The following is a 111,760-nucleotide window of genomic DNA, read 5'->3' on the forward strand; positions in this document are numbered from 1 at the left end:
GAATCTGAATCCGATTGTGCCATCAGGCATATATTGGCATAATCATCATCACTTTCTTCACATTATGTATCACTCTAGGTTTCAGCTTTAAGAGCTTTTCGGTACTTTTCAGTTTTTCCTTTCTTCTTCCTCAGAAGAGGACAGTTGGGTCTAATGTGTCCATTTTTCTTACATTCAAAGCAGACTACATCTTTGTTTGATTCATCATCCTCAATAGACTTAGTCTGTTGCTTTTGAAAACTTTGTTTCTTTGGATTGAATCTTCTTCATTTTCTGTTCAATTTTCTGAATCTTCTTATCATGAGTGCAAGTTCCTCATCATCCATATCGTCTTCAGAATCTGTAGCATCAGAATCATCATTAGATTTTAACGCAATGGATTTCTTACCTTTAGGGTATTCGTCTTCATTGATTCATTCCACTTCATAAGATTGAAGAGTCACAACCAACTCATCAACAGATAGTGGCGTGATTCTTTGGGTCTCTCTGATTGAGGTCTTTATGTGATTCCAATCATTGGAAAGTCCACGCAGTAGCTTGTTTACTTTCATGGGATCGGAAATTGGTTGACCTTGATTTTCAAGACCATTCACAATTTCAGTAAAGCGACTGAACATATCCGTTATAGATTCTCCTGGTTTCATTTTGAAGGCTTCATATTGACCGAGGAGAATGTTGATTTTGGTCTCTTTCACTCGATCGGTTCCTTCATAGGTAATATGTAATCTATCCCATACTTCTTTAGCTGTAACACAAGAAGATATTCTGTTATATTCAGTAGGGGATAAAGCACAATATAAAGAATAAATTGCTTTTGCATCAAGAGCTTGTCTCTTGATTTTCTCCTGAGTCATTTCGCTAGACTCAACAACATATTTTCCTCTTTCTGAGACAGATGCAGCTTTAGGAATGATTCCTTTTTCTACAACGTCCCATTCTAGAGGATCCTTTTATCTTAGGAATGCTTTCATCTTGTTCTTCCATATGTTGTAATCATTTCCATCAAAGTAAGATGGTCTGGTATTGCTTTGTCCTTCTACCAGTCCTGGAGCCAACATACTAGCCATGGATCTTTAACTCTGAAGTAAAACATTTCAACAAAAGTGAGTACACAGACTCTAATACCAATTGATATATCTAGTACAAGCACCTAGAGGGGGTGAATAGGTGCACAAACAAATTTTCGAGATACGGAAGCAACTTTAGGCAATCGATAGAAAAGAAAATACGATCAAAGTAAAGTAAAAGATAGAGAAGAGAGAAATGAACACAAGATTTATAGTGGTTCGGCTTATTCCAAGCCTACGTCCACTCTTCCGCACTGACAGCCCACCGACTGGATTTCACTATGATCAAAAGAGAAGTTACAGCACAACTTTTCCCTGATTCTACAGTGTAGATGTTCTACCACACTTCCTCAAGGTTTCTCACGAGTATAGACTCTCTTTTGTTTACACGATTTTGCTCAACAAATGAATTGACTAGGAACAAGGAGCTTCAGACTTTGGAATTCTTCTATCGTGCACCCACTCGAACAACTAGAATGTCTTCCTTATATACTCCTTCATGCCATCATACCCGTTGGCACTTACCAAAGGAATTCCTCCAATCTACTCGTTGGACAGAATCAATTAGGAAGATCATTCGAGCTATTAAAGAAACATGTCGATAGCCCATCAATCATGTTCGCCCATACAATCGGATCTCGGTTTCCATAAGTAGAACCTTCCAAGTATACTTTGCCAATCATCGGATCCTTAATCTTCAAATCAATTATGATCAAATAAGGATTCCGTTATGTCATATCCAGCCAAGAGATCTTCTCCGGTCGATAAGGCCACATTCTTGATGAAACAACCATATCCGGATAGCCTTTCTTCAACGGATTAGAAGCCGTCAATGAGGATAGACTTTGAGTCTTGAGTCCGGCTGTCCAGGAGGTCTTCGAGACTTTAAATAGCAGAGTCGCAAGCCTTCGACTAAAGCGATGGAAACGTTTTGTCAACTTCAAAACACTTCAAGAGGATTTCTCCAACATCCTCCACTATTTTTCTTTTTTTCTTTTTAGTTTTTTTATGAAAGAAATAAAGAAAGAAAAATTCAAAATTCAAAAGGGCAAAATTATCGTTCATAGCTAATGAGTTCATACTCTTTTTTGAAACCGATATGATTACTTTATGCTCTTATTTGAAATAATATCCACTCAAACCCTTATTTAGAAAAATAATGGCACTTCAGGCACTTATTTGAAATAATGTTCATTTCAAACTCTTATTTAAGAAAACGAGGGTATTTGAGACTCTTATTTGAATTTTTCCAAATGAAAAATCCAATATTTAATGACATTTTGAAAATATAAAAACTATATCTCTTGGATTTCTAGATCTGACACAACAATTATATAAAATTTAACAGATCTTTTCATGTTATTAAAATGATAAGCAAAAAATTGTGAATTTATTAATAAGAAATCTTCATCCCTACTACTATTAATATTAGAATCATATAAAGAATTCATTTTTTATATTATTATTATTATTATTATCATCATCATCATCATCATCATCATCATCATCATCATCATCATCATTATTATTATTATTATTATGTGCATGTAAAAATGGACATATGCAATATTAAGAGAAGCAGCCTTATTATGAGAAAGTTTTTAATCACTAAATGATGGATTGATAAAACTACACAATACAAAAATATCGTTTGCAAATAAATGTAGAAAAAAAAAATATTGCAAGTTTCGAATTTCTTTTATGAAGATTTATTGTAAAATAAAAATATTAATTTTAAAATTGAAATTTATGAGATATAAATTAAAATTATTAACTTATACAATTATCCCTGGATAATTATAATTATTACTACTACTACTATCATGCAATAAGAACTGGTCCAAATTGCATAATTAGAAATTGATGCAACCTAAGAAAGCTAAACTTTTATTGTCTTTTGAAAGTTTCGTTTTCATTTTAAACCTAAAGTTTTAAAGCAAAAGAACAAGAAGAGGAAGAAGAAGCAAACCCTGAAGTTGGATGTAAATTTAAAACAGACACTTTAATAGCCAATTCCAGTTAGCATTACGCAATAGAAGCTACAAAATATCTTAACATTTGTAAAGTAGGAAATTACCCAATCAAAACATATTATACGGAATGATAATTCACTTTTTAATTTTACCAATTTAACTCTAAATATTTGCGCAAGATTCCAATGCAATCTTGTTGTTCCATTTTTGTCGGAAATAGCTAACATAAAAGTTCAATCATGCCAATAGTTTCTTGTGGCACATCGCCATGTTAGCTTCTCAATAAAAATTAACCAGAATGATCAAATTAGAATTTTGCACAAAAGTTTAGAACTAAATCGATAAATCAAGAAATTTAAAAAGTTTAGTATTGAATTAATATTCATATAATAGATTTAGTACTAAATGGATAAATTCTCAACCATAATGAGCTAAAGAGAGAGCTTACTTTTCACATGTCCACTAGAATTGATAGACTGGAATTGCGATTTGAACGTCTAGGGTTTGGTTTGCGCGAGCTGTTCTTCGCTCGAATGGCTTCCTCGTCCGCTGCTCATGCGAGCATTCTTGGCAAGGGCCCTATTTCGGATCCGAAGGATGCTTCTATCCCCCCTCCCTCTTGTCCATCCCCTGCTCAATTTTCCTCGGTTGTTAGGGGTGCTCGGGGTCGCTCCCGAAGCAGAGGGCGAAGCAAAGCAAGGAAAGCTCGACCTCGCCTAGGCTTCACCCCTCTACCTTCTGTTATTGGCGAAGTATCCGCCCCACCATTGGACAAGGATCCGAAGAGTAACACCATTGCTGGGAATGAATCAAATGATGTTCGTCCTCGTCCCCCCCGTTATGCATGATAATGTGCGAACTGGCCTATCTACTGTTGATGCTAAATCATCTGTAACCCAGAAAGACTCTCCATCGACTGATGTTCTACCCCATGTTCGAACGTGGGCTGCAGTTACTCGTTCAGCTACTAAGGGGTATAAATTGTCTTACTACCCACTTGCTGTTGTGGATAATGAAGTAATGCCGCAAATTACACCTGAGATTATGCAGGCTGCTCATCCTAAATGGGAGGATTGTCTGGTTGGATACTATATCGAAAAGAGACTTCCCTATCAATTGACACAGGACACCCTTAAGCACGCCTGGGGTGATGAGTTAGTTGAGGTAATTGCGGCTGATATGGGTTTCTATTACCTGCGTATTCCGAATGAGGAGTTCAGGAGGAAATTCTCAAAGGTGGGCCGATTACGGTAGCATCCTAAGATGGAGCTCAAGAAGGATTGTCATAACTCTGTGCCTATATGTTTCCATTTGAGGAATGTTCCGGTTGTATGTTGGTCTGCACCTGGTTTGAGCACTCTTACTAGTGCTGTTGGTAAGCCGTTATTTGTTGACAGCAGAACAGAACAGATGGCTATGGTTGCCTTTGCTTGTATTTGTGTGGAGATTGATGCATCGAGCTCGTTTCCTGAATTCATTAAGTTTTCCCTTGATAGTGAAAATCGCTCTGTGGATGTTCATTATGAATGGGTGCCAACTATTTGCCCCTCCTGCTGCACTTTTGGTCACAGATGCGCTACTCCTAGTGAACTTAAGTCTAAATCTAGCCCTATAGCTGCTAATCGAAGCTCGGTCCGTTCAGCTAATGAATGGAGGGAAGTGCAGGGAAAGCGTAACAATAGACCCCGATTCAACCAGAGAACCCCCCCCCCTCCCTCACCTCGCATTATGGCTCCCCCTCAGTCAGAAGATGATAAAGATTATGCAACTCAGCAAATGGAGCCCGAAATGGTAAATCAGGTACCTACGAATGAGGTAGATCTTCCCCCTCCATCTTTCGAATTAATACCTGATATCCCTTTAGCACCTCCTCTGGCAATTCAAGTTCAAGATTCAGGGAAATCCTCTTCGGATTCATCATCCTCAGATGAAGAAGTGGTGGATGAAATTGCTTCGGGTAGGAGTGACTCGGATTCACCTCATATGGTAGCATCATCTATCTCGGAGGAGACTATCCCTCCCCCACCTCTCCCTGATCCTGTGGTAGATGCTCATGCTCGCCTGAAAGGACCTCTTCGATATGCATCTGCTGATGTGAGTATACCACCTAGCCCAAAGCCAATGCCCTCCTCAGTTAGAAAACGAGGAGGAAGGAAGAGGTAACCCTTCCTATCTTTTGTTTCCTATGTTTTTTGGAGTTTGGAATATAACGGGTCTCGGTCTCCCCCTTAAGCAAGCTGAAATTAGGCATTTTGTGAGGACCAACAACCTTAGTTGTGTGGGCATTTTGGAGACCAAAATCTCTCTTGCTGCATTTTCTATTGTTTCTGCAGCCCTTATTCCGGGTTGGCGGTGGTGTTCCAACTACATCCATTCGCATAGGGGGAGAGTATGGGTGAGTTGGAATCTCATTAATGCCTCTTTTGATATCTCTTATTGTTCAGCTCAGGCTGTTCATGGTCGATTGCTTTGTCTCAATAGCGGCAGTTCTTTCAATCTATCTGTGATATATGGAGAGCATTCCTTCGTTTTGAGAAGACCCCTCTATAATGAGCTTATGCGTCTTAGTCTATTGCTCTCGGATTCGCCATGGATTATCGCTGGAGATTTCAATGCGATTCGGGATGCTTCGGATAGAGCCGATTCTTCTAACTATTGGATCCCCTCGTTCAATGATTTTGGAGAGTGTCTTGCTGAAGCTGGGTTGGATGATCTGAGATATGTGGGAAATAGATTCACATGGGCAACATCTTCGGGATCGAACCGCAAGCTTAGGAAAATTGACAGAGTTTTGATCAACTCAGCCTGGAATTCAATGTTTTCGTTCTCGGAAGCATCCTTTTTGGCCCAAGGGGTGTCAGATCATTGCCCAATGGTTGTGAGAATCATGCATGTTCCCAATACCCGCAAGCCTTTCAAGTTCTTCAACTTTTGGATGAGTCATCCCTCCTTCTTTGACATGGTCTCGCAGGTTTGGAATTATGAGTTTCCTGGTACATCTATGTATTCCCTGTGCTGCAAGCTTCGTGCGCTCAAATGCAGGCTCAAGCATCTAAATAGAATGGACTATGCGGACATATCTATGAGAACTGATGAAGCTAGAGCTCAGCTCTCTTTGGCCCAGGAAGCCATTCAACTTGATCCGTTTAACCAAGTCCTAGCAGATACAGAGCAGTAGAGGTTACGGATATTTTCTTACCTTCGACTCCAGGAGGAATCGTTTTATAGGCAAAAGTCGAGAGTGAGGTGGCTTAAGGAAGGAGATCTAAATACAAAATTTTTCCACCAATCCGTCAAACGATCCCACCTGCGAAATAGAATCATTTCAATCCATGATGGAGACCGATTGGTCTCTCGCCCGCCTGAGGTACAGCAGCTCTTTCTCTCTCATTTCCAGGATCTCTTGGCGGCCTCCCCACCATCCTCGGTGCCCTTGGTTGCCGAGATCCAGGAAAATTTGATTCACACTCTCAATGATATATAGATCCAGGAGCTGTCTCACCCTGTTTTGGATGAGAAAATTCGGTCTACTCTGTTCTCCCTTGCTTCTGGTAAATCCCCTGGCCCAGATGGCTTTAATGTTGAATTCTTCAAGCGGGCGTGGGAGATTATTGGACCATCGGTCCTGCTGGCAATCTGGGACTTCTTTATTAATGGTCAACTTCTGAAGGAGATCAATGCAACTATCCTGACTCCAATCCTGAAGGTCCCTAATGCGTCGACGGTTAATGACTTTCAGCCCATTGCGTGTTGCAACACTCTATACAAGTGTATCACAAAGATTATTGCTAACAGGTTAGCTGCTATGCTCCCCTCCATAGTTAGTCTTCCTCAGAATGCTTTCGTGAAAGGGAGACGTATAAGCGATAACATTATGCTGACCCAAGAATTGTTTAGTGATTTTCACCACGATCCTTATCGGCCTAAATGTATTATCAAGGTTGATTTCTGCAAAGCCTACGATTCCATTGATTGGAACTTTATCCGGCTTACCTTGATGGCCTTCGGATTCCTTGCCGTTTTTATCGACCGCATAATTACCTTGATGGTGAATTGCATGGTTTTTTCTCGAGTGGGAGAGGAATCCGGCAAGGCGACCCTATGTCCCCGTATCTCTTCACTCTTGTTATGGAAGTTTTTATTGGAATCCTCAATACCCAAACGTCCAAGGTGGGCTTTGAATTCTTTTGGAGATGCAAAGCAACTAGGCTCTCCCACCTTTCTTTGCAGATGATGTATTATTGTTCTCCGAATGTAATATGTCTTCTATGTGCCTGCTATTGGATGGGATGCAATCTTTTGCTAGCTGGTCTGGGGTGAACCCCAACTTCAACAAAAGCGAAATCTTTCTCTCAGGTGGCTCTCAAGCTCTAAAAGATTCCATGGTCAATACCTCTGGCTTCCAATTGGGTTCGCTCCCTTTTAGGTACCTCGGTGTACCTATTGTTTCATCTAGACTGGGCAAATTGGATTGTATATTTTTGGTGAATGCTATAACCTCTAGAGTCCAATCCTAGACGAACCGGTTCCTCTCCCTGGCCAGTAGACTGCAGCTCATCAAATCGATCTTGCACTTGATTCAGGTCCATTGGTCTAGTGTTTTCATCCTCCCCTCCTCGGTCACAAGACAAATTGAGAAAATCTTTCGCCAATTCCTTAGGAAGGGACCGACCCTTGGTTCAGGAGGGGCGAAGGTCAAATGGGATGAAGTCTGCCTACCCAAGGAGGAAGATGGCTTGGGCATCTGATCCATTCAAGTTAGTAATATCGCTTCAATGATTAAATACTTGTGGCTCCTCTTTATTGATAAAGAATCGCTTTGGTGCAAATGGATCCATTCCAACTTCATCAAGCATAAGAATTTTTGGGTCGTTCTTAGGCCTACTATATGCTCTTGGTCTTGGAAAAAACTGCTAGGCCTTCGAGACTTAATTCAGCATCAATTTATGTGGTGCATAAGCAATGGATTATCTACATCCTTTTGGTTCGATCATTAGCATCACCGGGGGCCGCTCTATAAGCTTTTCATAGATCGGAACATATACTGTTCTGGCATCCCTCGACTTGCTTCTGTTGCTGCTAGTATTACTGCCCTCCCCCTTCCCTCTGCAGTCTCAGCAGCCATTATGGGTTGGGATGATCCTCTCCCAAACCTCAACGACAATGATGACCGACTCCTGTGGCTGGGCCATTCTTCAAGGGTGTTTACGATGGCTTCTGCTTGGATGCTTCTAAGGGTGAGGGGCCAGCTTGTGCCTTGGTCGAGATTCATTAGGAATTCTTCTCTCCCCCTCCCTCTCCCCCCGGTTATCAAACCCACTTATGGTTGATCACTCGCAACCGATTACTGACCCAAGTAATTCTATTTGCTCATGGGAGAATTCCAATTTCCTCTTGTGTGTTCTGTTCCTCTAGACCCGACTCTGTTGATCATTTGTTCTTCGGATGTTCGGTTACGGGTAGACTTGGTGCGTTTTGGGCGGATAAATGTAATCTGCCATGGCGGAATTCTACGTGGAAGGATAACTTAGATTGGGTTATCAAGCATCTCTCTTACACTAGCTTCTATCAATTGGTGACTCGATTTGGCTTTGCCGCCTTATGCTACTTTATTTGGAAGGAGAGGAATAACATCATCTTCCGCAACCAAACCTTATTCCTCATGGCTTTAAAGGAACATCTTCGCAAGGCTATCAATGATAGAGCCTTTACCTTTTCGAAGGTCCCGGATACAACCCGTAATAGAAGACTACAACTCAGTTGGGGTATCCATCCCTCGATCTTTGACTAAGGCGTTACCTTTTACTGGTCAATGCCTCCAAGATTTTGGTTTGTTTTTCTTTGCAGTTCATCTCGACAAGTTTTCTAAGGACACCCTCCCTCCTTCTCCGTTTTTCCCCCGGAGGGTTCCCATTCATTGGCTATTCGCTTTCTGTTCGACACTAGTTGCTGGCTATCTCCGATGCTTCTAAGATATTCCCCTTGCGTGATGCGGCGTCCGGTCTCTTTAGCTTTGGATGCTTCCATGGTGTCCCTAGCTCACTATTTTTCAGTTTTCTAGTTGTATTCCTTCTCCCCTACGCGGGTGCCTTCGTCTTCCCCTTCTCTTCTTTTTTTTGGCTGCTGTTTAGCCTGGTTCTAGCTGCTGTTCTTTCGTTCCTCTTTCTGCATCTCCTTCCCCCCCCCCGCTTCCCCGGAATTCTTCCACTCTCTTGACTGGTTGTCTTCTGAGTGTAAGCCTTGGTGCCAGGGTCTGTTGTTGTACATTTGTGTAGCTCCTTTGTTCAAAAGTTAATATATATTTACCCTTTACCAAAAAAAAACTCTACTCTCATTATCATTATTCAGCACTGCCAAAAGTGCTTTCAACTGTTGCCCATACTTCACCTCAAGGATAAGGACATATCAGGGTTGCTAAGGGTAGCCATAGCCCGTACCAGCCCCCTTTGCATTCCCCTTCCGTTGGATTTTTCACTGGAAGGAGACAATTACAAATCCTAGATATCGAAGAGGGCGGCCCACCCAGGGGGCCTCCCCCAAGAGAAATGCTAGATTTATTAAGACCTTGACTTCTTTCAAGATAACGTGAAGTATGAACCTTTTCATTTTGTGTCCTCTCTATGTTAGAACATTCTCAAACCATTTCACCCACCATAGGACTGAAGATTATGATGATGAGTAACATGTGTACCGATGTTCCTATTGTCTTGAATCCGGTTTTCAATGGAGATGGGGTTTATCCGACAGAAGGAATTCATTCATGATCCAACGATTGACGATGCATCTCTCTCTTCTGATGGTGAAGATAATCCTTAGTCACTTTATCATGACCATCGTCATCATTATTGTTATTGAACGTGTTTTCCTTTTTCAAAATTGCTCCTTTTAAAGAATTACAACTCCTTCCAATTCCAGTTACTCCTCCTTCTCGGCTCCTTCTACTACTACCATTGTTACTAGGGAAAATTACCCAATTCATCCTAAATTTTCCATTTTTGTCAATTTAGTTGTAAAATATTAGTGGAATTCTAATATATTCCTTCCAATCAATTTACTGAAAATTGTTGACGTGGGTCTAGTCATCGCAGGTCATTCTACATCAGTAATTTCCGATGAAAATTTGTATGAAGAATTACATTGAAATCTTGAATAAAAGTTTAGTCAAAATTGTAAAGTTAAGAATCGAATTGGTATTTCCACAACAATTTTAGAATTGATTGGACAAATTCTCCATTGGTGGTACAGTAGCAACAACTGACATTATCTATCTATAAATGAAATTATGAATGTGGGGTTTTCAAACCAAGAGAGAGCACACAAAACATGCATGAGCTTTCGAATTCCACCAACTCCACTCTTTTTGCACTTTTTACTTCATTTACCATTAGTTTTATATTTAAAGTTTTCCTTTATTTCAGCTTTTGATTTATCACAAACGCCACATAAGTAGACCGTTCTTTTTACTTAGTTTCTCAGCACGCGATACTGGAGAAAATGAGACCAAGGGACTCAGGCGAACGCAAACTCATACTGAAATCGATTTGCAAGCGATTCAATCTGGTTATGGGCGTCCTCTCTTTCATTGGCATTCTTAGTAGTATTTCGTGGATCTGGTTAGGAAAAGCTATATGTCCAGTCAGACCTATGCTTGTAGAATATATTCGATCCCTAATCGACGCTTTCTATTCTTAGTAGTATCTCTTGCTGTATAGCTATTTATAGCTTTCTGGTTAAAAGTCAATATATTCTTACATTTACCAAAAAAAAAAAAAAAAAAAACACCTATTGGCAGCACTCTATGACTACTTCGATGCGCTACAACATTGGAGTTGTCTTGGCTAGTACCTTTGATCCAACCGTGCTCGACAAGCACACTGACGAGTAGCTCTCTATGCTAGATTCGACGTACTGAGCATGTCCATCTTCCTCTTCCCATACTTGTAGGGTCTTGAACTCCTCGTCTATTGTTTCAAGATACAGATTTGAAACCCGACCCTCGGCTTTCACATAGCCTCATACCGAGCTAGTGGGGAAGGTAAACACCCGATAGTGCAGATATCAATACACAGTCATTAAAATAAGTGAAAAGGAAGGAAACTCTATGCATTTTGTTATTGAACAAATAAAGTGGGATCCAAGGCATTGCAATGCGCGTGCATCAGAGGTGAAGCAACCAATTTGGGTGATGAAATCACATTCCCTGCAGTAATAAACAGGATGCTTTGGCAACTATATGTTCATTGGTTCTGTCTTCCCGATTCCAACCATATCATGGGAAAGAACTAGCGAATGACCGTAATGCTTATGTTCAATGGTTTCCGGCGGAGATAGCGAAGCGCAGCTGATATCAGGCCATGATCGTAGTTGGGTACTACACAGACAAATGACCCTGCATGATGATCGGTATCATCACAGAAGTCGCAGTGGCCATGAAAATCTGTATCCCGAAGGAGGCATTGACCATCTCAGAACTTGGTCGAGGGGTCCCTCGATACGCATTGAAGCAATGATGGTTGCGCTTGCAACACGTGAAGCCCCAGAGGAGCATAGGTTCAGTAGGGGCAAAGTAAAGAGTGAGAGAGCGTAATGCGTGGAATTGCGATGGGTGATAAAGGCCAGTGGCCGGTGACCTACTGATGATCTGTGGGAAGACTTGAGCGGCAGAGTCAGCAAACACAGGTTTGGCCTCCTATGGATTCACCACATGCATAGTTCCTGCAGTTAGGATAATTGAACTTCGGAAGCTCGATCTCCATCTGTTTGCAGAATCCCAGCTTGTGATTCTCATTTTATCCAAATCATATTGCATGATCTGGTGCTTGTAAGTGTGATGTCGAATCTGCATTGATCTAGTTCTGCCTGGATGCTTCATTCGTTTTGACTCTTTCATCTTCAGAATATGCTGCTTGTCGTGACAGTGACCGTGTGTTTGGCCTTGTAAAGTCAGAGCCGAGAGTTAGATACCCTTGTGACGGTTGTGATAACTCCACTGTAGACGAAGTGTACTTCTCACGTGCGTGCTTACTTCCCTCATGTCTTCACCTTCTTCATGTGTACCGTATTCTAATAATTTTCCAGACACCATCAAGCATAAATAATACCTATCATACCCTTGCGTTTGGTGCCTCTTTTTACAAACATGACTGGTTCGTATTCTCCTAATTAAGCTCCTTTTTGTTGTTGCTTGAAGTGGTTTGCCAGGTAGATTGATGCATATGTTCTGTTTACAGCTTACTGTGTCAAGCTCATAATCTCCGTTTTTGCCTGGTCACCGGATGTATATGTAGTGTGAGAAAATCATTCATTTTGTATTAAAGAAGTAAATTTTGTAGTGTTCAGTCATGTTGATTACCATAAATGAGCACAATCCTCTGTTGATTATGATTTTTGCATCAAAATTAGTGAAGTAATACGATACTGATCGATCTGTAATTAGTGTTTGAATGGAACTTGTCTTCCTGAGAAATCTTATTTTTAACAGTCGATCTCACCTGGTAAAGAAATGGCTTTGCTATTGCTTATGATGGTGTTGTTGCCAATCTGGTACTTAATGGGTACGGTTACTGTGAACCAGGTACCGCCATCTATGGTCTTGGATTATGAGAAAGGAGCGAAAGAAAGAGAAGGCATTTCCTTTTCAATGACCTAATCGTTTGCTAGTTAAATCGAAGGATGATTTCTTTTGAGGAAGATATGCTATGATACAGCTCGAGCAAAGAAGCTCGGAAATAGGAGCATTGGAGAGATTGCGCACGAAGTACAGCTTGGTGAACAATCCAGGCTAACCTTGAAGTATTAACAAATGATGACCTCGGATGAACAAGGGAGGTTTCATCTATTTCAGGACCAGCGAATCAGGAAAAGTTTCTCTTTTGGTTCCGGAAAGGTATGGCATACTATGCGTTGGCTCTTCTTTTAATTTCCTTGTGCGGCAAGGTTTGGTCCTGTTTCAACAAATTGTCTCGCTTAATGATCTCAAATTGTTTGGTCCTCCACCAAAAGTTGTGTTCATGAAGGAATGTGAGGACAGATATCAGGAACCAGTTATTGTTGAAGGGCTCTAGTGAGGAGAGGGAAAACCGGATTTTGTGTGACCTCAGAACAGGAACTAATAGAAGGATGTCTAAATCCTTGCCATTAGCTGCTTACACCGGCGAGTTCTCTGTGATTCTGTCCTGCCTCTCCGAAGCTGGAAATTTGCAGGGTAACGATTTGTCTGGGCCTAATGCAAGATCACATGAGTTGGTGGCTATTCAAGCTGCCTTATGTGGTACCCTGGCACCGAATGCCGCCAACCGATGACAGAATTATTTGCACTGTCTTGAAACCTGGATTCTTGGAATCTTGTAAAGAACTGCAGCGACAAAGTTGACCGGCATAGGTTAATTTGGTTCTCTCCGAACGTGCCTAAGTTTGCTCTAATTTCCCGGATGACTATCTTGAATGGACTGCAACTTTGGACACAGTCGAATGCCGGTTTACATCACTGGTCTCTCCCACACGTGCTATATGCAAGTGGGCTATTGAATCTCAAGCTAGTCTGTTCTTTTAGTGTGCATTCGCTTCTGAGGTTCGGCATTGCTATTCTCAGTCAATAGAGTTCCTGGAGATTGGTATGTTGGATTTCAATGGATAACTCTACATGCTGAAGGCGTTGGTTCCAGAGCAGTGTTGTAGAAACTCGCCTGGAATGGATGCATCTGTTATCTGTGGCGAGCAGATAACAACTTGGAAGTCCACTTCATCGTGCAAAATGCAATCAATCCTTTTTCTGCAATGGATTAAGAAACAGAAACAAAGACAATACCTCCTTACTAACTTGAATGAGAGAACGGAGATTATTTATCTCATATAACAATCCTTTAATATGCCGTACAACATATACGTCGATGCCGAAACGATCATCATTACATGCTATGTATAATTATTCATACTTGACCTCAATTCCAAACAAGCGAATCCAACATATAACGCGATGAAATTGAATTAGCTTAGGCACATCAGCAGACGTGTCTTATAGACTATGATTTCCGATGATGGAAATCAGTAGTAAGTCCTCCCAATTTCGCTTGCGGTAGGCCTCCGAGACCCCAAATTGATGTTTCCATATCTCTTTGTCGGATCCATGGTGTGAGGCATTATCTCCGGGTAATAATGCACCGCGGAGACCGTCTCGGCGTACCTTGCTTCCCCCTGGTGCTGATGAGGATAACTGTCCGAGGCCGAGGAATATGCCGCCTGGTCCTTCAAGAGCTCGATTTCCGTGCCGATGGCTGTTGGCGTAGATAGCGATCCGGTCCCATGACTGGGCCTTGGCGCGACGTAAGCATCGACGACGGCGGGGACCACCATGGCGATCTCTTTCTTGTAATGGACCTCTTCCTTCCCGCCCCGGTAATTCTCGCCGCCCGACTTCCTCCAATCCGTATTGCCGCTGTAGTCGCCATACTCGCTAGGCTGGTACAATTGCCCCGAAGAGCCGTATCCGCCGGTGGCAGCCGGACTCGAGTATGGCTTTCTGACATACCCATCAATTTCATCGCGCCTGTAATTATTGGCGTCAATGACCGGGTTTTGCGGAACCCGCCAAGTGTCGCCGACGACCCCTCCTTTGGCAGAGTAAGAGCCGTAGCCCCTGTCATAGCTGTCGTACGTCGGCGGCCTATTACCAGAATCGACGTACCTCGCCATTATTGCTTCTTGAGTGATGTGCTTGAAGAGGGAAGGACTTTGGTTTAGACGTTTCTTCACAACCGTTCCTTGTTGAAAATGTTGAAGGAAGCTAGGACTTATTTAAGGGGAAAAAACACAAAAGATTCGCAGCTAATTAAGTTACTTTTTCGTTAGATTGTGAAAGTGATGGAATGAGATTCATCTAATACACAAAATTACATGAATAGGAAGCGCGAGAGGATCTTATGCCTATCTTTATTGAAAAGTTCTGGTGCAGCACTAGTTTGAGATTCTGACTTTAGTTTTCGTTTTGATCATGTCCGTGGAAATGGCATCTTGACAGCAGAGGAAATCAAGATCAGATGCTTCTGGGGACCTCCATTAGCAAAGATGATAGTAAGAGAATAAAGGGAACTCTCTCTTTTAACATATCACATAATCCACGAGCCAAAACCCGACTAGCGAGGTTGTTATAGGCTCATAGCATGAGCGATGCGATAGGGGTCTTGCGCTTGTTAACGCATCTTCTGATCCGATGTCCATTTCTTAACTATTAAATCAATCTTGAGGCGAATTAAACAGTTGTAACTCAATGCTTTGACGAGGGAAACGAGTTTGGGAGGACGTCTAATGGGAAAACCTATTCCTTGCGATGTGTCCAGGATTCATGTCCGTAGAAGAAGCACACCTATGTCCTCTGCTTAGAACGTGCGACACGAATCCGACAGATGAATAGGTGGGAGATGTCAAAACATTGGATAGGAATACGGGTGCGGGACGATATTCCTCACCCGACGATCCAAAATGATGACCGTTTATTCCGCTCTTTTCTTCGGCACTTCGCACAAGAAAAAGAACCTTTCTTGTTTTTTAGGTCGGTACGAGAAAGAGAACCTTGACTCTTCTCATATTGCGATTGATTGTCACCAAACGTGAACTATATGTCTAGAGTTTGTGAACCTTCAACACATATGCCTAAACTCAAATATCATCACCTAGGAAGTCGAGCTTAGGAAATCAAGTGGAGGAGGTGACACGAAGTTGAGGATCACACGAATTGGAAGACTGATAGAAATAGGAGAAGAATTTTGAATTCTCTACTACTTGATCTCGATACATTCTTTTACTTGTAATTATAGAAATAATGAAAGATACACAATCAATATAAATCATTGATTGATTTGATCAATCGAGCCAAATCCAGGATTGTATCTTTAATATCAAATCATATCACTAATACTCCCCTGCAAGCCGGTGGCTTCTTAGCTTATTTAAGAGATATTTGTGTTGTCTCTAACACAAGGACTTTATGAAAATATTCGCAAGCTATTCCGTGGTTGCGATTCCTTTTGTTTTGATAGTCCTTTATTAAATCTTGTCTCGAGTGAAGTGATAATTAATTTTCATATGCTTTGTCATTTCACGAACTATAGGATTCACTGCAAACTCGAGTGTTGCATCATTATCGCAAAACAGCACAGTGGGTCCCTTAACTTTTATGCCAAGTCCAAAAGTAGGCCTTGCATCTAGACTATTTCACAAATAGTTTTGGGCATGGCTCAATAATCAACTTCAGCCGTTGATAACGATACAGTTGTTTACTTTTTTGTCTTCCATGAAAGTAGTGATTCTCCAAATTTAATGCCAAACCCAATAATGCTTCTTCTAGTCATAAGATAGGTAGCATAGTCCGTGTCATAGTAGGCCGTTGTCTCCATATTGTATTCTTAGGAAAGAAGTATTCCAATATTGGACATTCTTTAAATACTTCACAACTTTCAGTACTGCATTCATATGGGACTATTTTGGCTTATGCATAAATTGACTAAGTTTCTATATTACATAACATATATCAGGCCTTGTTAGTGAGGTAGATGTACTTCCCCACATGTCTATGGTAACTAGATGGATCTTTGAGTAATGGATCATCACTTTGAGATGAAGTTCCTGCATCATAATTGACTTTGGTTAATCTAGTATTATGCTGCTACCGCTTTATATCTCAATAAACCTACTTCTGATATAATTTCCTAGACAAATTTTCGGTGGCTAAGAGATATTCATGGGTTTGATTGGGCAATCTCAATGCCAAGAAAATATTTAAGAGGTCTTGGATCTTTAATATGAAATGCAAATGCAAGTATTCTTTGAGATTCTCAATTGTAGATTCATCATTTCCCATAATAAGTATATTATCGACATAAATCATTAGATAGATAGATGATGCACCTTTTGTCCATGTGAAGTGTGCATATCCATGTCTGGACTATTTAAAACCAGCCGCTATGAATGCAATAGTAAACTTTGCATAACACTATCGAGAATGTGTTTGAGACTATAAATAGATTTGCGGAGATAACATACCTTAAACTCTCCCTATCTCCTTAAACCCTGTCAGAGATCCATGTAGATTTTATAGGTCGCTAAGCATTATGAACATCCATTTGAGGTAATTTCCAATCACAAAAAGCAATAACGGACAAGAAAGATCGGACAATGACTTCTTTTGCCATTGGAGAGAAAGTCTCATGGTAATCGAAGCCCTCTCATTATTTAAAGCCCTTGGCCACCAACTGAGCCTTATAGCTTTCAATGGATCCATCTGCCTCGTATTTGATTTTGTATACCGATTTACAACCAATCGGTTTATGATATGAAGGTAGGGGTACAATATCCGAAGTGTAATTCCCTATTAATGCATGCAATTATGCTTCCATGACCTTTTGCCATTGTGGATCACTAACTGCCTCATCGTAAGAGGATGGTTCTCGTTCCTTGGAGATATGACTAATGCAATACATTAAATGAAACATAGGAAGAGACTAGGTAGCAAGTACTTGATGATGTGGAAGTAGCACAAACATAATCCTCAGTCCAAGTGGGTGGTTGAGTGGTGCAGCCTGAACGATGAGGTTGAATATCTTGGACAGGTGCAAGGGATATAGACTTATCAATAGTTTTTGCTGGAGATGGCTTTTCACCAATAGATGATAGCTAGAAGGAGAGACAAAGTGCTCTTCACATGATACTTCAATGGGCTAAGGTGAATATTTTATGGATGATGAAGTATCCTCTATAGTCTCCATGACTAGAGGAGATATTGGGTGTCCAAGAGGTGCAATAGAGAAAATCAATTGATCGGGAGATAGATCCTCATCAAATGAAAAAACAACCATGATTAGTTGAGGATCTAGAATATTTAGCTGATGTTGCTTCATCCTGAAAGGGAAATACATCTTCATGGAACACAACATCCCCGCTAACAAAGAAATGTCATGTGGATGGTTCAAAGACATGATAACCTTTTTGAGCAATCAGATAACCCATAAAAATGCATTGACGGGCATGAGGACCCATTTTGTCTTGAGGACCTAGAGTAGTAACATAACATAAGTAGCCAAATACTCTTGAGTGATGAATCTCGGTTTTTTTTTTTTCCAAAAAGCAATTCAAAAGGAGTTCGCTTGCTAAGAATCAGAGTTGGCATGTGACTAATCAAGTCAGCTACTGTGACCATACAATCTCCCAAAAGTTTTCTGGAATGAAAGCCTTGAACTTAAGGGCGTGTGCAACTTCCAAGAGGTGACAATGTTTACATTCAACAACCCCATTTTGTTGTGGAGGTTATGTACGCAAATGTTCATGGACAATTCCATGGGAAGAGGAAAAAGATGCACATTCAGTATTAATGAATTCCCTTTCATTGTCAGTGCGAATGTGTTAAATAAAAGTTCTAAAACTGTTATTTAACGAGAAGAGGAAAACTTGTAGTTGGGTAGAAACTTGTTTCTTGGATTGCAAATGAAAGACTCATGTTGCACAAGAGAAATCATCAACAACGGTCAGGAAGAAACGAGAGCCATCTTGATGCGGGTGTGATAAGCTCTCCACACACTAATATGAATGAGGGGGAAAAATTTTAACACACAAATTGCTAATAGGAAAAGGAATACGTGATTGTTTTGCCATGGGACAAATTGGAGAATGAGGAATGAAAGCACTATGGCCCAATCTTTGATGAGAAAGGAATAATTTTGCATTGGAATAAGCATTACAAAAGAATTGTTATTCAATGATAAATCATGATTTTTCGGAAGGTTGATCCAGAAGTATAATCTTTGTCAAACCCTATCCAAGCCCATTAGTTTTCCAATCAAAATGACCTCAAATAAACAAGTGTCAGAATTGAAAAAACCATGGCAAGAATTGTCCTTGCAAACTTTGGAGATAGAAATGAGACTGAATTAAAATTGAGGAACGTAGAGGACATTTTTTTAGTGTAATGGAAGGGGTGAGATTTACTGTGCCTACATACGTAACATAGGTGACATTCCCATTTGGGAGACAAATAATGATAGGTGAATTTAGATTTTCATGGACCTCAAAAAAAAAATATCACAGATAATGTAGTCACTAGCACCTGAATCAATTATCTATGTATAATGAGCAATATAGTTCATCAAACAATAGGAAGTACCTAGAAAACTCCTTGATTTCTTGACAATGTTCATTTGTTTCAAAGCCTTCATGAGTTACTGATATTGGTCATTGGTAATTGTTTGATTTCCTTTGTTATATGTTGCCCTATGACCTGAAAAACCAAAAAATCCCTTTCTTTATTCCATTTATTCTCTAGACTTCCCATGCAATTTCCAGCAAGTATTTATGGTATGGTGCGAATGATTACAATAATCACAATATAATTTACCTTTGCCATTTTGTTCATTTCCTCTTTGAGATGATATGGTAGAAGATGGACCACTTTATCATGCAAAAATTGGTGTTGACGTGGCCTCATAAGGAGAGTTTGATCTAACCGTTGGCATTGATGATCATGAGCCATTCGATCATGCCCTTGAATCTCTGTCATCCATTCCTTTAGTTGTCCTTTGTTCTTCCCTACCAGAAAATCCTAGTGTTGTGGAAGACTTCCATGGCTCTATATTCACTTGCCCGATTGACCCTCTCTGTTGAAGCCTCAACTGAGCCACGAGAACAATTATTTCTCTTATCTTGACATACTCCTACGAAGCCAGCCGCTAAATCTCTTCCTATATAGCTCTGGAAGATCCGTTCAAGAAATGGTACCGATGCCATAGCTAAGATCTGTGAGCGAAATAGAAGGTAAGTTTCGTTTAGAATCAACAGAAAATGAGTCACCTTTTCCCTCACTCGTATGTTTTGGTATTGCTACAGTGCGACCTCCGGCCCTACAAGCTTTTTCTCGGTGGCTTCTACCTTGTTCCAAAGCCCTGAGAGCTTGTTGAAACAAGCAGTCACAAACATAGTCCCTTACTTCAATTCAGTTAATGCCCCAATGAGAGAAAAGTTTTTTTGCACGATCTATTTGCCGCCCATTTCTTTAATGTCTTCCCACAAGCTCTTTGTGTTGGAGGTAATAGGTTTGAGAGAGAAAAATTAGTTGCTTGAAGTATTACACCAAGAGACGTCAAGTTTGGAACGCTCAATAGTGTTACTCAGTGTAGGGAAACCCTAGAGTTTTTATATGCACGTTATTGGACTTCGGCCCATATTGACCCAATTAACCATGCTTTTACCTATTGGGCTTGTATGTGAACATATTATTTTGGACTATATTAATAATATATCCAACAATCTCCTCCTATGTTCACCATACAGCACAATCCAATAAGGTGGTCAGTGTAATGTTCAAACAAACATGAATCATCCACATTCAGTCCAAGACAATCAACTCGGATCGGTCAAAGAGTATTCCAGCAGGAAAGTATTAAACTAAATCATCATGTGCAAACTAAATAAGTGAATCATTCTTATCATGAATCTATTCTGAGATTAAAAATCCAAATCCCAAAATAAATCTCAGCTTCAGTTCACAACCAATATATGCATATTAATCAAGTATAAGTAGGCCAATCAAAATAGTCTAAGGCCTTACAAATATAAGAAACAAGCATAATAATGTCCACAAAATAGAAATAGCAAAATACAAGTCTCAAGTAAATGGACTTCATCAAAATAGGCAATAGCAGGTAAACTGTCAAGTCCCTACACGCTTTAAATGATATATATTCATTCATCAAGTAAGTCATCCTGGTCAGGATCCCACTCATTAAGCTCTCCTCCATCTCTCGCCATCCCCGTAGAATGTCAAATATGAATTTCATATTATCATGAATTCAATCATTTGAATAAAAACTTAGCACCATTCCATCAGGTGGAGAAGAACATATATTGATGTCATAAAGCATCATAATATCATGTCATAAGTATCAAGCCAGTTTCATAAATTATGAACAAGACCTAAACAATGTGATTTACAAAGAGCCATCGACTTAAGTTTATTTGTAGGAGAATAACTATTGTCTAGTTTCAAAGAATATGACCAATAGTCAAGTCACCTACAATAACCTAGTCATGTAATATCAAGTTTCAATTAAGAACAAGACCAGCAGGCTTCTTATGTAAACAATTGTTTCTATGTTTCAATTTGGAATGTCACAATTACTGATTCCTTAAAGTCAAATAATCTAGCATCAAGTTTGGAATGAGATCATTTAACCAAAAAGGATAGTCCAATCTAGTTGAATTGTATCATTAAGTTTGGAATGACACAATTTTCCCAGATAGAACATTTGAATTAGGTTAAAGTCATCTCCATCAAATTTGGAATGAGACAACTCACCCTCTTCAAATTATTCAGCAATTGTGAACATCGATGAAACATATAAACTGTGCTTATCATTGTAACCAATAAGGAAAGATTTGATAATTCAAAACACACAATTAGAAAGTAAGTAAATGGTAGTTAAGACTTGCCTATATAGTCTTTAACTTGATTCCCCACCATTTTGAATAATCGATCTTTATGCATACCTTTGGTGAGAGTATCGGCTATGTTATCCTTCGATCTCACATCGATCAAGGTGATAACCTCTTGTTCTCTCAGATAATTCAACAACGCATGTCTCAGTCTCACATGTCTTCTCTTTGAATTAAAGAGAGAATTCTTGACGACTTGGACAGCTGCTCGATTATCACATAATAGGCTTAAAGAATTAATCTTTAGCCGAGTCAAAGGAATATCCATAATCAGATTCTTTATCCACTCTGCCTCTTCACCGGCTAAGGCTAAAGCAAAAAGTTCTGATTCCATAGACGACAATGCAATACAAGTCTATCGTTTGGATTTCCAAGTAATAGCAACTCCACTCAAAGTGAATACATACCCACTAGTGGACTTACTATTTCCAATATCTGAGCACCATGAGGCATCAGAATATCCATCCACAGTTGAAGGATAACCAGAATAATAAAGAGCATAATCTTTAGTACCTTTAAGGTATCTCATTAGCCTATTGAAGGCATTCCAATGCTCTTTACTAGGATTACTAGTAAAACGACTCAGCATGCCAATTGTAAAGGCTATGTCGGGTCTAGTGCAACTCATAGCATACATGAGACTACCAATCAGTTTCGAGTACTTTAACTGATCCACGCTGGTCCCTTCATTAGGACTCAGTCTATTATTATAATCACATTGTGTCTCACTCGGTTTACACTTATCGTATCCCCAAGTAGAAAGTAGCTGCTCAATATAATGAGTCTGGCTAAGAGAGATGACTTGCCGTTCAAAGTTTACTTTCATGCCAAGAATGATATTAGCAATACCAAGATCTTCCATGTCAAATTCTTTAGCTAAAGTAGCTTTCACATCACTCACTACAAAATGATCGGAACCAAGAATTAACATGTCATCAACATACAAGCAAATGATGACTATCTTATTTGACATAGAACGATGGTAAATGCATTTATCTGAATAACTAGACTGAAAGCCATAACTCTTTACCACTTCATCAAATTTAAGATGCCACATCTTAGGTGCTTGTTTAAGACCATATATGGATTTATTTAATTTACAAACTTTGTCCTCAAGACCTTTCATAACATATCATTCCGGTTGTTCCATGTAAATTTCCTCATTTAAATCCCCATTTAAGAAATCTGTTTTTACATCCATTTGATGCACTACAAAGTGTTCAATAGATGCCAAAACAAGAAGAATTCTTATAGTTGATAGATGACACACAGGTGAATAGACATCAAAATAGTCTATTCCACTCTGTTGTTTATAGCCTTTAGCTACTAAACGTGCTTTGTATCTGGCTATTGATTCATCACTATTCAATTTCTTCTTCAACACCGATTTACAGCCTATAGCTTTAGCCCATTTTGGCAAATTTACTAGCTGCCAAGTGTGATTCTGCAGCAGAGAGCTCATTTCATCATCTATGGCTTCTGCCCACAGTAGAGATTCCCTAGATCTCATTGCTTCCTGATAGGAGAATGGATCATCCTCAAGATGATAAGCAACAAAGTCCTCACCAAAACTTTTGGGAATTCTCTCTCTTGTAGATACTCTAACTGGAGTTGGTTCAATAGCCAACTGTGTGGAATTAGTGTCAGAAGGGCCTGCTTCAGATTCTACAGGAGATTCTGAAATCATATCTGTAGATCCAGAAACATTCAAGTCTTGATCTCTGAGAAACTTGTTTTTAAAGAACACTGCATCTCTAGATTCTATCACCGTGTTAGTAGATAGATCTAAAAACCTATTTGCAACGCTATCTTCTGCACTACCTAGATATACACAAGTAATAGTTCTAGATCTCACCTTAGGTTTCTTAAGATCTAGTATACTTACATAAGCAATACAGCCCTAAGTCTTAAGAGTATCATATCTACAAGGGCGCTTATGCCATATCTCATAAGGTGTCATGGACAACTTAGAGTGCAGCAACATGTTCAAGATGTGATTAGCAGTTAGAACTACTTCTCCCTAGTAGGAGGAAGGCATGCCAGCTGTAAGTAACATAGAGTTTAACATTTCAGTTAACGTTCTATTCTTACGCTCTGCAACACTAGTTGATTGGGGTGAATAAGGAGCAGTAGTTTCAAGTATTATACCTTCAGAAGCACAAAATTCCTTGAACCTTGACATAGTATATTCTCCTCCTCTATCACTCCTAAACCTCTTAATTTTCAAGTTGAGTTGATTTTCTACTCTAGACTTGAAAATCTTAAATTTTTCAAAAGCCTCATCTTTCGATTTCAACAAATAGACATGACAATATCTAGAAAAATCGCCTATGAAAATACTCTAGACATGACATAGTATAATGTCACAGAACTGAAAGATACTGTGGAAAATTGCAATGGTGGTGAGGCAAAGGTGACTCATGCTGGAACTGCAAATTTGGTGCTTTCTTCAGGTAAATTACTAACTCTAAAACATGTTAGAGTAGTACCTTTACTTAAGAAGAATTTGATATCTATGAGTTTACTTGATAAAGCTAGAATGTCTTTTTCAACTATGAAATGGTAGTTAAGACTTGCCTATATAGTCTTTAACCCCAGTTCCCCCACTGTTTTGAATAATCGATCTTTATGCATACCTTTGATGAGAGTATCGGCTATGTTTTCCTTCGATCTCACATCGATCAAGGTGATAACCCCTTGTTCTCTCAGATAATTCAACAACGCATGTCTCAGTCTCACACGTCTTCTCTTTAAATTAAAGAGAGAATTCTTGATGACTTGGACAGCTGCTCGATTATCACATAATAGGCTTAAAGAATTAATCTTTAGCCGAGTCAAAGGAATATCCATAATCAAATTCAACTAACTGAGATATTTCCCTACGCTGGAAGTAACACTGTTGAGCGTTCCAAACTTGACGTCTCTTAGTGTAATACTTCAAGCAACTAATTTTTCTCTCTCAAACCTATTACCTCCAACAATCTTGAAGCTGGTATGTCTTTTTCAACTATGAAGAATTTGCTTAGAGTAGTACCTTTACTTAAGAAGAATTTGATATCTATGAGTTTACTTGATAAAGCCGGTATGTCTTTTTCAACTATGAAATGGTAGTTAAGACTTGCCTATATAGTCTTTAACCTCAATTCCCCCACTGTTTTGAATAATCGATCTTTATGCATACCTTTGATGAGAGTATCGGCTATGTTTTCCTTCGATCTCACATCGATCAAGATGATAACCCCTTGTTCTCTCAGATAATTCAACAACGCATGTCTCAGTCTCACACGTCTTCTCTTTGAATTAAAGAGAGAATTCTTGATGAATTGGACAGCTGCTCAATTATCACATAATAGGCTTAAAGAATTAATCTTTAGCCGAGTCAAAGGAATATCCATAATCAAATTCAACTAACTGAGATATTTCCCTACGCTGGAAGTAACACCGTTGAGCGTTCCAAACTTGACGTCTCTTAGTGTAATACTTCAAGCAACTAATTTTTCTCTCTCAAACCTATTACCTCCAACAATCTTGAAGTATTACACCAAGAGACGTCAAGTTTGGAACGCTCAACAAGTATACCTCCAGCGTAGGGAAACCCTAGAGTTTTTATATGCACGTTATTGGGCTCGGCCCATATGGACCCAAATAACCATGCTTTTACCTATTGGACTTGTATGTGAACATATTATTTTGGACTATATTAATAATATATCCAACACTTTGAGTCCTCTGTCAGGAGAAGTCTAGTCATGACTTCTAGAGAGATGCAATCCCCTACCCAAGTTCGAATGAGTTGATTGCATTTCTTCCAATGTCGCACCAAACTCCCGTTGGAGGGAATCAAGACGATTATGTCAAGAAAACCATCTTTGTCCTTCGTTACCAAGGCTTGCTAGAATTCTGGAGACCGCCATGAGTAATAACTTGCATGTTATAAATTTTTTCACACAGGTGCTCTCAAGATCAAGGCGGCCATATGATTAACATGGCAATCATCGTAGATCTGTATCTAAAACTCAGAAGTGGTAATGTAATATCGACAACTCTACGACGTCACTTTTCGTCCGACTCATTGTACAAAACACCAGTTATCATCCGGCCTTCGATGACTGGTACGTCAACCCTTCACTCCCACTTCAAAATATCAATTACAAAAAACCTTAGAACCAAACGGTTTCCGACATGTCATCGGCACAGCGGACCAACGAAGGTCCCGCATGACGTGGCAGAAGATGGAATGAAACCAACCGCCGCAAAGAAGGCAGGCACCATTCGACCGAAAAGAAAAAAGGCAGGCACCAACATGTTGCTTTTACTCCACGTTTTTCCGGAGAATGTTGTTGTGGTTAAAGTATTGAACGACCAATTTCCGAAAAATAAGGAGAGCATTTCATGCTCTCTTCCCCGTCACTCTCGCACTTCCCATTATATTATCCCACTTTTGTATGTATCTCATTAGCATCTTAAACTAGTCTCGAGAACCAAACTACCATTTATTCAAGATAAAATAGCAACAAAGAAAATGGAGTAAAACACTAAAAGTGCATTAATTTGTGTACGGCGCTCACTTTATAATCAAAAATTTTGTCTGAAAAATGGCATTTTTTAGCACTGAAGTGAATGTTTTTTCATGTGATCACTTTTTAACAATGATTGGCATTGAAATGATTTTTTTTTTTTTACAATGATTAGCATTGAAATAATCACTTTTAAACTTACTATACAATGTTATTTAGGGGTTTTTTTGGTTTTAAAGTGATCACTTTTTAACAACAATTGGTACTGGAGTGATCATATTTTTATAACGACAGGTATTGAAGTGATCACTTTTTAACTTGTGACACAATGTCGTGTAGAGATTATATACTGATTGGGTACACCAGTAAGCCACGTAGGATTGAGAATTTAATAAAATATTATCACATTAGATTTCCAGCAATTCAAATAAGAGTTGGCACTTAAGTGATTTTTTTTTTAAGTGGCATTTAAGTGAGCCAATAAAAAGTTATAGCACTAAAGTAGTGTCGTACACAAGTTAAGGCACTTTTAGTATTCTTTTCTTGATTTTCACTATATTTGCAAATTTAAGTTTGCGTCTTCAAACCTATTTACGAAAGTAAAATGATCGGAATACCTTTCCTCGAGAAACAACTGCGGTCTCGAACCACCCATTCACACTTACCCTCATTAACCAAGTCTATTGTATTGCCAAACATCCTTTGCCATTAAGCCGCCCCCTTGGCCGCCTCTGGTTGCCTTTGAGAATGCCCCCGAGAGAGAGAGAGAGAGAGAGAGAGAGAGAGAGAGAGAGAGAGCTTATGTGATGGTTTCTTCAAGGTCCTTTGGTACCGGCAGCGGTGCGGCGGGGTCTTGAGCTAGATACTAAGACTAGGATTATGTGAGTTAGGATTGTGTGTTGGTGGGTGTGATGAGGAAATGGTAGGGGTAATTCCTTAGAATGAAAATGACAAATTTTGAAATAGATGAACAATTCGGTTTAAGATAGGATACAAACTTGTTTGCTCAAACGTAGTTGATGCGTAGAGGTAATCTTATGAAAACCATGGATTGCCATTTTTCTTTTATCCAACAAAGAAAATACAATGGAGGGTTAGAGAAATAACATGGACATTTCTAGAAGAAATTATGACACGTGTTCGAATCACAGTGTCTCTCACTCAATAATTTTAGGCGGCCATGTCTACTTTTCTATTGGTGAAATCTTATTCAACTCATGTGAATAAAGTAACTTGCGCACATCTATGGAGATCAATAAAGTTGAAAGGTTCAAATACAATGTGTTATAAAAAATTGGCAACTTGATGCAGTTTAAAAGTTTATAGCTAAACTTAAAGTGCAAGTTGAAGTTTTTGAGTAGAAGATGCAAAGTGTCATTTCGACAAAAACAAAAAGTAGGATATTTTGTGTTTCACAGACTAATAATAATGTGTAAATTAGAGAGAAAAAGTGATGGCAAGGGGTTATGGAATGAATGGAGAGAAAAATTTGGAAGAAGCGTGGTGGTATATAGCTACCCATGCTTTATTTTAAAGGCATAACTATGATTTTATGGTTATACTTGACAAAGGATTATAGCCATCAGTTTCATTAATCAAAACAAGTAAAGAAGGCGCACCTGTTACCAAAAGCTTAAATGTTTTAGTCGAAGGAGATTACTCGCGTACGAGACCTCGATATTTGTAGACCGCATAAACAAGCAATGTAGTGCAAATAGGGTCAACAACATCACAAGAAATTGACGAGTGGGGAGCCACATGCATGGAATGATCAGGGGTGACACCTAGCTCTTTTTCCAAGTAGGAAATTCCGACGCAATTTGAACCATTAAGTAGTTAAGACTACATGTATAAACACCCAATCAAACTATTGTCGAACAATATGGGATCATATCTAACAAGATTCATTTTGGTGTTTATGCTCGTTTTATTAGTTTCCATTATTTTTTGGTGAAATCATCTTCCGCAACAATATGAATCTATTTCCTCGAGTATATTGTACGGCGATTTCAAGTGTAAGATAAATAGAAGAAGTGTCGTGTCTTACATGATCCATGAGATTAGAGAGATATTTCGTGTCCCCGAAATTTGCCTATTTAAAGTAAATGTTTTCATCATATATAACAAAAGCGTGAAGCGAAACACATAGCAAATCGCTATGCAATTGATATATGCAAGCGGGCTATTGAATCTCGAGCTCATTTGTTCTTTGAGAGTGGATTCGCTTCTGGGGTTTGGCAAACACGTGTAAAAATATGTTAAGTCGATAGAGTTCCAGGAGATTGGGCTGTTGAATTTCAATGGATAACTCTGCATGCTGAAGGACTCAGTTCCAGAGAAGTGTCGTCGAAACTCGCGGGGAACGGATGCGTCTATCCTCTGTGGCGAGCTGCTAATGACTTTCTCGGACGTCCACACTTCATCGCCCAAAATTTATTCAATCCTATTTCTGCAATGGATAAAGCAGCAGAAACAAAGACAAGGCCTCCTTACTAGCTCGAACGAAAGAAAGGGAATTATTTATGTTATCGGATATAACAATCCTTTGATAGGTCATACAACATATACGTCGACACCGAGATGATCATTACTACATGCTGTGTATAATTCTTCGTACATGACCTCAATTCCCAACAGGCGAATCCAACATATAACGTGATGAAATAGCATTATCTTAAGCAGACATGTCTTCAGACTACGATTTTCAACGATGAAATCAGTAATAGTTCCTCCCAATTTCGGCTGCTGCAGGCCTCCGAGACCCCAAATTGATGTTTCCATATCTCTTCGTTGGATCCATGGTGGGAGGCATTATCTCCGGGTAATAATACTCTGTCGAGACCGACTCCGCGTACTTTGCTTCCGCCTGGTGCTGACGAGGGTAACTGCCCGAGGCCGAGGAATGCGTTGCAGTCTCCTTCAAAAGCTCGATTGCCGCACCGATGTCATTCGTTGGCGTAGATAGTGATCCGGTCCCATGACCAAGCCTCGGCGCGACATAGCTTTCGATGACAGTGGGCACCACCATGGCAATCTCTTTCTTATAATGGAACTCGTCCTTCTCGCCCAGGTAATTGTCGCTGCCAGACTTCCGCCGATCCTTATTGGCTTGGTAGTCGCCATACTCGCTTGGCTGGTACAATTGCCCCGAAGAGCCATAGCCCGGGGTGGCAGCCGGGCTTGGGTACGGCCTTTCGACATACCCACCAATTTCATCACGCTTATAGTTATTGGTGCCGACGACTCCTCCTTTGGCAGGGTAAGAGCCGTAGCTCCTGTCATAGCTGTCGTTGGCGGCACCTCTATACGGCGGAGTCCGGTTGCCAGAATTGCTGTCGTACGTCGGCGGAGTGCCGGCACCTCCATACGGCGTCCCGTAGCCAGAATTGACATACCTCGCCATTATTGCTTCTCGAGTAATGTGCTTGATGAGGAAGGACTGTGATTTATGAAGAAACTATATTAAATGTTTCTCCACAACCCTTCCTGGTTGAAATGTTGAAGGAAGCTAGGACTTATATAAGGGGACAAAAACATAAAAGATACGTAGTTAATTTACTTTTTCGTTGGTGTGAAAGTGATGCAATAAGATGTATCCAATTAATAAAATTACATGAACGTTAAGCGTGAGAGAATCTTATGCTTACCTTTATTGAAAAGTTTTGGGGCAGCTCTAGTTTGAGATTCTGACGTTGGTTTTTATTTTGATCATGTCCGTGGAAATGGCATCTTGACAGAAGAGGAGATCAAGATCAGATTCTTCCACAGGATGGTGACGTCCATCATCAAAAAAGAGAATAAAGCGGAATTTCTCTTCTGGCATATCGCACGGTATCGTCTATGCTTCATTGAGCAAGAGCTAGGAGAAAGATCCAATGAGGTCGACCTCCCTTAGTAAAGACGACGTGAGGGAATAAAGGGAACTCTATCTTCTAGCATATCACGTAATACACGAGCCAAAACCTGACTAACGAGGCTGTTATGGCTTGTAGCATAAGGAATGCGATAGGGTTGTGTGCTTAATAACACGTTTCTTAATCCAATTTCCATTTTTTAACTACTAAACCGATCTCGGGATGAATTAAAACAATTGTAACTTAACAGGGAAACGAACTTGTTAGAGCATCTAATTGGAAAACCTACCCATTGCAAGAGGTCGAGAATTCATCTCCCATACACTATCTGCAGAAGCACACCTTGTAAGAATTTTCCTGATATAGGTTACATTAATTGAGACTATAATTTATTGTTTTACAGGGTTGATCTAATAAGGTAAGATATAAGATTTTCTTAATAGTCGAATATGGGCCTAACTTGTTTGGGTTGAGTTAGGGCCGATCAGATATGAGAGGGTCCAGCTGAAAACTCTATAGATAGCGTTAAGGTTCGTCCTCTAACTCTTATTCTTCCATGAACATTCTCTTACCTCACATAAGGAAGTCGCGAGGGGCGGTTTCATCACGCCAGGATCTGAGGGCCATAGAAGAAATGAACCTTAGCGTCAAATCATCGCCATTCTGCATAACGAATGTGGATTCCAAATTAGGTACGTAAATCTTCATTTTCTCCTCCAATATGTTTGAGTTTCTAGCTATGTTGATCCTGGGATGCTGTTTCTACGGCCAACATTTGGTATCAAAGCTTTGTAGCCTATAACTCAAATTGTTGCATTTGGCCCATTTTTGGAAATTTTATCTGTTAAAATTTGATTTTGAACGCATATTCGAACTCATCTCAGCGAGACGAGAGTTTCAATGGGTAGCACGCCTCTATTGGAGGCCAAATGCGTCGCCCATGAACATTTCGAATTTGAGCAAGCTTTGGACTGTTTTGCCTATTGTTGTGATTTTTGGTATGGTGAAAGTGAGTTTTGAACATATATTTGGATTCTACTTGTCGAGACGAGCGTTTTGGTGGCTCACACGCCTCTTGGGGAGGCCACATGTTGGCAAGGGCGCTCCCGCGCCTACATACTCGAGCGCGCGACTGCTTAAGGCGGTGGGTGACGTCATTAATGATGTCACTTGCCAACTCACCACACCACCATGACAATGATGACATCACACATGTCATGACGTCATCGATGATGTCATTCACGGCGGATCGACTCGACCTAGGTTGACCAAGTCAACCTAACCCAATAGACCATTAACCGGGTTGACTCAACCCGGGTACTGGTCAAACCGGTCGAACCAGTTTCCAAACTAGCTCAATAGGTGAGCATGTGCAACTCACGCGTCGCGCATTCTAGTTACGCGTGAAGGCTCGTGCGACATCAGATTGGCGCATGGTTGGCACTAGCATGCTCGTATGGAGATTCTCTACACTATGGTGTATTTATTTTACATGTTTGATACTTCTAAAGATATAAAAATGCATGTGGAACCCCAAATACGTGGATTTTAGGGGTATTTTTTGCTTATTATTCATTTATTTCCCTATGTTTTTGGAAATACATTGTGAGCTTACGTTTATATCATCACATAAGAAATGTGTAGACTATTGATTCATTAATAACATGTATAAGGTTCAATATGTATTAATGAATGGAGTAATGTGATTATCATAACATGTGATTTTAGTGACAAATTACCCTTGTCATTAGGTCTAAAATTACATGTATAAGATAAATGCGAGTCTTAAAATTTAATTTTCAATATGAGAGAGTTTCAATTATTCAATTGGATTGTGACTGGTAAAGTGGCACACTTATTTGAATTTGAGAAATATCAATTTCATATTGTGATGGGATGTCTCATGTTCTAATGCGTGATCATACTTTCAAATAAGGTGATTGTGTGTTAGTGCATGGAGGGATACATGTATAACATATGGAGATATACATGTATAGCATATGGTTGATGAGTAACTGACTCTAGTGGTTCATATACTCAAAGGTGGTGAATTTGCAAAAAGTTAGAATATATTATCATAACCATTGTCATGTGGAGAGTGTGCAATTGCAAGTGCCCAAATGTATTTATAAGATGATGCATGTAGCTATCGGGATGTGTACTTATAAGGTTTTCAAGTTATATACTACTCACATTTGTTATTAAGTCACATTCTTTGTAATAGGAATTTTATTATGACTGAGATTCTTACTAGGTCAAATTTTAAGTAGTAAAATGAGAATTTTCCTTTTGGGATGAAGCTAGTATATGTTTATATTACTCTTACTAAGAATAGTTGGCAATCTCACTATTAGTAATATAGAACTAGAAAGCACTTTTTGCTATTTGGGAAAAGGTTATCCATGAGGTGTTCTATTAGAAACACTTGAAAATGGTTTACCAGCTGACTGCACTACTAAAAGAATAATGAAAGCTTGATGTTTTGAGATTATGTCTTATCTAATATCAAGATTGGGATAAATGCAAGAATTCTTCAACATAAGGTTTGATGATTCTAATGATATTAAGGATTACGTCCTAAGAATGGTAAATCTGAAGTCGAAAATCATACTCATAAATGAACTCATGAAAGCACCAGTCATTTTGACAATCCGGTCTCAAGATAGTACCCTTTAAGAGAAATTGTGTCATTTACTACGTTTTTTTTTTTTTTTTTTTTTGGAGAAATGACACATAAGGAGCACCATAATGAATATAAAGCTTAATTGTCCAAATGTAAATTTAGAGTTAGTGATTCATTCGCATTCATTTATAAATCCAATTCCTATCAAAAGCCTCATCTGGTTTTTTGTGGTTAGATAGCGATGTAACAAATTATGTTATTTACCAAAGGGAATTCATAAATCTAAGGAAACAATATTTAATGTTGATATGGTTTGCATTTGATATTGAGAAACAATGTACCTTCCTTTAGACGGAACTTAATTTTCATTTCATGTCTGGAAGTATATGGCTAGTCATTTGTAGTAAAAAAAACAAGTGTTATTTTTATGTTTTCCAATTCAAATAAATTTGGGTGTTGTAATATGTCAAATGAATGGTACCAATTGTGCTAATCTCCTAAACATTAAGTACGTCATTTATACAGTTGAAAAAATTATTTGCAATAGACCTTTACCTAATGAATAATCTTATGTACTGAATAATAAATGTCTTAATCATATGTCTAGAAAAGAGTAGAAAGACTGATAATGTTAACACTTTGTTTACTCTTAAAATTATCTAAAGATTTGTATAGGTTGTTGTAGAAGTAAGATGATTAAGATAAATAATCGAGGTCATTCACATTGATATTAATGGATCATATATGATAACCTTGTATAGAATTTTTCATTTCAACATAGTCATTGACGATTATTTCTTTTATACTTGGGAAAAGTATGAATCTTATTATGGATTCAAGTTCTTTCGGACTAAAGTCAAGAAACAATTGTGATAAAACTTAAAGATTGTCAGATCTAACCGCAATAGTGAGTATTTTTGACAAATCCGGCAATGTTTGGTAACTTAAAGGGCTATTTGTCAAATACTTTGAAGATTTTAGGATGTAACTTAGTTTACTATGCCCGAAATTTTTGAACAAATCAATGTAGCCAAAAGGCGTAATTGCACCATAATGGATATGACAGTAAGTCTGATTATTATGACTGATTTATCAAGTTTTTTGTGAGGCAAAACAGCCCAATATACATTAAATCTTCGGTCGTCGGCTCCCCTGTCATCAGGTCACCAACTTCCTTGACCTTCCGGCACTGGGCAGGCGTCAGCCCCCATACATGGTCTTATGACTTTGTGGAGACCTGTGTTTTTGGTAAACAGTCGCCCGGGCCTGGTCACTGCGACCCCCTTTGTGAGGATTCCCAACAGGTATTGGATTTCTCTTATTTTTCTTTTTTCTTTTTTTCGTTTCGCATTTCTCATCAAAGAAATAGAAGAATTTCCATTCCATCAATCAGTATCGAATTTCTATCAAATATGTTACACTAACTCATTTTGAGTTGTAAACTGGACGCAAGCCTGAGTTTAATCATTTTAAGGTTTGGAGTGTCCTATAAAAGTGAGGTTATATAATCCAACATTAAGTAAGTTAGATTATAGAATCACTTGGTATTATTTCATATTTTACCCAGGTCATTTGAAGGAATATCATTTTTATGATCCTAATGGAGGTACAAGAATTATGGAATTATAAACAGCAAAGTTTTTGGAATTCGATGTAGCTGCAAAGAATATATGCTCTTAGACTATTAAAGATAATAGTATAATGGAGTTTGGGACACCTAGAGTGCCATAACTTGGCACGGGGGACCCTTAAGTGCCATAACTTCGAAAATGTATACTTAAGTGCCAGTTTCGAAGTTAAATGGAACACTTAAGTGATACTTCTGCAAAAATTCGGCCAAATGGCTGACGTAACAATTTTCCAGCGAGTTTGGTCTAAAACAGCGGCGTTTTGCACGCGAGGTGGCGAGAAAATGCAAAAACGACACCGTTTCATGTCCGATGTGTAAATAATAATATAAAAATTACTTAAATTAAATTTAAAATTAATTTTATATAAAATTTTCTAAAAATTAAAAAACTAAAAATTAAAAAAAAATGGGGGGGGGGAGATCGAAGGGGCGGCCGAGGGCTAAGCCTTCGCCGCCGCCGCCTCCCCGCCGTCGCCGGGAAGGGCCGGCAACGGAGGGGGAGGGTCGGCCGAGGTCACCGGTCCCCGGTCGATCGGCGGCAAGGGCCCACCCCGCCGCCTCCGAGAAGGGCCGGCGATGGAGGCGGGAGGGTCAACTAGGGTCGCCGGCCCCCGGCCGCCGGGCGACGAGGGCCACGACCCTCACCCCAGATCTAGGCGAGGGCTCGCGGACCCTCGCCATCGGTCGCCCGGGGGTCGGCAACCCCGGCCGACTCTCCCCCTCCGTCGCTGGCCGTTCTCGGCGACGGCGGGGAGGTGGCAACAAAGAAGGGCTCGGCCCTCGGCCCGCCCCCTTCGGCCTCCCTTTTTTTTTTTTAAAAAAAAAATATTGTTTTTTAATTTTTAGAATATTTTGAATAAAGTTAATTTTAAATTTAATTTAATTAATTTTTATATTATTATTTACACATCAAACACGAAACGGCGCCGTTTTTGCATTTTCTCGCCATGTCAGCGTGCAAAACGACGCCGTTTTGGACCAAACTCGCCGGAAAATTGCCACGTCAGCCATTTGGCCGGATTTTCGCCGGAGTGGCACCTAAGTGTTCCATTTAACTTCAAAACTAACACTTAAGTGTACCTTTTCGAAGTTATGGCACTTATGTGTACATTTTTCGAAGTTATAGCACTTAAGTGTCCTCCCGTGCCAAGTTCTGGCACTTGAGCTGTTCTTCTGCCTAGTATAATGGGAATACTATGTCTTTGTCTTCGTCTATACAGATAATTGCACAATTTTCTACACCACAAACTAAACCTATTGAGGTTCAGGATATTGTTATTAATACAATTCCTGATGAAGTTTGTCAAACCACTTAGGTGCAAAATGAAGTGATTGTAGTAGCTCCACTTAAGAGATCTACTAGGGAAAGACGTTCAATTATACCGCCAAACTATATAATCTATCTGTGAGAGCATGACTACGATATTTGTTGCTTGTTCGATTTAGTGACTTATATAAATGTTGTTTCTTGTCCTTAATCAGATATGTGGTTAGATGCGATGAAAAACGAGATGCGATCTATGAAACGAAATCTTAGTTAAAGACTGGATTTGTTATCTCATGTTTGCTGGCAATGCATCGTGGGCCCATACAAATATCGTCTACTAATACACGACATGATAGTGTTTGGGAGCCTGTTGAATTGGTTGAAGGTCACAAACCCATTTGCTACAAATGAGTGTACAAGACTAAAAGAAATCTTAATGGAAATATTAACAAAACAAAAAAAAATTAAACTCAAACTAGTAGAAAAAGGTTTCACTCAAAACAAAACTTAATTTTTTCTGAAGACTATTTCAAAGTGAATATGATATTAGTAGCTCATTTTTGGCATATAGTTACGTTAAATGAATATTAAAACTTTGTTTCTCAATTGATACCTTGATAGAGAAGTCTGTGTTATATAACCCAAAAGTTTTGCAACAGATGATTTACATAAGTATATGTGTAAACTGAAAAATCTTATTTATGGTCTTAAGCAAGTTTGTAAACAATGTTACTTGAAACTTCATAGTGTCATCACTTCATTCAGTTTTGTTGAAAATAAAATAGATCAATGTATATACTGCAAGGTTAGTGGGAGAAAATTTAGTTTTCTCACATTCTATGGAAATGATATCTTGCTTGAGAGTAGTGATATTGAATTACTATATAAGACAAAGCAGGTGTTGTCAAGGAATTTTGATTTGAAAGATCTTGATGAGATATATTTTGTCATTGGCATTAAGATTTATAGGAATCCTTCTCATATATTAGATTTATCTTAAATTGCATATATTAATTGTGTTTTAGAAAGACTCAATATGCAATATTGTAAACCAGAAAGTACTCTTATTATTAAGGGTAATAAAATGAGTCTATTGCAGTATCTTCATTCAAATTTTAGGAAAAAATCAAATGAGGGATGTACTTTATGCTAGTGCACGTAGAAGTTTCACGTATACTCAAGTTTGCACTTGGCTAGATATTGCTTTTGTGACAAAACTTTTAAGCAGATCAATCAAGTTTAAGACATGATCACTGATTGCTACCAATAAGGTTTTGAGATACTAAAAATGACAAGAAAACTATATGCTAGCAAACATGTTCAAGATTTGGAACTAATAGGGTATCCAAATGTGACCTTGCTAGCTATCAGGATGAAAAGAAGTTGACAACATAATATATTTTTATATTAACAGAAGATGCAATAATATGACAAAGTGATAAACAGAATTCTATGTTATTCTTTACCATATAAACGGAGTTTGTAACATTCTTTTCAGCTGTTACTCAAGATATTTGGCTCCGGAACCTCATTAAGGAGTTGACCATATTTGATTTTATGAATAGACTCATACGATTGTATCGAGATAATAACTCGTCGGTATTGTTTATCAACAACAATAAAGGTCTTGAGGGATCTAAACATATGACAGTCAAATTTTTTACTATAAAAAAACGATATAAAATGGTGACGCTACTGTAGAGGATATTTCCACAAATGATGTAGTTATAGACCCACTGATTAAAGACTTTTTTCCTTGTGTACTTGAATGACATGTCATGAATATGAGTTGCTGAATTCTACTGTTTATTGTGAGCTATTTTGATTTTGCTCTAATAAAACTTATATATGTATTACATATTCAATAAAGTGTTTATTAATGTGTTGTCACCATATTGAGTTATTTACATGTAATAGAAATCTCAATATATCGTGTAAGCCTTGAGTGAAGGTTGGGAGCATCTGATTATCAGCCTTGAGTATATGTCTTGATCACACATAAAGAAAGTTTAAGCATAAAGATAAGACATATGTGGATTTATTATAACCATAAAAATATTCTCTAGTGGCATATCCAGTTTCTTGTGACACTTAAGGTAAGGGAATAGTAACCAACAAAGGAGATGACACATAAGGTATTACTCTTTATAAGGTGTTATCTATTTGCCATACAATTTTATTAAATCCATATCAGTAATGTTGAAAGCACTCATGATCATGGAAGACTCTGTGTGTGTACATGTAGTTATCTCTATGATTCAATTTTTGAGACTTTATGGAATAAGATTGACTATTAAGAATTATCAATAGACCAACTTAAAGGTGCACACATACAATATAGTCTCAATTAACATAGCCCAAGTGGGAAAATGTAAGAATTTTCCTAATGTGTACTACATTAATTAATGTTGTAATTTCCAGTTTTACAGGATTTGTCTAATAAGGTAAGACATAAAATTTTCTTAATAGTCAAATATGGGTCTGGCTTATGTGAGCCGAGTTAGGTCCGGCCCATGATGAGAGGGCTCGACTGAAAACTTTATAAATAGTGCTACGGTCCCTCCTCTAATCATCATTATTCCATGAACATTCTCTCACCTCACATAAGAAAGTCGTGAGGGGCGGTCTCATCATACCAAGATTTGAGAACCATAGAGGAGAAGAACCTGAGCATCGAATTATTATCATTCCGCATAAAGAACGATGGATTCCAAATTATGTACACAAATCTTCATGTTCTCCCCCAATACGTTTAAGTTTCTAGCTATGTTGATCCTGAGATACCATTTCGATGGCTAACACACCTATGTCCCAACATAGGACACACGACACAAATATGATGGATGAATAGGTGGAGATAGTAAAACCTAAATAGAAATACGGATGTAAGATAGAATTGGAAAAGAATACGGATGTGGGACAATATTCCTCACCCAACAGCTGAAATGATGACTATATATTTTGCTCTTTTCTTTGGCCCTTTACACGAGAAAGAGAACCTTGACTTTTGTTATATCGCGATCGACTGTCATAAAATGTGAACTATATGGCTAAAGTATGTGAAACTTAAATACATATGCATAAACTTAAATATCATCACCTCGGAAGTTGAGTTTAGGAAATTAAGTCAAGGTGGAATCTAAAAAACCTTTAGATTACGTTTGATTGTCTGGATTTCTAATTAGAATAAGATTTGATATAAAATCCATGAATTTTGTTATATCTCATCTATCGTTGGTTATCGTAATAATCAAATTTGATATATTCACATTAAATCATATCATTATTTGATATAAACAACATATCAGTGTAAACGAACCTTAAAGTTCACAAAAGGAGATGAGAAACATCTATCGACACTTTTGCCTTTTTTTATATCCTTTTAATTTTATTTTTCATTTTATTAAATAGTAAACTATACTAATATACATAAAATACTAAATCGCCTAAGATATGTAATAATATAGATATATGTGTGTGTGTGTGTGTGTGTGTGTGTGTGTGTGTGTATATATATATATATATATATTTTTATGTATTTTATGTTATAAAATAGAATTAAATTCAAATATATATAAATAATATTAAATTAAAAAAATGGTTATTTTTTGTTATTTTGAATTAGAATTCAAATACTACTTATTGAAATATAATTTAAATTTTATAAATTTAAGAAATATATTATTTTAAAAATAATTTTTCAATTATGGATATTAGAAATCTTATCTACATTTATCTCACCTTTTCCATAAGATAATTTTTTCCCACATGTAATCCTATTACATCTTACTTTATTTTATCTTGAACATACATCAAATATAGGATGAAATAAATGTTATCATATCTTGAATTTTATCATAATTGTCAAATGCAACTTAGGGTTTTTACACCATGAACATCGGTACAATTAATAACCATTATGATCTTTTTACGGTGGGTGTATGCTTAAATTCTTTTATCCTGGTGCTCTTAAGATCAAGACATGTGAGCACATCTATGGCTATACAATTGACCCTATAATATATTTTATATATATATATATATATATATATATATATATATATCTTAGACTCTATAGGCGCATTTGATAATGATTCTGTTCCCGGAAGTAGATTCTGATCAGAATTGATTCTTTTTTATTCTGTTTCCGGGAACTAATTCTAAGCATTTTAAACCGTTTGGTAACTGTCCAAAATTTCTGATTTTAGAATAGAATTGTGTTTGGTATCGTGCTCATTAATTCTGTTCCAAATCAATTTCTTTTAATTTTTAAATAAAATTTGTACTTTTTCCTTTTTTTCTTTTCTTTTTTCATTTTTTCATTTTTTTCTTTACATTTTTCCCTTTCTTTTTCTTTGTTTTCTTTTATTTTCCTTTTTCTTTTCTTTTTTTCCTTTTTCTCATCTTCTTCTTCTTCTTGTGGCCGGTCGCCGAACCGGCAATCGGCCAGACGAGGGCCGGCGACCTCACCGGAGCGTCGCCGCCCCTCGTCGGCCGAGCCTCGCCGGCAGTTGGGTGAGGCTTGCCTAGCCCTGCCGAGGCTCAACCTCACCAAATCTGGCGAGGCCAAGCCTCGCCGGTGGCCGACCCGGCCTCGCCGATGGCCGGGCAAGCCTCGCCGAGGCTAGGTGAGCCTCGCCCGGCCACCGGTGGGGCTGGGCGTTGCGAGGCTTGCCCAACCCCTGCCCAGTCCCGGCGAGGCTCGGCCTCGCCAGATCTGGGGAGGCCGAGCCTCGCCGGTGGCTGGGCTTGCCTCCGGCGAGCTTGCTGGACCTCACCCTGGTCTGGCGAGCTCCTCGGACCCAGCCGACGGTGGCGGATGGCGGCCGGCAGCGGCGGCGGACGGCGACGCGACGCGGACGGTGGCGGGCGGTGGTGGACAGCAATCGCGAGATGGTCGAAGGGAAGAAGAAGAGTTCTTGATTTTGATTCTCAAATTTGTTCCCGAAACAAGAATCAACTTTTTTTTTGTTCATGATTCTATTCTCAATTTTTTCCCGAGAACAAAAATTTTACCAAACGCGATTTTAGGCCCAAACTGATTCTGATAACAAAGAATCAGAATTTAGCCTATTTGGATGGTTACCAAACAGAGCCTATTTGTTTCATTGAAAATGAATAATTTGGAAAACATATTTTAAAAATGACCGCTTGAAATAATTACTTAATGAAAAATATTTTTATTATTGAAAAGTATTTATATTCATTTTTTATGAACAATAAAAATATTTATTATTTATTTAATTTTAAATAATTTATTTATCATAAAATAAACGAATCGTTAAAGTGCAAATTGTAACACCCATAGCTCTTTGGACATCACTTGTCAACACACAATACCAGTTATTGTACGGCCTCCCCGTAAGTCGTCATCCTTGACCCACCAACGATGACAGCTTTTTACCGTTAATGTCCATCCTTCTGTCCCACTTCGAAAATCCGTTACAAAAACCTTAGATCCAATCGAATCCTGACACGTCATCAGCACGGGCTGACCCTTCAAGGTCCCACGTGACGTGGCAGAAAATGGAATGAAGCCAACCGCAACAAAGGCGAGAAAATATTGGGTGGTCCAGGACCTCCACGTCAGCGTGGTCCCCGGCCACTCACGAAGTGCCATGTGAAGCGGTGGGCCCACTTGGTGCCTTCTGCCTTCTTCCCCTCTCTCTCCTCCTCCTAGCCTACCGAGCCCTCTCTCCTCCTAGCCTGCACGCTCTCTCTCCTGTCAGAGCATTTATTGCGGCTTAAGCTTTTGTTTTCTTTCTCCAACGAAGGAAAGAGAAGCCCCGTTCGTTCCTCTGTCGTCTCCATTTCTTTCCTCTCGAAAATTTGAATCTGAAAATTTCTCTCTCCCCGCGCTCGTTGCTGCTCCACCGTGCATCAAGCGGCCGTTCCCCTGCCGTCGCCGACGAACCACATTACGGCCGCCCCTACTCCGGTGCTCGCTCGCTTCTCTCCGTCGTTCGTTCCTGTCTCCTTCCATCCCTGAAGAAGAAAATGGACGTCCTCCTCTCTGCAACAAAGACGTTCTCTCTCCCTCTCCTTCATTCAAATTTTGGATCTCCCCTTCGCTCCTAGATTTTGCTCCTCCAGGCCTCAGCTCTGGCGTTCGTTGCAGCTCGAGCGCTCTTCGCTGTTTCTGCGCTCTTTCCACGGCAGACATTTGTTTTGACGAATTTAAAGTTGTTTCAGCATTGAAGAGGCTATGGAGAAGTCGAGGACGGTGACTTAACAAATGTCAGGTGTGACTGCTAGTGTTGCCGGCAAACGAGGGTGAGGACCGCTAAGACAAAGGTGGTGGTGAAGGAGAGGACAAAGTCGGTGCTGCTGTTGAACATGCGGAATGGAGGTTGTAGCAGGCGTTGCTTCTGTTTTGTTTTTTTATATTTTGGAGCGGGTAAAGTCGCTGTGCGTGGAGAACCAGATATGGAGGGACCTCGCCCAGGCCAACGAGGCCACCGCCAACGCCCTCAGCACCAACCTCAAGCAAGTCCTGGCACAGGTCAGCAAGGACGACCGCCCTCGCCGTCGCCGACAAAGCACATTAAGGTCGCCCTTGCTCCGGCGCTCGTCAAGCGGCCGTTCCCCCGCGATCACCGACGAAGCACATTAAAGCCGCCCCTGCTCCGGCGCTCGCTCGCTTCTCTCTCCTTGTTCATTGCTGCTCCAGCGTTCGTCAAGCGGCTATTCCCCGCCGTCTCCGACGAAGCACATTTGTTATTTTGTAATGTGTTAATTTTTAATAGCATATTTTTTTCTTGCGTAAGCTTCGGTCCACTCTTCAGGGCCGTAATTGCTGGCCACTTGGTTGATGTGAAATGCCCAACATTTGTTATTTGTTGCTGTATGTTCAACATTTTTATTTCTTCACGGAGAAGTGGTTTGAGAGGTTTGTGGTAAACAAGTATGTTGGAAATTCAAAACTTAGTTCATTCTCCATATTATGTACTGCTCAGGCGTGAGCTAATTTGAGGAGAATGATGTGGAAATATGTCTAAATTGTGCCAGGAACCATTCAATACTCTTTTCGATCCGCTGCTTCATTGACTGCTTCATTGAGGACAATTTCATGGATATGAATTTTGGAAACATCCACCAGCAACCCACCCAGTTGGAGAATCGAAAGAGACAAGAAATATTTGGCAAAGAATTAATCAAATCACAAGACCAACCAGAACCAATAAAAAAAAAGGGTCATGATCGGAGGGATTTCTATCTAACTCTTGGAAATATTTCTTCCGTTTTAATTCCCCTGGTTTTTCGAAGAGAGAAAAGTTAGGAAAAAAAAAAAACTGGTCTAGGATAGATGGACACTGCCGGATTTGGGAGAGTTACAGAGCGGACAAGTATAGAGGGAAGACCCACACACCACGCACAAACACAGGTGCCTGCACAGCAACAACAGCACGCTTGTCTCCTCCTTCCCGTACTTCCGGCACGACGTCGTCATCGCCCTCCCTCTCCTCTTATCCTCCTGCGCCTCCACTCCCGCCCGCCTCCCGCTCTCCTCCTCCCCTCCTTCGTAATTGCTCCCGCCGACGCGGCGTAATGTGGTTCGTCGGCGACGGCAGGGGAACGGCCGCTTGATGCACGGCGGAGCAGCAACGAGCGCGGGGAGAGAGAAATTTTCAGATTCAAATTTTCGAGAGGAAAGAAATGGAGACGACAGAGGAACGAACGGGGCTTCTCTTTCCTTCGTTTGAGAAAGAAAACAAAAGCTTAAGCCGCAATAAATGCTCTGACAAGAGAGAGAGCGTGCAGGCTAGGAGGAGAGAGGGCTCGGTAGGCTAGGAGGAGGAGAGAGAGGGGAAGAAGGCAGAAGGCACCAAGTGGGCCCACCGCTCCACATGGCACTTCGTGAGTGGCCGGGGACCACGCTGACGTGGAGGTCCCGAACCACCCAATATTTTCTCCAACAAAGGCTGGCATCAACGCGTTGCGTTTTACTCCACGTTTTTTCCGGACGATGTTGCCGTGGTCACTGTCACAACGACCAATTTGCCGAAAATTAAGGAGAGCACTTCATGCCCTCGTCAGTGTCACACTAGCAACTCACTTTATATTATCACACTTTTATGCATCTCTTATTGACATCTTATCCTAATCTAGAAAACCAAACTACCATCTATTACAGATAAATAACTAGTCAAATCTATTCAGCGAAACTCATCTGACAGAAATACCTTCGTTCGAGAAATAATTCTAATCTCAAACCTTCCACTCATACTAACCCTCCTTAACCAAGTCTATGGCATTGTCACCATCCTTTGCCATTATGCTGCCACCCTCGATCGCCTCTAGCTGCCTTTGCAGATGCCCTTGAGGAGGGAGGGAGGGAGAGAGAGAGAGAGCTTATGTGATGGGTTCTTCAAGGTGGTGTCAATAACTGTAGGTCCCTTGGCTGTTGGCCGTGGTGATGGGGTCTTAAGGTAGGTACTAAGATTAGGATCATGTGAGTTAGAATCGTGTGTTGATGGGTGTGATGAGGAAATGGTAGGGGTAATTCTTTAGAAAGAAAATGACAAAATTGGAAATAGATTAACAGTCTTGTTTAAGCAGGATACAAACTTATTTGTTCAAACGTAGTGGATGCATAGTGGTTATCTTCTGAGAATCATGTGTCATGAGTTCGCCATTTTTCCTTTGTCCAATAATGAAAATACAATGCAGGGTTAAAGAAATAGTATGGACATTTCTAAAAGAAGTTGTGATGCGTGACGGTATCTCTGTAATATTTGTCCGATCAAAAGCCAAAAGCAAAAAAATTACAAAATAAAAGAGTAAAAAGCTGGCTAACCAAAGGAAGAGTAAAAAGTAGCCGTTTACCCTAAAAAAAGGGAAAAGAAAGGGGAAGAGAAAGGAAAAGAAAAAAAAAAAAAAGAAAAAAAAAATAGAAGAAAGAGAACTAGGAGACTTGTGCATACATGCCACAGACCCCTCGTGAAGTCGGATTTACTTCAATTCGCAACACTCAATAAGAATTTAAGCCTTTCATTATATTCAGAGTAGTTTTTGGAGTTAAGCAATATATTTGAAATTATGTGAAATTTGAGTTGTAAAATCCGATTTTAGAATTGTTAAGCAGTGCAATTTCCATAGAAATCATGGATTAGGACGTTTATGGAGCCATGGAATTTGACAAGGGTTGATTTGAAGCAGCAGTTTAGTCAGAGAAATTATAAAGTTTCGCACTCGAGCTTTTCATTGCGAATAGTACCTACTTTGGACAAGAGTTTTGTTAGCGCGTAGTAGTCATTTTATTAGCTACTATAAGCCAATTCATAGTTGAGGTAGCATTGTACTCAGTTTTAACATAACTTCTTTCTTATTTGAAAGGATTGCGAGTTTGATGATTCGAGTAATCTCTGTTATTTGGTCATATGCATTTTTTTGGTGAGTATCGCTATCTCTTCTATGAATTTCTAAACTCATATCTTGAAAGCGATAGAGATTCGATATATGAGTTATGAAAGAAATTTTTTGTTGCATAAAATCTGAATCGGGCATATACTTGTTAGTTATTTGTGAATGGTTTGGAAAAATGTTTTTATGAAAAATGTTTTGAGAAACTTTTATGAAAGACATTGAAAGCTTATACATATTATTTACGAATTTGGTTTATAAAATGAGTTTTGAAATGATTTCATAAATGTCTTGATGAAATATATTCTATTTGATGAACGGAGTTGTGAAAGAACATATATTTTGGTTATAAAATGTTATTCTAACTATGAGATTGGTTATAGATTAGATTTCCAGTATTTGAGGGCAATGGTTTGATGTTCAATAATACCATGAACTCGATTAGGGGTTTTTGGATATGCATACTAATTTGAATATATCCTTTTGAGCCAAACCATCAATTAATGATAGGTGGAGACTTTGCCAAGAGGAAAATCTTGGTTGTTTTGTCACTATCATAGTTTGATATTGAATAATAGATTGATCGATGGAGTGGACCATTGATACGTGATTTGATATAAGATATATCAATAAAATAGACTATTGATGCGTGGTGTGAGACGTATCAATGGAATAAACCATTGATATGTGAATTGATGAGATCGACCAATTGATTGAACTATTGATATTTGCTTTGATATTACCAATGAAATGAGCATTTTTTTTTTGTTTAAAATTATGTTGAAAAGATAATTTTTTTTTTTTTTTATCTCGTACATATGCTATACTGTGGATTCAAATTAAATGAGTTTCAATATGATTTTGTAAATATATGTTGTGAGTGTTCGATCTACTTAGAAGAGATAATAATATGTGATTTCTCACCCCTTTCATCCCAATCTTTCTTGAGTCCTTTTGCTACCGATTAGTAAGGTGAGAGTGATATTGACAGAAAAATTTGGTAATTGAATTTTGGGTATGAGTTGAGATAGTTTGATGCGTTTGCTTTGATATTATTGATGATATGAGTATTTGTTATATGTATGAAGTCTCGTTGAAAAGATAAAACTTATATGTTGTAGATTCGAATTAAATGAGTTTTGATATGGTTTGTAAATATGAAAAGTGAGTGCTCGATATGCTTGTAAGAGATATGGACTACTTACTGAGTTATGGTTACTCACTCCTTTCAACCCAATCTTTTTCAAATCTTTCAGCTAGTGGCTGGTAAAAATATACATGTCTGGTGACAGTTGTTGGATTTATTTGAGTTAGAAGATGTACTCATTCTCTATGATGGATTTTAGAAATTTTGACCTCGAAACCAACTTCATGTTTTGTTAGATATATGGATGTATTTATATTCTGATAGTAGGTTTACGTTGATTTTTGTTTTAGACTGCATCCCTTGGACAAAAAAAGGGCCATGTCATTCCCTTTTTTGGTAGAAATCGGGGTGCGATAGTCTTACTCAAAAATTTTAGGTGGCCATGCCCACTTTCCTATGGGTGAAATCTTATTTGACTCATATATATAAAGTGGCTTACACACACATGTAGAGACTAATTGAGTTGAAAGGTTCAAATACCAAGTGTTCTAAAAATAAAAATAAAAAGTGGCAACTTGACGCCATTTTAAATTTCATAGCTAAAATTAAAGTGCAAATTGCAAGTTTTGAGCAGGAGATGCCAAGTGTCATTTGGACAAAAACAAAAAGTAGGTTATTTTGTGTTTTCACAAAAACTAACAATAATGTGCAAATTAGAGAGAACAAGCGATGGCAAGTGGTTATGGGATGAACGGAGAGAGGTGATGAAATTTGGGAGAAGCGTGGTGATGTATAATTACCCATGCTTTGTTAAAGGCATAGCTGTGATTTTACGGTCTGTCACGATTTTATGGTTATAATTGACAAAGGGTAATAGCCATTGATTTCATTTTTCAACACCAAGTAAAGAAGGCACACATATCGTTACCAAAAGCGTAAATTTTCTTGATTGAAAGAGATTACTTGCTTATAAAACCTTAATATTTGTAGACTTCATAAATAAGTGATGTACTTTTAACATCTCCTCACATGTGCAAATTGAGTCGACAATAGCAAGCGAAATTGATGAAGGAGGAGCCACAATCATGGAATAATCAAGGGTGACACCTGGCTCTTTTTCTAAGTTCAAAATGTCTAACTCAATTTAAATTAATAGATTGAGGGAGATTATATGTATAAAGACCTCGTTAAACCCTAGTAAAAAAATATGGGATCATGTCTAACAGATAAAATTCATTTTGGTGTTTATGCTCATCTTATTAGTTTCCATTATGTTTATGTGGAATTATCTATGCAACAATTTGAATCTATTTGCTTAAGTACATTGTCTTGCAATTTCAAGTGTAAGATAAATAGAAAGATCGTATCTTACTAGACTAATGAAATTAGAGAGATATTTCATGTGTTTAGAATTTACATGCCTGAAGTAAATTTTCTCATCATATATAAAAAGAAATAGAGGAAATATTGACAAAAGCGAGAAGTTGAAGCCAATGATCAGTACTTCCATAAGGATAGTTGGTCATATCTATCCGAAACATACAATAAATGGCAAATACAAGCTTAGTTGTATCATCAATCTTTCGCTTCTCACCCTCATCATAATTGGGCATGGGTGACGGGTTCATCAAGTGAACAACGGTGAGTAATATAACTCCATGATCTTAATTGTACTTAATTGTACGTTCTCTTCCAAGTGATTTCTTGTTTGCCAACGTAGAATCATGCTATTTGTTAAATGGCACCTGAATACATATAACTCGGCAAAAGGCATACTGGACAAACGACAAATTGAGTCAAATTCATTAGTCATGCTTGTCACGTTTGTCTAAAGAAGCATGGTAAATTCAGACATGATACTACAATGGTTTTGATTATTTAATGCAAGTCAGTCGATTTTGTCCTATGAAAATGAAACAAGGGAGGCACGTCAAACATGACAAGCACTTAGTGGGGCCAGTGTTGCCCACTTGAAAAGACGTGAGCTGGTGTCCTGACACGAGCAAGACAAATGATAGCTGTAGGGACACAAGAAGAAAGAAAGAAATCATAGCGAAATGTATGAAAAAAAAGCTATAAATGACAAAAGTATTTTTTCATAATTATATATATTATCTTGATCAAAAGGTGCAGACTGACCAAATTTTTAAAGAACGGAAATTTCAAGAGATATGCGAAATTATCATGTGCTATTTATAAGTACAGGCCAAGTATAATAATATAATGTTTAGGGATTCTCGCTCGATGTAGCTCGTCATAGAAATTTAATAAGGGATCAATGTTATTAAAGTCACAAATACGCATATCAAAAAGAAAAATTTATAAGCATTTATAAATGCCAGTCATATGCACTTACCCAAGTGCAATCGTTTTTCCTCCGACAAATAAATTACACCATCTCAATCATCATTGGCCTTGTTGATCAAACGATATTTGTTACAAATACGATCAATCAATAAGTGCTTTTATTAGAAGATTGGCTATAATTTTTTTTTTAAACTTCAAGTTCTTAACTTTTGCTTCTTATTAATGCGCCAGTTTTTACAAATTTTAATATTTGCTAATTCAGATGTGTCATGCAATGTACACAATATCCTAAAACTTCGACATTCCTTTTGCTAAGTACGTGTAATCTTAATACTCATATATTCATCAATTAAATTAATTCACCGTTCGATAATGGGATGGATATATTAATATAAAATGAACTTACTTATGAGCGCTCTAGAAACACTTGTTCAAGCAATAAATCAGAAAATTTAACAACTTCTATTAACCGATTTTCTAATAATGAGTTATCTGCATACGCATCGCCAGGATCTAAGATTAAAATATGTTGCCACCATATCTGGTGAAGACGAAGGAAGTACACACCTTTTCCGCATTGAATTCCACTCTTGCCCCTCGGATCCTCACGCTCCTTCTGTCTGCAAAAAAAGAAAAAGAAAAAGAAAAAGAAAGCTGACTTTTCTTACAGTTGGGAGCCCTTTAGATCTGAACCAACCAAAAGATTCTTAAATTCATTTCCTCTTTTTCCTAAGCATTCATTGTTATCTTTTGCCTGCCCTCCTGCGATCTCAGTGACCCTGAGCTGTTGTGCATCGCAGGTTCAGCCCTCTTAATCAGAGCATTAAACAGTCTGCTCAATCATTGAAAGTGACTCGCAACCCACTTTCGTTACCGCCCCCATCCATGCGCGCTCCTGGCTTCTCCTCTGTTTTCTAGGGCTTTCTTGAAAGACAGGGCTCGGTTCCTTTTGACTTCTTGGGTCTCCTGGTTCTTCTTTGATTGTTCCAGCCATTTTGCGACCAAAATCTGAGCCTGATCTTAGCTTCTCCTCCACTTTTCTTAAACTGGGTTCTGTCAAAAACCTTCCCTTTCTGAGAAATAGCTGTACTTTGGGAGTGTGGACTGACTTGAATCCTACTTCATCAGTGACTTTTGGCTTTTTAACTTCTCTTTTCTTTCAGTTTTCTGCTTTTGGGTGCGAATGTTGTAGTTTCTCGAAATGGATCGGCTCTGATTGCTTCTGTTATGCCTGAGGGACCTTCGATTCTTGGTAAGGATGAGCAGATCTCATAGCCCTTGTATCATCTTTTAGTGTGTCTGTTCTGTTTTCAGAAATCAGTTAGACTTTAAGATCTCGCCGTCCTTTCTTGTATTAAATGCACTTGCTTTTATCTCCAACCACATTGATTTAGACTTGTAACTCAATTAGCTCCATTGTAGGACTCCCTTTTTAATGTTTCCAAGTCCGAATTTTGCTTTTTTTTATCCATCTGTAAAGAAGTATTCCTTACGTATACATATTGTACCTCTTCCAAAAGGGTGGCTTGCTCAGTCCGTCTTCTACTTTAATTGACTGAAGAACGCTCATTTCTAGTCAGAAAGGAGCATATGTCTTCGCCTTTGGATGATTTGAGAGAGCCCTTGAAATCAACCCCGATGGAATCACACTTGGATTCTTTAGATGGGTATGCCCCTGCTTCTGAATCATCCGGTTCGCCACATCTGATCCATGGATACACTGACGTCACCGTCGTCCCGGAGCATGAAAAGCAAGAGCTTGAGCAAACAATCTCGAATCTTGAAGGTATTGTGATGGTCTTATTACCTTTTCGTTTTGATTTTGCACAAGAAAGGTTTATTACTGAAGTCGGTCTTATTGAACTGACGGCTTTGTGTGCTGAACTTGATTGTGTAGGAGAGATTCTGCAATTGCGGCAGAAGCAGAAGTTGTTGAATGAGCAGCGGAGGGAGGCATTGAATAGTATAATAGATATTAAAGGTGAAAAACTCTTGATGCTTTATTGTAATCTTCGGTTACGACTTCTCTAGATTAAAAGCTATGGCAATATGTCTGACGGAATAATCTCTTGGAGATGAAGACTAAATAAAGAAAAATGTGAATTTTGCAGGAAATATTCGAGTGTTTTGTCGTGTCGGGCCATTTCTATCGAGAAACAGAAGAAAGAACATAAACCCCATCTCGACCAGTTTGGATAAAATGGTGGTGAAATTGTCTGGCGGGGCCAAGGAATTCGAGTTTGATAAGCTGTTCCAGCAAGAATCCAGCCAAGGTCAGTGTGGTCAGCCAGAGGCTTGTTTCATGCATGGAGTCTTCTTTTATTACGGGTCTTCTGAAAGAGATCTATCCTGCTTTAAAACTCTGTAGAAGACATTTTCACGGAGGTAGAACCGATTCTCACTTCTGCACTCGACGGGCACAACGTGTGTGTGTTAGCTTATGGACAAACCGGCACCGGCAAGACGTACACAATGGTCAGTGACCTAAATTTCTTGTTTCGGCAGTGTCAACTATTCTTTAACTCCAGTGTTAACAGAAAAGAAAGTAAACGAGAAACATTGATATTTTCTTCAGGATGGAGTAAATGATAACCCAGGAGTTGTCCCTCGAGCTCTCGAGAAGCTTTTCAGCCACGCCTCTAGGGACAAGTCATCTTCTCTAACATTTTCCATGAGCATGTTGGAGGTATATATGGGGAATCTAAGAGATCTGCTGGCTCCAAAACCGAACTGCAGGATGCGTGAAACTTCGGCTCGGTGGTAATTATATCACGAACTTCTTGAGCAATTTCAGACAATTAAATTACCATGAGAGCACAACAACTGGAAATTGATCACTGTAATTATGTCCACAACAGCAACCTCAACATTCAGACAGATCCAAAGGGTCTGGTTGAAATTGAAGGCCTCATGGAAGTTCAAATCCCCGATTTGGGGAAGGCAAAGTGGTGGTACAACAAGGGCAGACGGTCTCGATCTACCTCGTGGACGAATGTGAACGAGACTTCTAGTAGATCACATTGGTGGGTTCGACTTCTAACACAAGCTTCCCAAAATTGTGTACAATTACTTCTTCTTTTTTTATTGGAAGCTCACATTACCTGTTTAGCTTTATGTATCTAGCTTAACAAGAATTTCCATCGTCCGCAAATGGGATTTGGATGCCAAAACAGAATCGAGCAAGCTGTGGATGGTCGACCTTGGAGGGAGTGAGAGGTTGTTAAAAACAGGAGCCATTGGACAAACACTTGACGAGGGACGGGCCATAAATCTATCTCTTTCGGCTTTAGGTGATGTTATTGCAGCTCTCAGGAGGAAGAGAGGTCATGTCCCTTACAGGTAAGTTCTAACATGCTGCATATTTTTAACTTCTTGTCGCAATAAATTGATCTAAGCATCAGAGTCTCTGGTACTGAAGTGAAATAATTCGGTTCCTTCCTCCTTATGAATGTGTTTCCAACTTCTTTATTTGGTTCTCTTCGCTTGCAGAAATAGCAAGTTGACGCAAATCCTCAAAGATTCTCTATGTAAGCGACTCGCCAACTTTTTTAACTAGATTCTCCAAACTTATAAGTCTTTCAAATCACCAATGCTAATTGGCGGAGTTACTGTAGGTGATGGTTCGAAGGTCTTGATGCTCGTGCATGTTAGTCCTTGTGAAGAAGATGTTGCAGAGACCGTTTGTTCCTTGAGTTTCGCCAAGAGAGCAAGAGCAGTCGAGTCCATTAGAGAAATACCTGAGGTACGATCATTCGAATATATCTTGCCCCACATTGGTGAGGATTCTGAAATTTTTACAAGCAGCCTCGCCAGCGAGTGCAAGGTAACCATTAGGCATACTGAAAGGATGCGCTTTTGTGTAGGACTTGAAGAAGCTGAGGGAGAAAAAGTTGGCAGAACTTGAGAAGCAAATGAAAGAAGCCGAGGAAGAGTCTCAGATCGTCACAGATCAGTTGCTGAAAGCCGAATTTCTTCTAAGCGAGAACAAAAAGCTCTTCTCATCCACATATGATCCTGTTGAAGATGTTGAGAAACCCACGAGCCCCAAGGATTTAAAGGAAGTGCTCGGGACTCCACCGGCATCTGCCAAAGTCGTCAAGCAAATGAGATGCAATTCTCTGCCTCGGTTCATGACCTCCACAGCAGCGAGCCGCCAGAGGCAGAGTGCTTCAGAAAGAGACATCGTCGGGAGAACAAAAAGCTGGAGATCGGTGACGAGAGGCTCAATCCAGTTTTCAGGTTCTCAGTCCTTCAGCTATTCGGATCCACACTTGAAAGCGACGCTAGAGAAGTCGAACAGAAAATCGCGGTACGCGGAACCAAAGGCTCTCCCGACCGAGAGTCCCAAATGTGCCGGCCTGGATTCAAAACCCGCTTCCTTGCCACGAAGCAAGATGGTGACGTCTTCTGATCCGAACGTGAGAGCGACACTTTGCCGTCACAGAAGGAGGATGTCGAATCTGATCTGACGTGACTATGGTTTTGGACTCCTGGTCATTTTGGTGTGCTTTGTGTAGGCTTCTGGCTGATCTTAGCTTGTGCACCTGTCTGCGTGTGCGTGTGTTTTACTAGTTCATACATACTTGTGTGGAGTGTGAGAGGTGTTTTAGGATTTGCGCATTTACGCCGTCGGCATGGGCGGTCGTTTGCTTAGATAAGGTGGGGATCGCTCCATTATTTGTTCATGCGATCCTGGCGACCGTCGTGCTGTTTTGGATGTGAGTCCAGCCGATCCATCATCGGCTCTGATATTCCTAACCCGTTTAGTTGCCTGACGTGGTGCGGCTTGTACTGTCATAACACTTGTCAAAAGATGTTAGAAACTTTCCATTTGCCGAGTTCAATGTCAGATGTGATTTTCGACTAGCCCATGATGTGATGAGCTGAACTTGGCCACTGGCTTTTCTATGATCTGTTTCGGAAATCTCCCTCGAGTTCATGTTTGTCAAACAAGAAAAGGGAGATATATGTTCTGATCCTTAAATTTTAAACTTATCCAACATAATTTTTAAATTTTTAATTCGTTTAATGTGATTCCTAAATTTTTTATATATATTCAAACTAATCCTTGAATTATATGAAAATATATAATCTTATTTCCAATCTTTAATAGAAAGAGAACATGAAATATTTTTATAGAGTTTATGACTTAGATTGAATATGTAAAAAAAATTCATGGATTGTATTGAATAAATTTTTTTTTGGTCGGAAGTGTAAGAATTGCATTACATATTATGCTAAAGTTTAATTGTGCGATCAAATAAATTGAAAGTTTATAGATTACGTTACTTTATATCAAAATACGTGAATAATCTCTGTCGTGGATTCATCCATTAATTAGTTGCCAGGTGTACATATTGGGCCCCCACCCTTCAAGAAAAGGAAAATATTAGCTAAAGCCTGCTAATCGTCTTCAACCTTGGGCGATTCGGGGAATTCGCCGTCGTCCGTCTTCTTCTCGCAGAGAAACCCCGGAGCTTAAACCTAGAGAGAGAAAAAGAGAGAGAGAGAGAGAGGGGACCATGCGTTCTCTGCGAAGTGCAAGAGCGCTCTACGAGAGCTCTGTCTTCGGTCTAAGCCGCTACAATGAGCATCGCTCGGTTCCACCGCTGTCGCGCCGCTCCATCTCCTCCACGGCAATGCTCCAGAACTCGTGGATGGACAAGATCAAAGGAGTCTTCGCCGGGAAGAAGACGTCTCCGGAAGAAGCCCCGGTCGCCGCCGAATCGTTCACGCTCCTCCGTAAGCCCGCCGCCGCCGCCGCCGCGGGCCTTCTTCGTGCATTTGAATTCGGTTGAGCTTGAGAAAGCTTTTTTTTTTTTTTGGTTTTTTCGTCTGCCAGTGTTTCGATAGTGGCAGTGGCGATGGTGGTGATGGGTGGGAGTCTTTTTTTATTTTATTTTATTTTATTTTTTGCTGGGAAGGTTTTGCCGACCAGATGAAGAACGCGAGGAGGTTGGGAACATTCAAGAAATACATGGTCGGGCGGAGCAGCGAAGCGACGTTTGCGGATGCTTTCGAGAAGCAGGAGGCGATTCTCCGATATCTAGGAGGTTTGGACCCTTCCGGGGAGGTTGGTCCTGGTCGCATTTTGTTTTTGAGTGCTTGAATAATTATATGTGACGTGGAAAGGTTACACTTTTATTTGGTGAGAAGATGATATGAGGGTGAATCATGTTCATGGCAGTAGTTCAAGAGGGAAAGAAAGATTGCAAAAGCATAAGGGGTTGTGGAGAAATGGAGTTCGGGAATGGTTGATCTGTCTTTTTTGGGGTTTCAGGCTCGTGTACTTGTCTGTCTAGGTAGATTCTCGTACGGTTTTAGGAAGAAAAGATGAGAGTGGTTCCTACAAAATGTAGATGACCATCTGTATAGTATGGTTTGTTGTGCAGAAAAATGCTTCGTCTTGTGAAAGTGATTGTTTATAGCATGTGACCGTATGAGAATTTATTTTAATAGGCTAGTGCAATCCTTGAAGGACTAACATGGATCCAAAATTTGGAGTTCAAATGCCGAGTTCAAGACTTGCCATTTTTTTCCATGCTCCATAGTCATACATTACCCTATAGACAGATGCTTTGATTGTGTGTCATGACCTTTTCTGTATTTTTCATTAAAGCAATAATCAACACATGGACAAAATTTACATACGATGACATGCAAACACTTACTATGTGGATAACTACCTCACCCTAATATGACCTTAGATGATGATTTTCAGCATCTCCAAACTAATCAAAAACAAGAAGCAGCAAAGAATTGCAACTGTTCGATAGCAGATGTAGAGAATGCACTTGCAAAATTCACTTGGGCAAAGGAAGCAGAAAATAAGTTAATGAAGTTGAAGGAAGAAGGAAAACCGATGCCGAAGAGCCTTGCTGAGGTAAATGATTTTTGTTCCTCAACATCTGTTATTGGTCGAAGAGGCTTTGAGAGATGGACTTGTAATTGAGTGGTAATGGTTTGGATGAATGCTTTAAGACCTCATATGCCTGCTCCCTACCTACCCCTGCTTACTTGAGAAGTACAGCTATGCTCACAATTATGGACTGTGTTTTTCGCACCTGTAACTTTACAAAACTTAACTTTGAGGTCAGTTATCATGCATATGATGGCAAATGAATAACCAGAATTCTCTGTGTGTTTTGGATTGGGTACGGCCTCATTAAGTCTGTAGCTTAACAATTGTGTGTGTTTGAGGTTGGCTCTTTTGGACTGAGTGCAATGGGCTCATTAAATCTATATTCCCACAATTTTGAGCGTTTTGAGAGGGCTTCACCTAATATTCGAGAGTTTTCTTTAGGTTTTGTTTTGGTAAATTGCCCAAAAAAAAAAAAAAAACTCAGTTGGTAGGCCTTGAGCTGATTCATCATGGAGAGAGAGGATTAATGAGTCCCACGTCAAGAATATTTGTTTTTGTAGATGAGACAAGTATTCATGATTGCGTGATCTTAATACTTATACCTTTCAAACTTTTTTGCTGGACAACCTAAACAATGAGACATCTTTCAAGTGAACCTCACCTTCTATTTGAGTGTATTTAATTGATTTTTAAGTAGGGAAAAAAAAAGAGGGGATACTCCACTGCAGATCTTTGTTTTTTGTTGGATCTTTGCCTTGCAGTTTAGTGATTTGATTTTGTCATCTCTTCTAACTATTTTGCATTAAACGCTACCTTTCTTTTATCAGTTGAATTATAGCGACTTTTTCCTTTTATTTTTCTTTGGCTGTTTACCTTACGCAGGATTTCTGAGAAATAGCATGACCCGTGGGTTCCATATTACAGGTTCAAAAACTAATGGGGTCAACACCATTAGATGTTGCTAGGTCTAATCTGGCTAAGAGTGGACAGATCAGCCGAAATGCAATGTGCCCATGTGGTTCTAAGAAGAGATACAAAAGGTAATTTCGAATTTAAAGTAGGATAGCACTCAGTTCATTTGTCTTGATTGGCTATATTTTCACATAACTCACTGAAATTTCGATTTTCATGAATGCACTCTGACTTGCACAGTTAAGTTTGCTCAGAGTTACCACATGTTAGCTTTATTTACTAAAATCTGTTTTCCTCCTTAAATTGGTGCTAATACATGGAAAACTGTCTAAGTTCACTCTAAGTTGTATCATATTACTGAACTTTAAGCAACTTGTACATATTTGTCAAATTACCAAGATATTGCTGCTCACCTCACCGAAAATTAGTTTTTCCTTTTGGTGTGTTAATATTTAAATTAGAAGGATTGGAAGTTTGGTATAACAATCTTTATCCATCACCATGATGTATTTGAATGTAGGTGTTGTGGAAAGGATTGAAGAGATTCAAGAACTTAAGAGTTTATTTACCCTGTCCTTGGCTTGAGGATTCTCGGAGGTTCTTGCTGCCTGTCTCATTGGGATCAACTTATGCTGATGCTCTAATCCAGGAAAAGGCTTGGTAATTTAGGCGCCTGGGTTCTAACAATCTGAAAGGCGTATCAGCGTGCTAACATGCTGCTTGTATTAAAAAATGAGTCCACATCAGTCGGATCATGGTGGAGTCAATTGGCATTGTGTAGAACCAATACACACCCATTTGTTTGTTTCCCCTTCATAGCTCTTTTTTGAAGCTAGAGTCTGGATGTGCTTACCTGAGTAACCATTTCGAGGTGAAGGCGATTTGCTTTGCTAGTTTTATTCATGACCTCAATGGAATGTTCTTTCAAGTCCGGAATAATTGAAATAGCTGTATTTCAGCTTTTGGACCCTAACTAGTTTCACACGATGTTCTATTTCAGCATATCTCTGTATTTGTCGACGGCAACTGTGCATAGCGATAAAATCTCTCAAAGCAGACTTTGATCTACTGTGTGTAGTCCCGACATGCTTCCAGAAAGATGCCTCTTTACTTTTTCCTCATAAGAACTTAGATGTGCTTATCTACAGAGTAATTTATACTAGTCTTTCTTGCAATCGATTAGGATAAATGTGTGTAAGATCGTCTGTAATTGAAATAGTGGTTACTCTTATGGGGAGATCTAATTCTCTACTAATAGTCAGTCATTAAGTTCTAACAAAGGGACCGACCAAAAAAACAAGAAAAAAAGAAATTCTAACAAAGGGGTTATACTGAGACTTCACATAAAAGGTTTTCTTAGAGGCACAATAGAGTTGGATATCACACTGATTTTCCGACCATTAGATTTGTCCTAATTTCATTTTCTGAAAACAATCATATAACATTGGTGTTCTGTTGTAGTTCATATCATTCTATCTGGTTGATAGAGTGAGATAAATTACCCTACATTACATTATCTTGTGAAAATATGCAATGGCAAGTATCATACTGTTAAAACTTCCACATCGCCTTTGTATGGCAAGTATCATACTGTTAAAACTTCCACATCGCCTTTGTTGCGTACATTAAAACAAATTGGAATCCATGGACCTTGTCCTTTGTGATTGTCGATATGGTGATCGGTATGGTCATGCCTCACTGGAAATAAGTGAAGTTTCCGTTGTCACAGGATTGACAAGAGTAGCTAAAAAGAGTAGGTAGCTTGAGCCTCACCTTTTACAGGTTAAAGAGAAAAATTCGATTGACCTGGGTGTTATGTTCTCATTATTCACTCTATAAGACTAATAAGATACTCCATCCATCACCAACAATCATGTGCAGCGCGTACTTGTCAATGACCAGTCCTGATTGCCCTAAAGCTTATATCAACTCATGTGCTGTTTGACTAGTTTAGACCAGAGGTGATCGCTTCCTGCCCTGAACTGGAAGCCGAGCTGGCAGTCCCCAGTTCTAGAAAAATGGAACTGGGACCGGAACCAATCGGTTTTGATTCTTCCTAGGGACTGGCCATATTTTCTTTTTCGGTAGAAATTGAAATATTTATTGCTTAATATAGAAGTTACTGTCAACCGGTATCTGCTTTCCATAAAGAAAGAGCAGGGGTATTGATGCTGTATTCACTTCTTTTCGCTTGATTTAATGCCATCCACCTCTACTCAGTCTCTCCACTGCAATTGCTTGATGCATTTAGGCACACCGAAATCAAATTCATGGCTGGTCCTCTATATATCAGAAAGTCGCTTGATGAATCAAGAACTTCTCCAGGACATATTTATGTATTAGTAAAAGGCAATCCTAGTTACCCTAAGCACCTACCAAGTCCTAAGCAGGTTGACTCAAACCCTATGCTGAAACAGTGATTAGAGCCAATTCTCAGTTAAGACCCGTCCATGCAACCAAAAAAAGCCATGTTATAGAAAGACTTAACCTCTGATCAAAACTAGATGAAATCTCTTTGTGCAATCTGATTTTCTGTGAAAGGCGACATATTCAATTAAGGAAATAACTGGAGTATCCAGTACTTCAAGAGAAAATTGTTGGTAATTAACACGATGAACGACAACACAGAAAGAGCGGTAGATATGCGGTTAAGGAAGTTTGCATCTTTCAAAGCATAAGTGAAGAGCCTCCCTCAACAAGCTCCTAAAACACAAACAGTTCTTCCATCATCAAGCCAACATCTACTATGAAATCCGAGATTCCAGATCAACCATTCATCTGCTTCTTCACGACTCCCTTGAAAATCGCATCTCTGCCAAAGTTCAAGTTCAACTGCACGGGATCAATGGGGCCAGGCAGCTGAAAGGAGAGAGAGAAGGGGCTGGGCTGATATAGGTTTTCCGTCTTCCTAACAAATACTTCCCCTAGCCTGTGGATCATCTTCTCACCCGTCACGATCATTCCTGAGATCACAACCTCGCCATTCATGTCAAGTTCACAACTGAATGCTGCAGCAATCAAGACCAAGTTTTCGAGGATTAATTAGTACATCAACACAGATACCGTGTTGGATCAATTTTCGTAAGAAAAAGGAAATAGTACCATAAAGAAACAGATATCTTGCTGAAATCCTGTCTCTTGGGCACATAATTGCCATCACTAAAGCAGAAAACTAACAAGGTTGCTAAATCTGCAAATCCTTTCTCTTAAGAAATAGTCATTGACATCCAAGCATAACTTGCAGGTCAAACGGTCAAATGGCTCATATCAGAGCAAGAACCAGCAGATCAAAATGAGCTCACTTCCTTAAAACAAGAGATATATCACAAAATGGAAGTTTTGCACTACAGTTTTGTCACATCGCAGAACACAGAAATTAAACCCTCCGAGCCCATTAAAAACCAAGTTAAACCTGGAAAAATACGCAGCTGTTAGCATAAATTAACTTTGCTCGTATGAACTTACATCGATCTCTTCTCACCCAGGAAGAGACACCTGGAACAGGTACGAGTCCTCAGACTTGGCAATGTCCATGGTTCCAATAATCAGTCCTATTCTTTGCATGGTGGCACTCAAGGATGCAATGGGATGAACTTATAACATGTTACCAGTGTTTAGAAGCATGTTGAGACTTTGCTATTTCTCTCAAAACAGCACCGACGATTGCTGCCTGCTCAAGACATTCAGCCTTATGTAATGCATCTAAAAGAACCACACATGTTTTTGTATGAATCTTATGACCTTTTAACCTAGTTTCCTCAAATAGTGAGTATGCATCCATTGCCCTATTTGCACTGCTTAACCCTTCTATTATGGCATTACAAGTGGCAGAATCAGGTATGCCGCCGCTAGCCTTAAATCTCTCAAATAGCCCATTAGCATCCACAACGTTCCCAGCTTTTGCAAGTCCTGATATCATCGTCGTGTAGGTCAACGTATTTGGCTTCAGACCTTTCTTCTGCATCTCCTGCCAAAACACAAAGGCTTTGTTGAATTTTCTAACTTTGCAGAGACCATTTATGATAATGCTGTAAGTGAAATGGTTGAGATCGCAGTTTTGGTCTTTCATGGATTGAAAGCAAACTAGGGCTTCATCTATTTCCTCAGCTTTCACCAACGCATCAAGTAAACAATTCCAAGTGTAAACATTGGGAGTCAAACCATTTTGCAACAGCTCTTCCATGATTAAGTATGCTTCATCGATTCTACCCACTTTACCAAAGCCATCAATAAGACTGCTATAAATTACAACATTTAACTCCACTCCTTGCGCTTTAGCCTCTTCAAAAAGCATGTATGCCTCATCAAGCCTATCAATCTTGGCAAGCCCATCAATGACAGACCCATAGGTAACAACCGTGGGCTGGTGACCCTTGGACTTCATTTCCTCCAGTAGCTGATAAGCTTTGTTAACCTTACCTGACTTGCAGAATCCATCAATCACAGAGTTGTAAGCACGGGTATCAAGAACACAACCTTGCTCCTTCATTGCATAGAACAATTGATAGGTTTCATTGGCAAAACCCGCTTTCACAAGGCCATGTATCAAAACAGAATAACTCGTTGCATCTGGAGTAAATCCCTGAGCTTTTATTTCCTCAAATAAAGACCTTCCTTTCTCTGTCTCACCAGCTTTAAACACACAATCCATGTAGGTATTAAAAAGTGTCAGATCAGGAGAACAGCCCCTCCGGACCATTTCCTTGTATATCTTGTGTCCATCCTCCTTCCTGCCAGACTTGAAGAAGTTCTTAATGAGGGAGGTAAAAACGACTGCATCTGGAACATGACCTGAATCGAGCATCTTCTCGTAAAGCCTATAGGCATCATCGACTCTGCCATGTCTTCCTAAGCCATCGATTAGCGAACAAAATGTAAACGCATTAGGGGTACAGACCATACGATCCATTTCATCAAATATAGAACAAGCCTCATCAAGCTTTTCAGCCTTACAGAGGCGATCGACCATTATGTTAACTGTTATTACATTAGGAAACAACCCAGCTTCCTTCATGGCATCCCTAACTTCAGATGCAGCTTCAAGTTTCCCTGCCTTGCAAAGCATGTCTATCAGGACATTATATGTTATAAGATTAGGAGCCGCATCTTTTTTCATCTCATGAAAAATCCTCAACGCCTCTTCCACTCTACCCTTCCTCCCTAGGCAAGTAAGAATGCCATTATATGCTATCACGCCTGGAATGCACCCTTTTGCCTTCTGTCTCTCGAGTAAACTGTATGCTTCCTCAAACTTCCCAGCTGATCCATAACCCATGATCAATGTATTATAGGCATACACACAGGGGACATCCCGGATGCGATCCATCATTTCAAATAACTCCACAGCTTCATCCAATCTATTCACTTTGCAGAGGACCGCTATCATACTGGTATATGTCACGTCATCAGGCATTATACCATGAACTTTCATTTCATGAAAGAATTTCCATGCCATATCCACCTTACCAACCTTACCAAAGCAGTCAATGCAGACATTGTACAGAACTATGTCAGCTTGAAAAGAGTTGCTCTTCATTTCATCCAACAGAGAAAGGGCAGCATCGACTCGGCCCTCCCGTGCAAATGCACGGATAACGGTTGTAAACAAATGTAAGCTCACTTCATAACCCAGCTCTTGCATTTCATGAAGGAGAGTAAGCATGAGATCAGACTCCTGAACAGAAGAAAGAGCACCAATCAAGGTGGTATACGCTGAAAACGCAGGCCGGAAGTTGAACTTCCTCATCATCTGAATCAGCTGAAAAGCTTCTCTGGGCTTCCGCGACTTCACACAAACCGAGATCAACTCGACACACGCGCTGTTAGATGGACTGAATCCAGCAAGACTCATTTCTTCTAATATCTCTTCCATCCTATCAAACTTTCTCGTCCTCGCAATTACCATGAGGAGCGCGTTGTACGCCTCCGGGCAATGAGCTCGGTCGGTTTTCATCTCGACCCAGCGAAAGAAACGTAGAGCTAGATCGAAGTCCTCCATTCTCCTCAAGACCCCGATGACCAATTCTGGTTTCGGCATTTCGTCGAGCATCGAAAGGGTGCTCTCCACGGAAGGTCCCCAAGGACCCTTTCTCAAGATACTGCAGATGCCCTCGACTGATTTTCCCACATCGTTAAGTTTTCTTGAATCTTCATGCGTGGCTTCAACGAAAGAGGAAATACCGGCATTCGCACTGTGCCACGGAGGAGGCAGATTCAACGACGAGAACTTCTTGGAAGCAGTATAAACTCTACTGCATTGGGAGCTCAAGCACGTAACTGTTCCTGCAGCATCAGAAGATTCGTAAAGGAGAAGGAATCGGAAGGAAAAATAATAAGTAGAATCGAATGATATGTCAAATAATAGAGTACTGATTCGACGTGACAAGATCATGATGATGGGTGGGTAATGGAGGTTCACCTCGTTTCCTCAGTAGCATGTCGCCTGCAATGGTGCTCTTAGAGTACACTAAAACCAAAGAAGAGAAGTCGAAATCGCGAATTTGGGTTACTCGGTTGTGATTTATGTTCCCAGAGTGAGAAACCCGGGGGGGTTGTGGAACAAAAGCAATGGAGTTTGTTTCAAAAAGAAGTCTAAAATGTCATTATTTTTTTAAATAAAGACCTAAGTAGTCGTTCAATCTAGAAAAAGGCCATGATCTTGCTCGTCTAAGGGCATATTCGTCTTTCAATTTTTAAAAAACTTTGCCTTTTTTTTTCCCCTTTTTCCCCTTTTTTTTCTTTTTCTCTCTTCCCTTTGCTAGCCATGGTGAATGTCGCTTGAGAGGGCCGCCTTCGCTGGCTTGGGGGAGGGTCACCCTCGCCTGCACAACCTAGGTGAGGGGTCACTTAATGCCTAGGTGATGCCGGCAATGGTCAAGAAAGGAAGAGAAAAATAAAATAAAAATAAAAAATTAGCAAAATATATTTATAATTTTTTTACTAAAATAACCATCTTTGATAGTTGAAATAATCACCGATTGATCAAAAGTCTTTATTTGATATAATTTAGTCATTTTAGGCTCTTATTTAAAATAGTTTGACCACTTCAAACAATTATTTGAAATAATGTTCACTTTAGGTTTTTATTTGAAATTTTTATAATTTTTCAAATAAAAATCCAAAATGGATATTACTTTAAGGTTTTAGGTGTCACGGCCTCAGCCCTATCTCTAGGGTCATGGGCGACAAAGGTTATTTTCACGACGTATTAGACTCGTTGTCGTCCCGGTTCTTTTTATCTTGTTATCATGCACATGTGGAAATGTAAACATATAACTCCTCAAACAAATAACAGCCGGAAGACTCACACATAACACGTTAATTTATATTACAATAGTTCATTTACAAGCCCTATTTCTACAGGCCGTTTTTCCTTTTTACACCATACTATAAGTTTCCACATAGATCAGGGGAAACTCCTATTTTCTCTAACGTGATTTCCTCTTCCAAAACTGATACGATGTTTTCATGCCTACAAGTCGAAAAATAAGGAGTGAGTTTATGACTTTGTAAGTAAAACCCTCTAATCCTTTACCATTATGATTACTCGTCATCAAATCTAGCATGGAGAGTACTAGTATTATAATGTCGATGGCAAATTAGTAGTAATATTATCGCTTCACCTCAACCACTCATATGTATCCCTTCGGTGTAACTTCCATGCATGCTTAACTTCAGGTCATCCATAAACACATCAAGTCAAGTAATTTTTGGGCTAATTCTCCCTAGAGTCTTACCCTTAATGATTGGACAGTAATTTGGCCTCCTAACTATACATCAACATATAAGGACTAACCCCACTTGCAAATCTCTTAAATATTTGATAAGCTCATAAAACCGTCGATAAAATGATTTTATCGCTTTATATTCTTATTTGAAATAATATTTATTTTAGACTTTTATTTGAGAGAACTAAGGCCCTTCATGCCTTTTTTGAAGTTTTCTTTTTTTTTTTTTGGCAAAAATGGCCGAAATCTAAATCCGAAAAAAATTGGAAAAATTGAGAAGAATATCTATCCAAATGCAACTAGTGGAACACAGCCACTGAACAAATGAGAAGCCATCTTCTTCATCCATTTCCGACCACCACCACCACCGCTAGTCTCTTCCACACTTCTTCTTCTTCGCCGTCGCACTCCGGCTCCACCAACCTCCTCCGCTTCTCGCGGCGCCCTTCCGCCGGCGCTCTTCCCCGACGGGACTCCAATGCCGAGCCCGTCCCCGGCGGACGCTCCGCGTTCGGCCTCGGCAGTGAGTTCGACGACGATTACGACGCCGACGACGGCGGCGGCGGCGGCGGGTTCGGGTTCGACGGCGCGAGGAAGCAGAGGGTCTGGTGGTCTGGGTACGACGACGATGAAGGCGACGGCGGCTTGGAGTTCGATGGGGACGAGGAGTTTTGGGGTTTCAAGGTAATCGCGTTGCGGCCAATTCTCGCTTGGTGATCGCACGAGTGACTCGTTGATCGACTGCGTTTGGAAGCGTTTGATGGCTTTTTCCCTTTTGGCTTGTGGTCTGTCCTGATCTGATGTGCTTTGCGAAAGAACTGATTTTGAGATTGCGGGAGCTGGTTTTTGTTGGGGTATTCGATCGCGCTCTTCGGTGAAACTTCATCCTTGCCGGGTGGAGTTTTGGCTGGAAACTTCATGCTGAGGCTGAGGAGAAGTTGGGTTGTCATGTATTCAAAAAAGATAATCTGGAGGCATTTTCGGCAGAGTAGGGTTGAATGGCCTGTGGATCATCGCGTTCTGGCTTCTTTGTTGCGCTTTCTGTGCCTTTCAGTCGAACCGAATGAAAACTTTTAGAGTTGTTTTTCTTATTATCTTTCATGAATTTAGCAGTCCTTTGAGCGTATAACTAGTCCTGCTTGTTCAATGGCGACCTGGGAATGTCAGCTTAGAATCATAGTAATGGTTAGTGATAGTATCAATTGGTCTATGAATCATTGATGAAGGATCCAAGCAAACTTTGGGTGATTCTCACGATGCGCTGCTTTTAGCTGGAATAGTGTACTTGTTCTGTTTTTCCAAATCTTCATGTGTGAGTTTCATTGGTTCTCATGTGTATTTTGTCAAATTCTATGAGTAGTTTGCTACCGGAGCTGAATTTTCTCTGCCTGTAGGTTTTACGAGCGTTTGGGTGGATGTTTCCGGCCATTGCCATATCATTGCTCCTAGGCACTGGTCCAAATGCGTTCATAATGGCCTTAGCAGTTCCATTGGGACAGACATTGCTGTCCCTGGCATTTGAGAAAGTGTGGGGAGAGACGAGCGAAAGAGATAGCTGGAAACCTCGTACCCGGGCTAAAACCAAGAAAAAACCATTTGTGAATCCCAGAGGCGAAGGCCGAAAAAGCGGAGGGAAACAAGAAAATGGTTCTGCCCATGGGAGGAATGCTTATCAGTCGTGGGCAACAACAGATGGTTCATATAGCAAGGCAGGCAGCGGAGGTAGGCCGAGATTTGGTGGATGGGACGAACTCGATGAGAAAGCAGGGACACGAGAGGTTCCTAAGAGTGAAAGGAGTCAAAAGCCATACGTGCCGTCGAAGCGATCAAAGCAGTCAAAGAAAGGAAAGTTTAGTAGGATAGGAAGGGTAAGGGAAACGCCATTGCTGGTGCGGCTTCTTATTGCTGCATTTCCATTTTTGGGCTTCTGGACGAAGTTACTCTTTTAATTGGGTGAAAACTCAAAGCTGGAGATACTCCAACGTCCTTGCTTGCTTATTATGGCTGGAGAGAATGGCCTATCTGTGCAAGTCAAATAATTGGCATTTTCATCTGAGCAACGCTTGGGTCATTGGTCGACACAAAAGCTTCCATTCATATACATGTACTAGATAAATGTCAGTGATAAAGATTTCGATGGAACAACAGATCCCAAGGGAATTGTGACCGACTACTTTTGATTCTGGAGCAAAGAGACAGAATGCGTCGTTGGATTTGTCTTTTGAGTAATAGCCACCAAGTCAGTATACAAAAGGAGACATTGATTTGTAAGTAGCTCAAGACAGAGGCATGTGGAAGAGTTTCGGAGGAGGATTTCATGGAAGGGCTTTGGCTTTTCCTTGTTAATGAGTGCAGAGAGTAGAGATTAGAGATTAGAAATACTGCACTATTATGTATGCACACGACACTGTAGAGGTTGGAAAAGAGTTACAATAATGTTCTTCTCCAGAACTCCTAGACTGCTTAAAAACAAAATTGTGCGGAGAAGATGATTAAGGAAATGAATAACTCCAGTAGCCGCGGTCAATGCATTGGAAACACCTATTGTCAACCTTATCATTGCTGGAGTGTTAAGCTTCAGGAACGAAGCAAAGCTACAGTACTTGATAGATTAAGAATATGCAAACTGGCATTCTCATCTATGTAAGAAGGTCGTTCCATTTGCCTACATCCATTATCATTGCTGCCTTGTGTTGTATTGAACTAACAAGAAACCGGTTAAACAACCTAACATGCAAGGAATTCCATTATAATCTCGGTAGAGTTGAACTTGAGAAAAAAAGAGTCGTTATATAAAATTAGGCAGAGACAAGCCATTGTCTAATGACCGAGATATGCATTAATTCACTCTGCCGGCAATCCGGTCACATTCATCATTTCTCTCCTGCATAGGGTTAAAATAGTGAATCATTATGATCATAAATCTCAATGGACTAAACCGATAGTTCTTAATGTCCTCAATACCCCGTGATTAATAAGCAGATATGCAAGCAGCACTCATCAGATGGCATAAGGAGAGAAAATTGGGCAAACCACTTTATACAAACTCACGCCGAACAAATTATTCCTCAGTTACATCCAATCATTGATCAGAAATCTATATTGCAAGAGACATGTACTTCATAGTAACAGCTTCCCCTTGTCTTTAAAGAGGTATATACACTTGTACATCACATCCTCAATCCCTCACTCCAAAAAGAAACTGCGGATGCAGAACTGTACAAAATGCCACCTGCAGTCTTTCTCTGCAGGAGCAGAAAGATTACTGTACAGCATGAAACCTTTCTCCTACAAGGCTTTCCTTCTTTCTTCCTCTAGTATACATTTATCATGAATTGATTAATGCCACCATACCAGTGAAGTGATGCCATGAACTTCTTATTCACTCGGTGAAGATGTTTCAAGGTGTTGAATTTACTTGAATCTCCAGGGGAAGAGAAGAGTTTTGCTGGTCCCGCACCAGATGTCCATTTGGTTGGTCCAAGTGAGAAGGAATCATAAGCCGCTGCAAGGACTTGAGAGCTACACAGAGCTCTGCAAAAGAGGGCCGCAAGTTTGGCTCCCTGTAAGATGACATCAACAAATGATGAGAAAATAGTTCAACAGGATAACCTTTGAGTGCTCATGTTATCTGTGCTCAAAATTTTCTTACGTCTGCCAACATTCCCAAATGATCTTCCCAACCAAGGGATCAACTTCTTTGGGGATCTCAAGGCGGCGATTTTGAAAACCTACGGCACCTACAACTTGCATTGGGTTCATCCCAGTCCAAGGCAATCTCAATGTGGCAAGCTCCCAAAGAATGACTCCAAAACTATAGACGTCACATCTGCACAACCCACGAGACATTGAATAATTACTTGCTTCTTCTAAAGCTTAAGTTTATGACTAGGATGCACCGTGGTTAACTATACCATTTTTAGCACCACTTGCAATATCAGCACATATAGAGGACGAATAAAATTTATAATATAGTTCTCTTACGGAACTGTTTTTCCCTGACAGTCACACCCAAGAAGAGAGTCTGATCAAATAAAATCCCATCTTCCCAAATTTCTGTATCCTAGTCTTTGAGCATCAACACACAATCAACATACATATTCACTCAACCAGAAGTCATTTAGAAAAACAAGGCCAAATATTATTGTTACAACATACGATCAGAGCATGCTCATGTCAAAATTGAAGTCATTTAGGCTTACTGTTGCAAAATCCAAGCGACAGGAGCTCAAGAAAGCTAGTCCAGAGAAAACTATTGAAGCTAGCTTAGAAATGCACAACTCACTTTTCATTCGATGGTTCATTGCGGAGAACTTCTGGCGCCATCCACTCAGGCTGACACAATCAAGAACTTCACATTAGGAACAGCTCAAAATCTTGAGAAACATCAGAAATGGTTTCTTTGCAATCCTTGTATAAAAATAAATCTGGAAAAAAAAGTCTCAAGACTCCTAGTGCATTGTTTGGTAATGCTCTGGCAAAATGTTTTTTAGTTTCTCAAGCTGAAACGTTATATACTTGCTTATCTGGCTGTTCAAGATTTGTACTGGAGAAGAAGTTTACTTCCCAAATCACCAAAAATGAAGTTTCCCATTGTTTTCTCTTCATTTCCTCTATAGTTGCTAATTGTCCATTTAACTACAATGAAAGCTATTAGTAGAAACCATTCAAATGTCTTTCTCTATTTCAAAAATAGTTAAATAACTCTCTCTCCATCCTTGCAAACTCTTCAAGAACAATTTCCCAGAAAGCTTGCATATTTACCGTTCCAGCAGTAGACTTGGATGACAAGAAAGTATTGTGCTTCAAACGTGACAACCCAAAATCGCAGACCTGGACAATGGTAGAATTTAGTGTGGATGCAAACAATATTATACCTCAGCACTTTGATCATCAATTACATCAAGCTCAGAGCACATTTCCGATGGAAATTGCATCACATCAGCAAGTTCGGTTAATCAAGAATCATCCACATCACTGTTCAGATGTAAGTACATGTATGGCAGTGAAGAGTGAGAATGAAAAGTCAAGAGTCCACGAGAAATAAAACTTGTTCCAGAATCGGCAAATATTAGTCAATTAACAATCATATCCGAGGTGCTCCCACAGTGAGGGAATGGAATATTCAAGAGGAAGAGAAAAAGATGAAGCAAGACATTTGTAGCACCTAGGAGATAGATAAATGATATGCAGGCAAGAGAATAGCTTGATTCGTTATTTAAAGGAGTCAAAAAAGTGTCATGCAACATTGGTAAATTTCACATACTTTGACATTCCAGTTTTTGTCAACAAGAAGATTTGGTGATTTCAGATCTCGATGAACAATTGTTGGGACGCTTGCGTGCAAGCAATTCATTCCCCTTGCCTGTAAAATTTGCACAAGCACTTATATCAATTTCAGAAAAAGAAATCTCTATATCTCCAACACCAAAGAGAAGGGAGACCAATTATTTCATACCACATCAAGAGCCATTTTTATCCTACGTCTCTCATCAATATGACACTGAGGACGATGTATAATTCTGTACAAGCTTCCCCTGGAGAAGTAAACAACAGTAAAAATCAGACAGCAAAGTGAGATTGTCACATGCCATCAAAATAATAACACCCCTTTAACAGCAGATAAATGAGCGGCATCCCCCAGAAACAATTGATGTCGCCATCCTAGCAAGATATTTTAAAGTACAAAACATTGTACCTTGGGAGAAACTCAGTAATGATAGACAGATGTGGAGGACGGGTCACAGCACCCATGAAAAGAACGACATTTGGATGACGCAGTCTACGCATTATCCGCACCTTGGAACAGATGAACAAGATGCATGGTCAGTTATCTTCCTGAATATATTGGAAAAGCATTTCTTGACTCATTGCTCTGATTAGTCCTCCTTTCTTTTCTTGCTAAATAAGCAAATTAAACAAACAAATTAATTGATGAACACAACCATTTAGTTAGATGTGGACAGATTGGAATCCATGAAAAGAATGGCATTCTGATGACATTGTCTATGCATTATCTGCAACCTTGACACAGAAGCACCCAAAAAAAAAGGTGGATAGGAATTTATCTTACAGTAGCTGACTATACTGGAAAAGCTTATCTCGTTCATCTTCAGTTTTATTCTCACGAAAGAAAACAAACAATTACTGAACACACTAATTCATTATCTTTCCAAAAATACATATAGATACACATAATTAAACTCGAAGTGTGACATAATCTCTCTCTTCTTTGCTTTCACCTATCAGACTTTGTGTGCCATTCAGATCTTATGCAAAGAACATTAATTGAATGTCTCAATGTTATTCACAGCACCAAGCAGATCAAATCGGCAACTCTGTGCCAAAACTAACAAATCAACAGAAAAGCAAATTGCGAATTCATCATGTATAGCAAACGACTGTGCTATTCTTTTCTTTACAATGTTCTTCCAAATTTTATTCTTTACAATTTTCGAGTTCCTAATAAAGCTGGAGGATTTTGGTCCAAAAAGAAAAGGAACCAGAAGATGAAAAGCACAAATCAAAGACCTATCTATTGCTTACTTCTCGTCTGAACTCATCCAAAGCAGCACCTGAGAAATCCTGATCCAAAAATTTCTTCACAGCCACCTCCTGCAGAACGAGGAAGTCGAGCAAGATGTTAAGAGTTGAAAATGCATTTTAACTTATTTTTCATGGCATATCATAAAATTTTAAACACTAAAAACACATGACCACTGAGTTTTTTGCAAAAGGTAACGTCTAAATTGCAAAATACTGATAGTAAACGCATACAGATCTTTTGAAGATGTTAACAAGAGAAAACGAGTCATCTGCTGCTTCTCTTCCCATTTCTTAATATGTAAGTATATGAACATAAGACAACAAACACTTACCAATAATAAAAAAAAAAACATAAGACAACAAACCCTAAACAACCCAGTGTTTAAAGTGCTTCTACCACATGGATGGGTTTCAATTGAGTTGCAAATTAGCAGTGCACAAAAATAGACTTTGTAACAGTATATTCATTGTGACTATTTTTATTAACTTCTTCAGTCTTCACAGTAAGGATTTGATTGCATCCGAAGAGCTAACATAAAAAAAGAATCTTGACAGCACCTAATAAAAGAGTAGCAAGGGAGCCAAGATAAAGGCCATTTGGCTTATCCAAAATACAAAAGAGAGAGTAGCAAGACAAGGCCATGAACGAGCAATGGGCAATTAGTTATTATGGTTGACACCAGTCAAACAAGTCATGTATATATGTCAAGGTACAAATTCTGGTGCTTTTTTTTACACGACTTAGGTTGAAATGCCAGATTTTGATACTATATCTGATGTCACTATTCAATGCTAGCTGCTTAGTTTATAAATCTAAAACATTAGCGCAAAAGAAGAACACTGAAGCAGGACTAAATGTCATTTCTTTTGACCCAAAGACCAATTGTCATACTCAAGGATGATCATTTGCTTCAAAGCAGTCATATATAAGGAGCCAATGGATATGCACATTCCATAAATTCAAACAAATAGAAGTCATACTTCTAAAAATAAAGAACCTCTTCAAGTAAGTAATCGAATGCCTATTCTTAATTTGTGAGAATTCAGAAATATTTGAAACTGACCGTGCCATTCCAGTCAGCATGATAGACCTCTCCATAAGAACCTGTTCAGAAGAACACAAAATTGTAACATGATAAACAGAAAATGCAATTCAGTAAGAAAACACTGCTGTCAATTCTATAATAACTACTGCAATTATGCTTACATTTGGATTGCCATATAAAAAATTTTCTCAGATGACATGCACTTCATCTCTGGTTACATGGCTAGCTAGCATGAGCATAATAGGCACTACAATAGTACTAAAGCATATCTCATGATACTAAACAAATGTCATAAAAATGCAGCAACAGGATCAACATATTTGTATCCATGAGTCTTGTTCTCTTTTAGTTAATATATGGACCTGCATAAGGATATGAAACTAATGTATCCAATCAGGGACTCGATCAAAAGCAATACCTAGTCCAATTCTTTCACCAATGACCAAATGTTCCCACTGAATCTCATCACCAACATCAACATCATCAAGCACTTGATCAACTTTATTTGTATTACTCTCAATTGATGAGCTTGGGCTTTCTGAATCCCTTAACACGAAGTTTTTGTCCATGAATCTGTCATTAGTGCACTTTTTTGGATCAAGAAAACCAATTTCATGTCGATCGCGTCCTCTTTGAGAGTCTGCTACGCCATCTTGCAAATTCTCCCGAGTCCTAAGAGGGTCTTCCCTGACTTGCGCATTCAAGCGCTCTTCACGAGGCATCATATCAAACTGACCTGTGCCAAATCCCAACATTGGACTATTATCACTGAAAGGATTCCAGTGACTGCTCTGTTTGATCAACTGATTTGACTTGTTTGACAACTTGGCCCCGCTACTCTCTTGAGTGGACTGCTTCAAATTATTAGGTAACTTAAAACCGTCCGGATTGACTTTATCAGTTGTACAGCTGCCAATGGATGATGACACATCATAAGGATTAGGTTCACGATTATTTTTTGGGAACAGACCTTCCTTAAAACCATATTCTTTCTTTCTTGGTACTTCATTGAGAGGATGCCGTTTTGTTGGCATCAATGGAACAGGAGGCCGACCAGGAGCAGGGTTATTTTTCTGTCTTGGCATCTCATTGATTTTGGTTTCTGTGCCGTTGCCTCCCACTGGGGCTTTGCCAAAGTCTTTAATTGCAAAAGGATTGAGATCTGCAAAAAGATTTGTGGGGTCCTCTGAACTATTATTTTTGCTCTGTGGGACCACATTTATATTCAACCGTTGAGCTGTACCACCAGATACTCTGGAAGAACCAACACCAGGATCATGACTATCAAATGGGAAAGGAGGGAAGGATTCTGCTGTTTTAGAGCTTGATTTTCTATCTACATAAGCATAAGTTTCCATCACTGAACTTTGGCTGCTTCCTTCACCACCAAAAGGCTTTGGCCTTGAACGAACAACTCCCAAGTCATTAGGCGATTGAAAAGATGGAAGTTTACTAATATTCGCATTGTAAGGCTTATTATCTTTGACACTGAAATAATCAGCTGGTATAAGCGTCCCAGGGGCAGCCATGAGATCAACTAGAAACTCCCTGAATCAAAAACACACATATGAAATCCCCATGGTAGAGAAAATGAAAACCATTACCATTAGTATTATGCTATATCACATATTACAAGGTCTGTGCATTTCAAGCTCTTGAGTGAATAAAAATTTAAAGATTAAAAGACTATATATAAAGAGAAGGGAAGGCCCTGAGAGATAAATGCTTTATACATCAAGGTATAAGTGCTACAACTTGATGATCACATTAACTGGCCGTGATCAAGAAATCATAACCTCAACTAATTAACATCCACGTAAAAAATGCAGATATATGTCAGTTTTTTTTTTCTTCCTTAACAGGAGATGTTCATGAATTTTAATTTGGAAAATGTTTACGACAGAATGAAATACATATAGTTTTTTAAATGAACAGGAAGCTCCATTGCCTTTGCATCTCAATTCTCCCAAGGATGGAAAACCATAAAGTAAGCACAGTATTGCAACCAGGACACATTAAATTGCAGCCTAAGGGACACAAAAATTTTAATTAAGTTTTTTGTTTGGTAAAAATAAAAAATAAAATAATTAAGTTGTACTATATATTGGTCTACAAACTTAAAAATGGTAAAATACGATGACGAGAAGCTACAAAAGAGAAATTAAGCAATGATAAACATCGTAGAGCTCCTATTGGAAGAAATACAAAATATATGCACACACTGTAGTTATTTCTGCTAAATTTAAAAGTAACAGTAATAAGCAAAAGGAGGACCCACTAGATATCTCGCCTGCATAGTAGAAGGTAGCACAGACAAATTCATCTCAGAAATCCATGACGGTTGCTTATTCATAATAGGCAGGTATCCTCTTAATGCCAGGAAATATGACCTATTCTCTCTTAGCAACAAAGGCATTTATGACTAAGATAAATAAAAGTATAAGCATGTGCATAAACTATGGTTTAACGTAATTCCAGAATCTTGAGAAACTCAAGTTGATTATTACATGTGCAAATTAAATTGCCACATCCTCGGGGAAGCTCGATATCTTAAGGAAAAAATTCATTTGCACAGAAGTATGCCCCTTTCAAACCCATCATAAGGAAAAAGATACTGACAATCAGTGACCAAAAAAAAATCTAGAAAGCACCACAGTAAGTAATTATATGATTACAATAACATAAGAGAAGAAGAGCCAACCAGCACCTTTCATCGTCCAACTTTATCAAGTTTACAGCATCATCCTCCTCGCCAGTGTAATGGCTACCTTTCACCAGTCGGCAAGCCAAATTTATACTGTCTGCTAAGACCTTCACATAATAAAATTTATCACTTCAGGAAACTGAATCTTTTTCTCATTATTCATGATAGTAGATCATCAATTATCCAGAACACTTTGAAGTATTGTATTTTGTGCCATGACTACAGAAGATCACAAAACTTAAACTTCAAATATGACATCAACCAATTGCCCAAGCTCCACTATCAGAAGATGACAAGCACAAACTGCTAAAGCCCAATTTAGATGTGGTAAAAGCTAACCTTGAAAAGCAAAGCACGATGTCTTGAAAGGCCAACATTTATGGACCCAATTGGCAACACACTCGTCTGAAGAGATGTCCTCAACTCTGTGCTCCTCTCCATCCACCTAGCCAACATAATGTTAGCATCCTTCACTGAGCCACCCATATGTCCTGTTACCAGTTCAGCAAGCCTTTGAACCAAAACGGTAACCTCAGTAGCAGGACAGTCCAATCCTATACAGTGAGCGACTTGCATCAACTCTTCAAGAGCATGATCAATTCTGCGATTAACTATTATAGCTTCAAAGCCAGAACTCCCAGGGTTAGTCTCGAGATCAGTTAGAGAAGGCATTTTCCCTTGAAGTCTTGACTCAGTGGAGATGCCATATGCATCATAAAATCCATCCACCACTTTCTCCTCATAATCAATCACATTATATTCCTGCATCAAAGCGCATTTGGTTTATTTTAAAATGGCAGAAACCAAGAAGCCCGACATACAAGTAATGACTGCAGAACAAAACCAAGCATGAAGCATATCAAGATGTTTAATGATGCCGTACCCGTAGTAACCTAGGTTATGTGACATTACAGTTTGTCATATAAGAAATAGAACAGGATACACCACTTGTCAAAGAAGAGGTACTTAACTAGTAGACTCACTTAGTTCACTATTTACAGTTGACTTGCATTTTGAAGCATATGTCTGGGATTACCAGTGATGATGTAACTATCCTTCCTCTGTTTCTGGAAATTACAAAGAAACTGCAGCACAACATACGTTACGACACCAATGAAGAGATACGCATATTTGACCAAATTTTCTATGACTCCACAAGCCCAATTAGGTTATAGAAAGTGCAGTGTTCTATTCTATAATAGATAAGGACCATACATTTCTTCAAAACTTAGCTAGTATTATAAGATTTATGGAGACATCAATCAATTTTATTATGTGGTGGGATCAATCGATCACAAATTTTAGCAAGAGCTAAGCATGATAAGTCATTTTCCAGAATTTCAATCGTGCACCCAGCCCTAAGGAGCACACCCATCAGCGTCAGACATGTCAAGTAAATAATAGTAACCAAAGTAAGAAGAATGTAACAGATCACCTCTCACAAGAGGGCGTACTGACCAGTAAAGCATCACAAAAACCGTGAACAGAAACCAATTAGGCACTTCTTAAATGCAATATAGAACATACACTGCAGTCCCCAGATACGGGAAGAGTAGTTTAAAAATTAGTCTAATCACCGGCAAACCATAGAGAAGCATTGTGTAGACAAATGCAGAATAGCGGCATGAGAAAGTTGGAGTACTTTCTTAGAGCCAGTTGTGTGCCTGAAGGATTGACAGAAGTTTTATGGCTTCCAAGATTGGCAAATGGAAAATCATACAATTCAAAAGAATAACAGGAACCTATCCAATTCTACATTAAGGGGATCTTACAAACAGCTGAGATGGGTTTGTCAAGCCAAAAAAATAAGATAACAGTACCATTGTAGATATAGAAAAATTTATTAACCTCAAAGATGTTGAAAGGAACATATCCAAGGAAGAAACACTAGTCATTGCAGCTACATGCCATGTGAAGGTGATACAAACTCATCCCGACCGGGAAAAAAAAAGTCATACAAAATCGTTATATTAAATCCATTCTGAGTCTTCCAGTTGAATCGTATGGGTAATACCATTCAAAATCCCCACCAGAAGGAAACCAATTGAAAGTCATAACCCCACAGCCTGTACACATACATGCTACCAGCAATTCAGCACATGTAACACACTGAGTAGATACACCATTCAAATAAATTTAGAAACCTAAGGAAAACAGAGTCAGATGAAGAGGAAACAATGAGCTCTTTCTGATTCCCCTCGTCATGCGAGTTAGATTTCATGCATATGCATGCCTCTCTAACAAGACTGAGCACAATTGCCAGATGAATGCCAGCACCGGAAGCAGAATGAAGGGTTCAACAAGACCTAAGTTTTACCCAATTCAGAAATGGAAAGAAGACTCCCAAGTATTGATCCATATAAGCATCAGTATCATCTTATCCATAACAGTGAGCAATCAATTAAATCCCAAACATAAAAATTACAACATCCGAGCATATCAAACAAAAGGATTATAGAAGCCCTAGTCAAAACCTCCTAATTCAAGCTCATCCACCAAATTCATCCACCAAGCCGCGACAATTACACCGCCAAACTCACCCAGTACTGCCTGGACTGCGTCTCCGCCGAGACCTCATCCTTCTTCCTCCCCGCATCGCCCCTCGGATGCCCGCCCAAGCTCAACCAGGTTGCGGCGCGGATCTGATCGTTCTCCGGATCCTCCCCGCGGAACTCCGAGTTGGACACGCTCATCGCGAGCGCCAGCTGCATCTGGAAGTCCTCCTCCGACGTTATGTAGTCCCCGGACCGATCGCCCGCCGCCGGAGCCGCCGGAGCCGCCGAAACCGCCGGAGCGGCCGCCGGGGCACCGGGGAGCCCGAGGGGGCTCGGCGGGGCGTTCCCGGCGCCCTGGCCGGCGGGCGGCCGCTGATCGGGGGGCGGGGCGGGCGTCGGCGACGGCGCGGGCGGCGGGGGCTCGTTGGATCGGCCCGGGTCGTGGTTGTGGCCCAAGTGGAGCTTCTTGAAAATGTGCTTCATCTGCTCCCACCCCCTCCAAACACGACTCCCTCAATCCCTCTCCCTCTCTCCTTCTTTCTCTCTCTCTCTTTCTCTCTCTAGAATCGCTCGCTTCCCGCGATCACTCGATCACCCTCCCCCGCACCGTCACGCGCAGTTCTCTCTCTACTTTCTCTCTCTACTGCGTGTGGAAATTGGGCGGAGTCAAGGAGCCGCGGGGGAGGAGAGCTAGAGAAGGAGGGAAAACTTAGCGGGGTTGCCTTCGCCTGCGCGTGTGCACGACGGGCGGTACATGAAGGGGCCTCGACTTCGAGGGTATTTACGAAACAGGGACTGGGAGCCGACGACGGCCCCCACCCGTTCCCCCTGCGCGTCGTTTAAGATTTTTCCTTCTCCTCCCCATCGCGGCCGTCGGCCAATGGCGGGGCTCCGCGTGGCTTTCTGATTTTCCATTTTCCCCTCCTCGAATTTTTTTTTTTTTTTAACGGTAGCGTGCCAAATGGAGAGGAGCGGAGGGGAAATTGGAGTCGTGCACGTGTCCGCGGAGCATCGATTTCACGTCCCCACCCTCACAAAACAATGATGACAATGCGCCAAATTAACCGGTGTGGACTTTCTTATTTTATTGAAGGAAAAAAAATGACGAAATTTTGCACTTTGATTTGAGTTGATGAAATGTTAATTTTTTTTAAGAAGCCTGAAAGTGAGAGTGAGATATTAACAAAAGAAATAAAAAAAAATTAAAATAAAACGATTGACATGTTACCCAATATGTTCTATTTATTGAATAGGATTTTATGATTGGTCAGTGAACTTGGATGCTGAAGGTGTGTTTGGGGTGATTTCGTAGTATTTTTGGGATGAAGACGATGGGGTCAATCCATGGATTTTATTTCCTTTTGTCGCATTTTGCTCAAGGGGTTGGCCCACACACATTGAGTACATCATATACATATATTATAAATATTTATTGAATGTGACATCAAATCTATAAGTTTTTACTGGCATAACCAATGTGTGTATTGCGACGGTGCGACAACGTAAGCATGTAGAGGCAGAACTATAATGTTATCTAGTAAATTAATGAACACGTTTCTCTTTCTTTTTTCACTTGTGTTAATTAGGGGTGAGCAGCGGTCTAGGGTCGACCTTGGACCGAATCCCGAACCGGCCCAACCCTGTTGGACCTGGTCCGGTTCCCAAGGGGACCTGGTCGGTCCTTGGTCTTGAAATTTCGGGACCAACATGCGTGCGTTGGTTGGTCCTCGATCCTAAGAGTTTTGGGTCGGTCCAACCTTGAACCAAGTGTATATTATATTATATTATATTATATTATTTCTAATTATTTTATATATTCAAATCTAAGTAAAATGTATATTATATTATATTATATTATATTATATTGAGATATTCTATCAATAGCACTAATAATAATTTCAATTTAAAACTTCTATTGAGTATTAATTATGTGTTGTTTGTTTTGTTTTTAGGTGTTTAGAAGTTCAAGTGAATTAACAAGATGTGAAGTTATATATTCATGGTTTATTTGTATTTTACTAATGAATTTCAGCTGCACTTTGCTTTTCAATTTGTGTTAAATGGTAGAAGTTTTTGAAGAGTAGAGTAGTATTGCAGTTGCTATAGTGATTTGCTAGTCAAGTGGTGTGAAGCTCATTTTTGGTTGAGTGAACTCTACATGATCAAATGTAGGAAAACGCTTTTGCATATGGTGTTATGAATATTAAAATAGATAATTACAAAAACTTTCCATCTTATCCCATATTTCAATGAGCCGTTAGCAAGTACGAAATTTCTATTATTATGTCATCTTAAATTTGCTAAATATGTATTGGTATTTATAGTTTAGTTGCATAATGCCGCATTATCGATTGATGTGTAATTTGAATTTGTAGGTTTGTTTTTTTAGGGAGTATAAAAAATAAGACGAAAAAATTATCGATCGATCCGGGTTGACAGGAACAGGACCGAACCCATTGGGTCGGTCCGGTCCTTGGTCCCAGGCTCAATAGGGTCGGTCCTCGGTCCTAAAAATTGCGGACCGACACTGTACGGGTTGGTCCTAGGGTTAGGGGGTGGCCCGGACCAACCCGGACCATGCTGACCCCTAGTGTTAATGTTGATCTTTGCATATTCGACGCGTTTGATGCCATGACTAAAATGGGGAAACGTCCAAATCCGTCTTTTTTGTTCTTTTTTATTAATGTAACAAAGTCAATGGTCTCGCATGTAATGAACTATTGTTAGAGTTTGTTTGGTGCTGACTGTTCTAATCATGCTATAATTGGAGCACATTTATTCGGCGGGACATGTTTTTAAAACTAAAACACCTTGAAGTTCGGTCGAGTAATTTTCGTATGAACTGTTGTAAAGTGCTGCAAGAGCCTGGTGCCACAACTGTTGAAGCGTAGTCACCACCGTCTCTCTATCGGAAGACAACCCACTTTTACTTGTGACGAGGTGAAAGTATACTAGTCCTCGTCCAAACCTGACCCAAGCCGCCGTTAAGGGCCTGTTTGTTTGTGTTCTTTTTTTGTTCCCTAGAACACAATTTCTGTTATTTTGTCTCGGGAACAAAAAAATAACAGAAACACGTTTGTTTATATTTTTGTTCAAAATCTATTTTTTTATTCCGGGAATAGAAATAAGAAACAAGAAAAACTTAAATGTTCTCGGGAACACTTTTTGAAGAAACAAAAGAACAAAAACACAAAACTTATTTCCTTTTTTTTTTTTTTAAATCTTTTTTCTTCTTGTTTTTTCTTTTTCTTTTTTTTTGGCTGGTTGTTGGCCTCGGCCATAATCAATGACTAGCCGTCAAGAGTCGGCAACCTTATTGGAGCGTTCTTGAGCCGGCGAGGCTTGGCCTCGCCTTGGCTAGGTGAGCTTGAGCTCGCCCAGATTCGGCGAGGCCGAGCTCACCCAGCCACTGGCGAGGCCGAGCCTCGCATAGCCACATGAGGCTTGCTCTCCCCAGCCGGTGTGAGGCCGGGCCTCGTCAGGCCAGAGTGAGGCCAACCTCGCGCCGCTTGGGCGAGGCTCACCAAGGCCAGGCTAGCCTCTAGCGAGCTCACCGAACGTCACCTAGTTGGTCGTCGGCCACGGCGGTAGCCAGCGACCAACCAAAGAGAAAAAGAAAAAGAAAGTAAAAATTTTAAAAAAATTATACAAATTTACCAAACATGTTTCTGTTTTTTTTTTCTATTTCATGAATAAAAATTTTGTATAGTTACCAAACATGTTCTTCTGTTAAAAAATTGTTCTTCAGAACATAAATAGTTTTTCCTATTTCCGTTCTCTAGAATAATTTTTGAATAGAAATGTTACTAATCACACCTTTAAGAGGGTCAATTTTGACCACCATTTGGACCAAGGCATAGCGGTGACAATGGTTCGTTGATCCTTAATTCAAAAGTTCCATCATTTAATGGTCATCGGACCTTTAATAAAAGTCTTTAGCATTCGCTTGTGGCGGAGGGCTAGCATCCACCCCTCCTCCGCCTTACTTACACCCCGCGCCCCTTTGACTTTTCTATATATTGCTAAGAAAGTCAAATTCTGTCACTTTAGTTTTGCGATGCAAAGCTCGCATTTGCTTTATAATTGCACCAAATCAAATAAATCGAGGGGCTTATCACAAAAAAAAAAAAAAAAAAAACCCTAATTGTGCCTAAAGGAAAAGTTGGCAAACGATGATGCAGCTAAAAATTGAGTGCTCGAGGCTGGAGACCCGAAAATCTTCTTGTTGAATTTAGCTTGCTGTTTGTGTATTTGCTACAAGGAATTGGTGAAAAAGGAAACAAAAAATTGAAATATGCTTTATAGTCAATTGCCGAAACTAAATTCTTACTTTTGGCATCAATTCATAGAAAGTTCATTGGAGATTGACCCTGATATCACGACGACCCTGAGTCTTTCCGTTCTCACACTGTTCCCCAAACTTCTAGAAAGGTAAAAAGTTTCCCCACTCGAAATTGTCTAATTTCAGCTTTATCCCCTTTACTTTTGCTTTCCTTTCTTGTCAATGCATGTGAATTCCGAGGGGAAATGCTATTCTCTACTAACAGTTTTCCTTGGAATAAAACATAAATGTAATGCAGAAAAGAGGGTAAGCTATGAGTAAGGAATCGAATAGAAGGAGCTTCCTGAATAGAAGGAGCTTGGTTTGGATTAGGATCTCATGACGGTCATTGCACTTGAAGCCACTTTTTTTTCGTAGAATTTTAATTCATTTGGAATCGAGTAGGCAATGTCTCCGATGATTTTTCCAACGAAGCGCGCAGATGGACAACTGCCACCATATAGCTGTTGTATTCGCAGAAGAAATTGGGGAAGCATATTGATTGCAATTGGATGACGGTCCATTGCCTTGAGCAATGCCAATTACTATCCAATCCCTTACACAAGTCATCTCTAAAGCTAGCTACATCAGCCTCCAATGATATCACCATCAAAGTCCTCACATCTTTCTTAGTTCATTTATGGTTATTTTTCTCTCTATATATTAGATTTTCCCGTGTGGGCCCCTTTTTCTCAATTGTCAAGAAATTTTCGTTGAATGCAATTTCGTGGAAAGCCTTGCTGCATTCATCTTTACAACTCCCACAAAATCAATGGTTATTATTGCATTCGATCTATAGATTCAAATTCTGTCAAGAGAATTCCACGACATCAAAAGATGGTCCACCTAACGTGGGAGGAGGAGGAGGAGGGTGGGGGCAAAGATTGAATTGTCCATCATCATCTAGAAACTTTTGGGGGAGTTGTCATGCAATTCGTGCTTGCTTGGAAAGCTCCCTTTGATTTAATTAACTGCTTAGCCACTAAAGCATATAGGTCACCGCAACTTTAAGTAAATATCTATCTCTGATCCCATAAAATAATTGCCTCTCTTGCCAAATTTTCTATATGCTAAGTATGAACACGGTACTACCTTTTGACTTTTAACCTTAGAACAAGTCTATGTGCACACTGGCCATGCACATTGCATATGATTACGGTGACTCAAGTGCATGTCGGTGTTCTGTACCAGAAAATGAAACAATATTAATGTTTTCGAAGGTCTCAAGGTCATAATATATATAGTGTATTTTTTTTTTTTTACCTGAAAATGAGCAATTGATGCATCCTAACTGGAAGAACCGAGACTTGTGATTATCGGATTACAATTATGGCATTGCCCATGTAAATTTCTGGTCAAGTTTACACTGGGTGATTCCCCGATTAAGGATAGAGGAAAATTTAATTCTTTGATGAAACCTGGATAATTTTCTCTCCCACACCTTACGGACACGTTAGCCCATACCAGTCTGTTTCCTTCCTTTCTCGATTTTCATGGTTGAGGTTTCTGTTCTACAAAGAAGAAAAGAAAACACGCTAGACATAGACATACTTACAGATTTGATTTACTAAATGATACGGCAGGCTTTTCAAGTAAATTGCTTGAACATAATTACAGAATGTTGTATTACTCGGTATATTAATTTTGTGAACTAGTCTTGATATTACCAAAAAAAATTACTTGCAAAATGGCCAATATAAAAAATGACTTGTTAAAATAGCATGTGATGAGGCGATTCAATTTAGACCATAATTTAGTACTATAAAAAAAATGCCTAACTATCTTTCATGACGAGAAAGCCCTCTTTAGACAAGCAAGTTCTGGATTAATAATTACAAATCGCTAATCTCATAAATTAGGCAAAATCCAAACCGTAACGAAAATTAGAGAATAATGTGAGGGGAAGGGTGTTTTTACCACATCGCTTAGTAAATGAATTTTGTAAAGGAAAATGCCTTTTTTTTGGCAATTTCCCGTTGAACACAATCTTCTTTGATAAAATTGCACCATTCTAAGGACACATCACTCTCTCAGACCTGAAATTGTTATTTGATGCAAAACCAAAACATCATCCCAACCCACTTTCACTGTATCTTCACCCAACTCCCCCAACTTGGTATACCAGCATGCACCACAAACAACATATAATAGCCCGGCGGCCCGATTTCAGTCGTCGATGGCCCGACCGCAGTCAATTGATACGAATCGGGCGTCAAGCGCGACACCCCGACCAGCTTGAGCACCACCATTCTCTGGTTCATCGCCAGTGAATGCGTGGTGAACGAAGGAGCGACAATCCTTACGGATAGCAAGTTCTCGGACAAGTACAGGGGCACGAAGAAGGTGAGCGAAAAGGGTTGCCCGAGCATCAGAATCTCGTTCACGGATGAAATTTGAGGCCGAAATGGTTTGTGCTCGATCGATAGATAAGGCGGCGAGAAGGCCTCTAAGCTTAAGTCAGTGGGATATTCCACATTGGTGAAGTTGTAGTATCTATGCGGGTTGCTTCCTCCGACTAACACTCTCCCATCCGCTAGCAAAATCGCTGACGAGTGGTAGAGTCTCGGTATCGGAGAAGCTGACATGACCGAAAATCTCCAATCCGGGTTCCCATTCGGCCGGTAAACGACTGGTCTAGTCACCGGCGATTGGCCGAGCTCCCAGCCGGCAGTGCCGCGTTCCACGCCGTTGATGATGATGACGTCTCCAGTGGCTAGAAGAAGCATATCGCCCATGACCCTAGCAATCGGCATGTTTTCCATTACCCATCTAGGGTCTTCATCCGAAACCCTAAGCCTCCCGCATGAAGAACTTGCTCTCACGAAATTGCCTCGGCCCGCTTCTGCGAACGCACCTCTCGGTGCACCGCCGCAAATCATGATTTCCGCTTCAATGGCCTTGTTCTCGTCGATAGGAAGCAAGACCGACGAGCCCGAGCTGGGATAGTTTCGAGGATCGCTAATGGGGATCGGAGGAAACTCTTTCACCACTCTGTTGCGGTTGTAATCTAGAGATATCGACCTTGTATTGGCGAAGATGAAGAGATTTCCATCAGGAAGAAGATGAACAAAAGGGTACAGATTGTTCTCACTCTCATCTCTAGTTTCCAGTAGAAATTGAAGCCAAAAAGACCCCGAAGAAGCAGAATAAGGGTCTTCATTCTTCGGGTAGAACTCATAGTTAAATTCCCTCCTCCCGCCAATGATAATAATTCGACCATCCGGGAGAATTTGATTAGTCGCGTACCATCTACGTCGAGATAAGTAACCAGGATACTCGACCCAATCACATGAATCGGCATTGCACGGGGTAAATATGCGTACGGCATGATCGCCGTCGTTGAATCCTCCTGTCTGAACGAGAGAGCCACCCGGACTCACGGCACCCGATGAGCACCATGTATCGGTTTGCACCATAAGAGGACGGAAGCTGTTCGTCTCCACGTCGTACAAAACCGAGTGCGCGGTGCAGTCGACTTTCAAGGCCGTGTCGTTGGAGTCGTACCGGCAGCGGCCACCTGGGAGAGAGATGTTGGATGGGCCGAAGTCCGTCCTGTCGAACACGATGACCTTGTTGTTGCGGAGGAGCTGCATGTGCATGGCCGAGATGCCGATGCTCGGCTGGAGGAGGCGCCACTCGCCTTCTCGGCCATTGTGGAACGGCAAAATTTCAGATGCGGTGATGAAAGAATGAAAGATGAGAAGAGAGAGTAGTGAAATAAGTAGGAACAGGTTTGACATGCTATTCTTTTGCCAGCACCAAGAAGGAGTGCTCTTGCAGAATTATGTTCGGAAAGTTATTGTTGGAAGTGTGTAGACAGAGAAAGAGAGAGGTAGGATAAAAGTAAGGAGAGTTTAGCTAAAATTATGGATTAAATCAGCTAAGTGTTGAAAGGATTTAATAGTAAGAAAATTGGTGATCTTTTTTAATGGCGTAGAACTTTGAAAATGCTCTTGGAGTCTGAAGCGGAAATGGGGAACAATGAAGAGATACCGAGTTCAAGAAATGTGATCCGCAATAGTAGACAATCTTGGAATCATTCATTTCATGCCTCAAGAGAATTTCAGGCAAGAGTATGATGTCCTAAGTAATGTCTATGGAGAAACAATTCAACAAGATTCAATCAAGCATTAACTATCGTGTTGAGTTTGTTTTGCAGAAATTAAATTATTTGGAAAATATTTTTTTCAAAAATGATCGCTTGTATCTTTTACAAAAATGAATGAATGAAAATTATCATTGTTGCCAACGAAAATATTTAGACATAAACTATTGTCGATAATGAAAATATCTTTCATTGACTAATCATTTCAATTGATACAAGCTATCGTTTAAAATTATATTCCTAATCATTCATTTCTTGTGAAACAGACAGAGCCTTAAAGTGCTTCAAGTTATGAAAGGTTAGTTGTATAAATAATGAAAACTTATCCAGCCCTATCCTGTTGTGCAATTCAATCCATTTTAAATGCTTTATTTTGGCCCAATATCCTAAAAACCTCAAACTTTAGCTTGTGTCCCAATTTTACATTTTGTCTTATAAAAACCCTCAGCTTTAGGTCATGTCTCAACTCTACCATAAACATTTTTTTGTCCCAAAAAAAGCTCCCAACTTTAGATGCAGTACCAATTCTACCAATTTTTTTTTTGTCTTGTAAAAAATATTAGCTTTGGGTCAAGTTTCAATTTCACTTTAATTTTTTTGTCTCGTAAAAGATCACCAACTTTTATTTGAGTTCCAAATCTACTTTCCATTAACACTTTGTCAAAACTTCCCCTAGTGATTTTGCACTCAATCTTTGATCTATCATGTTTGGGAATGTTTCATCTCTCGCAGTCGGAAAGCTCATGCTGGGGACACTCGAACAGCTTGTGCTTGAGAGTTTTCAATCTCTTAGTTGTTAACATGAAATTTTGGACGGAGGATTAATGTGGGCATATCTGTGACTCAAAGAAAATTTTGTGGTTTTTCATGAGAATGTAAAAATTTTAAGGCAAAATTTACATTAGATGGTACAATTGAAACAAGACCTATAGTTTAAGGTTTTTCATAAGACAAAAAAGTTTAGGGCAGAATTATAGGGACATAACCTAAAGTTGAAAGTTTTTTATAAGACAAAAAAAATTTAGCATCAAATTGAGATATAACCTAAAATTGGAGTTTCTTTACTAGACAAAAGATAAAATTGGGATAAGAGCTAAAGTTAGAGATTTTTTTGGGGTATTAGACGGTTTTATTTTCCTAATAGCCATGTCTTTCTCTCCATATCTTTAGAAAGAACAAGGTATCACCACTTGTCCTGAACTCCTGATCATCGTATGACAATCCTCTCTTGCGAGCCACCAATTTGACTGACAATTCCCCAATTCCAGGAGCACCAATAATCATGCCCATCTCTGGAGCCGCCACGTGTCTCGACCCGCATGTCCCATGCAACGACGTACGTACGTATATATAACCACCCCCACCGTATCTCCAAATCTCTCTTCTTTCCACTATAGAGGAATATAAACAAAATACAGCATTGGAAACAAAGAAGTATTTCATATCGTAAGGTTCTTCCAAGAAAGTTCACTCACAGGATGAGCCAAGAGCAGCCGAGGCGGACCCCAGAGGACGCCATCCGGTATGGCGACATCTTTGCCGTCGATGGCGAGCTTGCGGAGAAGCCGGTCACGCCCAGGGATGCGGCGATGATGCAAACAGCGGAGAACGAGATGTTCGGCCAGACCCAGAGGGGCCATGCGGCCGCTGCCATGCAGTCGGCGGCGGCGCGGAACGAGAGGGCCGGGCTCGTGGGCCACAGCGACGTGACGGAAGTCGCCAGCAAAGATGGAGTGACCATCACCGAGACGGATCTTCCCGGCTGGCGCGTAATAACGGAGTCCGTTGGGGGACAGGTTCTGACATTATGCTCATTGTCTTTTTTTTTTTTTTTCTTATTTTGATAAGATGATATCAGCATTTGATTTTGCACGTCGGATCATCTTTCCGCAGGTCGTCAGTCAATTCAGCCGGCGTTCTCCGATCCCAACAATGACGCCATCCTCGATCTATCAGATTGACGCCGGCAAAGACGGCATTGGTTCTATCACCATCGGCGAGGCGCTAGAGGCCGCCGCTCTGACAGCTGGGCAGAAGCCCGTGGAATGGAGCGACGCCGCCGCAATCCAGGCGGCGGAAGTGAGAGCCACAGGCCGAACCACCATAGTTCCCGGCGGAGTCGCTGCTGCCGCTCAGGCGGCTGCAACTCTCAATGCTAGAACTCCGAGAGCTGAGGACAAGACCACATTGGCCGACATTCTGGGGGTATAATCACTATAAAATCTTCACATTTATCTTGCAATTTAATCAGCACGATTGGCACCGCAATTAAATCAAATGAACCTTCCTCTTAATGTTAAATCCCTACCTTTCTTTTGATCCACACATGGAGCTATAAGCTCCAAATTAAACTTCCTTGTATCAATCAAAGTACGCACAATGCGTGACCACAATTCCCTTGCAGGATGCAACTTCTAAGTTGCCATCTGATAAACCGGCGTCGCGTCGAGATGCGGAGGGTGTGGCCGGTGCCGAGATGAGGAACGACCCACGTTTGAATACTCATCCTGCAGGGATTGCGGCCTCGGTGGCGGCAGCGGCGAGGCTCAATCAGAACATGTGATTGATGTTGCGAGATGATAGAACAAATAGCACGATCGGATCGCACTTCCGCATCTTATGTTAGTGTTAAGTCAAGGTTTTGTTGTTGTTGTTGCCCTATGGATTGTTCTTTCTTGTCCATGTTTTGCTGTTAGAACTCTGTAGATGGATGTGCAAATTGCCCATTAGATGGGTAAGTGTTGTATCTTTGTTATGCTAGATTAGTTTGTGCTTATCCAATGTACAAATGCTTCCCCAAGTTTTAAAATGTGTTTCAGACCATTGTGAAATTCATCATAAAACATGTGTACGTTATAGACATCTCATGAGGTACAGTCAAATTCATATTACTAAGAGATGACTTGAAAAAATTATCCACTTCAATTCTAAAGCTCCATTAACACAGCGAGGTCATTGAGGAGTTGGTCCGGCCAAGGCTTGAAACTTTCCGAGAGCAAGTTCTTCGGCAATAAGCCTTAGGCGCACCTGCACTAGCTCCCTTACTCTAGGCTCCCTGCATGCGGAATAGTGCATAAGTCAGTGTTTCGGAATTCAGGTTAATTTATTCGTTATTGGCATGTTGACCAGCACGTTATGTAGTTTGCATTGTGTGAGAGCAAGTGCATCTGAATGTATGTGGCTGCAGCGAGATGTTTGTCGTTATCACTAAGCAAGAGAAAGTGAAATACACACTGGAGGAGAAGTATACCAAAAGTAACTTAACTTGTATATGGCACTCATTTTAGTATCACAACTTTTCGTTAACTCATTTAAGTGTTACTTTCCGAAAAAAAAAAAAAAATTAATCACTTAAGTACCAACTTGATTTGAGCAATATATTATTAATTTCTCAATCTTACATGGCTTGCCGATATATCCAGTTAGCATATAATCTCTAAACGACATTGTGTAGCAAGCTAAAAAGTGATCACTTCAATATTAATTGTTGTATAAAAACAATCACTTCAACGCCAATTGTTGTTAGAAGTCATCGCTTCAATGCCATAATCACTTTAGTGCAAAAAAAAAACCCCATGACATCTTATAGTAAGTTAAAAAATGATCACCTCAATGCCAGTCATTGTAAAAAAAAAAAAAAAAAAATCACTTTAGTGCTAATCATTGTTAGAAAATCATTACTTTAGTGCTAATCTTAATGAAAAAGTGATCATTTTAGTGTTAAAAAGTGTCACATCAAATAAAATTTTAATTATAAAAACTCTGTAATTTCTCTAGCCAGAATTTTTCATTGAAAGCACTTAAGTGATCATTTTCTCCAATTTTGACACTTAGGTGAGCCGACGAAAGATTATGGTATTAAAGTGAGTGTCGTACATAAATTAAGGCACTTCTAGTGTACTTCTTTCCACTAGGGGAGTATTTAGGTGAAAAAACTCAAACTAAAGAACTCCATGCAATGTTAATCTTTCGAGATCTTCTGTACATTGATTTGTCAGAGCTTAGAAGTAAGCCTATAAAATCCCCTAAGATTATCAAGAATATTACTATTACAAGCTTGTGATTTAATTTGTGTTTCCTCTCTAGATCAATGTAAAGAATCTCCATTCTGTCATAAAAGATTTACATGATGCGTGTCCCTCCCAGGGTGGCTAGCCTCGTAGGCAGTGATATTTTGCATGCAAAATGATGAAGTTTACATCACTAATAAATTTCAATGCCATTAGACTAAGATATGCCACACGCACATATTCAAAACTATATCCATGCACTTCGCATGACATTTAATTGATGAGGAAAGAAGGCTCTATGATGCATATGAGAGCAGTCACAACCATAATTCAAGGCTACTCCTGCACACACAAGATGCTTCGTGGGAGTCTCTCACCTTGATGTGACAAGTTCACAAAAAGATGGGAAAAGAACAAGAAGATGGGCGCATCGTTTATAGTCGTCCTCTGCCCCTAAACCTCTCCTCAAGTGAGGATGTAAAGGAAGCTCGCATACTGTCTCTTTGTGGATTACAAGTCGTGCCAATTGTTGAAGGACATAAATCATCTCTTCCAACTTAGCTGTGAACGGATACGTTCACCTGCATGAACAAAGCCCAAGCTGTCAGATAGCCAAATAAAAGTGAAATTCCACATATTTACAAGTAGGCATTCGTGAATATTACGAGGCACGCACCCGAGTCATTTTCATCAAGAAACCTATTCGACATATACTCACATGTAGCCATCAAGACCATGACTGATTTTTACTGACGTCGGATGTTACTGAGTCCAATTGCAAGCATCATCGTCGCAACTGACAAGAAACAGAAGCGTCAGTTCATGAGCAGCTTGCCATATACATTGAACTGGCCACTTCAGATCATATATTCTTGCCAATTCTTGCCAAAGCTACACGGCGTTGAAGTCCTCTGAAAGGGGGAGCCACAGACATATCAGATAGCACTCATGAATGGAAACCTTGAAGGAAAGGGTCTCGATTATTGTGCACAATTTTATCAGCATATGGTGATTTCATGAGTTGTAGCTTTGAGTTTAAAGTGGAGACTTTGCATGAATATATCAGTAAAGAAGCTCATCAGGAGAAACTTATGAGATCATTCAGTAACACCGATGTGAGGACACCAAAGGCGCCTTTTCATAAGGACTGATCACATGCTGCAAGGGAAAAAGCAACAGAAAACACTACCTTACCTGGTCAAGGAAAGTAACTTTTCCAAACAAGTCAAGGAAAATCTTCTAGAGTGAAGAGGCATCGGTTCCACTGTATCAATAGGTAAAGTGCATTTGCGTGATGCACATCGATCCAAGGTGGATACTAGCTGCCCCAATATCTGTATAAATTATAAAAGAAAATATTAACAACAGAACGGAGCTCCATGAAGCACGACTGACGGCCCTCACGGATTTGGCGATTAATGATTAAAAACACTAAAACAAAAGACGAGAATATTCAAGAGATTGTCAATCTGAAACTACTAGTTAGAGAGTCATCCAACCTGGAATAAAAAGTAGAGCCAACTTCATTTACTTACCCATCATTTATCAGGACCAACCCCCGCCCCCCCGCCGCCGCCGCTGCCGCACCCCCCACCCAAAAAAAAAAAAAAAACAAACACACAAAAAAATCTGCAAATTAAGTAAAACCCAAAATAAAAATGAAAATGAAACATTCCAGTACCTAAATAGTTGCTCAAATATAAGAATTTATGGAAGAGAAACATGAATTTCAAAATAATTATATGATCCATGCTAGTTTCCCTCAATAGAAATAATTAGCAAGAATAGTTCTCGAAGTTCATACTTAGTAGAAGTGGCACTATCCCCAATAATGAAGCTTCAACTCTTGTTATCATGATTATAAGTTAGGACTATGACTACTAATTTCCAAGTATCCCTTCAATCTTTCAAAAAAGGAACACGCACGCACGTATATATTATTTTAGGCCCGGGTTCTCATATTCACTTGACTAGTCCTCTAGTTGCAGATATTTTTATCACATGTCTGGGTGAGAAAATTGTTAGGGCTAGTAAGAACACTTAGAATGGGATGAATAGGTGTTAAAAGAAATTTTCGCAAGACTTAACAAATTAACTCGTCTTAAGAGGATAATAGACAGAAGATGTAACGACTATAAGCAGTTATATCAAGGTACGAATTAAAGTAAGGAGTTCAGGAAAAGAGAAACACAAGATTTATAGTGGTTCGGCTTAGATCAAGTCTATGTCCACTCTCCTACACTAATAGCCCACTGACTGGATTTCACTATGAACCAAAAGAGATTTTATAATCTCACGTCCTTGACTCCACAGTGTAGAAACACTATTATACTTTATCAAGGTCTCACAAGTGTTTGATCTCTCTTTTGAGTACAAAGTTAAGCTCAACAATTGAAATAGCAAAGAACCGAGAGCTTCAGACTTTAGAATTTTTCTTTCACGTACATGCTCAAATAGCTTGAGCGTCTTCCTTATATACTCCTTCATGCCTTTACGATCGTTGGCACTTTCCAAAGGAGTTCTTCCAATCTACCCGTTGGACAGAATCAATTAAGGAGATCTCGAGTTATTTAAGGAATGTAATGATAGCCCACCAATCATGCTCGTCCATACAATCCGGATCTAGGTTTCCATAAGTAAAACATTTCGAGTATACTTCGCCATTCAACAGATCTAATTATTTGAATTGATTTCAATAAGAATAATCGATCACGAGATGCTATCTCCAGCCGTAAGATCTTCATCAAATCGTCTGAACCAAATCCTTGAAAATAAACTTGTATCTGGATAAGTTTTCTCTTGTCGATCTGGAATCTGTCAGTGAGGTCAGACTTTGAGTATAAAGTCTAATCGGTCTTCAGACTTTGACAGATGAGTCTTGAGTTCTTCGAGACTCTAATACTTAAGTACGCAAGTCTTAAGACTAGACTTTTGGAAAGGTTTTGTCAACTTCAAAACAGTTAAGGAGTTTTCTCTAACAATCTCCCCCTTTTTGATGATGACAAAACTTTCCTGTAGATTTGCAAAATTTTAACCTGCAGCACTTAAACAAATTGTGATGTCTTATGACAAGTTAATTAAGGCCTAGATAGTATTAATTCCGCAACCACAAAAAACATGTTAATCTTGAAAGATAAATAACTATCCATCCATAATCAAAATCACAATCTTAGTAGCTGCAAGAAAAATCCAAATCCAAATAATAGTCAAATATCTAAAGTTCATCAGTTCGAAAGCAAACAAAAACAAAAAACAAACCAAGGTCAAATTAGTTCGAAAGTCATTAAAAATCAAAACAAATTTGCACTTTCTCTCCCTTTTTGTCAACAGCAAAAAGTAGATAACACAAAAAGTTTGGCTAAAATCAGGGTTGTTTGGGGATGCGAACAAGCGGAAATCCCCCATAAACTTGACAGTCTCTTCTAGCCTTCTTTGGTCCTCCTTCATTTTCTCAATATCCCCACCCTTTGCATTTGCTTGAACTTGAAGACTAAGGGCGTGTACTTGGTCGTGCAAAGAAACTGAAGTGCCTTGATTTGCGGTTTGCATGTTTTTAAATTTACACTCCAATCCATAAACCTGAACTTTGATCTCCACAAGAAGCTCGAGCAGTTCAGCACGATTAGAATGAGGAGCATTGATTGATGATGGAACTTCAGCGAGGGCATCCAGACTTGGAGATGAAGCCTCATTAACATCTTTAGGAAATTGAGAGGCATACACATCCTTTGGATCGGCAAGTTAACGACTAACATCATCACTAGTAAAAGAAAGTGAAGAAGTACCTCTTTTATCGGCAACTCCCCTTGTTTCTGTTCCTTCGGGGGAGAAAAATACTCTTCTTCTTGCTCTTGCTCTTCTTTAGCATCTTGGGGATGTTGTCCTTCCTCCTCTACATGAGAATCACTAGGACCCTCTTCTTATTCTTGTTCTCTTCCTCTCCCTTCTTCTTTTGCTCTTCCTTCCTCTTCCTTTGTCCTCATTGCTTCTCTTCCTTCATCTCTTTTTTCGTTTCTTCTCTGTCTCGATTCTCTTGATCCTCTGTCTTTGGAAAGCTAGCATAACTATGTAAATTCTTTAAGACAAAAGCGAAGAAAGTGATGTCATCCTCATTTTCTTCATTCTACAAAATGAGTGCTCTCCTTTTTTTTGGATGGTGTTGACATGAGCTTTTTGCCTTTCATTTTTCCTGCTGCAAAGTCTTGTCTTGCCTTGATAGGGGTCTTCACCTTAATGTTCTCTAAAACCTTGTTTAACTTCTTAGACGCATCTTGGAAACCATCTTTAGTCCCACTACCATTGGATCAATGGTTCGAACACACAAAATTTTGGGAAGCTAAATGTTAAAGTGTATGAACAAACTAGTGATAAGAGCAGAATAAGGAAGTTGCTCCTTGTCCTTCACCACTGTCCTATACATGTGCATAAGGATAGTGTGAGGCAGAGAAAACTTATAACCGATGTTAATGGCGTACATCAGCTTTGCTTCAAAGTTGGAGACATCAGTTTTTTATGTTGATTTGGGTCTGAAACAATTAATTACAATCTTGTGAAGCAAGATATTGGAGGCATTCATTTTGGAGTAAGAGATCCTACCTTCAGCAATTCTATTTCGAACAAGCTCTAAGGTAGCATGAGTGAGACACACTAATTGGTTGGAAACTCCCTCTTTCCACCCCAATCACATCAGCCGGAGTATCCACATCGACCACAAAATCCTTGTCTTTCACACTAAAGGAAAATCTATTCGCATCTAAAAAGGATAGATTGGAATATAAATAACCTATAAATTCTGGATGAGCAACTGTCGTCTCAGAGCAAAAACGTTCGAGTTGAAATAGTGCAAACTTCTCCCTCAGTTGTACTTTCAACGAATCAAGAAAATTAAAATCTACACCCCTAGGGTTCATCACCCCTCGTTTAGCAGTTTAGAATAAGTTATTTTGTACTCCTTAGAGCGAAAAAAGTCCGTCCTTTCACCACAAATGTTCGCAGTGACACCCATTCTTGGCTTAAAATGAGTGAACATCTTCTCATCATCATCTTTCCCTTCAGGTTAATTAGATGTTCCAAATCGTGGATCACTTGGGAAATTCGCAAAAGCTCTTTCTGCTGAACCAGCAGATGCAATACCCATACTTTCCATCGTTCTCAAAAAATGAGTTTCATTTCTATACCCTTTCTCGCTCAAAAACTCATCAATGAAGGTCATTATGGTACCACATTCCTTCAAAGCGGTGTAAAGTTTGAAAAGAAATTCGGGCTTAAGAGTCCTTACAGGTTCCACATTTTCGATGATTTCTTCCTCTACTTATTATAGCGGAGGCACTGGAGTTCTAGGTTGAGAAGAGTGGCACGGTTGAGAATGTTGTTATTGACTTTACTGCTGCTATTGTGTAGATTCATCTTCCTCGGTCAGATCAAAGAGTGTAGGACCCTTACGCATATGCTGTGATCCCTTGCTTGCAATTCTAGAAGACTTTCTTTGGGAAAACATTATCATAGTTTTTGAGAGATTTTTTGAACTCGATCATGGAAAAATGTGAGAACTTTATGGATTGAACTATAGAGAAAAAGTAAGAAAGTGAAGTTCTATATTCTATGGTTTGTGAGTGAAAACGAAGAAGAAGGAAATTTACAGTATATAAGGCAAACGAGACGAGGTATATGGATCGTCATAAAGGAAAAATAAAAACTGTCTTCTTGAAAATGAACAACTGCCTTTTTGAAAATGAAAAACTGCCTTTAAAAACAAAAACTGTCATAAATTCAAAGTTAAAAAGATAATTGCTAAAAATAAAATAAGTAATGATTTGTTTACCTTTTCAAATTTTCACTCGGAAATTTAAATTACTAATACAAGAATAACTTACAGTCGCCACTTTTGGCCAAACTAAGTCTGATTATCTTCAGACTTTAATTTTGAGTCTGAACACTTTCAAACTTTTACTTTTGAGTTCGAACACCTTCAGACTTTACTGATAAAGATATAATGTTCAGTCCGGTACAAATAGACTCAAATAGACTTTCTCTAGTGGTTTTGTAAATATGTCTGCTAGCTGATTCTTCGAGTCTATGAACTGAATCATAATTTCTCAATTTTGAACATGATCTTTAATAAAATGATGTCGAATCTCTATATGATTTGCCCATGAATGAAGAATTGGATTCTTTGTGAGATTAATTGCGTTGGTGTTGTCACATTTGATCTCGATGCATATGTCTTCGATTACAAAGTCTCTTAGTTGTTGCCGTATCCACAATATTTGAGAGCAGCAGTTTCCAAGAGTCAAATACTTCGCTACTACTATTGAAAGAGCTACAGTTCTTTGCTTCCTTAAGAACCATAATACTGTCATGTTTCCCAGCAATTGACAAGTACTAGATGTACTATTTCTATCGACTCTGCAACCCGTTAAATCTTTGTATGAATATCCAAGGAGAGCAAAGTCTCATTATTTGGGATACCACAAACCTAGCTTTGAAGTGGTTGCAACGTATTTGATGATGCGTTTTGCAGCACTTAGATGAGATTCTTTGGGATCTGATTGAAATCTAGTATAAATGCAAATACTAAATAAAATGTCAGATCTAGAAGTAGTAAGATAAAAAGTGAACAAATAATACTTAGAAAAGCTTTGGTCAACTTTCTTTTCTCATTCGTTTTTGTTCGGTTTGAAGAAATTGACATTAGTATCTCGATCTTTTGTAATTCTCCAATCCGAACTTTTTGACAAGATATTTTGCATATTTTTCTTGGTAAATGAAAATTCATTCCTTCAATTGTTTTCTTTCCGTCACATGTAATCCAAGAAAGAAAGATAATTCACCCATCATGCTCTAGGTCCCCCCCTCGTCCCTCTTCACTTTCTGGGTTTCCTTAGCAATAAGTAAGACATCTACTTGAGGAAATTCATGCAAAAAGTGGGTGGTCGCCCACTTGCCATTGCTGGAAGATGGAGACGTGGAGACGTCTGTGTCCATGGACAATCCGTAGAAGGTGTCGTATCAAGATATTCGCATCCGTATCCTAGATCTTTTTCGATCTCGTGGATTCTCGGTTCCGTTTTTTAACTTCACATTGCTCATGTGCTATTTTCCATGTTTATTTGAGGTTGGTTGGTGCTCGATGCCAATGGCGAAGGCATCTTTGCGCAATGTCTGGAGTTCAAGTTCCTAAGAATGATTAGACTTATGTGTATGTCTAAGGAAATGCAAGTCATCTTTTTAGCTCCTGAAAACCCTGCCCATTGGTACATTGCGTGTGGCTTGCTCAGCTTAGTGAAAGTTATCCAACACATAAGCTTCATAAAACATGTTGGCACTCCAAATTTACACTAAGTGGAGAGAGTTTCGCTCATTTGGAGTAGGTATGGTAAAAGAACTCCAAAAAGGAACAGAACTGACCGGCGAGGCATTAATAGCATGTGCCACCAATTGACAACAAAAATAGTACGGAAAGAACGCTCTCCACATGCTCCCTCCATTGTAAGATACCAGTGTCCACTATATATTCTAAGGGAAATGCCCGCAACTTCTTCATCTCATTCGGCGTTCTGGTGTTCATTAAGTTTCACTGGATTCCGAGGCCTCCGAGTTTATGCTCTCAGAGTTTGTCTTCAACTTGTTCATACACCCAACTTTGCGTTACTGGGGACTGTCTTTTAGATGGCCAAGATGTGAAGATGATGCATTCATACAGAAGGTTCAACAATGCTGAAGCTTCTGTTACAGAAGAATTGAAGAACACAGAAATAGAAAAGTATAGATGTATGAATCGAGATTGATCAATGAAAAACTCTGTATATACTCTTCTGTATTTGATCTCAATGTACTTCACGATCTTTACATCAATTAGCTTTCTGCAGTAAAACAGAAGAATGAATATCTCAAGAATGATTGCTATTTCCTTACTTCTCTCTTTCTCATTACGAAGCTATATAAGGAAGGAGAAGACTTTTAACAGAACCAACTAACTTCTGTTTTTACTTTATAACTAACCAACGACTTTATGTATCTTCATAGAGGTAATCCGGAATCCGAATCCGCAATCCTTGTTTATCCTCTTTGACTGCTTTTCCATCGTTGATCATCAACTTCATTACTCTTTATCTTAGCCATTCATTTCTACTGATTTTCTTCTTGCTTTATCAACCTTCGCAGCATCCTCTGTTCTAATATCAGCAACAGTTTAGTAGCACCATCTGCTGAAAAGCTCTCTATACTCTCATCACTCTTTCTCTCTAGCTTTCTGCCAGAATATCTCACCATCTGCTCTCTGGACTTTATGTATCTTCATATAATGTTCTCCTTGTTTAACTGCTTTTCCATCGTTGATCAGAAATTCATTTCTACTGATTTTCTTCTTGCTTTATCAACCAGGTTCATCACAGTTTTAGGTTGCTGTACCAGCACCATCTGCTCTCTGGTGATATATGTTTCACCAGGTTTCACTTGATATTCCTTCACTTGCCCCCCGAGATTCCTTCACTTGGCAAAGCGCCCATTGACGAGTGCTTTGGCGACGATCCTCGAAGAAGAAAGAGATTCTTCAAGTGTCAATGCAGATCCCTCGTCATCTTCATCATCATCATCGTCCAGACCTCCTCCAGTGTTCGCTTCGCTTTAGATTTCCACATAGAGCACGCCCATGTGATAGAGTCCAATTGACATTCGTCTCTCTTCTGTTATCGATGTATGTTTTTTAATGATGCTGTGGGCGTCTGTGCACGCACTCTTGAGAGAGAAACAAGGGGCCATGGCGTATTTTTAGCCAAGCCATGGGAAGGCAGCTTAATAAGTTGAGTGAATCTAATTTGTCGAGTGAACGCTTTAACGTTTGCTAAATAAATTTGTTAACTTTTGCCAGATTTGTTATTGGAAACAGAGGATATATTCCCTAGCGTGACTGAAAGAGATCAACGGAATTGATGAAATGCTGTGCATAGTTTATTAGCTGATCCAGAAACACTCGAATACAGAAAGGAAAACATAGAAGTACAAAGGAGCTTAGCCTCGTCCAAAGGAGAGGGGTTATTATTGTACAATAGTCATAAGATGACCATAATCAGACTCAAGAGAGTTGTCTATTGCGCCTGAAGCTTTTTCCTGCGCTCCATGATGTAGTCATAGAGCTTGTGCTGGTCGGGCAACGACTTGGCCACGCTCTCCCTCTGCATGCACCGCTTGGCCCACGACGCCATCTTGGGGAACTCCTCCACGATGTTGGAGTCGGCCAATGTCTCCAAAGCATATAACCAACTATAGAAGGGTATCAGCGACACATCCGCATACCCGAACCTCTCCCCGCCAAAGTAAGCCTTGTCCCCGAGCTCTCCCTCCAACACCTTCCAGCACTCGATGTTCTCCTTCTTCGCCGCCTCCTGGTCCTCCCCCATCGACAGGAACACTGCTCGCACCGCCGGATAAATCTGCACCATCATTTCGTGTCTCGATGTTAAGCACAGATGATAACAGAACGTTCGAAAGACTAAAGGGTTGTTGTCTTACCTTCTTGTCCGCATAGTCGGCCCAGAACCTGTCCCGGGCACGCTCGTAAGGATTCGAAGGCAGGAGAGGAGACTCGTGACCCCAGGTCTCGTCGATGTACTGGACGATGAGGAGGGACTCGCAAACGGGCTTTCCATTGTGGATGAGGACGGGGATCTTCTTGTGGACTGGGTTCATCTTCAAGAGCAGGGGGCTCTTGTTGCTCAGGTCCTCCTCCCTCAAGTCGAACTCCACGCCCATCTCACGCAGGGCAATCCTGGCCCTCATCCCGAACGAGCTCGCCCAGACGTCCAACAAAATCACTTCCTCCGCCATTGAATTTGTAGCTACAAGCTGAAGCTTCTGCTAATTTGAACTGAAATGAAGAATGCTGTCCGCGGTGAAATCAGGCTAACTCGGGTGCCACTTATGTAGAGGGAAAGAGGATTTTTGACGGGATTTTTTTGAGGATGTGACTTTTATCTCGTCGCAGTCGCGAGGTGGGTGGAGAGGCGGCTCGATATGGTCATTGCTTGCGTCACTCTCAGATCTCAAGTCTCCATGCCCGAGCCGATAAGTCATGGCATCGGTGTCGCACGAACAAGAGATATTTTCTTCCGGGGTGGGACTGGCAGTCGCCTATGAAGCACGGACATGTTGTCCATGCCTCCGTGTCGTGTCCGACACGTGTCGGAGCCTGTCGGACACGTCGACACGCGGTCAACTTTTATCGACACGCATGTCGACGTGTGTCCGAAAGACTGATGGAGGGTGGAGACGAGGGAGGGCGAGGAGTAGAGATCGCGAGCACCGGCGAGACAGAGCAGAGACCGCGAGCACCGGCGAGACGAAGCGACGAACGGACCACCGCGACGGCGAGAGACGGCTAGAGAAAAAGCCGAACAGAAAGAAAGAAGAGAGAAGGCAAACTCCCGCCGGCGAGACGAAGCCACGAACGGACCACCGCGACGGCGAGAGACGGCCAGAGAGAGGTGAGGGCCGCCACTGTTGCGATGGATCGGCGACGATAGGAAGAGAAGAGGAAGAGGAGAGAAGGGAAGGGGATCGTGCGGCGCGGCAAGGAGGATAGGAAAAGGAGGGCTCGGCCGCTGCTAGGGTTTCTCATAAAGAAATCCAAATAAAATAAGAAAGGAGAACTGATGGCGTGAGAGAGAGGGGAGGGGGCGGGGGGGGAGTGACAGCTCACCTGTCACTGTCAAGTGGGGAGGAAAAAAAATTAAAATAAACGTGGGGTGAAGGGAAAAGGACGAACGAAAAAGAATTGGATTTTGGGGATTGTTTTTTTAACCGGAAAATTAAATAAATAAAATTAAAAAATGATTTCGAAAAATAAAAATATTAAAATTTGAATAATGATAAATTTTGGTTATGGTAGAAAATTATGGATTTATTTAAATAAATTGATTTTAATTTCTTATTAATTTTTGGTTTCATTGATAACTTTTGTTAAAATTAAAAGAATATTTCTCATTAATTATGAATATATCTTTCGAATTTCAAATGAATTGATTTGTTAATATTATTAGTATAAATTTATTATAGGCTCGTTTTTAATTAATTAATTATTTACGAATTTGTATCAAATTAATTAAAAATAAAAATATTCATTTAATATACGACGTGTCGCATGACGTGTTGGAATTATCTATTTTTAGAAATGACGCGTCGATGTGTCGTGTCGTGTCGGACGCTCGTGTCGTGTTGCGTGTCGGTGCTACATAGGCGGTCGCTTCCCTCTTTCAAGTGCCTTTCGGTTCCTCACCGACTCCTTCATTTTCCATTTCTCGATTATTTATGTACTTGGGCTCCATCAAATCCGCTTTTATTATTTATAAAATTAAATAAACGAAAAATATTTCATTATATATAAAATATTTAGATATAAATGATTGTCAATAAAAAAATATTTTTCTGATTTCATTTTAAGAAAATATTTTCAAAATATTTATTTTTCACGATACAAATAGAGTTATAAGTACAATCCGCTCGTCATTGATATAGAGTCAAGCTTTTATCCGTAAACAAATTGCAATTTTATGCTGCAAAAAGTACATTGAAGAAACTAAGCAAGGCAAGAAGAGGACAAGAAGGGACCAGATCTTACTCAAGATCAAGATTAAGAAGCAGGTTACATCTTGGAGACAGCTATTTTGACTTTGCTGCGTTCTTAAAGTTTATTTAATATTATTTCTTCATGTTGAAAAGGATGAACTTCACAACTTACTATATGTAAATCGACTTTGCTCTGAATTTCATCGGAGGGTTAAAAGATTACTTCAACCGATGAATTAAGACGTAGAAGCTGTCGAGAATGAATGGAACTTATCTAGTTAAGTTTTCGATTGATGGAACAAGTCTTGAGTTAAAAATGGTGCAATTTGCAATCTACAAATGGAACCATAAATGATTTGTTTTTCAACCTCGCGATATTTTCAATTTATGTCAAACTCTTACTTCCTTTGTCCAAATGAGACGAAAAGCGGCTCCATGGCAGTGCTTCCCTTTGTATACAAAGATGGAAAGCCAAATGCGTGCCCACACATCCAAGATAATAAACCCCTTATTGAAGATTACCCACTCCAATCGATCTCTTCAAGGATAGATCTTGTATGACATGTTGAGAAGAGAAGAATATTACTGAGCATTGCAAATCTAAACTCAATTTTCTAATAGAAATAAGATTGTACTAAAAGTTTGGAACATATAGCATATCATGCAAAATAATTAGGGCTTAAATGAACATCGCCTCTCTTAATAACATGAACCACTTTTCCATTAGGAGTTCATATTAGGGGTGAGCACAGTATGGGTGGGCGGTTCCAACCGTAGAATCGAAAACTGTCCACTAAAGACCTGTTCCAAAAAATTGAAATCGGCCCAGCCGTTGATTATGGATCCACCCGGGAACAGGACTGTTAGTTCGGTCCAATTCCCTAGTGGGTCCATGAAACCAATCCCTAAAACTTACAAAATTGCATTGATCAATTAATATTATGTTGAACCTAGTTTTTATTTTAGAGCACCAAAACTTGTTTGGCATTGTATTTGGGCTGAATTGTAAACCATTGATTTTAATTAAGGATTGAAAATTATAGGGCAAAACGAATAGACGATACTCATTAGATAGAAGCTTAATTTCTTTAAAGGTTATGTTATGGTCCTCTTGGGATTTCCCGACATTGGGAACATGCCGAGAATTAAACTCTACATTAAAAATCTTAACTTCCACATAAGTTAAAACATTAATTGTTTGATTCATTTTTTTTTAATGTCAACCTAATTTAATCATGGGAATGGCTATTGAGAGATTTAATTATGCTCTTGAAACGAGCCGTTGGCTCTTAATTTCATATCATGACGATAAAACAACATTTTTGGGCATCTCCAATTGGTATTCTCCTTCATCTTCGTTTCTTTTTTTTTTTTTTTTTTTTTTTTTTGGTGGAGAAAGTAAGTAAATACATTTGTGTGTGTGTGTGACGATAAAACAACATTTTTGGGCATCTCCAATTGGTATTCTCCTTCATCTTCATTTGTTTGTTTTTTTTTTTTGGTTGAGAAAGTAAGTAAATACATTTGTGTGTGTGTGTGTGTTAAGTCGAAAGCTACAAAATTATTAAGTAATTGTGATAGAATTTCTTTATCTATATATGTTCGAATTGGTACTCATCGGTTCCATTAAATTGCAATCGAGAATCGAATTATCTCCCCTAGGAACTGCTGTTTTCAATTCTGGTCCGTTTTGGTTCTGGGTGGTTGAGGCAGTAAAATTCTTTTGTTCCTCCTCAATTCACCCGTGTTGTTTCTCGGTTAATTTAGAAGAAAAAACCGCCCTATCATATGTTTAGAGGTGCCACTATCGATAATCTAATTTGTGGAGACATCATTAGGCCAATTGACCTTACTTGTGAGTTGATCATTCAAAGTAGTGAGTAGATTGACCAAATGCTAATATTAATCATTGCTAATTGTTGCTGTTGTCTCACTCCCCTTTAGACCTCCTTGATTGGTATCTGCAATAGTTTCAGAACCGTCATTGCTATCCTATGCGGAATGTATAGCTGCTGTGGAAAGATTCCCTTTGCATGCGTTTCCACCTCGCCTTGGCTCCCAATTTGGAGGATATCCAACTATCTCCCAGCAATAACTCTTCTCATGCCCAATCTTCCGACAGTGATCACATTTAGATTTCCCAAATGGCGTTTTCCTTGGGGCTATTCTTCCAATAGAGAAAGCAGCATCCTCGATTTTCTCCTCCCTCCCCCGAACAATTGATCGTTGGCACTCCTCTTATGTGATCATAGAATAAACCTTACTGAGTCACGGCTGCTGCTCAGTCGGCCGCAATTCTCAATGCTAGAACTCCGAGAGCTGAGGACAAGACCACATTGGCCGACGTTCTGGGGGTATAATCACTATAAATCTTCCCATTTATCTTGCAATTTAATCTCCAAGATTGGCACTGCAATTAAATCAAATGAACATTCCTCTCTATCTTAACTTACCTTTCTTTTGATCCACAAATGGAGCTATTTGCTCCAAATCAAACTTCTTTGTCTTGTTGATCATTGTTTTGCCTTGTATCAATCAAAGTACACACAATGTGGGACCACAATTCCCTTGCAGGATGCAACTTCTAAGTTGCCATCGGATAAACTGGCATCACGTCAAGATGCGGAGGGTGTGGCCGGTGCTGAGATGAGGAACGACCCAAATTTGAATACTCATCCTGCAGGGATCGCGGCCTATGTGGCAGCAGCGGCGAGGCTCAATCAAAACAGGTGATCAGAGCGAGACGATAGAACAAATAGCGCGATCGGGTTGCACTTTCACATCTTACGGTAGTGTTAAGTCAAGGTTTTGTTGTTGTTGTTGCCCTATGGATTGTTCTTTCTTATCCATGTTTTGCTGTTAGAACTCTCTAGATGGATATGCAAATTGCCCTTAAGATGGGTAAGTGTTGTATCTTTGTTCAGCTAGATTAGCTTATGCTCGTGGACATGCTGCCCCCAAGTTTTAGAGTGTGGTCCAGACCATAGTGAAATTCATCGAAAGATTATAGACATTTCAAAAGGTTCGATCAAATGTATGCTGTCAAGAGATAACTTGGAAATATTGTCCAAATGCCAATTCAATCCTAAATTTTTCAATTGTGCTCATTCAATCACAAATGGCATCCGAGTGATTGGCATTTCTGTTAACTTGGACTCCTCAAAAACCATGCAATATTTGTATTATTACAGTCGACTAACTAATCTAGGCTTTTTGAATGTTATAGAACACGTGAGTTTGACCAACCATTCAAAAGTTAAATTTTAGGTACAACATAGTTTACTAAACAAAAATCCCAGATCAGGTTTTTCCATCTCTCGAACTGAGGCGTGAAATTCGATCGAAGGTTTGACCAACCATTCAAAAGTACCAAAAGTCGCAGAAGAAAAAGATCCAGGAGTTTGGTCATAGCAACGCATTGCAATTCAACGAATTTGAAACGACAGATTCGAGTCGACAGAAAAGAAATGAGAGGATGCTGGGGATGGAAAGTATGCACCGTGGTTGCTGCCACAACGCCGTGATATATCACCGTGTTCGGTTATTTTGATCGCTCTGAACTGACTGTAAAGAGATGAATCATTTCGTATACAGAAGTGCTGCGCCCGCCATTGAAGTTAACCCATAGTCCAGAACTGAGTACCTAGCTTAATGAGTAGTTTGACAACTGACACGAAATGACATAAATTCACGACTTACCATCATGCCTTCACATTATGTTAAACTTGCCGTAAATGACATAAATTCAGGAAAGAGTTGGGTGGTCAAGGGTGTCCTACTCGACTGCGTTCAGATTATAAGAACGAAGATTCCAATTTCTTTGAGCAGCGGAATATATAAAATGGAGCATGATAGCTACAAAACAATAGATTATAACCAATCAAAAACCAATGCTCATTAAATTTGGGCCATAGATAACCAATTTGACATTGCAGACAATAGAGCAACCAGTACAAAACCATGCTCTCCTTGAATTGAAAGCATGAAAATATACATATTCGTACATGAAACCACAGTACAGCATACAGATTTGGGCACAAATAGCTAGAAATGGAGAGGAATCCGACCTAAAGCTCCATTACAAAATCCAGATGCGCTCAGCGAGGTCATTCTGCAGTCGGTCCGGCCAAGGCCTGTAAATTTCTGAGAGCATGTTCTTCGGCAATGAGCCTTAGGAGCACCTGCACTAGCTCCCTTGCTCTTGCCTCCGAGCATGTGGAATGGTGCATTAGTCAGTGTTTCAGAATTCAGGTTAATTTATTCGTTATCGGCATGTTGACCAGCACGTTATGTAGTTTGCATTGTTTGCAAGCAAGTGTATCTGGACGTATGCGGTTGCAGCGAGATGTTGTTATCACTAAGCAAAGAAAGCCAAATACACGCTAGGGGAGTATTCAGGTGAAAATATGGAAACTACAGAACTCTACACAATGTTAATCTTTCGAGATCTTCTGTACATTCATTTTTCAGAGCTTAGAAGTAAGCACAAAAAATCCCCTAAGATTATCAAGAATATTACGTGTTGGACAAGCTGGTGATTTAATTTGTGTTTCCTCTCTAGATCAATGTAAAGAATCTCCATTCTTTAATAAAAGATTTACAAGATGCGAGTCCCTCCCAGGGTGGCTAGACTTGCAAGCAGTGATAATTTGCATCCAAAATGATGAAGTTTACATCACTAATAAATTTCAATGCTATTTAGACTAAGTGATGCATGCACGTATTCAAAACTATATATATACACTTCGCATGACGTTCAATTGATGAGGCAAGAAGGCTACATGATGCCTATAAGAGCAGTCATAACCCTAATTCCCAGCTACTTCTACACATACAAGATGCTTCGTAGGAGTCTCTCACCTTGGTTTGACAAGTTCACGAAAAGATGGGAAAAGAACAAGAAGATGGGCAGGCCGGTTGTAGTCGTCATCTGTCCCTAGGCCAGGATGTAAAGGAAGCTCGCATACTGTCTCTTTGTTAATTACAAGTCATGCCAATTTTTGAAGGACATAAATCATCTCTTCCAACTTAGCTGTGAACGCATACTGTCATCATGCCAATTGTTGAAGGACGTAAAACATCTCTTCCAACTTAGCTGTGGGCAGTGGACGTTCACCTGCATGAACAAAGCCAAGTTATCGGATAGCCAAATAAAAGTGAAATTCCACACAAGTAGGCATTCATGAGTATTATGAGGCACGCACCCAAGTCATTTTCTTCAGGAAACCTATTCAAAACATACTCGCATCTAGCCATCAAGACTATGACTGATTTTTACTGATGTCAGATGTTATTGAGTTCCAATTGCAAGCTTAACTGTCGCAACTGACAAGAAAACAAAAGCGTCTGTTTATGAGCAGCTTGCCATATACATTGAACTGGCCGCTTTAGATCATATATTCTTGCCAAAGCTACACAACATTGAAGTCCTCTGAAAGGAAAAGCCCGACCTGTTATTTTTAATGGAAACGAAAAATTGTGATGATGTTTTGATTCGCCTGAAACGTACCTTGCATTTTTTGCACCTTCAGGTGTTCAGTCCTGTTGGTTTAGCAGGTGGTTTGGCCCTTTTTTGGAATGATGGCCTGCGATTGACAGATATCACCTCCACTCCTCATCTTTTCGACTTTATCTGTCAGGATATCTCGGAGGACAGAACCATGAGGATCACCTGTCTTCATGCCTCGCTGTTTTTCAAGCGCGTCAGCATATTTGGCAGACTTTGCGGCAATTTAGCAATCATAATGTCTTACCTTGGGTATGCATAGGTGATTTTAACGAAATTCTTAATCGTTGGGAGAAAATGGGGTCTAGGCCTGCTGATTCTTACCGTATGTCTTCATTTCGAGTTGTCCTCAATGATTGCTGCTTGTTGGATCTTTCCACTCACGGCTATGCTTTCACATGGACGAACAACCGAGACGGGGATGCTTTAGTGAAGGAGCATCTTGACAGGGCATTATGCAATATTGAATGGAGTGTGACCTTCCTTAATGCACAAGTGTTTGCTCTTCCTACTGTAGGCTCTGATCACAGTCCAATAGTGTTAGATTCTATAGCCTGTGTTGTTCGAAGACAGAGGCGTTTTACCTTTGAAGCTTTCTGGAATCAGGATCCTGAGTGTAGATTAGTTATTGACAACTCCTGGCACTTTGTTTCGGTGCAGGATTCCACTCTCTCGGTTAAGCTTCGAGTAGTTGCTACTACTTTGTCCCATTGGAGTCGTAAGAAATTCTCACACAACAGGCAACGGGCGACAGAATTAGAGGATCGATTGGAAATACTAACAAATCAGCACAATACTTCCTTGGATCAATCACGGGTAATAACTTTAAAAGAGGAGCTTCAAAAAGTTTGGCAGAGGGAAGAACAATTTTGGGCGATGCGTTCTCGGATAAATTGGTTAAAATGGGGAGATCGCAATACTAGATTCTTTCATGCTACCACAATCCAAAGACAACAACGAAACCGTATTAATTTGTTGTGTGATGAAAGTCAGGTATGGGTTCGAGATCCTGGCAAGCTAAAGGAGATGACTACCAATTACTTTTCACGGCTCTATACCACTTCAGGCCTTATTTGTTATGAACAGATTTTAGAGCGGTGTCCGCAGGTGGTCACTTCAGATATGAACGAAACTCTTATAGCATAGGTGACACTTGAAGAAGTTAAAGAAGCTACATTTCAATTAGGTGTCTCAAAAGCCCTAGGTCCGGATGGTTTGAACGGATTATTTTATCACTCTCATTGGGATGTTCTTAAAGTGGATATATTTCAAGCAGTCACAGTTCTTTCATTATGGCTTATTACCTTCTGAGTTAAATCGAACTGCTATTACTTTGATTCCAAAAACCCCAAACCCAGAAAACTTAGATCAATATCGCCCCATTAGCTTGTGCAACTATGCTTATAAGATTATATCTAAAGTGCTTGCTAACAAGTTAAAACCTATGCTGCCAACCTTAATTTCTGAGGAACAATGTGCATTTGTGGGCGGCAGGCAAATTCAAGACAATGTTTTATTAGTCCAGGAAGTTATTCATCTGTTTAAGTCAAGAAGAAGGAAGTGTCATTTTCAAGCTGTTCTTAAATTGGATATGCAGAAAGCATATGACCGTATTGAATGGGATTTTCTCAAGGATTATTTGCTCAGATTATGATTCCATTCCCACTGGGTCCGATTAGTTATGCAGTGCATCTCAACAACAACATTATGCGTTAAAATGAATGGTGATTATTTGCAAAATTTTCATCCCACTAGAGGGCTTCGACAAGGAGATCCTTTATCCCCTTATTTGTTTATTCTCATAGCCAATCTATTATCCTTTCTAATCCAGAATGCTATCGACATGGGTTTTCTCAAGGGAATTAAGTTGAATCAATGGTGTCATACTTTATCACATCTATTTTTTGCCGACGATGTTGTGTTTTTTCTTGATGGTACCTTGATGGAATGCCAGAATCTTTCTAATCTGTTAAACCAGTATTGTCTGGCCACTGGACAAACTATTAACCGCAATAAATTTGGTGTTTTTTTTAGCCCATCTTGTCCTATCTCTCTACAGGAAAACTTGGCTCGCGAATTAAGGGTACCTATTTTACAAAGATGTGGTAAGTATTTAGGAATACCTACTGATTGAGGACGCTCTAAAAAGGATATGTTTTCTTGGCTTATGAGCAGAATTCAGTCAAAATTGGAGGGATGGAAGGAGAAACTGATATCTAAGGGTGGGAAGGAAATTTTGCTTAAGACTGTGATTCAAGCTATTCCCCAATATGCCATGTCTATTTTCAAAATTCCTATTTCATTATGCAAAGCTATAGAACAACGTATGGCTAAATTCTGGTGGAACAATGATACAAGCAAGTCTGGGATTCATTGGTTAAGTTGGAAGGTGCTGCAAAACGAAAGGAAGTTGGAGGTTTAGGATTTAGAGATTTGATCAGCTTTAATAAAGCCATGCTTGGTAAGCAAGCATGACGCCTCCTTCAGCAGCCTTTATCTTTATGGGTGAAGTTTTTAAAGGTTTATATTTCCATTCCTCATCTTTTTTAAAGCTGTCAAGGCTCTCGCCCATCTTGGGGGCGCGAGTCTCTTGAGCGGGAGGAAGCCATTATAACCAACGTACGTTGGTCAATTGAGATGGAAAATCAATTAATATTCGAGAAGACAAATGGCTTCCCATGGGCATTCTAGGTGGACCTAAGGTCAAGAAGAACCCCTACTAGTAGCTGATCTTATTGATCGGTCTACCGAAGCACTGGGAAGACAGACTTCTTTGCACAAATATTTCGACTTGCATATCATACAACAAATCACAGACATTCAGATTAGACCTACCTTCACCAAAGATGAGCTCATATGGACAACCACTAATCAAGGTGCTTACACAGTTAAATCCGCATATCATTTAATCAAACAAACAGCAGCATATATTTCAACTATTGGTGCTTCTTCATCATATCAACTCCTACCTGGTTTTGGTGCAAACTGTGGAAGATGCCCACTGCTCCAAAGATCCGTACCCTCCTGTGGTCCATTTGCAGCAACTCCTTAGCAACTAGAGACAACCTGCATCGTCGACACATTATTGATAGTCCTTGTTGCTCACTATGTAAACAAAATATTCCAGAAACTTTAGAACATCTCTTCCTACTCTGTTCTTGGACTCACGAGTGTGGTCTCACCCCAGTTGGTGTTCTCATCACACCCAGCCCAACATCCAGCGTCGGACTCATGGATCTTGTCCACTGTGGGAACCATAACAGATTACCTCGGCGGCGTTGATCTCTAATGTGCTATGGCAGATCTGGCAAGCTCGGAATGGCTTCCTCTTCAAAGGGTCTTCTCTTGATCTGACCTAGGTTGCAGAGGCTACACTGGCTCATACACAGGTGGATCAGTTGTTTGCTTCTTCCTGCACTTACAAGAATAACTCGATTAAAAACAGAGGACATCTCTAGCGTCCCCCAAATCTAGGGGTTCTGAAGGTCAACATTGATGGCTCTTATCAACCAGGCAGCAATGAAGGCAAAATAGCTTGCATTTGTAGGGATCACCAAGGAAAACTCACTGATGGTTTCTCCAAAGGCGTAGCTGTGTCCTCGGCTCTGCAGGTTGAGATCCAAGCTTTCTCCTTGGCTCTTCGGAATCTTCTTGATCAGGGCTTCCAACACGCGAAGATAATGGTGGAATCAGACAATCTCATCCTCGTCGAGGCGCTGAACCGTCGGACACCGCCGCCATGGACAAATCAAGCTCTCTTCTCTAAAGCGGCCTTCTTGTTTACCCAATTTTCTCATCTCTCTCTAAGGTTCTGTCGACGGGAGGCTAATGCGGTAGCCGACTGGGCCTATAAGGCCCATCATAGGACTTCCTCGATCCGTAGTTGGGCTATTTTTCCTCCTTTTCATCTTATGGATCTAGTTTGTGCGGATGCAATTACCACTGGTTGCATGGGTTTCTCCTATTAATATAATATGGCTTTTCTGACCAAAAAAAAAAAAAAAAAAAGTTGATTCTTAACTGCTGAGCAATCTCACGGTAGTAGCCATCGGTACTTCTATTCCACTCATTTTGATTAGGGGGTGCTATCATAACTAACGAGGATGTATCTCCTCTGAAGATTTTACGAAAGAACAATGATATTTAACATAGTCAACTAAAAACTAAAATCTTTATTTATAACATAAAGTTCACTTTTCGTACTTTTTAACTCTTAAAAAAATAAAAAAAACTCTTCTATCTTGTCAAATTAAATATTGAATGTTTTATTTTTTTTTCCTGTGCAATCGTATCTTTTATCTTATTTAATTTGTGCAATTAAGACCTTCTATTATTTGTTGCTACAGTTCATTAATTTATAACGTAGGAGAAATTATCACATGATGTTTATTTGATATGTCAAACACTTTTGCTTGCGGTACCCCTCCTCCTTCTCACTAGCCCCACGTGCCCCTTGACTTTTCTAAATATTGCTAAGGGAGCGTCACATTAGTTTTATGATGTAAAGTTCAAATTAATTATATGATTGCACCAATCAGTGAAATTGATGGACTTAACATAACCGAAAAAACCTAATTATAATAAAAAGAAAAGTTGGCGAACCACGATGTAGCTAAATTATTGAGTGCTCAAGGCTTGTGACCCCACCTTCTGTTTGAATTTAGCATCTTGGAGTCTTTGTATATTTGCTACAAGGCGTTGATGAGAAAGGACAAAAAGTTGAAATTTGCTTATTGTAAATTACTGAAAAAATAAAACAATGGAAGACTTTTGGCATCATTTTATGAAAAGCTCCTATGAAATTGATTCTGATATGTCATGATGCCCCTCAGTCCTTTCCATTTTTACCCTACCAAGGTGAATTTTTTCCTCCAAAATTTATGTCTTATATTAGCTTCCCCTCTTAGCTTTTCCTTTCTTTCCTTTCGTCAATGCATGTGACTTTCAAGGGGTAAAATTCTTATTTTCTACTAACATCTTCCTAGGTTGAAATAACAAATAAATAAACTACAGAAAAGAGAGTCAGCTTTAGGTAAGCAACGAATATGAGAAATTTGATTATGATTAGGATCTTGTAATGGTATTGCACGTGAAGGCTCTTTGCATTTCAGCCACTTTTTTTTTTTTTTTTTTTCCATTTCTAATGTTCATAACATTTTAACTTTAATTCATTTGAAATTTGATAGTGCCATGTTCTCTGATGATTTTTTCCGGCGAAATGCAGATGTGGACCCGTCACCGTTTTTGCAAAAGAATCATGGATAAATATTCATTAGAGAAATTGGGGAAGCACATCAATTGCACTTGGATAATGGTCCAGTGTTTTGGACAATGCAAATTACTACCTTTTTGCCTACGCAATTGATCTCTAAAGTTAACTGCATCGACCCCCAATTTTATCATCATCAAAACCTAAAGTTTTCTTAGTTCACTCATACGTCTCTTTTATCTATACAGTTTATAATTTTTAGAGAGAGAGAGAGAGGAGCTACCCAAGGAGCTCAAGTCATCATGTTCAATTATTGAAATGTACTGAATGTTGTGATGATTCCTACATTCCAAGTTTATTTTTGTCTAGACAAAGTCTTTGTACTGTGGTCCAATGTGGGCCCCATCCATAGATTTAGAAATGAATGGGTGTGATTACATTCGGACTATAGATTCGGATCCAGGCTAAAGAATTTTCATGCATTTTGGGAGGTGGTCCACATGAACTAATGGGGGAGGAGGAGGAGAGATCAGATAGTCCAATCATCTAGAAGTTTTGTTTAATTAATTGCTCAAGCCTGGCCAGTAAAATAT

At 39.7% G+C, this 111,760-nt stretch overlaps 8 protein-coding genes across 9 annotated transcripts; 4 read left to right on the forward strand and 4 right to left on the reverse strand.

Moving 5' to 3' along the window:
- Nucleotides 1–48,896: 48,896 nt before the first annotated feature.
- Nucleotides 48,897–53,028, forward strand: LOC104430792 (kinesin-like protein KIN-14U). Its single transcript, XM_010043529.3, has 11 exons — nt 48,897–49,414; nt 49,739–49,948; nt 50,060–50,143; nt 50,274–50,435; nt 50,531–50,637; nt 50,738–50,922; nt 51,021–51,185; nt 51,286–51,501; nt 51,652–51,689; nt 51,777–51,904; nt 52,026–53,028. The coding sequence occupies exons 1-11, from the start codon at nt 49,390–49,392 to the stop codon at nt 52,629–52,631; spliced, it is 1,926 nt and encodes a 641-aa protein (XP_010041831.2). The 5' UTR covers nt 48,897–49,389; the 3' UTR covers nt 52,632–53,028.
- A 532-nt stretch (nt 53,029–53,560) lies between these two features.
- On the forward strand, nt 53,561–56,938 carry LOC104430781 (protein translocase subunit SecA 1). Its single transcript, XM_010043514.3, has 5 exons — nt 53,561–53,904; nt 54,087–54,235; nt 54,884–55,045; nt 55,949–56,064; nt 56,457–56,938. The coding sequence occupies exons 1-5, from the start codon at nt 53,685–53,687 to the stop codon at nt 56,473–56,475; spliced, it is 666 nt and encodes a 221-aa protein (XP_010041816.1). The 5' UTR covers nt 53,561–53,684; the 3' UTR covers nt 56,476–56,938.
- A 1,526-nt stretch (nt 56,939–58,464) lies between these two features.
- On the reverse strand, nt 58,465–62,497 carry LOC104430772 (pentatricopeptide repeat-containing protein At3g06920). 2 transcript variants are annotated; one of them, XM_018868363.2, is made up of 3 exons: nt 62,355–62,497; nt 59,402–62,218; nt 58,465–58,944 (listed from the first exon to the last, which is right to left on the reverse strand). In XM_018868363.2, the coding sequence occupies exons 1-2, from the start codon at nt 62,371–62,373 to the stop codon at nt 59,541–59,543; spliced, it is 2,697 nt and encodes an 898-aa protein (XP_018723908.2). In that variant the 5' UTR covers nt 62,374–62,497; the 3' UTR covers nt 58,465–58,944; nt 59,402–59,540. The 2 variants fall into 2 exon arrangements, with proteins under 2 accessions (XP_018723908.2, XP_039163727.1); XM_039307793.1 differs by having other exon boundaries at nt 59,039–62,218.
- A 1,474-nt stretch (nt 62,498–63,971) lies between these two features.
- LOC104435001 lies at nt 63,972–66,331 on the forward strand. The gene is made up of 2 exons (XM_010047835.3): nt 63,972–64,347; nt 65,058–66,331. The coding sequence occupies exons 1-2, from the start codon at nt 63,988–63,990 to the stop codon at nt 65,610–65,612; spliced, it is 915 nt and encodes a 304-aa protein (XP_010046137.2). The 5' UTR covers nt 63,972–63,987; the 3' UTR covers nt 65,613–66,331.
- Nucleotides 66,332–66,677: 346 nt separating this feature from the next.
- Nucleotides 66,678–77,178, reverse strand: LOC104430749 (serine/threonine-protein kinase EDR1). The gene is made up of 13 exons (XM_010043474.3): nt 76,500–77,178; nt 74,299–74,721; nt 73,963–74,066; nt 71,674–72,803; nt 71,274–71,314; nt 70,210–70,278; nt 69,362–69,462; nt 69,122–69,200; nt 68,930–69,028; nt 68,428–68,496; nt 67,949–67,998; nt 67,316–67,492; nt 66,678–67,226 (listed from the first exon to the last, which is right to left on the reverse strand). The coding sequence occupies exons 1-13, from the start codon at nt 76,935–76,937 to the stop codon at nt 67,064–67,066; spliced, it is 2,943 nt and encodes a 980-aa protein (XP_010041776.2). The 5' UTR covers nt 76,938–77,178; the 3' UTR covers nt 66,678–67,063.
- Nucleotides 77,179–82,859: 5,681 nt separating this feature from the next.
- On the reverse strand, nt 82,860–84,515 carry LOC104430738 (aldehyde oxidase GLOX). The gene has a single exon (XM_010043465.2). The coding sequence runs from the start codon at nt 84,513–84,515 to the stop codon at nt 82,860–82,862; it is 1,656 nt and encodes a 551-aa protein (XP_010041767.2).
- A 1,843-nt stretch (nt 84,516–86,358) lies between these two features.
- LOC104430729 (late embryogenesis abundant protein D-34) lies at nt 86,359–87,443 on the forward strand. The gene is made up of 3 exons (XM_010043455.2): nt 86,359–86,676; nt 86,774–87,085; nt 87,285–87,443. The coding sequence occupies exons 1-3, from the start codon at nt 86,359–86,361 to the stop codon at nt 87,441–87,443; spliced, it is 789 nt and encodes a 262-aa protein (XP_010041757.2).
- Nucleotides 87,444–97,817: 10,374 nt separating this feature from the next.
- LOC104434999 (glutathione S-transferase U19) lies at nt 97,818–99,161 on the reverse strand. The gene is made up of 2 exons (XM_039306318.1): nt 98,401–99,161; nt 97,818–98,321 (listed from the first exon to the last, which is right to left on the reverse strand). Exons 1-2 carry the CDS (start codon nt 98,713–98,715, stop codon nt 97,977–97,979), a joined length of 660 nt encoding a protein of 219 aa, XP_039162252.1. The 5' UTR covers nt 98,716–99,161; the 3' UTR covers nt 97,818–97,976.
- Between the last annotated feature and the right edge of the window lie 12,599 nt (nt 99,162–111,760).

This window comes from Eucalyptus grandis, chromosome 2 (assembly GCF_016545825.1).
Source record: "Eucalyptus grandis isolate ANBG69807.140 chromosome 2, ASM1654582v1, whole genome shotgun sequence".
In the NCBI taxonomy this organism is placed as follows: Eukaryota; Viridiplantae; Streptophyta; class Magnoliopsida; order Myrtales; family Myrtaceae; genus Eucalyptus; species Eucalyptus grandis.

Excerpts from the sequence above, each read along its gene's own strand:
- LOC104430792 (XM_010043529.3), top strand. The coding sequence starts at position 49,390 with ATGCCTGAGGGACCTTCGATTCTTG. Across the intron at positions 50,144-50,273 it reads TAGTATAATAGATATTAAAG|GAAATATTCGAGTGTTTTGT; the intron begins GTGAAAAACTCT and ends TGAATTTTGCAG. Across the intron at positions 51,905-52,025 it reads CCATTAGAGAAATACCTGAG|GACTTGAAGAAGCTGAGGGA; the intron begins GTACGATCATTC and ends GCTTTTGTGTAG.
- LOC104430781 (XM_010043514.3), top strand. The coding sequence starts at position 53,685 with ATGCGTTCTCTGCGAAGTGCAAGAGCGCTCTACGAGAGCTCTGTCTTC. Across the intron at positions 54,236-54,883 it reads GTTTGGACCCTTCCGGGGAG|CATCTCCAAACTAATCAAAA; the intron begins GTTGGTCCTGGT and ends GATGATTTTCAG. Across the intron at positions 55,046-55,948 it reads TGCCGAAGAGCCTTGCTGAG|GTTCAAAAACTAATGGGGTC; the intron begins GTAAATGATTTT and ends TCCATATTACAG.
- LOC104435001 (XM_010047835.3), top strand. The coding sequence starts at position 63,988 with ATGAGAAGCCATCTTCTTCATCCATTTCCGACCACCACCACCACCGCT. Across the intron at positions 64,348-65,057 it reads AGGAGTTTTGGGGTTTCAAG|GTTTTACGAGCGTTTGGGTG; the intron begins GTAATCGCGTTG and ends CTCTGCCTGTAG.
- LOC104430749 (XM_010043474.3), bottom strand. The coding sequence starts at position 76,937 with ATGAAGCACATTTTCAAGAAGCTCCACTTGGGCCACAACCACGACCCG. Across the intron at positions 67,999-68,427 it reads CCAAGTCTACTGCTGGAACG|CCTGAGTGGATGGCGCCAGA; the intron begins GTAAATATGCAA and ends TGATTGTGTCAG. Across the intron at positions 67,227-67,315 it reads ATTTGGGAATGTTGGCAGAC|GGAGCCAAACTTGCGGCCCT; the intron begins GTAAGAAAATTT and ends GTCATCTTACAG.
- LOC104430738 (XM_010043465.2), bottom strand. The coding sequence starts at position 84,515 with ATGTCAAACCTGTTCCTACTTATTTCACTACTCTCTCTTCTCATCTTT.
- LOC104430729 (XM_010043455.2), top strand. The coding sequence starts at position 86,359 with ATGAGCCAAGAGCAGCCGAGGCGGACCCCAGAGGACGCCATCCGGTAT. Across the intron at positions 86,677-86,773 it reads CGGAGTCCGTTGGGGGACAG|GTCGTCAGTCAATTCAGCCG; the intron begins GTTCTGACATTA and ends ATCTTTCCGCAG. Across the intron at positions 87,086-87,284 it reads CATTGGCCGACATTCTGGGG|GATGCAACTTCTAAGTTGCC; the intron begins GTATAATCACTA and ends ATTCCCTTGCAG.
- LOC104434999 (XM_039306318.1), bottom strand. The coding sequence starts at position 98,715 with ATGGCGGAGGAAGTGATTTTGTTGGACGTCTGGGCGAGCTCGTTCGGG. Across the intron at positions 98,322-98,400 it reads CCGACTATGCGGACAAGAAG|ATTTATCCGGCGGTGCGAGC; the intron begins GTAAGACAACAA and ends ATGATGGTGCAG.